Source organism: Rutilus rutilus (assembly GCF_951802725.1).
Source record: "Rutilus rutilus genome assembly, chromosome: 2".
NCBI lineage: Eukaryota > Metazoa > Chordata > Actinopteri > Cypriniformes > Leuciscidae > Rutilus > Rutilus rutilus.
The window spans coordinates 17,028,573-17,172,751 of NC_140210.1; the positions used below are offsets into that span (position 1 = coordinate 17,028,573).

General features: G+C 36.7%; 8 protein-coding genes and 1 long non-coding RNA gene across 17 annotated transcripts; 4 read left to right on the forward strand and 5 right to left on the reverse strand.

Moving 5' to 3' along the window:
• Positions 1 to 225: 225 nt before the first annotated feature.
• uba6 (ubiquitin like modifier activating enzyme 6) lies at positions 226 to 21,277 on the reverse strand. Its single transcript, XM_084403257.1, has 32 exons — positions 21,180 to 21,277; positions 20,043 to 20,125; positions 16,475 to 16,569; positions 15,752 to 15,780; positions 14,712 to 14,806; positions 14,355 to 14,466; positions 14,140 to 14,220; positions 13,943 to 14,065; positions 13,564 to 13,687; positions 13,374 to 13,477; positions 13,226 to 13,288; positions 13,049 to 13,125; positions 12,143 to 12,209; positions 11,914 to 12,057; positions 11,269 to 11,336; positions 10,413 to 10,572; positions 10,244 to 10,321; positions 9,974 to 10,155; positions 9,775 to 9,880; positions 9,594 to 9,683; positions 8,403 to 8,483; positions 8,194 to 8,322; positions 7,954 to 8,005; positions 7,802 to 7,865; positions 7,604 to 7,673; positions 7,384 to 7,455; positions 5,486 to 5,609; positions 5,190 to 5,383; positions 4,944 to 5,071; positions 4,761 to 4,848; positions 1,761 to 1,855; positions 226 to 1,591 (listed from the first exon to the last, which is right to left on the reverse strand). Exons 2-32 carry the CDS (start codon positions 20,078 to 20,080, stop codon positions 1,441 to 1,443), a joined length of 3,084 nt encoding a protein of 1,027 aa, XP_084259383.1. The 5' UTR covers positions 20,081 to 20,125; positions 21,180 to 21,277; the 3' UTR covers positions 226 to 1,440.
• Positions 21,278 to 22,385: 1,108 nt separating this feature from the next.
• Positions 22,386 to 26,368, forward strand: grhprb (glyoxylate reductase/hydroxypyruvate reductase b). 2 transcript variants are annotated; one of them, XM_084403008.1, is made up of 9 exons: positions 22,386 to 22,667; positions 23,875 to 24,005; positions 24,087 to 24,159; positions 24,235 to 24,351; positions 24,428 to 24,516; positions 24,616 to 24,720; positions 24,803 to 24,938; positions 25,663 to 25,793; positions 25,876 to 26,368. In XM_084403008.1, the coding sequence occupies exons 1-9, from the start codon at positions 22,516 to 22,518 to the stop codon at positions 25,995 to 25,997; spliced, it is 1,056 nt and encodes a 351-aa protein (XP_084259134.1). In that variant the 5' UTR covers positions 22,386 to 22,515; the 3' UTR covers positions 25,998 to 26,368. The 2 variants fall into 2 exon arrangements, with proteins under 2 accessions (XP_084259134.1, XP_084259133.1); XM_084403007.1 differs by having other exon boundaries at positions 22,415 to 22,667; positions 24,087 to 24,351.
• A 4,636-nt stretch (positions 26,369 to 31,004) lies between these two features.
• On the reverse strand, positions 31,005 to 38,358 carry zbtb5 (zinc finger and BTB domain containing 5). The gene is made up of 3 exons (XM_084403006.1): positions 38,150 to 38,358; positions 33,722 to 34,795; positions 31,005 to 32,263 (listed from the first exon to the last, which is right to left on the reverse strand). The coding sequence occupies exons 2-3, from the start codon at positions 34,790 to 34,792 to the stop codon at positions 31,232 to 31,234; spliced, it is 2,103 nt and encodes a 700-aa protein (XP_084259132.1). The 5' UTR covers positions 34,793 to 34,795; positions 38,150 to 38,358; the 3' UTR covers positions 31,005 to 31,231.
• A 5,885-nt stretch (positions 38,359 to 44,243) lies between these two features.
• Positions 44,244 to 72,769, reverse strand: fnip2 (folliculin interacting protein 2). 5 transcript variants are annotated; one of them, XM_084401911.1, is made up of 19 exons: positions 72,561 to 72,674; positions 65,596 to 65,747; positions 62,613 to 62,736; positions 59,739 to 59,831; positions 59,477 to 59,577; positions 59,310 to 59,384; positions 59,176 to 59,228; positions 58,619 to 58,681; positions 57,887 to 57,958; positions 56,705 to 56,840; positions 56,410 to 56,611; positions 54,613 to 54,701; positions 54,086 to 54,232; positions 53,654 to 53,823; positions 50,337 to 51,075; positions 48,450 to 48,606; positions 47,466 to 47,666; positions 46,939 to 47,054; positions 44,244 to 46,584 (listed from the first exon to the last, which is right to left on the reverse strand). In XM_084401911.1, exons 1-19 carry the CDS (start codon positions 72,561 to 72,563, stop codon positions 46,506 to 46,508), a joined length of 2,772 nt encoding a protein of 923 aa, XP_084258037.1. In that variant the 5' UTR covers positions 72,564 to 72,674; the 3' UTR covers positions 44,244 to 46,505. The 5 variants fall into 5 exon arrangements, with proteins under 5 accessions (XP_084258037.1, XP_084258039.1, XP_084258038.1 ...); XM_084401913.1 differs by lacking the exon at positions 65,596 to 65,747 and having other exon boundaries at positions 72,561 to 72,769; XM_084401912.1 differs by lacking the exon at positions 58,619 to 58,681.
• A 647-nt stretch (positions 72,770 to 73,416) lies between these two features.
• Positions 73,417 to 76,775, forward strand: tma16 (translation machinery associated 16 homolog). Its single transcript, XM_084401919.1, has 7 exons — positions 73,417 to 73,518; positions 73,601 to 73,710; positions 73,817 to 73,854; positions 74,326 to 74,410; positions 74,540 to 74,688; positions 75,904 to 75,946; positions 76,082 to 76,775. Exons 1-7 carry the CDS (start codon positions 73,516 to 73,518, stop codon positions 76,224 to 76,226), a joined length of 573 nt encoding a protein of 190 aa, XP_084258045.1. The 5' UTR covers positions 73,417 to 73,515; the 3' UTR covers positions 76,227 to 76,775.
• A 643-nt stretch (positions 76,776 to 77,418) lies between these two features.
• Positions 77,419 to 95,215, reverse strand: marchf1 (membrane-associated ring finger (C3HC4) 1). 3 transcript variants are annotated; one of them, XM_084401918.1, is made up of 8 exons: positions 95,157 to 95,215; positions 94,741 to 95,009; positions 85,509 to 85,559; positions 85,339 to 85,418; positions 83,845 to 84,516; positions 82,936 to 83,116; positions 80,794 to 80,929; positions 77,419 to 78,635 (listed from the first exon to the last, which is right to left on the reverse strand). In XM_084401918.1, exons 2-8 carry the CDS (start codon positions 94,828 to 94,830, stop codon positions 78,319 to 78,321), a joined length of 1,527 nt encoding a protein of 508 aa, XP_084258044.1. In that variant the 5' UTR covers positions 94,831 to 95,009; positions 95,157 to 95,215; the 3' UTR covers positions 77,419 to 78,318. The 3 variants fall into 3 exon arrangements, with proteins under 3 accessions (XP_084258044.1, XP_084258043.1, XP_084258042.1); XM_084401917.1 differs by having other exon boundaries at positions 77,970 to 78,635; positions 80,782 to 80,929; positions 94,741 to 94,957; positions 95,157 to 95,210; XM_084401916.1 differs by having other exon boundaries at positions 77,979 to 78,635; positions 80,782 to 80,929.
• An 11,956-nt stretch (positions 95,216 to 107,171) lies between these two features.
• Positions 107,172 to 109,481, forward strand: LOC311286084. Its single transcript, XR_014626476.1, has 3 exons — positions 107,172 to 107,491; positions 108,632 to 108,759; positions 108,846 to 109,481. It is a non-coding gene; the product is annotated as an uncharacterized lncRNA (long non-coding RNA).
• Positions 109,482 to 115,488: 6,007 nt separating this feature from the next.
• On the forward strand, positions 115,489 to 118,004 carry apela (apelin receptor early endogenous ligand; the record flags this gene model as incomplete). The annotated part of the gene is made up of 2 exons (XM_084400997.1): positions 115,489 to 115,591; positions 117,916 to 118,004. 2 exons carry the CDS (start codon positions 115,489 to 115,491, stop codon positions 118,002 to 118,004), a joined length of 192 nt encoding a protein of 63 aa, XP_084257123.1.
• Positions 118,005 to 120,657: 2,653 nt separating this feature from the next.
• Positions 120,658 to 130,877, reverse strand: tmem192 (transmembrane protein 192). 2 transcript variants are annotated; one of them, XM_084396435.1, is made up of 6 exons: positions 130,551 to 130,877; positions 129,801 to 129,953; positions 129,335 to 129,596; positions 127,970 to 128,107; positions 123,380 to 123,482; positions 120,658 to 121,963 (listed from the first exon to the last, which is right to left on the reverse strand). In XM_084396435.1, the coding sequence occupies exons 1-6, from the start codon at positions 130,578 to 130,580 to the stop codon at positions 121,852 to 121,854; spliced, it is 798 nt and encodes a 265-aa protein (XP_084252561.1). In that variant the 5' UTR covers positions 130,581 to 130,877; the 3' UTR covers positions 120,658 to 121,851. The 2 variants fall into 2 exon arrangements, with proteins under 2 accessions (XP_084252561.1, XP_084252562.1); XM_084396436.1 differs by having other exon boundaries at positions 121,019 to 121,963; positions 129,825 to 129,953; positions 130,551 to 130,706.
• Between the last annotated feature and the right edge of the window lie 13,302 nt (positions 130,878 to 144,179).

Genomic DNA, 144,179 nt, shown 5'->3' on the forward strand with positions numbered 1-144,179 from the left:
TTGCTGAATAAAAGTAATGTCTTCCTGACACTAAATATTTAAACAGTATATGAGTACCATATACACTCGGCACAGCGCAAACCTCCAGAAGGATCTATCAGATCTTGTCATAGATCAAATGAAGATCCATGCTACTTTTCGGATTTTTTCCACAGACTACTACAAGTTAAGTTGTTAGAAGAGTTGGGAAAATACACGTAAGCAGACAAAAAAAAAAAACATTTTGACATTTTTTGACTTGATTTATTGAACTTTCTGTTGAATACTGTAGTCACAATGACATAATATTTTCCAATCACTGGTTTAGCTCTTTTAGATATCACCAGATATCATTTCCAAATGCTGGACATCATGGCAGGGAATTCTGTGCAACTGAAGGTTTAATTTAAAGGGATCAAACTAGAAACATTGCCCGTGTTTTTCCTGTTCTTTGTGCATTCGAACATATCCACTGTAAGCTCAAAGTGGAATGTTGGGTCAGGTGTGTCTATGCAAGTGTGTGATTTCTGATCACTACTGTCAATCACATGTGTGCTAAGCAACAGCCAACTGCCTAAAGGACACTTTAGGATTCACTTTAGGAGTCAATGACATCAACAAGACTGTAAATGCAGCGAGGAACTTGTGAAAAGCATGTTTTAGATGTCAACATGCAGGTTGGACTTAGTGATATGAATATACCTTCACATACAGGATGATGTCTACATCAGAGTCGATTACGTAGTCTCATCCTTTAAGCCTTGTCGCTCAAGTAGAGGCGTTTTTTGTAGCAAAAGGATACTATAAACTATAGCGCCCTCTAGTGGCACTACAAAATGCATTTTGCATTGTAGGTGTAACATCGGAAGCAATTAGCTTTACCTCATCTGTTTTTGCAAAAAGCTAAGATCATGAAGAACCTGACAGCCACATTCAGGGGAAACCAGTCGTGAAGCATCGCTGAATGCCAATGATAAACGTTTTAAACCAGAGGTGAAATCTTTGGTGTTTATGTTGCTTACAGTGACTGACAACTTCTTAAACCCCAATATCCTCCTAAAACATGTGCAAATAAATTACAGCTGATTCATGATGAATGTTCTTCTTTTACAAGCCCTCTATTGATTTTTTTTTACAGAGTCCTCTCCTAGTTTAAGAGACTAACATAGAATAATAAGCCCTGGGGAAGTTGTGTAAACACTTTCTGTTTTGTTTTACTCTTCAGAGCATTCATATTATAGCCATTATTATTATTGTCACTTTGAAGCACAATATAATTATCTTAAGGCATCTGCACAGACAATGCGGTGCAATAAAATAATAAACCAGTAGAAAACAAAAATTCACTATGTACATTGAGTCAGATCAAGTGCTACTCCACTTGTGGTCCACAGAGCAAGAGGGAGGAGAGTTTGTGAGAGTGTGTGTATGTGTGTGTGTGTGTGTGTGTGTGTGTTCGTGTTAGGCCGTCTCGCCACTCTCAGTTTCTCGACTGAAGTAATAGCGCACTGGGGGACCGGGCAGATCTTCGTCACCATCCACCTCAGGGGCAAATGATACGGTGAGGTCAACGTACTTCCTGCCTGATGAAGGTTTGATCAGTTTATGCATTCTGCAAGGAGAAGACAAATAGAGTTATTGTTATGGAAATGCATAAGAAATCCACAATGCATCGTGCATCATTTTTCTAATTGCACATTAGCTGAAACATGTATGATTTTACAGGGTAAGATTATTTTTATAATCAAAGTAAAATAGGCTATTTTACAGTTGGGCCTTACGTCAGTTTGAGTCTTTTGTTATGGCCCGGCATAACCGGCACATACAGCATCTTCACTCCGTGAACAACCATAGTGGGCTCAATTCCGTACTTCTCCTGAAATGAAGCATAAAACCTGTTTGTTCCTATGTACTAAGCAACAATTCATTCATTCTTAACAAATTACTCACATATCTTAAATGTAATTTTAGGAGACTATTGTTTAAAAAATAAAATAAAATCACGTTTATGTATTTTTTAGATTCACCAAGGCTGCATTTATTTGATCAAAACAGTTCTGTAGCAATTTTCCAATAAAAAAAAACAGTTTTCTATTTTAACATTTTTTATTGATTCCTGTGATGGTAAAGTTGAATTTTCAGCATCATTACTCCAGTCTTAAGTGTCACATGATCCTTCAGAAATCATGCTGATTTGCTGCTCAAGAAACATTTCTTACTGTGTGCTGCTTAATATTTTTGTGGAAACCATGATTCATATTTTCATGGTTCATAATTTTTGATGAATAGAAAATTTTAAATAGATTTTTTTTGTAACAAAAAAAAACGGGGCAAAACATCCCCCCCCTGCACGGGGCAAAACATCCAGCCCTAACCGAGACCTGGCCCATGGTGTTCAAGCCCTAATCCGGCCCCAGCCCGAAACCGTCTGCAATTTTTCAGCCCGAACCCGACCCGAGACCAACATCAATATCACTTTAAGCTCTCTCTCACGCACGCTCTCTGATGCGCGCTGTCTCTGCTAGACGCACACACATGCACACACGCTACTAGGTAAAATTTTATTATAGGCCTCAAACATAACTACCACCACCGACAATTATGCCCACAAATATTAATACAGACTGTCTATATACTGTCTATATATACAAATATATTTGTATCTATAGAACCGCGACACAAGAGGTACAGGGCAATGAGTTTCCAGCACATTCCCAGGACCCAGCAACAAACACTGAAAACCCATGTTACAATGTCCACATACCACAGCAACTGTAGACCAAAGAAAAATTATTTATGGCTTGAAATTTGTTAAACTTCACTATAGAAATATATCATCCCAACAACTTTCCACATGAAATATGACGTCTGATGAATGTTGAGAAATATTAAGAGATGAATTTTGCAATGCAGTTGTACAAAGAGTTCCTGGAAAGGTTCATTAACCCTTTCTTGCATTAGTTATGACAACCTCAGTCATGAATTTTTTTTGCTGTGTTTTTATTGCTCTTATATAAGATATTTTGAAAACATTTTTCTAAAAGATTTTTAGATTGAGTGGATATGCGCTTTTGTTTTTGACTGAAGATATACTGTATTAAACATAATAAAATTGTAAAAAATAAAATAAAAATAATAATACAGACTGTCCATTACAGAGAAGCATAAGCATGCAGTAGAGAATATTATATAGCCAAATGTGATCCAGCAGTAAATAAAGATTTACGGCCTACCTTTTTTTTTTATGTCAAATAACTTTACTGAAGAACAACGTTTCAAAGAACTCTTCGCCAACTGGCTAACGTTAAATAAAAATATAATAAAGAAAAAAAAATCCTTTGAACTGAGTAGGCTCATTCACTGTTTATTTGCGAGTGTTGTGAAGAAAAAGAATAGCATCCACTGTTGAAGGCTTCAGGCTCATTGTTTGTTGTGGGAATCAAATCAAAACTCTTTCAAAATGCAGCTTTTCCTGAAGTATTGGGAACTTTTAGTAACTCCCCACGCTCCAACTTCTCCCTTATGCTCTCCATGGTCAACTGTCACCTAATGCATTGCACTCGTGTCGCGTTACTCACGTAATCGCATATTGCGTAGCACATTTATAATATTATCAATATAACAATATTTCATACAGTAGCCTGCGCTCTGCACGTAGCCTATATTATGGGCACGATGAAAGGAGAAAAGCTAAATGAGCCCGAGTCTGACCAAAGCCCAATCTGAAAAAAAAATGAAAAAAAAAGACTTCTCCCAATAAGTGACAAAATAACGCCAACATTTTCCTATTTACATATTGTGATTTGTATAGTCACAGCGTGTACAAATATCATGGTCACATGAGACACAGACATCTTCTAACCGTATACATACTGGGAACTATATTCTCAGAAGGCGAAGCACTGCTACTTGGGCGGAGTGATTTGCTCGCAGCCTCGTGGTGAGGAGTTGGAGTAAATCACTCCGCAGAAGTAGCAGTGCTTCGCCTTCTGAGAATACAGTTCCAGTATGTATACAGTTAGAAGATGTCTGTCTCATGTGACCTTGTTATTCGTACACGCTGTGACTATACAAATCACAACATGTAAACAGGAAAATGTTGGCGTTATTTTGTCACTTATTGGGAGCAGCATGCTAGCTGGAGCCGTTTACCTCCAGTCTTTGTGCTAAGCTAGGCTAGCGGTGGGTGCGTCAGACAGAGTTACGGCACGCACGGAGATGAAAAAGGTATGTATGGACTTATCCAACTCTGGGGGATACGGTGAATAAGCTAAAGTCCCAAAAAGTCGCCGTGTTCCTTTAAATATAAAAAAATCTTACCGACCCCAAAATTTGAACAGTCAATTTGATTTTAGGTGAATTTTAGAAAAGAGTTTAAAAATTGCAGTTACATTGCTGTTTCAATGAAGTTCAGGTTTAGAAAAAGTTTTTTATTTTTATTATCTGTAAAATATACTGTATTATTTCTATCACATTAAGAAATATTAAAAAGTGGTTAAAATGCTTCAAATACTGCTAAATTTGTCAGCAGAAAATTATATTGTGACACATTCTGGGAGATTCAAAATTTGTATATTTTATATTCACTCCCATACTACATTTCAGAGTGTGAGCAGTTTTTTTTATCCAGTTGGGGTATTATCTACTTTCAAAAAGTAATTTTTGGTACAGTTGGTCTCTGTGAAAAATTGTGTTTGTCAAAAATGTTTGTTTTCTGGTGAACTATCCCTTTAAAAGTGCCCTTGACATTATTGACATTCAGGCTCAAAAGCGGTACTCACCCTTACTGCGCTGATGAAATCAGACAAGGTAAAGTCCTCGTGACCGAAGATAGTCCAACGGTCCCAGATGGAAAAAGAGATATCATCTCTGGTGAAAACAAACAGATCAAATTATACGAAGATAAGAAACACATATCTATTCATTTTTACAAGTGCCAATCTGAGCATGAGTGTTGCTGCTACCTGATCTGGGTTCTCTTGACAGGAGCGGTTTCTGTGAGCACCATGACTGGAATTGCCAGGTTGAAGAAACAGTTTTTAAACAACTCAAATCCATAACCACCAGCAACTTTTACCAACTCAATTGAGACCTACAAAGAATGAATAATAACACAATCATAAATACACAAAGCAAAGGACTAAACACAACAGGAATCATAATAGAAAACGATTTCCCTTTAATAGGTGTTTTTTTTTTCTCCCTCTCACCAGTCCTGCGACGGCAGCTGTAGATGTGGCGATAGCAGGGATGATTTTGCCAGCAATTCGTTTGGTTTGTAGTCTGTCAGCGGCCTCGATGGCATACATGTGAGCTCGCAGAGCCGACGCTGACGCTACAAAATCCATGTGTCCGTTTGAGTCGTCATCCTTTTCAAAGAACAGCGGAGTCATACGTAGCCTCTCTAAAGACAAAAAAAGAAAGGAAAGGATACAAAATAAGAGGAAAAAGTGTATGGAAATGTTGGGTATCTTGGTTTAGAGTATGTGGATGAGAATCAACAAACCAGGTGTTATAAAGCTGGAGCTGATGGCCTCCTGTAGCTGTGAGATCGCTTCTCTCTCCTCTTCACTGCTCACTGTCATTTTCAAATGATCAGGCTTCTTAACAGACTCATCTGTCTCTATATGCTGATACAAATACAGACGCTTAGTAGTTATTTTCTTAAAGGGGAAGAGAGCAATTTCTGCACCACTGGTAGCAATTTTTTTTTAATTGTTTGTCTATTAATATATGCATCAAATTTTGCACCATAAGTGATACTTATTTTATGATGCCACTGCAAATATAAGGGGAAGAAATCAGCAAAGACCTAGCAATTTGATTTGAAATCAATATTTAGGTCACAATACAAAAATAACAATTCTATATGCAGAGAATCCCAAACTTTTTTTATTCAGGCAAACCTCTTTTAAAATATTTACTTGAAGTACCTCCTGAAATTCAACACATTTGCATAACAAGTACCTGTTATGGCAAAGCTTCACGTTACATGATCCTTAAAGGTCCCTTTGCATGAAAATTTCACTTTATGAGGTTTTTTAACCTTAATATGAGTTCCCCTAGTCTGCCTATGGTCCCCCAGTGGCTAGACGTTTTGAGACGTTTTGAGTATTTTTGAGAAAATGAAAGCTCAGACGGGCGAATCTAGAAATCTTCCCTTTATGTCGTCATAAGGGGAAGGTTACCTCCACTTTCTCTTCTTTGCCCGCCCATGAGAATATGAGAATACGCGAGCGCCATATTGGTTTTTCCTCGAGAGACATCATGGCTTGCAAACGAGTGAAGGGGGGCGCCCCCCTTATATAATGGTAGGGGAAACACTGAAAACTGTTTATGCATCAGTAAATCAAGCCAGTGACTAAATGATCAACTTCACGTCGTTTCTTAGTAGGATGAAAATAATCTTACTTAAACTGTGATTAATATACAGAAAGCGATCAAAGAACAATCCCTTTCCAATCGCCCAAGCTGTCAATCACACAGCGCGAGTTTATCTGGACACTTGCCAAAACTCGTTATGAAATCAATGACGCTGTTACACTGCACAACGAAGCTCTTACTGTACTTACCTCATGTTTGCATTGGTGAAATCATTAGTGAGAGTGCAGAAACTGCGTTGCAATGATAAGATCTTCATTCACGCGATCAACAGGCTGTCATTTGCTCAATGCTCATCACTGCAACCTTTTATGTGATGGGAATAGATCTAAATACTTAAACTTCTCACAATTTGTTAATCTCGATAGCTGTAATAGTAAAAACGTATAAAAGTTGTAATAGTAAAAGTTTTCGAGAGAGTTCCACATGTAATGCTAGATATTTCATATGCAAGCATGTCAGCCAATCACAGCAGTGGGCGTTTACACTGAAGTCTCACAGCAGACACGCCCCTTCAAACAGAGCGTTCAAATCAGAGGCTAAAATCAGGCTAGGAAATATGCCTTTTATTTCTAAATTATAACAACTTTTGATCTAAAAAACATACACCCCAGGAAACATTCTAAAAGAATAAAATAATCCATGCAATGGGACCTTTAAGAAATCATTCTAATGTGCTGATTTGGAGCTCAATAAACATTTCATATTACTATTAATGTTGAAAACAGTTGCACTGCTATGTGAAAACATTTTTCAACAACTTTCATGAATAGAAAGTTCAAAAGAACAGCACTTTTTTGAAATATAAATCTTTGGGAACATTTTAAATGCCTTTACTATCAATGTACTGACCGTTGTGTACAGTTAAACAAAAGGAAAAGTTTCTTGGTAAGAAAAAAAATCGCAATAGTTAACCTTTAAACAACTCAAAATTAGGTTGTGTTTAATTGATACATCACAGACAAACATTTTCAATAGTGATTGAATACTAAATACATAAATAACTGGTGAAAGAACACATACCTTTTCAGCTGGTTTGTATTCGGGAACCTCCACTTCAGCTAAAACACTTTGAACAGCCTCATAGGAAAGTTGCTATGAATTATTCAACAGCACATAAGAAAAATCAACAACAAAACGTTAAAGAAATGAATTCAAGAATTTTATTCAGATACCACACAAGTAAAAAAAACAAAAAAATAAAACAGACCCAGACTGAGATGTTGAAATGTAAAAAAATTACCTCTTCTGAATATGGAATTTTATAAATTCCAGCAAAAAGGCGAGCTGCGCTGACAACAAAACCAAAATGCCTGATGTAGGAGAAAGACATTTTTTCATGAACTTCCACACATTACATCTTTTAATTTTTTTTAAATCTCATTTCTCTCCATCACTGTGAGTAACAGTCTATAAACAGAATATTTACTCAGATACTCACAGTGGGTCACTGAGATCAAACTCTATAGGAGAAGGCGGCCGTTTGGGAGACTGCCAGAACAGACCTGGAAAAAAGAGGAAAAAACACTTTTCGTGACTCTATTGGCTTTTAATACAGCTCCTCTGCACAAGTGAGCAAATCATGAGACTTACTGCCGTCTTTTAGCCGTGTGTCCAGTGGAAATGAATGAAGTAGTTGTAATGCCTGAAATATTAAAGTAGAAATGAGATATGTCGTGTAAACATTGCACATACACGCTTTATTTCAATGAGAAATATACTACTGTAATATAAAGCATTTAAAAGCATTATAACTATTATATAAATACATTTACATGCCAAAAATAATAGCAGTCATTAGATAAACACAATTAACTTCTGCAGGACAGTTACCTTTCTTTTGAAGTACTTGTCGAATTTGAGTCGAGCAAGAGCTATACAGTGATTCCATTGAGTAGGTCTCCGACTCAACAACTTAATGACCTGAAATGATCCTTCCATACTCTCCCCAGCCATCATCCTCTGCACACACAAGCAATGAAATTAAACTACAACAAGGCTAAATTAGTCTGTTTAGGTAAGCATGTAGTATATATCCTCACCTGTAACACATCCTGAGGTGATGAATGACTCTGCCAGAACATGTTGTAAATGGAGGGTTTGTGGGAGTAAGAGCTCTCAAACTATACACAACAAAAACAAGACCACAAATCAGATCACTCGCAGCACTGTTAGGAGCTCTAAGGAGATCCAGTCGAACTGATTGTATCTAAGCTTTTTTTAGTCGTTTTTGACCAACTATTAGAAATGATGTTTAAAACTTGGTGACCTTCTTAAATGTACAATCTGAACAAACAAAAAATGGATTTCATTTAATGAGTTTAAGCTGTCATAAAAGTCACACCGTGGCTGTTTGTGGTGAAAATTGAAAAACCATTGGAAATGAAAGTAAAATAAGCTAAAACAGAGCAATTGTTTTTAATGTGTTGAATAAGATCACACAGAAATTAAGAAGTGAGCCATCAAGAGTGCAAAAGATTCACAAAGGAGGGTTAATGAGGGATTCTTTAATTAAGTATTCTTTAAAATGAAACTTCTTTTAACTATGTCTATATTAAAACATTTATCGCATGTCCTAGAATAAAAATCAAATACATTTTTCACTTTTTGGGAAAAAAAACGCTGGATAAGCCGTCAGCTAGCAGTCAATTAATGTTAAAACAGCTGCAAACCTACAAAGAAATGGATGATTTCTGGATTTAAAATTCTTAAATATTAACCGGTATAGTGAAAACACTTTTTAAAAGTTATTTGCAAATCATCAAAAATATTACAATAAAATTATATTTCTTGTCTTCAAAATGTCACACTGCTACCCTAGCTTGGTCACATATCACTTCTAATTTTTTATACTTATATATATATATATATATACTAAAAATAACAAACTAATATGATAATAATTACATTAGTAATAGGTTTGTTCAAAGATTCATTCTCTCTAAACCCCTCCTTTCCGAAAGCTACTCTGCTCTGATTGGTCAGACAGCCCAGTCTGTTGTGATTGGTCTACCACTTACAGCGCACCGGAAACAAAACCCCTATTACCATATTTGAATTTCAACTTTTAGGAGACAATAGCACTTTAATCTTTACAATTTTGCAGACATTTTACATTCACAAACAGCAATATTACACACTATATATATGCTATATACACAGCTATATCCACACATTGAAAAATCAGCCTAAATTTACGCCTGGTAATGTGTGTAAGAGTGTGTGTTACTGACCTTGTCTCTGGCCCACTGTATGGTGTGTTCAATGACAGCAGGAAAAGACTTTAGAGTGCAAAACGGAATCTCCTCCTCCGGTGGGTCTCTCTAAGAAACACAACCACGGTTGAGAAAAAAACATGGGACAATGGATACACAAACTGACACACAGCCTATATAAACACATATACACACTCACATGGCTGTTGTACGACTCAGTGAGGTTTGGGATGATGATCTCAGTGTGTCCTTTCGTACCCATAGTACCCGAGTCTAACAGAGCTTTCTGATTGGATACGCTCCGACTGCAAATTCACAAAAGAGCCATTAAAGAATGTGAAATGAAGCACACTATATACATTGAAAAAAAATGAATTCTGCTGTTAATCATGGATTACCTATCCACATATCTCCGAGCCTCCACGTTGTCCAGTGCGGTGACCACCAGGTTGAGGCGGGAGAAGAAAGCATCACTATAAATGTCCTCTGTAGCAGGATATACTTTATTCAGATGAGCATCTATTTGGAGCTCCGGGTTTATTTCTAATGTAGCGGCTGCTGCTGTAGTGCTCTTTGGCTTCTACAGAGAGGGAGGAAAATGGGCAAAAAAGAAATGAGAAGTAATCCATGAATGAAAGAGCGAAAAAACGATCAAATTAATAAGATACCTGTATGTGGTGTGGTCTGAAGAGAAACTGCCGGTTGAGGTTGGATTTCTCAATCAAATCTGGATCAGTAACGCAAATCTAGGAATTGAAAAAATGCAGAATTGTACCAACTTTCCATTACTCAAGTAAGTGAGAAGAGAAAAAAGTCCTGTCAGATGTATATCCCCACCTCTCCTGAGCATCTGTTCAAGCTGACACCCAAAAGTGCCAAATTCTTCAGCATCTCACAGCCAATAGCACCACATCCCACCATAAAGACTCGAAAACTGTGCAGTTTCAGGCACAGCGACTCGCCGATACACGCCCTCAATGCATCGTACCGATCACCCCTACAAGCACACGTCAAAAACAACATTTAAAGCAGTGATCCTTAAACTTTTTGACTCCAAGCTCTCATTGTCCACAACAATATTTGAAGGCTACATGATTTGTCCAGTTGTTCAAGATTTACTGGATAAAGGATACTTTTTTTTTTACTCACTAATTCCTACCTGAAAAAAATATTTTATAGCTTGGCATAAGAAAAAAAAAAGTATATTCTTTTTTTTTTTAAAGGCCCATGGAGGTAAAAGATTTTATTAATTCAAAATGACTTTTCCAGGTCTAGAAGTAAAATTAAATTAGGCTACCTCGTTTTTAAAAGTGAGAACCATGGTTCTTCAATGCCAAAAAAACAAAACAAAAAAGTTGTTGAGTTGAATAAAAAAACAAAACAATCATGATCCTTAGTTTTGGCTTATTTTAAAGCTTTTTGTCTTCTTTAAAATAATTTGAAGTCATTTTGCCTCTTGTAAGTTTGCTGTGGCCCCCTGGTTGAGAACCACAGATTTAAAAGAATTACGACAATGAGTAAATGATGACAGAATTTGCATTTTTGGGTGAACTAAATTCTTTTAAGACAATTTCTGAATTAAAATGTAAATGTTTGTAGGTCAGAAAGAACAAAAGTACATCAAGAGATGTTACCAGTCTCAAAATGCTGTAGAAACATATGAACTAACAAAACAAGATTGCTTCACACTCACCTTGGGGCAAATTCCTCAGCAGGAAGAGATTGGAGGGGCTGAACCACCTCAACTGCATCGAGATAAAACTGTATAAAAACACACATATAAGAAAGAATAAATACCATCTCTTCATATTAATGCCATAATAATGGCACTACCCTTTAAAAGTTGAGTCAGAAAGGTGTTTTTTTTTTTTTATAAAAAAATAAATACTTTTATTTAGCAAAGATATATTAAACTGATCAAAAGTGACAGCAAAGACATTTAAATTGTTACTTTCGATCTTTTGAACTTTCTATTCATCAAAGAATCTTGAACTTTCACTAAAATATTAAGCATTAACTGCCATCAGCATTGATAATAATAAGAAATGTAATGTCTCTCGAGCACCAAATCAGCATATTAGAATTACTTTGTGGTTTAATATTTTAAAATGTATTGAAATTAATTTTAAATTATTATAAAATATTATAAAAATAGAACAAAATTCAATTGCAATAATATTTAACAACATTATTGTTTTTTTCTGTATTTTTGTTCAAATAAATGCAGTCTTGATGAGTATAAGAGACTTCTTTCAAAAACAATCAAAATCTTTCAGACTCCAAACTATTAACTGGTAGTGTACTTGAAAGACAAAAGAACATCTGACCTTTGACTTACCCATTGCTGAAGAGGGGAAAACTTTCCAGTGAGAGCCTTTAAAACCTCCTGACTCGCGATACCACCCACCGCTGCCGCTAGAGGAGAGAGACATCCCCTCGCACAGCGCGACACACACCTCACCAGATCCTGGTTTATGCACACCTGACGACACACATTTTAAATTAAAAGATGGAAGTGTGAAGATGTGCAAAACAGGATGGGACTGAGTGTTTGTAAAAACACTGACTTTGTTTTTAAGCGTTTTGCTGATCTCCTCTGTGAACTTCAGGAGCAGCTCAGCATCCTGCAAACAACTACACACAGAAGAGGAAAATAACACATCACAATTTTAATTATCCATGTCAATCATAATCAGAGAGAGATAAAAAGAGAGGATTTAAAAATGCAACAAGCAATTTGTCTGTCCACAATGAATGAGAAATGACAGCCAATTAGATGTTTAATGTACAGTTAATGTGGAACCACAATTTTTACCAGTTTTGGGCGGGTCTATTCAGCACAATGTTGCATAAATAGAACCTAGCGATGCACCGAAACCAAAATTTAAGATTCCATTTAGCCAGAAAACTAAAACTGAAAAAAAGTTTTGGTAATTGAATTTGGGTAGTTGAACTCTGTATGCTGTTCAGGGTGCCGTCTTAACTCATAAATCCAGAAAAGTTCAAACAGACAACACAGAATTCCAGAAAAAAAATATCAAATTTATATTATTTTTATTGTTATTTAATTTTTAACTTATTTTTTATTTATTAAAAAGTTGTAAGAATTCAATTGATTATACATGCTTTTAACGGACTATTAAAACGGAATATGGGAAGAAAATAAAATAGAAAAAAAAAAAAAAAAGTTTGATTTCATTGGGTCCTGTATAAAATACACGTTGTATGCAAGAAATAGACGCTGAAACAGTCAAAACGCATCATCGGAAAAACGCTAACTGTTTCGGTCAATGATTTTGGCCCTTCCAAAACAATTTCGGTTGCTGAAATATAAACCATACCCTCTTGCCCTGGTTGCTTTATCATGCCATGTCTAATGTAGGACAAAATCTATTTAAAACATAGTGATCTGCTATTGGTAAAGCTCGCTAGGTTTCTTTGGCACAGGTTGAAAGAGGAAAAGAGTTATTTACCCGATGCTGGGGAGTCTAGCATGCTGTTCCAGGAAAGCATCCAAAGCTAACATGATAGTATGGAGCAGCAGAGGGACCTGAATGGATAGGGTACATTTTGTTTAAGACAAAAAGTGACTGATTCTCATGTCAATAAAAATAACTGGACTCCAACAATGAGAGAGCCCTGTGTTTGACCTCGGGTTTACTGAAGTCTGGAGTGAGGAGCCGAGGATCAGATAACTGCTGCTCCATTGTCTCCTAAACAGACCATAAATAAAGAAAAGAGTTACTCATTATACTTTACCACTATTAAACAGACCAACTGAAGTTGGTGTTAACATACAAAGCTGAAGGTTTTGGGAATCTTGACCAGGCGGAAGATTCCTCCATGAGCATATGGCTGGAATGATGATGTATCTCCAATTGCAAAACTGTAGGGAGACAGAACTAAATACACACACATAGACAAGAGTGTTAAGTACGTCAGCAGAGTACATCACTGCGCATGATGAAGGTAGAGTTTGTGTTCATACCTGTAACTTGGTGTGTGGAACTATTGAGTTCACTCATGCCATTGATCTCTTTAAAACACACACTCTGCCCAGTCTGGAGGCCGTGTGTTCGGCTGTCCATACACGTCACAACACCAGGGCTCCCCTGTGATTGGATGCCAAGCAGGAAGTTAAAAAGCCACCCATATCACAGAATTGAGCATTTCAGATTAAGTTCAGCATTCAGGCTAAGCATCTGTCCACACTTGACAGGTTTGCGCTCGTTGTATGTGCGTAGACTACATATGATGGTATCGTTTTAATCAAACCCAACATGCCAAGTGTGAACACACCCTAAATGTGACAAAAGAAAGGATAACATGCCAAAAGTAATGTGAAGGTGAGACAGTGCTTTCATTACCTGGCTGATGTTTTGGATGAAGACTTCTTTTGGTTCTTCTCCAGTAGGGTCAGACACCTCAAACGTCTCCCCAAAATCACAGAACACTCGCGAGCAGATCCCAAAAATATCACAGCCAATGAACTGCACCAAAAACACATTTTTAAAGCATCCAAACAGAGAGTTATAGCTATGTGCAAATATGTCTGGGAATGTACCTTAATCGGAGGCTGCAGAGAGTGGCAGAAATGGTTGATTCGTTTCTGTAAGCTCAGCTTTGTTTCTGTTAGTACTACACACTAAAGAAATAAATACAAGAATAGACACATTAAGTATGATATGAACATAAAGAATAATCTAATTGGAATAATGATAAATAATGTAAAATGATTGTTGCACTTTGAACTTTTTGGGAGTTTTCGTGGAGACTGACCTGGTATCTCTTCAGGAAGCTGAGGTCAGTGCTTTCATCCAGGACATCAGTGGACACACTGACCTGAACATATGGGTTTAACTCAGCCACTCGCGAATGGACAGCCTCCACCCTTAGAGAGAGAGAAAATCATTGCTTTATTGAAAAAGAAAAAAAAACTAACAACCTAGAGTCGGATAAGGCCACAGAGACACTTATTAAGAATAGGGTCTTTATTAAGGGTGTATATGACCAAAATCTTATAAATATATATAATAAATATATATAAAATCACAATTTAGTTATTTTCTTCTAGAAATTCAATCCAAAAAAGGGATTGAATTCAGTCTGCTTGTAACAAAAGTAACTTTAGTGTACCTTTTCTTCTGGCTTTGCACATCCTCCTCTCTGATGAAGAAGTTGGTGCCCAGATCCCAAACTTCACATCGCTTACTGTCATGAAGAGTGACTGCCTACAAACACACATGTGCAAATCTCATAACACGGTCATAACACTACTGAAAAGTAACTGCTCAGCAAATATTCCAAGTAGCCTATAACAGTAAAAAGAGAATACACAATATACTATAGATAATAGGTGTTCAAAATTAATATAAATCACTATATAAACTTACAACTTCACTATACAACTTTAAAAGTTTGGGGTAAGTTTTTTAGAAAGAAATTATTCTAATTCAGCAAAGATGCATTCAATTGTTCAAAAGTGACAGTTAAGACATTACTAACAATACAAAAGATTTTTATTTCAATAATGAATGTTCTTTTGAACTCACGATTCTGAAATAAATATGTTTTCACAGAAATATTAAGCAGATATTAAGCAACCATTTTCAACACTGATATATTAATAATAAATTGTTTCTGAGAACCAAATCAGCATATTAGACTGATTTCTGAAGGATAATATGACACTGAATACTGGAGTGATAATGACTGCTAACAATAAGGATGTTTGTTTATACTGTATTTATATATAAAAAATGCAGCCTTGTTAAGCATAAGAGACTTCTTTCAAAACGATAAATACAACTTTTGAACAGTAGTGCATTACAAAAAGAATAAAAAAATTTAGCCATGATATTTTTTTGTATGAAGTGTATACAGAAATTTTAGTTACACTTTATTTTAAATGTCAGTATTACAGTGTAATTATACATTTAAGTACTGAGTAATAATAATTTACTACATGTACTTACTATAGGGTTAGAATTAGGATGAGGATTTAGTTTAGGGCTAATTGCATGTAATTATGCATAATTTATCGTTATTACTATAGTAATTACATGTAACATATGTAACAATGACACTGTAAAATAAAGTGTTACCGAAATTTGTATATATATTTTTCTGTATATAGAAAAACCAAGAAGAAAATGAAATCTAGACATTTATCTTACCTTCACTCCTGCCAGAACAATGTTTTTTGCTGCACAAGATGAGAGATTTTTTATTAGAAATTTTGATTAGAAAGAAGTGGTGTGAATTGTTAAACTGTACATGGTATGAAGTTTATAACTCATAGGATAAGGAAGCGATGAGCTTATTGGAGGAAAAACTAAAGAAAATACATATACATGAATCCTTGACATCTCAGATCATGATATACTAGAAACTAGATCATTTTAACACCCTTGTACTAAGTATAGTCATTTACAATTTCTAGACATTTTAAAGTTGACAAGAAATGGAAGTTGTGATAGTCTTTTCTTCCATTTTGTGACGTATATCCGAGTGAAAGCTTCTCGATCAAGAAAAAAAAAATGTAGAGTGGGACTTGATTTTGTCCAAGGGGAATTTATTGGATTGTTGTGGTTTGCGAGTGACAGGTTGTCCTCGCGCCAGTCAACACGTCATCAGAGAAGAGAACTCATTGATAGTGGAAGTTATTTTGAGTAAAGATTACCAGAGCACATGCATTTAAAAAAAAAAAGATATATATATATATATATATTTGCATGGTTGGATAAATTATTTATAATAAATACTGCAATATTTGAAAATATATATAAATAATAATTGTCCATTTTGATTTTATGGTGACTTTAAAAGCATGTAAATAGGAAAACAATGAAATACAAATGTGAAAAAGTGGTGTATGGATGGACATTGGCACCACTCACCTATTTCCACTCCAAGAGCTCCCATTCCACTGACAAGCACAGAAGACTGGGCCATCTGCTGCATAGCACTGTCCCCCAGCACATACCGCTGCCGACTGCGCGCACACACACATACATACACACACACACAAACAATTAGGAGCAGCAAAGTTGGATTGAATCTGATTCTTAAAGTGCCCCTATTATGCTATTTTAAAGTCTCCTAATTTTGTTTTGGTGGTCTCCTACAACAGGTTTACATGCATCAAACGTCAAAAAACTGTTTAATTTCCTCATAATAAACATTGCACGTCACCACAATTTTCAATGATTCTCAAAAGACTCCATGGATGAATCAATCTCTCTAAATCCCTCCTTTCCACAAGCTACTCTGCTCTGATTGGCCAGACAGCTCAGTCTGTTGTGACTGGTCTACCGCGTTCAAAAACGCAAAACGCCCATTGCCATAATCAAACTTCAGCTCCATCCGGAGGCTTCCTACAGCCCAGAGATTGTACACCATAAACTAAAGACAGTAACAAACGTTAATGTCGATTTTACTATATCAATCAAGAGGGTTCGAATTACGTGGGAGCCAGTGGGAGCTGAGCTCCCATAGAGAGAGGATGAGCTCCCATTAAAGCAGTAAAATCATACACCTGTGGGGGTCTCTAAAAATCATCAGCACCATTATTTTCAATTACAAATAAAGCACTTTTTCCTTCGGACTACTGTAGCGTGACTTAAAAGATAGGACAAGATGCCAAACACATGGATCTCAGATTGTCATCACACTACATCCTTATGCTTAAATCAAGTGATCAAAGTGCTCGTTGCCGCTGCGATCAGTGGCGCGGATACTGTGTTTGTTTGTTTGTGGCTCGCGCACAGTCTTCACTCGCTTCAATCCGTTGTGGAGACTCCCTATTCGTTCCAGTGAAATTACAAAACAAAATGCACACAAACGTGTCTGTCTCTGCCTGATATACAACCACTGATAAACATAATCGGATTTGATAAAAAGAAAAAAATATATATATATGAGTACGGATTCGAACCCAGAACCTCTGACACGCTTGGCAAAAGGTCTACCACTGGACCACTTAAGTACACGCTTAAACTCGGATCGTCGGATCTATTAATTTACTCACGTGAAAATTCTACAACTCACAACATCTTAGACCTCATCAAACGACAAATTAAACCAAATGTACTATTTAAATTGAATTGTGTTGCCAACGCTTTTTTTTTTATTAAATTTGTATTATATTTACAAATTTTTATATTTTTATATTACATTATTAAGCTATAAGTCTGCTCATAGGCTACTTTTTTTTTTTTTTTTTTTTTTAAAGAGACCCCCACAAAGATGAAATCATAATTCGAACCCTGATCAAGACCATATCAAATTGGAAGATGCTCACCATCAGCATTAACAAGTGTACGTCCATCAACAAACCATTGTGTATTTTTCTAATTTATCGCGGTGAAAATGTGGAAACCGTATCAATAACAGGCTAGAGCATACATTAGCCGAGCTCTAACGTGAATGACTGATGTAACAAACATTGGTAAAACACATCTTGCTCCATCCTTTATCTTTACTCAAAGTAGTGAGAACGACAGATGATCTGCATTAATAGGCAGTTTTAGGTCATAGTGGCCCACATCTGATTAGCAGAAGTATTACAGTAAGACGGTAATAACCTAAGTTAGCCAGTAGGCAGGAGACCTACACGATATAAAACACAAAACTAAATATTTTACATACCGGTAGAAAATATATACATCAATAATTAGTCATACTTGCAGGATGTGATTATGAGGAGCAAGTTAGGCCAAATAAACTGGGTAGGCTACTGACCCATCTTTCAAGAGCAAGTGTTTTGCGAATACCGCGTTGAACTCCGAGATTTGAGAAGCAGTCGTCAGTAAAATGCAGGGAACACAGCAAAAGTTTACGATTAAACTGCTGTGGTATCGTGGTCAAGATGAATTTTAACCACTGATTCTTCACAGCCTCATCCTTTGGAAGTGAAAATAAACCCAATTTACTTTCACAGCGGAGAGCACAACGTCTTGATGACATGATATCCACACGAACGAGCAAGATGTCCTGTCCACGCATCATGCAAATGTAGTTGCGACGTGTGAACTTCACGAAAATAGATTCGAACTCTAAACGACTCGTTTGAGCCGACTCTTTTTTTTTTTATAAACTAACTTTATTTAAGATGCACTTTCAGCTTTACACCTAAACCTTTGTTTACATGTTCACGTACAGCTACATTACACACTGCATGACAGGTAATTTTCAAAAATCCATAATAGGGGCACTTTAACTAATCAGACTCTATACATGACAAAAAGCAAAGCCTGTCTCAGTTCTGTCTCAGTGGCCCTGTTTACACCTGGTATTAAGATGTGTTTTTCTGATAGGATCTCAAGTAGACCAGGGAAACACATTCCTGTTTACACCTGGTGTTTTAATCGGTCTCTTTTGTTCACTTTCTACCACTTCTGTCCTGCTTTCAAGGGGAGGGTTTATGGGCCGGTAAATGTATGAGCCTTTTCAGATGTTTTGATCTAATGGATGAAATAACCTTGCACAATTTACATATGAAAGAGCCTGGAGACAACGGAAAAACATACGGAGAGCATTGGCTTTCGTTTCTGCTCTGAAAGCTGCAAGCCCATGCAAAACACGGTGAGCGCGTGTTAGAAATCACGGAAGTGTTCAACCTCTGGAAGTCGCCGAAAGTGGACAAGCTCAAAATGTTTTAGACCCCAATTACACCCGTGTTTAACGTAATCCACTTATGATCCGATCGACCAAAACGCATCTTAAAGGAGTCATATGATGCGATTTCTTGTTTTCCTTTTTCCTTAGAGTGTTATGTAGCTGTATTAGATCTGCAGAGCTACAACACTCAAAGCGTCAAACCTAAAGAGATATTCTTTGTAAAAGTTAAGGCTCAGCCACGCCTCCCTAAAACGCTTTGTTCAAACACGACCCCAGAGATCTACGTCAGTCTGTGGGGGCAGAGTTTCATAACACCGCCCAGCTGTACACGCAAAGAGGCGTAACTTTTATTCTCAGTGTGTTATTATTGCCGCCATGTCGTGGAGACACTGTGTTTTTCATTGCGAAAGCCAAACTACTTTTGTTCTGGCAAAGTGGATCGATCAGTTTGGTCATTGCATTTTCCGGTTCAAATTCGGGCTCGAATTGAGAAGGTAGTGCCAACATTATCACCTGTCATTATTGCTTTGGGAGCTGATGTTCCACATATGGCAAGAGGCGTGACATTTCCGTCACACGCTTAAGGTTTTAGGGCCAATCAAAGCACATCGCGCTTTTCAGAACAATGAGCTTTGTAAAAATCGAGCCGTTTCAGAAAGGCAGGGCACAGAGAAGCAACAATAATGTACAGTGTGTGTAAAATAATGACTTTTTTTTTACCTAAAACCACATAAACACTAAATACACAAAATAATGTTTTTTAGAATGCTTTTTAGAACCATCGAACCCTTTAATACCAGGTGTAAACAAGGCCAGAGTGTTTCAGCTTCAGTATTTACAGTGTACCTGTACAGAGAATCATCTATATCCATGGAGTCGGCCATAGTGGGAAGGGGAGAGGGGGTGTCCAGGTGTTCCTCTGTAAGATTCTGTAGGAGAGATAAAGAGAATAAAGAGAGATAAAGAGAATCTATTCAATGCTGACAGTTGAAGTTTACAGCATGTCACGCATGTTACTTTTCAGACCCTTTTGACAGACTATTAGATTTACTTTTTGCTGCTGGAGAACAGTCAGTTGTAAATAATTGCGGTTTTAAAAAAAGTTAAGACTTTTGTGAGACTGTTGAATAGACAGATAGTCTGTTGACATGGTTTGTTTTCATTTTCTATTGAGTCTCTATTATTTGTTGGCCATTATCTACAGTAGCCCTACATCAACACGACCTGCTCACGAGCACCTCAGGAGGATTGGCAAAACAATCTGTAAACCGGTTCGACTGATTAATTCAAAAGAACCGACTCAAAAGAACGATTCATGGGCAAATCTCTATGGCTTAATTAAACATTTTAGAAAAAATATACTCAGAAACCATGACTTTTAAAACTGTACTCATTTCCATAACTTTCCCAGCCGTTAGATGACACCATTTTAAAATCCCCTGCCTGATATGTCCCGGTTTTCCTTGAGCATCTTAGCCCTGAATGACTTGACAATTAATTCTGCTTGCAGTGCCAGTTCGGTTTTATGCATCGTCATGCTTCGCATAACTTACATATACCTATGAAATAATCACCACATTATGACTTTCTAAAAAAGCAATATTTTTGAGCACTGGCACACGAAATTACAGATATAACGTGTATAATATCCTCTATATAAAGACAACAGGCTCTAAATGAAGATCTGAAAACAATATAAATCACATCATCACAAAAACATTTCATATTTAATTGTAGATCGTTAAACATGTAATAAAATCATCAGTTCATCATATTGCTTACTCATATCTATGTATCATTAGCACATCGGCTAACTGAGCTGTTCACAAAATTTGCTTATCTGATCTGTTTAACTATAAACAAATCAATCAAATCTGCAGGCACGACTCAGCCAAATGCGCCTTTACGACTGTGATTGCTTGATTTCAGTGAGTCCTGGTTTAAAGTAAGGTCTGTAGCATAGAAAGAGAGTGCATTAGCTACCTGTCAATGTGCGCTAGGAACGGGACGGGAGCAGCACACTTCTTCTACTGCGCGTGCGCGCTGGGGTTTCGTGATGGGAAACTATCTACCGCCACCTAGTAGAATGGGTTACTCAGAATCATTTATTGACAAGTATACACTATACATACACTCATAAAAAATCATTTGTCTTGGTGACAAAAGATGCTCTCAGTGCATAGAAACAACAACAATAATACACAGTAACTTAAGGACTACAAAAAAATAGATAAGAGAGAATAAAGGGAATAAAGATTTTTTGTATGCATGTTTATCAGTTTTTGATTCGCCATGACATGGTTGCCTTTTATAATGTGTTTATTGTTCAATATATATATTTATAATTTTATTGTATTTATTTTTTTAAAGTGCAAAAAGTAAAATGGTCATTTTTAACCAGCTCAGTAATCTGATAAAATATTCAAGCACCTTATACATTTAGCAATAAACTTCTTGAAATATCTAGTTGGTCAGAGGATTTTGTGAAACAGGACAATAGGCCTTTTCATGCTGTTTAATATAGTTGGCATGTTTGATGTGCATTCATTATACTCATCTGGTGTTTCAGCATGAGACACAAAAAGTTGTTTGTGCTGACCTATCAAACCTGAACCAGAAACATTCATACACACACACACACACACACACACACACACACACACACACACACACACACACACACACACATTTGAACTCACATTTCCATAAGTGGAGCAGCCTTAAACTGCTACCCCAGCAAATGATATTTAAAATCAGATCTTGCACGGATGGTTTTAACACATAGGCCTACAGAAACACACATAGGCCTACAACTTAAGACCACAGTCTTAAATTAGTTTGTTTTCTTTCTCTTTTGTCATTTTTGATTGATGTGCTTATAAGTTAATGTCTTTAGATAAATCACTTTTCCAAATTTCAATTAATTGTTTCTATTTCTTTTTCATATGATATATTTGGGTTTTTTCAACATTCATTGCTTTTCATGGGCCTACATTTGCCCATTATTTGCTTGAGACCCTGATTAATGATTGATTGAAACAAAACCAATAGCCTACAATTGATACCAGAAATTGAGACACACACATTCAATGTGCTATTGATTAGTTATGGTACTTTGGAATGTAAAACAAATAAACAAACAAAAAACATATCTTACTTATTTGCTCCCAGGCTCATGGTGTGTGGAGAGAGACTGGGGTAGGCTACATGACCCATTGGTTTCCTCCCCCTAAATTGTCCACACACACTGCACTTGCTGCCGCTTCCAGCTTCTGTCATCCTTTACCAAAGATCTCTGCATTGACTGCCATTGTTCGTAATGTGGTGCAGTAGAACAGCGCTCGGGAGACTGCAGAAGATCGCCCCGTGTGCCGTCACCGGATTTCATCGCGCGATGTCCACGTTACCCAAAGTTTATGTGACGCGCAAGGTGCCGCCGGACGGACTGGACATTCTCCGCAAATCCGGACAGTAGGTTGAAGCAGTCAGTCACCACACATATAAAATCTGTTTTTAACTCCAGTTATCGTTTGCGTAAAATCTGGCCCCAAAGTTGATAAATAATACAATATTTTAAATCGCCTATTGATTGAGCAAACCAACGTCAAAAATTTTTTTTTGACTAGTTAAAATGGGTAGCCTAACACAACACTACATTAGTGAAGCTAACAATTAACAATAGCCTTTATTAATAATTATTAACAATACAGCATTTATTAATCTTAATGTTAGATTCAACCTTTACTAATACATTTCAGTTTAGATCAATTTGAACCTATTTGAACTTTTAATTAACATTCACAAAGGTTAATATGGTATGAATTGCTCATTGCTGTTATGTTCCTTCATGCATTGACAAATATCAAATTAGACCTTATTGTAACGTGTTACCAATAGCTATCAAAAAATAAAGGTGCTGGTGCAGGTTACACTTTAACATTGTCTTTCGTGGTTCGAATTCTCTTCACAAGCACCGCTCTGTTTCAAGTTGGTCCAACAGAAATCGACTTGTTTTGATAATGACTTTTGTGTGAGCTTTGTATCGCTAACCTATTAACCATAGAAAATGGAACTTTTTGCCCACGAAATCTCAACTTCAGTGTTTTTGAGTGGCCTTTTTGAGAGGATCTTTGGCCCCAACATCAAGGTGCTTTTCACACCCATTCACGTATTCGGAGTTACTGAAAAACTAGTGATCATCTTGAATAAAAAGTTGTACCCTAATAATTTCATTCATAATATGTATAGAAGGCCTATACATGGACACAGCCAAGTTTAGCCTGCAGTAATAAGGTACGTATTTTCCAAACCAAAGGCTTGTTTAACATGTGCCAACTGGAACCTCTGCTCAGTTGAAGATAACCGAGGGAGAAAAAGTTAATGAAAAACTTTTTTGGACCGACTGGCTGAGCATTCTCATTCTGAACATTAGTCATCTGGGTCTCATTTCTATACAGATTTTAAACCGATAAATCAAGAAATCAAAAATCAAGAGTCAAGAAACCAAAAAAAGTCATTTCAGTCTGTTTAACTTTGATTTGAGAATTTGTGGGCAGCTACAATGATGTTTCCAGTTTTTATCACTTTATGGAGATTTAATCGAGCCAAATATGCAAATCATTGAACTGCTCTCTTCTTACTTTCTCACTGATCATAACCTTCTACCCACACAATGTAGAGTGCAGTTTGAGATGTGGGACTCTGATGACCCTGTGCCCCGAGTGGAGCTGCTGAAAAAGGTCAAAGGTTGCGACGGAATACTGTGTGTGCTCACAGAGAAGATTGACGCACAGCTATTGGACGCTGCAGGTTAGCTTGCAATGCATGATCATTAGGTTGAGACAAAAGCAGACAAATTCAGTGACGTGTGTGTGTGTCTCAATAATGCAGGCCCAAATCTAAAAGTCCTCAGCACCATGTCAGTGGGCTTTGATCATCTTTCTCTGGATGAACTCAAGAAAAGGTCAGTTGCGCAGGTCAAATTTAGAGATGAATTTCTTGAAGCGTGCATTGTTTACGTGGGCTTGTGTGTTTCCAGGGGAATCCGTGTGGGATACACTCCTGAGGTACTGACTGACGCTGTGGCTGAACTGACTGTTGCCCTGTTACTCGCTACATCCAGAAGACTCATTGAGGCCACACATGAGGCTAAAACGTACTAAAACCAACAGCACTCACACATTTGCTTGTCAATCATGCACTGAACCGTATTGATTTATACTTGTGTTTAGGGGCGGCTGGGGAACTTGGAGAACTTTATGGCTGTGCGGTCATGAACTAGCAAACAGCACAGTTGGCATATTGGGACTTGGGAGGATTGGTAAGGAATAGGGTGGCCTAATGACTATATGCAATTTTCATTTATTAGTTGAGGGTGTTGGTTAAATTGAGGTTGTGTGGTGTGTATATGTGTGTATAGGTGTGGCTATCGCCGAGCGTCTGAAGCCGTTTAAGGTTAAGAAGTTCATCTACACAGATGTGGAGCCGAGACCTGAGCTCGCAAATATGATAGAGGCAGAATATGGTGGGAAGATCTCAGAACCTTCATGAGAGTTTGGGTTACTAGGTATCAAACAAATGAACTGTATGTGTGTGTGTGTGATCAGTCTCTTTAGATGAGCTGGCCAAGGAGTCTGATTTCCTGGCCATATGCTGTGCTCTGACTCCAGAGACTCATGGGATTTGCAATTGGAATCTCTTCTCCAAGATGAAGAAAAACGCCATCTTCATCAACACAAGCAGGTAATCCTAATACATCCTTTCTAGTGATGGGTCATTCATGGACGATCCATTCATTAAGACTTGGAAGTTCACGAAAGACTCGGAAGGTAAAGTAATTATTTATGTTCCCTGTAAATAATTTTTAAATGCATTCTAATGATTTTGTTATTCAGAATATGATCAAGATTGCATAGGTGGATGTGTTCAGGTTATTTGGCAGTTAAAAGTATAACATTTAAAGCCACTTCAATTAACGAAATGACTCGAATTAAGATTCGTTCATTTTGATGAACAAGATCGAACAAGAGAGTCAGTAAAATGACCCGAACTTCCCATCACTAATCCTTTCCAGTGTTATTTTCATATATTATTATTAGTAAGTTTTATTATTGAATTAGATTTTATTTTTCTATTTTCAGAATACCACTAAAAAGTGAGCATTTGCATGGCTTACTATACAATAGAGAAGAAAACACTATCACAACTTCCGTTTCATGCCGACTTTAAATTGAGCAAATGTGCAGGACATACAGTATGTGCATCTTTAATGCACCCTGTATGAAGACATACATCACTGTCACTTTTGGAATACTAGCCTAAAAAAATATCAAAATAATATATATATATAAATAAAAATTCATGTTTATAGAAATTTCAAGCATTCATTTCAAAATAACACCCATGGTTCTCAGCAACATATTGTCAACAAGGCCCTTGACTGCATGACTCTGTTGTTATTGTAAAGAGGGGGAGTGGTCAATCAGGAGGATCTGTATGAAGCCCTGTCCACCGGTCTGATTGCTGGAGCCGGCCTGGATGTGACCACACCTGAACCGCTGCCCACTCTACATCCTCTTTTCACACTCAAAAACTGTGGTAAGCATGCATGTATGTATTTTATTGAAGTATTGGATGCAGGTCTTCTCTGAAAGTATCCTGTTTATGTTTGTATTTGCAGTCATTCTTCCCCACATTGCCAGTGCTTCCTATACGACACGAAACTCCATGTCTGCTCTTGCTGCCAATAACCTGCTGGCCGGACTCAGAGGAGAACCCATGCCTAAAGAACTTATACTGTAGAACGAGACGCCATAGAACTAGTTAAGGGAATAGTTATTTTCGCAATGAAAATTACGTCTTTATTTACTCACCTTCCTGTTGTTCCACACCTGTATGCTGCCGTTTTTCCATGGCACGGAAAAAGAGAATTTGTGCAAAATCTTCACACAGCTCTTTTCTACACAAGAGTTCACAGTGACCACAGCTCCAAAAAAAGACAAATTAATTACTTTCATATTAAAGCCAAGAACCGATAAATGGCCTATATTAATATTCTATATTATTTTGTCTAAGTGAATTAAAAATAAAATAAATGTAATTATTTTAAATGCTTGAGTGAATTACAGTACAAAAAAAAAAAGCATATTCATTTTGAGATTTGCTGAAGACTAGGTTTAACTGTATTGAATATTAGTGTTGATCTATTGCGTTAAATGTAAAAAATTAAATAAATAAAAAAACATAGAAAATGAGCATCAAAATTAAATATAAACATATTTACCTATATATATATATACATACGTGTATGTGTGTGTATACACACATGTACAGTATGTCTATGTGTACATACACAATCTAAATCTTCACAGCTCTTTTCTATACTAGAATATATACATATATACATATATATATATATATATATATATATATACACACATATATATACTGTACATACACACACGTCATTTTGGGTGAACTATTCCTTTAAAAGAACAACAATGCTGGAGCATTTGTTTCCTAACATCAAAAGCCCAGTGTTTGTGAGTACACAGACAAGGTTCACAGTCTGAGATCAATGATCTACAAAGAGCAAACTCAGAAGGTCCATGCAAGTCTTTAAGTCCTTGAATATGTTGCAAGTTTAGACCTCTAAGTCTTCCCTCTTCAAACTGGACAAAAACAAACACATTAATAAAAAGAGGTCTAGCATTCGTCATGATTTTATTTACTTAATTCTTTCTTTTTTAAACAGTAGAAAAAAAGGAGTGCTCTAACAACTTGTGATTAATAGCCATTACACAAACTCACATAAATTCCTTCACTTTTGGCATCTCTAGATCTGAAGAAGAAAAAAAAAGAAAGAAAAAAAACACAAGGTAGTTGTTTTACTTCCATTGTGATTCAGTTAATTTAAAGAAACAGTCCTCTATGACTTCTGTAACAGTTAACACATGATATGTGGATACATTTAAGGTCATCTGCTTTGTGACAATTAATGTGTAAATTGAGTTTACTTTAAACAGGCTTTGAATTTCTGATATTCCAAGTATATTTTGTTGATTATACTAGAAATGTTGTAACAGAACTGTTTCATAAACACACGTTATAACCTTCATGTAAAAAAAAAAAAAAACACAATTTCAATAATCCAAAAAAATAAAGTACAATAATTTATAGACTTAAACGTCTCCATTTTGTTTTAGATTAATGTGCAGTCTTCGATAAGGGGTTAGGTTATGATTTTCCATATTCAGAACTTTTGAGTTCATCCAATCAAACAAGATTTCATATAGGTGCAATATTTACCATGAAAGCAAAGGCATCACTATAGTCAAATAACAGATGGCATAAATAAAATGCAACAAATCTACAGTAAGATAGCTTATTTACAGGTTGGAATGTGTTTATAAAAGCAGCTTTTAAATCTTAACGGTTATACTTAGTTTGAGTATTTAAGGACTCCTCTCAGTACAGTATCAAACACATGACAGAAGACAACAATTCGCACAAAATACTAAGACATATAATATTAACTCTAACAGTACCCATAAACAACCACTAATACAATGACTGAACATCTATTTTCATTTACAGCAAATTACGGATCATTTTTGAAATTCTATATGATTACTTACTCCACAAACCATAAAACATTAAAGCCTTAAAAGACTGAAGGTGCAATTTTTACATAAAAGTTGTATTTTCTTTCACTAACATTCTCTCTTCTGCACTGGAAGGTCAAAAGAGGCACTTGAATGTATTAAAGGGGTGATGAACTGAGAAATCAAATTTTGCTTGAGCTTTTGACATACAAGAGGTCATCATACAATAAGAATATCCTGTAAGTTTCAGAACTGAAAACTTCCTTGTTAGTCCATTAAAAGCTTTTATTGACACCAGGCACAGCGAACGACAGACTATGACGTCAAAGGGCATCAAACACCGCCTCCGCAGAAGAAGATCAACGCCTATTTCGACACTGCCTGTTTAGCCCCGCCCACCGATTCACGCATTACATGAAACTCATTATAATACGCAAAACTGTTATCCAATCATAGCAGTGGGCGTTTACTTCCGAGTCTTCAATGCGTCGCGCCCATAAAAACCGAGTGTTTCAGGAGCTAGGCTCAAAACCAGGTGAGAAAATAGCCTATTACTTATTCGTTTTGATGTTTTTGAATGCAAAAACCAAGCGAACGTCATAAGTTGACCTCAGACAACAATATAAAACAATGTAAAAATGCCAGTTCATGACCCCTTTAATATCCTTTTCTAAAGTGACACCCTTGACTAATAGCTACCACTTGATTGTGCTCAAATTCTTCAATAAGAATTTAATCACCAAGCATGTGCTTGAGCGAATATGGAAAGTGTGTACCCATAAACATTGTAGTCTACTATTCTCTCAGTACTGATAGCAGTTTGAGCCACAGAGGCATCAATGTAAGCTTTACCAGAAGCAAAACAGGCTGAAAGTCCATCTATGCAATACACAGCCTTTTATCAATATAAGAACATCCAAATACAACAGAAAAAGGCACAAATACACAGTGCTAGAAGTCAAAACGTTTCTACGCATAATGACTGTGGTCCATAGAAAACACCAGATAGTGTTTAATCATTATGTGTTAGTATTAGTTAGGTTTTAATTAGTTTAGGGAGATCTGGGCAACAAGGATCTCAATCAATTTAGCTTTATTTCCACCTATGGTGATCCTTACTTAAAGAGCTTTACTTCTTACAGCCTACTTGTTGTTGCCTTATAATAGAAGGCATTTTATTTGACCCTTTAACAGTAAAAGTGTACCAGTAGTGTTTCTGGTAGGCTACACATCTCATAAACCATGTGCTACATATTAGCTGTGTTCCAAAATCTAGCAAACTTACAACCTAGACAGCATTGTAAGGCTTTAAAGGCAGTTTCTCAGTGTGAAGGCTGATGATTTTGGCCAAATTCTAAAGCCGAATCGCATGTATCCCACACAACGAAGGCAATACCAGAATGCATTGCACCAAGCTCACTGGGGGAGAAAATGCATCCAAAATGGTGCATGATTATAAATATACTTAAAGTACTTTTTACATTTAAACATCAAACCAAGATGATGCACTCTACTATGAATGGGAGAAAGTGCAATGCAAATTATGATGGAAGTCCCAGCCAATCAGCATTTGGTTAAGTCATCGCATCACTGCAACTGCTGTTAGAAGCAGTCAGACACGCTTAGGACAGCACATGTGCACTGGTTGGACCAACCTGACATTTTTTTTGAAACTTTTTTTTAGCACCATTCAAGCATAAGATAAAAAATTTGGACAGCTCATAAGAGATTTGAATTATGTTATTTAAATGTGAGAGGGTCAAGCAGTTTTGAGGTTCCAGGATTTCTTCATTCAAGTAGACAGAACTTGGTCTTGGATACCCAAAATAGCTGCCAAATACAGCCACCGAGTGAAATTACTTTCTTTAAAAGGGACTTAACGTCAAACCCCCATGGAATCAACTGTAAGCTATATAGAGCCCCTGATGGGGAAATTGAAATGGAAGGAGAAATTATATTTCAGTGCTTTTGCGTTAGCCCATACAAAAAGTCTTCAGTTCTAAAACTGCATTCTCTTGCAAAAAAAAGTTTCTGTTCGTCCGAGAAACTTTGCGTTAGTGGACACAAAAGCATTGAAATGTAAGTTTGCAAGCAAATGGAAAGTTTCGTTTGGGAAATGAATGGGAATGAAAAACTTTTGCAAGAAAATCCAAACGTTTTACAAGAAAATGAGTTTCATGAGCAGTGAAATATTTTTCCCTCCTATCTCAATTTTTTTCCCGTCACCATGTCCTTTACTGCATTACATTATACGAAGCCCCTAAGGTAGAGATGGGCAACTCCGGACCAGAGTTTAGCTCCTTCATCCCAATCAAACATACCTTAAAAAAAAAAATCTAACCAAAGTCTTCAGGATTACTAAAAAATGACTGCTCATCTCTACCTTAGGAGCTCCGTAATGTTAAGCATTATGTGTGGCGAACAAAGCAACTGCCTATGTTCCCGATGTGAGCTTCCATTTCAGTTAGGATACTGCCTTACTGCCAGGCAGCTCGCTAGGTTTTGGAACAGAGCTTAAGCAGCGGTTCTCATCTTTTTACCAATTTTCAACCTATTAATGCTGATATGTACTTCTAAAGTAATAAAATAAAGTCAAAAATATGATGAAGTTTAATGTTTATTTTAAGTATCTTTAACATTTAAGTCAAGATTATGTTAATGTAACTCAATTTAAAAAAATAAAGACTTTGGGTTCCCCGGAAGTTTGCGAATTCACCTAGTGGGCCCCGGCTCCCTGGTTGAGAACCACTGGCCTAAAGATACACTGAAGCAAAAATACCTCAACAAGACAGCTGACAATACAACACTAACTTCCATAGAGGGACTGAAACTCAAAAAGCTTTTGATCATCATGATCCAGGATTCAGCTACAAAGGTTCTGTCTGACATCTGCTTGCAGTGCTTGAAGCAGACCTCTCCATCACCATTCTTTTAAAAACAGATCACAGTGAAACCTAAAGGGATAGTACACACAAAAAAAATGAACTAAACCTGTATGACTTACTTTCTTCTGCCGAACACAAAAGTTGAGATTTTTGAAGAACGATTCAACTGTATTTGTGCATAAAATTAAAATTAATACACCATACTGACGTTTATTGTATGGAGCAAAAAGAAAAACTCATACAAACTACCGTTAAAAAATAAATAAAAAAATAATCTGTGTTCTGCAGAAGAAAGAAAGTCAGGTCAGAAACAAGATTTTGGGGTGAGCTATCCATTTAATTTGTACCATCAATGGCATGTTAATTGAAAGCATGTTAAGAACATACAACAGTGTTGAAAAACACTATTTTTTTTAAAAAGCTACTAAAGCTACTATAATGGTGGATGTGAGATTATGGTGTACAGGTCTGCCCATACAGTAGAGAAACTGACTGGTGGCCGGTCATCCTTGCATGGCGTCTTTGGAGTGCGTGTGAATGTGATGAATTAGAGCAGGGCATTAGACATTTCACTGCTCTGCCATCGTAAGCAGGTTGTTTTCGAGTGCTTGTACAAGTGACTGGACTGACTAAAGCGTTTGCCGCATTTCAGACAGGCATACGGGCGCTCTCCCGTATGAACTCTGATGTGTTTCTTGCAGTCCGTCAGAGTGAGGAACGTCTTACAGCAGATCTTGCAGGCATACTTCCTGGCGCCTTCCACCACCAGCACGTTGTGCTCGGAAAGCGCCTTTTTACACTTTGACAGAACATCTGCAGAGGCTCTTGTCAACTGGGGTAGCGGGTTCAAGTTGGAGCTGCCACCATTTTGACCTACATTGACAGATCCCTCAAAGTTTACTCCATTGAGAAGCATTGAGGAGGAAGAGGACGAGGAAGCAACGTCAAGTTGCTGAGGGCCATCCGTAAGCGTTAAAGCCCCTCCTGGCTGAACTTTGGGAGCGATGCGCCGGTATGAGTGGCACCCTGCAGCGCCACCCCTGGATGAACGAGGGAAGGTCTGTAATCCCAAAATGTTGCGCTGGAACTCGAGGGCAAGCTGGTCCACAGATCCACCACGGGACGCTGTTAATGAAGTGGATGATGCCATTCCATCATGCAGTGGCCGCAGAAAGAGGGACTCTGGCTGCAAGTCAGAGCAGACCTGAGCCTCGCCTGGAAGATGCAGAGAGGAGGATGCAGTGTTGATGGAATCAGTAGGGAGGAAGTAGCGAGCAGAATCGTGGTCTGCTTGAAACTCTCCGGTTGTAGTGTTGGGAACATTGTCAACACTATGGGTAAGGTTAGATGATGACAATCTGCCAGCAAAGGTCTTTGTGCTGAGGAAACTGGAGATATGCAATCCGGAGGAGGACTCCAGAGCTTCACTGCAGGTGAGCTCTTCTCTTCTTCCTCTGTCTTCTCCTGCTCCTAATCCCTTGTTTCCTTTAATCAGTAGCTCAGAGCTGGGCTGGGGATCGGAGAAGCTGCGCTCACTGCCCTCCGGACTCAGCTCCAGCTTTTCTCCAACTGGCTCCACCTGAGGAAACATCACATTCTTACCAAGTACTAACTACTTACTAATACTAAATATTTACAAAGTAAGTACTAGTACTTACAACATATTTACAAAGTCCATCTTGGTAACACCCCCTGGCAACTATTTTTGTATGTAGGCAATATGCATAGAAGCTCACATCTACTTAAATGCCTATAAACTGTCAATAGCAATAATTGTTTTTCAATAATATATTTTGAAGCAGGAATAAAATGGAACAAGTGATTCATTTTACTTCTTTTGTTCACGAAAAATCTTACAACAAATGTTTTGTAAATTTAATCAAATTTAATCAAAAATAGTCAAAAACAATAATATTGTAAAATGTTATTATTATTAACCGTTTTCTATTTTAATACATTTTAAAATGTAATTTATTTTTGTGATGGCATTGGCAAAGCTGAATTTTCAGGTCGAGTCTTTAATGTGACATGTTCCTTCATAAATCATTCTAATATGCAGATTTTCTGCTCAAGAAACATTTATTTTTATCAATGCTGAAAACAGTAGTGCTGGTTATTTTTTGTTGGAACTTTGTCTTTACTGTGACTTTTGATCAATTGAATGTGTGCTTACTAAATAAAGGTATTCAACTCTTTCAAAAAAAAAAAAAAAAACGCACTGACCTTAAACTTTTGAATGGAAGTATAAAAATTTTTTCAGGAACAATATATGAAAAACAAAACAAGTGACAGCATTTCCTTTTTGAAAATGGTTATAAATCTACAATGAATATTACTTTTCTCAAATGACAAGGCATGCAGTTAGCCTGACGTCATCATACTCAAATTCTGGTCAGAATATGAGTCTGATACTGCTCCATTGAGCTGTGATTAAGGGGCGTGTTTCAACCTAACCAGGAAAGAAAATGCCTCTGTACTCAATTGGACAAACCAACAACCAATCAGAGCAACGGAGTAAGTGAATGATGATGTTCTTCATTAAATTTTCCGATCGACAAATGCCTGGATCGCAATTCTCTGTTCCTCTTTTAAAATTAATGCGCTCTCGATATCTTCTATAACAGACGCGATGGCGGAATCTACACATCTCAATTGTACAGCGGAAGTCATCTTTGTTGTAAACGAATTCAACCCAAGCGTTCTTTGGTGACGTAGATGATTACGTTACTGTTGATCATCTGTCCATCATCGTATAAAGCCCGCCCTGACAATTTGATTGGTCCAAACAGCTCTGGTTCGAGCATAGTTGCTCCACGACGGATCAAGTCCAGACCGAACTTCCCGACCTCAAATGTTGTGGGCGGGGCTAAGATCGGCTGGCATACAGGTTGGCATGCAGTTTGATTCATGGGGAAATTCAGGAATCAAAATACTAACTTAGCTGGGACAATTTGGAAAAACTCACAAATCATGTGTGCCTAAAATCCAGTAACAAAATATGTTACATTCGCACTAGCTTAATATCAAAAGCAATTACCTGGTCACTCCCTTCAGCCTGAGAGGTAACATCGCTAGTCTCATCAACAGCCTCGGGAGAACTCATTGGCTCACTCTTCACTACGACTTGCATGTGCTGCTGCTCCTCTTCTTCCTCACCTCCATTCTTTATCTTTATCCCCTCGCTATGGTGATGGCTCGCATCAGGGTACTCCTCTTTACGCGGCAGCAGCAACGTTTTTTCCGGTCCTGCTCCCCTGCCTCCATCTGACTGGCTGGGAAGTTGCATGTCTTCATGGTTCAGTCCCCTTCTGTACTCATCTTGCTCTAGTAAACCTCCACCATCCCCAGGAATGATCCCAGCGACGACCTCATCCACCATCTTACTGTGGGAATCTGGAGACAGAAGCTCCTCTCCACCCTCCGATACCCCCACCTGTGAGGAGATGCGCGGCCTCCCCCGCTCAGGAGCGGTCAGGGTCATGGGCTGTTTGCGCTTCAGGAAACGGCGTGTCGGGTGAGAACCATGCTGATCCACCAACCCGCTACCGCACCCTGATCCCGTTCTCCTCCCGGTCCCTGTTCCCCCATCTTCAGCCCCACTCAGGGCAGAACTGACCAAGCTCAAGCCGAGCTGTTGCAGCAGAAATGAGCGCTGGAGATGCGAGTTTGCAGCCGCTGCTGCTTGTTGCTGCTCAGCGTGATGCTGCCCACCACGGTCTGCCGGAGGAGACATGGGCAGTGTGCGAGTCGTAAGGTAGTGTTTACAGGCTTTCACCACAGCGTTTAGATGCAGATGAGAAGCAGCCAACAGGACATCCATAACGTTACTCTCTCCTAGCATCAGCGTGGATGTGTACATCATGTCCATGAGAGCAGCAAATGCTTCAGCTGTCACCACCTCGGAGTCCAGGTGGATCATCCTCGTGCTGGCGTCTCCCTCGGCAGCAGTAAACAGGGCTCTGAAATGCGTACTGCAGGCGGAAAGCACGGCGCGGTGGGCCTTGAAATGACGGCTGCCTACCATGATCACACAGTCACACAGCTGTCCATGCAGCCGCTGGTAGTTCAACTGCTGGAAGATCTGCTCAAAGTGCCCTGGGAAATCCATGACCTGAAAACAAATAAGGAAGAGGAACGTTAAGATGAGGAACTATTTAATGCTCAAACAATACAGACTAGGGATGTGACGGTGAGGACATTTTCCCACAGGTTAACTGACGTGTGAAAACACTGGTTACACCGGTATCACCAGGAGGGAGGGGGGAAGTTGGAGATTTTCCCTCTTTTCCACCTCACTTTTAAATCGCTTATGAACGCCTGTGTGCCTGTGCACATTTTACTGCCGCCATTGTCTTGTCAGGAAGCTCGCCTCACTCTCGTCATGTGATTAAATGAAATCTGACTACTGTTGATCTGAATTGAGCAGATGTGTTCAGTTTTTAATGGTGTCTGATCTCTAACTGAGCTAAATTATTTTTATTACTATAGTATAAATATCAAAATGATGATTTGCCGCAGTGGGCAACTGATGTTATCAGTGTGCAGCTAAACACAGTTTAACACCGGCAACACCGATTATCGCAGCAAGCCTAATACAGACTACACTGTAAATACATTTTTACAGTAATACAGTACATTTTTGAAATTGTAAATAAAACAGGACTATAGTAGTGCTTCACAAGAAAGTGCTATTTTAGAATTTGTGTCAAAACTTCACGTTTAATTCAATGTGTTACTTGCCATTTCTTTTTCATTATTTGTGAAATATTACTAGCAATGATGAAAATTGTTTCTACACTTCAATTTTTCTGTGTAGATGTACTCCATCATACAGAATCAAACTTTAAAGGGTTTGTGGACTAAAGTGCTAACACAAATAGTGAGTAGAAAAAAGAAAAGAAAACCATTAACATGGAATCCTTTTGATTTGGTTTATTCATATTGGTTTATTATTGGTTTTCTACAGACATTTCTACAGATAATATAAAATGAAAATGATAATTGTTAATACGCAAGGAAACAGATACTTCAAAATAATATTAAATAAAGAATTAAATTATAATCAATATAGCCTAGTAAAAACCGACATTAGACAATAAATAAAATAATCGTATATTTTATACATGCAACAAACAAACACCAACTCATTTCCTGTCCTGTGGTAGCAAACACACTAAATCTGATCAAACCACATCATACAGTGAATAGCAAATGACTCAAAACAACCAATGGTTTACTGCAACATTTAGTTTAACTAACCACACTCCTTTATTCTCCTAAAATAAATTACAGAAACGTCTGTCTGTCTGTGTGTCTGTCTGTGTGTCTGTCTGTCTGTGTGTCTGTCTGTCTGTCTGTCTGTCTGTGTGTCTGTGTGTCTGTCTGTGTGTCTGTCTGTCTGTCTGTTAACCGCATATCTCTCGAACCGTTAGTCCGATGGATTTCAAATTTGACAGGTGTCTTGCCACGGGCATGAGTAAGTGCAGTGCCAAGTTTGATGTTGTTTGGATGAGAAATGCAAAAGATATCGTTAAATATATCATTTTTATAAGGTTGTGGTTTAAAAATAAACATTCTGACATTAGAGGGTTGTATCGGTCAAAGAAGCCCCAAGAAGGTTGTGGTTTAAAAATAAACATTCTGACATTAGAGGGTTGTATCGGTCAAAGAAGCCCCAAGAAGGTTGTGGTTTAAAAATAAACATTCTGACATAAACACTCAGTCAGCTACACTGTTTACTTATGAATATTATAGTTTGGTTCCAGAACGTGATAACTCCATTTTGATTAATTTGAGTAAAAATGTGTTTTCTTTACCAAGAAAGTAGCAAGATGAAAACCACTATTTTCTGTTTCAAACTTTCACATGGCATCTTTAACAAATTCAAATCTTTTTTTCCCCAAAAATGCAATAATTTCCCCCAAAAAATGCAATAAATTCATGACACTTTTTTTTTCTTCCAAAATGCAATTAATCCATTGAATCAATATAAAAGTTATTTTTTATCATATTGAAACTGTTGGAATCAGCCATCGCTAAGAAATATCTTCTGAACTTTTTTGACGGCAATCAGCTCACAAAAACTGATTTTGCACGGGCACTTTGCACTGCTCCCTGAATCGACGCGCTTATTCATTTGTGGATGTTAAGTGAATCTGTAAGTCAGCTATGCTGTTTACTTCTGAATATTATATTTCATTCAGGTGCGCTTAACGTTATCGCTACTGTGTAATAGTAGCCTATGCTGTTCACCAACTAAACATATCCTATTCAATGCGTTCACAGTCTCTTTCACGGGCATCATTTGTAGTAGCCTATTCACAAACTGTTTGCTCAAGCATAGCGTTTTCTCAGAGTTCACTTTGTGCTTTCTACCATGCACAAATAAAATTGTCACTGAACTTTTGCTGTGTAATTGTAACAATGAGCACTCAAACACACCAAACCAACAATTACTAAAAACACACACAAAAACTGATTTTTCACGGGTATTTTGCACTAGTTCTCCTAAAAAGGAGAAGAGAAAAAACACAACCATTACAGTCTGGATTAGTGTCCTACAGTAAATGATAACGAGTTCTAAATTGACTGAAATGAAAATTGAAAGGTATGTGGATGGTGTATAACAGACATGTTTGATTATGTAAAAGTGTCTGATGCAGATAAAGCAATCAATTGATTTAACAATTTGTTACAACTACTAATTAAGTGAGACTGTCTAACCCAGGGTTTCTCAAACTCGGTCCAACTGCTAAACTGTGCAGGACAGTGGCCCTCCAGGACCGAGTTTGAGAAACCCTGGTCTAACCTGACTGCATGTGCTTTTTGGTTATTAATTGTAAACAAACAATGAACAATGTCAATCTACATTAAACCCATCACACATTATAATGGGACCACCTTATTAATCACATTAACAATCAACGTAAGACTCTTTCAGAATCTGTCTGCTATCTTGTACGTTATAATTTCGACGTTTTAAAACTGGTAGTTGCCAACACCGTTATGGTACTAGTAACAATAACTGTACAGCGGAAGCTATGATTGGTAACCATGGTAAATCCTGTAAGTTATCTGCTCATCGTTGACCATCATCAGTAGTTTCCGTTAAACTAAATCAGAGAAGAGCCAAATCATTTGCGTCAGAACTCTAGTCTGATGCAAAAATGTAATTTACATCCTTTTTAAACATAAAGTCAGGTTAACACAAGAAATCCGCATGTAACGTTACTGCAAAATAAGACAAAGAACGACTTTTATGTCAAGATTGACTGGGTGTCCTATAAACCGGAAAAAAACAGGGGGAAAAAGGACACCGATTCAGATGCGATCAAATTGATAGCAGCTGATTGTTTAAAATGGTGCAATTAATAAATGAAGCTAACGTTAGTTATGTTGGAGGATAGATGCTACTCTGTTAGCTGCTAGCTCAGTTACCTCACATAGTACTGAAAAACACACTTACTTTTCACGTCTATCTCATGCGTTTTCAGAAAGTCCTGGTTTGTCCTCTGTTACCATCCAAAAACACATGCAAAAACTGCCCATGATAGTAAGGGGAGGCATTTGCCTATGGGGTTAGACATCATAAAGACAGGTCAGGGGAGACCGCATCAGCTGCCCAGGCGCGTCTTCATATATGGGAATGAGAACACGAAATCTCATTGCGCCACCATCTGTACTGGAGAGTGTCTGGAGTTTATCTGTATCTGTACCATCTGTACTGGAGAGTGTCTGGAGTTTATCTGTATCTGTACCATCTGTACTGGAGAGTGTCTGGAGTTTATCTGTATCTGTACCATCTGTACTGGAGAGTGTATGAGTAGCGCGCGCGTGAATTTTGAAAGAGATAGTTTACCAAATATGAAAATTCTGTCACCATTTACTCACCCTCATGCAGTTTCATACCTGTATGACTTTCTGCCTTCTGCAAGAAGATATTTTGAAGAATGTTGGTAACCAGTTTTGGTTACCACTGACTGACTTATATGTGGTAATGGGAGATATCCCCCATTTGGCATGTTTAGTGGTTAAATTTTAATTAGTCACGTGTTAAAAAATTAACGTTATATACTTTTTAAATATTTGTTATCCCTATTATTATTTATGGGCCTAACAGTAAATTCATTATAATCAACATCTGCAAGTGTACACTTTGAAGAGTAAAAATGACATAGATGGTTACCTAATTCAACTTTATTAAAACTGCATATGGTAATCAAATTGCACTTCCAAAAATCATACATTTGTGAGAAAACAAAACAGGGAGTGGATTAACGTTAACTAGCATGAGCAGACATGAGAAAATTTAGCAAAGGAAAGGAAAGGAACAAATAAACAGTTGTGCGAGCAAAAAAAGGAAAAAGCATTAACGTGCAACAAGTAACGTTAGGCTACGCGCTGAAATCAATTACTCATCATTAAAGTCATTTTGGCTTCATACTTTTGGCATAAAGTTATTCAATATTTGTCATACCTGACCAGAAGTTGTAGGTTGTGTTTTAATAATTACGTATCTTATTTAGCTGAGGTAAATTAAACTCAATTCTCACGTATGAATTTGGGCCCTACCCAGCAAACACAGAACGTTGGCGCAACGTACCCAACCTTCTAACAACGTTTTAACAACATGGCCAAAAGGTTGCTATAACTACGTTGTGTGGTGAAGGTTGTTACAGCGTTGTCACAATGTTGACATTGAACTACCGTTCAGGGCCATTGCTTAAGGTGCTAGGGTGTCTGGACAACCCACTGGACTACATAATGTACTCGTCACTGCCCTGAAGCGGGAAAATCAGCACTTTAAATTCCAACCACCTGTTGGGCTCACTGTGTTGTCTCGTTCTTCATCGAGCAAGGATACGTGAGTATTGCGTTTAATTTAGCCTACCTCAAACACAACTTACAACTTTAATTTCTGATGTGATTAATGTAGCCTCGCTTGTACTGTTTAGTTTTTCATTTGATTTTTTCCGCTATCTCATTCGTTTCTTTGCTCCTCTATCGTCCGGCTTTCGGCTACTGTCTACCATACAGACCCGGTTTTGTTCATTTAATGTTCTGATCTGCTTTTAGCTTTTTATGTTTTATTTATTATACTTAAAATAAATTTGTATATTCGTTTTTTTTCACAAATGTGTTACTTTTGGAATTGGAAGTGCAATTTGATTACCATATGCAGTTTTAATAAAGTTGAATTAACGAAACCTTCTGTAATTTTTACTCTTCAAAGTGTTGATATCCCCATTAAATAATAATATAGATAAACAATAAACGATAAAAAGTATATAATTCTCTAACAAAATGCTAAATGGGGGTATATCCCATATAAAAATATTGTCAGAACGTCGTCTCTCAGTTGCTGAATTTTTTACAGTCTATGGCTGAATGTCGCGCAACAACGTTGCTACAGCCCTGTCGCGTCTTACAATTCTACGTTGTTACAATGTTGCGAGCACGTAGACAGGGACGTTGCCATAGCAGAAATGCAACGTGCCGGAGACGTTGCCAAAACGTAAATGTGTTTCAGGGTTCTCAAGTTTTATCAAAAGCTTGGAGTGAGATCACATGCGCTTAGGGGAGGAGCCCCCCAATTTTACCCATTGTTCATAATTAACCAGCACAAATTGAAATTATAACAATTGGTAAATCTGATAAATGACAGACCAATTCATCACATCAAATATACTCTTTAATGATTTATTTCAAAATTACAAATATGCAAAAATTAAAAAAATATAACAAATTGCTCCAACCAGTTTGGAAAAACAAATCTTTTTGCATTTTGAATGTGTCTAGTCGAAATGGTATAATGATTTGTAGGGGTGTAAGAAAAATCGATACACATGAGTATCGCGATATTTTATTTTGCAATACTGTATCGATTTTCAAAAACGCAATATCGATTTTTTTTTTTTTTTTTTTTAACGTCCAAAAGTATTCATGGTAAGACGGTGGTTCACGTTTATGTTGTTTAAAAGGCTCGCCGAACGGTGCGTGTCCACTGGCACGGAGCGAGCGGAGCAAGCGTTTTCAATTCATTCCATGGAAGTCGAGCTTCACGCTCAGCAGTGCATTTTGGGATTGACAGCGGACCGGAGAAAGCGTTGAGAGCGACTGAGAGCGTCAAAAGGTTGGGCAAACGCGGTCGGCAGTTGATGGATTTAGTGCGTAAATAATTTTGTTTACAAATTAGACGCTTTGCAGTTGTTTATATATGTTAAAGATTTTATTTTGGATGTGTTTATTGTTATATTGGCTGGGTTTATAAAATTGAAAGGATATTTGCTTGGTGCATTTGGAAACAAAGCTTGTCTATTTCTAAATGTAATCGCGTGCATGATGATTATACTGTCCGTGTGTTGAAAAAAACAAACACACTCGTAACAGACACACCCCAAAGCGGAGACGTTACAGCGTTGCCAGCGGCACCGAGCGGAGTTTTGCCGCTGTAGTGGACGCGCACCGTGAAGCTGCATTCACACCAAACGCTAATAGAGTGTCTGGCGCGAGTGATTTCAATGTTAAGTCCATGCAAAGACGCGTTTACGCGCGTCTGGAGGTCCTGTGGCGCGAATGAGGCGTTTAGCGCGGCAGACGTTAATTTGCCTCATTCGCGCGTCCAGTTCTTTTAAAATCTTTTATCACATAAAAACTTGATTTCAATAGGCCTATATGACACATTCATTTTGTTCACTTTCATTCATTTTCGTCCAGTTCACGTTGTTGTTTTGTATTGTATTGTAACAGGGGCTATGTATTTTCTTTTATTATGGCCTACTTGAGAAATATAAAAATTTGCTCACTAAGAACCTGTGAACCACAATACCAAACTGGCAGTCTGATTTTCTGTGAACTGAATTGTTAACCTAAAGTAAACTTCTTTGACTTTTATGCACATCATGTCTTTTTTTAAGTATTATTTTTTCTAAAATTATAGTCCTACTTTAAAAAAATCCCAATATATCGCCTTATGCACAGTATCGAAATATATTGCAATATATTGAATCGTGACCCATGTATCGTGATACGTATCGTATCGCCAGATTCTTGCCAATACACAGCCCTAATGATTTGTGTGGTGGGACAACATTGTGAACAAATGACATATTAGAGTATTAAGGGGTGTGTGTGTGTACAGCCAAACTGAGCCAAAGCTTCTGGCCTGGTTGCAAAGTAGTTGTAGAGTTTTTGACTGCATCAATAATAATGTGTACGATGGGCTATATATTAAATGTTCTAGCCTAAAAATGTTAGACGAGCTTTCTTCCAACTTACCTTCTCCATCACGACTTGTGTTCGCGCGATGTTGTTGGTTACCTAGTAACGAACGTATGGTGGCCGAGTCCGTCAACTTCCGTGTGTTCGCGCATCTATGTTGCCTAGTAACGAAAGCAATCTGGCCGAGATACGTGCTGGCGGCAGGAAACTTCACTTTGTGTGCCTGCGCCTTGTATACAACGTTATATATAAAGCTTGCAGGACAACTTGGTTGGCATTGCCTTTTCAGCGTGAGAAATACACGGTGTGGCGTGTGAGCGTGTGAACTGGTTGAAATTGCGTGTGTCTCACGGCCAATGCGTGAGACTTGAGAACCCTGAGTGTTTGCTGGGTAAACGGTGGTTTAATGTCAACATTGTGACAACGCTGTAACAACCTTCACCCCACAACGTATAGCAACCTTTTGGCTATGTTGTTAAAACGTTGTTAGAAGGTTGGGTACTTGTGCCAACATTCTGTGTTTGCTGGGATCCCAAAGGATCCTCTATTCTTGGATTGAGATCTGGTGTGGAAGCTGTTTGGTATAGCCTGTAGTGAAGTCATTGTCATGTTCAAGAAACCAGTTTGAGATGATTTGAGCTTTGTGAAATGGTGCGTTATTCTGCTGGATGTAGCCATCAGAATATGGGTATTCTCTGGTCATAAAGGGATGGACATGGTCAGCAACAATACTCAGGTAGGCTATGGCGTTTAACGATGCTCAAATGCTAGGGGCCCAAAGTGTGCCAAGAAAATACCCCTCACACCATTAACACCAGCCAGCCAGCCTAAACTACAAGGCAGGATGGATCCATGCTTTCATGTTGTTTAAACCAAATGCTGACCCTAGATGCAGCAGAAATCGAGACTCATCAGACCAGGCAACTTTTTTCCAGTCTTCTATTGTCCAATTTTGGTGAGCCCATGTGAATTGTAGCCTCATTTTCCTGTTCTTAGCTGTATATGCAGTGTTTATATGCTAGTCATGTGAAAAAGAAAGGACACCCTATTAAATTCTATGGGTTTATCAGGACATAAAAAAAAAAAAAAAATTTGGTCCTTGGCAGGTCTTAAATGATGTAAATACGACCTCAGATGAACAACAACACATGACATATTACACTGTCTCACTATTTAACAAAACCGAGGCCAAAATGGAAAAGCCATGGGTGACAAACTAAGTAAACCCTTACTGCTCCCATAGGAATTAAGAGGGTAGTAGCAGTCAAGCGCTGCTAATCAAATATATTTATATAAAATAAATATTAATCATCATCAAGTGTGATCACCAAGTGTGATCAGAAGTTGTGGCTGGTCTGGAGCATTCAGGTGTTTTAACACAATGCCAAGCAGGAAAGACATCAACGATCTTAGAGAAGCAATCGTTGCTACCATCATTCCGAGAAGGGTTACACAGCCATTTCCAAACAATTTGTAGTACATTATTCTACAGTAAGATTACAGAACTACAGTATTCTGGAGTCAAATGTGAGCTAACAGCTAAAGCTTGGCTGAAATTGGGTCAAGCAACAAGACAGTGATCCCAAGCACACCAGCAAATCCACAAAAGAATGGCAGAAAATGAAAAGAATCAAGGTGTTGCACTGACCAAGTCAAAGACCAGAGACCTCAACCCAATTCTGTGGCGGGACCTTACGAGAGCTGTGCATAAATAAATGGCGCAAACCTCAATGAACTGAAGCAACGTTGTAAAGAACAGCGGGCCAAAATTCCTCTAACAATGCGAGAGATACTGTACGGTCATACAGAAAACGAATCCTTCAGCTTATTGCTGTTAAAAGTGGCTTTACAAGCAATTGAGTCATAGGTTGTTCTTAGTTTGTTACCCATGGCTTTTCCATTTTGGCTTTATTGTTCTTAAATAAATAATGACACGGGTGTAATATGTCATTTGTTGTTGTTGTTCATCTGACCAGATTCAATCATTCAATCATGTTCAATCATCAACACCAGATGATTTTTATGTTCTGAAACGTAAAACCATAAAACTCTAAAGGGTGTCCTTTCTTTTTCACATGACTGTATATGCAAATATATATAGATACAGATACATAATGTTTTAAAAATTAACCAAATTGTCTGTGATGGTATGATTAGTAATATGATTAGAGCACAAGTGAAGTTAAGGAGAACAATTCGTTCCCTTAAAAGATATAAAAACACCGATCAAAACAATATCAAGAAAACTTAAACATCTCTATATAAGTTCATAGGCTGCTATCATACACAATTTTAAACCGGACCATGCAAAAGAAGATATATAACTACAAAATGCAGAATTTCTGGCAATTTGTTTATTCACTAATTCAGTTCTTAGCAACATCATATTGTCACAGACAAAATACTCAACCACATTCAACCTGGAGTATAAACACCATGCAGGGAACAGACCAAAAGTAAAACAAGAGACTACTGAAAGTATAGCAAAACCTTAGTGTTCAAAGTTCCAACCTCAACAAAACTATTGTAAACAAAGCAAGACAAATGTACATTTACTTTCAGTACACAAATTCACTAAAGACGTTTGCACATGTAATGTTTTAATCCAAAATGCAGCTTTTAAGTGTATACTCACTGAAGATATAAGTACACTGCATTCTTGATGTGTGAAACTGACTGATCAAACTCATTCATTCAGATCAGGACACTTTCAAATCTTTTATCTGAGGTAGAGTATTTTGTGAAAATATAAAAAATAATCATCTTTCTCTAGCTCTTTAAAATGGAACAATAAACAACAATAAAAAAAAAAGAAGTATTTTTTTAATTTCTTGTCACAAACTACTATTGGGGTTCTATTGCTATGACATTTATGTCTTTCAGTGCAAAACACCACTGAAAGAAATATAAAGCATTCTCAAGGACAGAGCGTAAACATGTGCTTTAGTAAGCCTTTGACTCAATAGTAGCACCAGATTAATACTGTAATCCACAATCTGTGGACTGTCCAGTAATTAACATGAACATAATTTAATATCACACCCACTTTTTCCATTATGTAAACATTCTCTCATCTTTCAAAGATTGAGGCACACACACACAGTTTTCTGGAGAATATGGACTATGATAAATACTTCAATTGCAGATTAAACGAAACGTAAGATCACACTGAGTAGAAAACTATGAAAACTGATTGATTTGGTCAAATTCCAAAACAAGAAACTAAACACTGCTATGACTTACATTGTCAATAATTATTCAGGAACAAACTGATGCTTTTCTTGAATGAAATTTCAGAGATTCATTTTAAATGTCCTTTTTATGCTTTCGGAGTTGTGTGCTTGGTTGGAATTTAAGGGTTTAAAAGGACAGCTCATCCAAAACTGAAAATCCTGCAATTTTATATTCACCCTCATGTTGTTCCAAACCTATATGGCTGACTGACTTTTTTTTCTGTAAAACAAAAAAGGTGACATTTTAGGATAATCCTGGCTATTCTTTTCCATGTGATGACAGTCTTTTAGGACTGTCAAGCTCTAAAAAGTCAAAAAGTTCAGAAAATGAGAGCATAGAATATAATATAATTGTATGGACCACATTATATTTGAATGTTTTTTTTTTTTTTTTTTGTCATTTTGCTGCAGTCCCCATCTTACTTCACTTTTATTATATGGAAAAGAATCATCCTTCAAAAATAAAAAAAGTCTGTCCTGCAAATTTGGAATGACATGACGGTAAGTAAATTGACAGAAGTTTTATTTTTGGGTGAACTATTTCTTTCAAGATTAGCCGTGTCTCAGGAATGCTACAAAATGTGGCTCCTGATGTAAACTAATGTGCTTCACAGAGAGACTATACATTTTATAGTTATGCTTTCATCCTTAGAGGGATATTCTATCAAAAAACTTAAAATTCTGTCATCATTTACTCACTTTCATGTTTTCCAAACCTGTATGACATCTTGTCTTCTGCTGAACACAAAAGAAGATATTTTGAAGAACATTGATGGATAACCAAACAGTTTTGGTTCCCGCTGACTTCAATTATACTTTAAAATATCTTGCATACAGGTTTGGAATGATATGAAAGTGAGAAAATGAGAAAATAATGAAAATTTTTATTTTTGGGAGGACTATCCCTAAATACACTATTGTGCATTCAGAAATACTGTAGCGCTAGCAATCATAGTACGGAAGGATCAAATGTATTGATGCTTGCCCATATTCTTGCTCTTAGAGATGTTTTCCATAAATAATTTTTGCGGTATTCAGTCTTTCCTTTCATATAAGACTTAAAAAGACACCAGATAAAAAAAAGAAAAGAAAGGAGAGCATTAACAAGGGTCCCTGTGTGGTGCCCGTTTCAGTCTATAGATAGTTAGTTAGATGCACACTCGTACGTACATACACACAGTGTCAGATGGACAAACAAGGCATTCTGATTGGTATTTTAAGGCTGGGTGTAGGCTCCGAATGGTTGTCGAGCACAGTGCATCTTGATTGGTGTGGTTATCTGATAATGATCAGATCCTTACTGGTCCATGCAGAACAGGAACACATTCTGATTGGTCCTTTATGTGAAATAAATCTTGCTTGGTCTATTTAAAGGAGGATCTGAGCCACGTAGGGCGAGTGTGTGCTGGCCACTGCTGTAAGCAATGGAATGTCACTGGACTCAATTCTGGGGGGAAAATAATAATAAATTCATATGACATTATGCAGTTTTATTTTCACAATGTCTGCATTTAGTGACAATTGCTGTGTTCACGCCATATCGTAATTGCCGTAGTCTTCAGATGACAACACGCGACATTCTATTCGGAGCTGCACTATCAACGCCTAAATGGATCTGCAGCAGTCATGTGGTACAGGGGTCACATGGAACATGTAGGAGCTCTCTGAAAATTCCCATCTTCCAAGCTGTAATTCCAAGCTCTACAAGGAGGTGAACACTTTTTACAAGTTAAAATGTCGTTATTACGGTAATTACAACATGGCATGAACACACCTAATAAGTAGGTAAGTGTGATCTTACCCCAGTGCCAGTCCCAGTTCTTTTACATGGACCCTGGTTTGTCCTCTCAGATATTCTGCTAAGGATCGACTCTTAAAATACACCTCCTGTAACCGGTCCTCCAGATGCATCACACACTGAGATGATGTTTGCATAAACACACAAAAAAAATCAGAGTCTACACTACTGATCAAAAGTTTGGGGTGTGTAAGATTTTTATTTTTATCTTATGCTGATTTGGTGCTCAAGAAACATTTCTCATTATCTATGTTGAAAAAAGTTATGCTGCTTAATATTTTTGTGGAAACTGGTATATTTTTTTCAGGATTCTTGGATGATTAGAAAGTTCAAAAGAACAGCATTTATTTAAATGTTTTTAATTAGTGTAAAAAGTCTCAAGATCAATTTAAATGCATCTTTGCAGGAATAAAAGTATTTAAAAAATCCTACTAACCCCAAACATTTGAATAAATAAACAGATAAACATACTGAACACTGCAGGTAATAAACTGTAAATATGTTTGTATGTGTGTGTTGAGGAGACTTACAAAATCGGTTGCGATGTTGAGCGCATATAGCTGCAGAACTGATGTGATGAGAGTGTGTATGAGGTTAGACGCCATCACGTCCCTGCCCATCCGCCCGCCCTCACACACGCGCCTTTGACTCGTCACCACCTGCACACTCAGTCGGTCTGTATCTGCCACAATGCACAAAGCCTCGGCCACGGGTTCATCCAGCGCCGGATGCTGCACATACACAAAAGGTACACACTTTTTCCTAATGTACGGTATAGACCTTAGTCAGGTTAGACGCCATATTAAATTTAACGTGGATGAAAACGAGGCTGCGAGGGATAGACTAAAAAGCAGTTCACACCAAGGACGATAACTATAACAATAATGATTTATATATAGTTCTAAAAGTCATTCTAAATACAAAAGAATAGCAGATCCACACCACAACCATGATGATAACAGCAAGGAGAAACGATATCGTTGGAATCACTTTCGGAATGTTTTTTTTTTCCAGAAGATGAATGATAAAAACAGCCAAGTTGACATCTAATCAGGATCCATCCTGCTTTAAAGAGCTTGAGCGAAAACTACAGCGCGTGCTTATAATTAAAAGAATTATCGCCCACTGGTGTGGACGCTAATATAGATATTGTTATAGTTATCTGTACAGTTATCGTTCTTGGTGTGAACAGGCATTTACAAACAACTTTCAAACCTGTTTTATGGAGTTTTTGTCAACTGAATTTGTTTATTTATTTATTTTGAAAGACTTTTAGTCAGCTGAACAATCGGTCATTTTCCTCATTTTCATTTCTGTCAAAAATTCTAAATGGCATTACCCTGGTCAAGCTAAAATTCAAACAAGAAACCAAATTAAACATTACACATGCTAAACATTAAAACTAACAGACATAAAACACTGGAGCAAAAATTGTCAAATGAATGATTGTGATTGTGAACATACATGAATCATTTACTGTATGCAGTAATAACTTTAAATGTAGCTGTACTTACAAGAACAGTGTGTTCCAGGTCAGCCATAAGGCACTGTTTGAGCCTGAGATCAGAACTGATGCCATGCAAGGCAAAGTCAGGCATGTACTGAGGACAGTAACCACCCAGCAAAGAATGCCCAAAATGATTAACACTGGCTCGACTCTCTACCTGATAACTATACAGAAACAAACACAAATGGTTATTGCAGCCTTCCTTGCAGATGTGCTAAAACATTTTATTACGAAGAGCTAAAAATCAAACGTGATTGATAGCTGTGGGCCAAAAATAAATGTTGCATTAAATACAACTATATTAGATTAAATTTTACTTAAAAAATAAATAAAAAATAACATTAACTTTTCTACATTTCAATGAAAAAAAAAAAAAAAAAAAAGTTATGATTTTTTTCATAACTTCTTGCCCTCTTATGATATAGCCAAATCAAAAGACATCTGGTTTCAGGAAGAGTAAAGGCAACGTTTTAGAACAATAATTTCGTGATAATATTTTTGATTTGCAATGTCCCTACTTTTAAAGAGGTCATGTCATTAATTTAATTTAATTTCCACAAACATTTTTGTTTCTGTCAAAAACAGTAAAAATACACTTTAGGTTTTTAACACTATTTTCCTTCAATTTTTTTTGCTGCCTTTAAGACTTCTATCTATGCATGTAAAATGATACAGCACTGCGCTGCACTTGCAAGCTGTGGGCTTCATGTCAGGTCCAGTAACAAAATGATCAGAAAAGTTTCACACAAACTATTAAGATCATATTGAACTAATGACTTTGTTAATAATAAACTTAAAGGGATAAAATTACCTCATGATTTACTCACCCTCAAGCCATCCTAGGTGTATATGACTTTCTTCTTTCAGACGAATCCAATCAGAGATATATTATACATATAAAACTGTCCTTGCTCTTCCAAGCTTTATAATAACAATGAATGGAGGATGAGATTTTGAAGCCCAAAAAAGTGCGTCCATCCATCATAAAAGATATCCACATGGCTCTGGGGGTTAATAAAGGCCTTCTGAAGCTAAGTGATGCGTTTGTGTAAGAAAAATATCCACATTTAAAATGTTATAAACTAGAACAACTAGCGTCCGACAAATGGCCGTACGCATCATTGTACAGCGAAAGAGTAACCCCTGACCTGACGCATGATGTATTGCCGAACGCGGAAGTGCAGAGGATAGAGCAAAACAAAAGCTTGAGTTTGTTGTCCAGCTCTATTTTTTTTAACCGCTTGCGTTGGTAAATGTAGCAGACGTAGTGCGTAGTTGTTAAAGTTTTAAATATGGATATTTTTCTTACACAAACGCATCACTTCGCTTCAGAAGGAATTTATTAACCCCCTGGAGCCATGTGGAGTACGTTTATGATGGATGGATGCACTTTATTTGGCTTCAAAATTTCGTCCACCATTCACTGCCATTATAAAGCTTGGAAGAGCTAGGACATTTTTTAATATAACTCCGATTGTATTCGTCTGAAAGAAGAAAGTCATTTACACCTAGGATGGCTTGAGGGTGAGTAAATAAAGGGGTATTTTTCATTATTGGGTGAACTATCTCTTTTAAATGCTGATATTCTTGTTGGTATTCTTCAGATGTATATGCAGAGCTGCAGGTGCTACATTATCACTAGTTTTTCTGGTGTTAATAATAGTTTTTTATCCTATTTCCTCATCATGGGTGAATAGGCAACACTGACATGTAGATGTGAACCGTCATGTGTTCAAATGCATTTATCCGTCTGACATCAAAAAATTGCAGAAGTTTGCAAAAAACCTATTACGGTGTGTTTTCATAGTACAACAACTGTCAAAAGGTCAAATACAATTTTATGCATCATGACAAGACTGATTAAATTAAGAGAGTGAGATTAGTTTGCACTTACTGTGGCAGTGGTAACTCGCACTCCTTTTGTTCTCTAGCCACGTACAGTTCTTGCGTTGGTGTTTCCTCATCATCACTGTCACCTAGAGCACTATCTGAGCTCTCGTTCCTTTGTATGTCACTCAAAATCCTTTGATGCAACTTCCTGTCCAATCCCCGCCCATACCCCGCCCCAGTAAGACCGCTGGCTTGTCCGTCATTATCTGCCTCCCTGGGGCTGCCAATGTGAAACTGCACCCTATGCAGAAGAGGACTCTGATTGGCCAAAATGTGCTCTAATCCACCCCCAACAGAGTCACTGTCTTCTCCAAAACATTCTTGTCCCAATTCTGTACATTCAGGCCTGACAGTGGTCGATTCCATACTGGGGGATGGATTAGTTGATTTTGTATCAGTCAAAAGGGTTTCATCATTTTGTTCTACAAAGGTGCCTGGAATGGCATCGCCCAAGCCAGAGTTCAGTGCTTTTTCACTGGTTCCAATAACACTAAAAGAGGGCTTTAAGGGGTCTGTTTTTTCATTGATCCTTTCGCTTCCAGAGGTGGGATCAGTGGTTTGAGAGGTGCAGGGATTGGCCAGATCGTTCCTCTGTCCTTGAGGTTGTACATGCTCCTGCAGGTCTGAGCAGCGAATGAAGTAGGACAGAACATACAAGACTCGCTGTACCAGCTCCCTCCTGCGTCCCACGACCACCGTTCGACACACTCTCACTGGAGAGCCCAATGCACCATACAGATCACCTAAACAACATAATACAGTAACAAAACTGGTTTATAGTTGCAAATGAAAACGTCGACGTCCGGGTTAGCGGTAGCATAAGCCATCAGGCAAGTGTTATTTAAATAAATTCCTGATGTACTTACAAACTTTCCAATGCCTCGAGTACAGAACCTATTTGTACTACTGTAGAAGTTTGGTACCATTCCAGGCATTATTAGTGGGGTAATTTACGAGATACAACCTTGGATCCATTAGCGCCTGCACTAATTTAATGTGAACAATACTATATTTTCATTCACATCCATCATGGTTATTTACGGAGCCCGGGAAGTCACCTGTGGAAAAAAACAAAACAATCCGTGGCGACGGTTTTGCAATCCGTCCGCTCAGTTTATAAACTGTACCCACGAATTCTCAAACTGTTCCCTCGGTTTAACAAATCGTGCCCACGGATTAATAAACCGTACCCACGAGTTTCTAATCCGCGCTCTCAGATTTGTAAACCGTGCCTTCAGTTTTTGCAATCTGTACCCACAAATTCATAAACCGTGCCCACGCTTTCGCAATCCGTTCCCACGGGTTTGTAAACTGTACTCACGGATTTGTGGCTCACTCTCATTTTAGAAGAACACGTTGTTAACGAATCTTATTGTATATTGTTTTATTGAATATTAAATGGAAAACATCAAATTGTCTTAACTGCGTCTGCATGCTTAATGTGATTCTCAATTGTAGCGGGTATGGGTGGAATATATGATTTAATATTCATGACGTGCATCAAAATCTTTTGTTTATTTGTGATAATCTTAGCACTTTATTATTATTTTCTAACCTGTATTATGACTGATATTTGACGAATTGCTTTGTTCATTTTTTTGTAAGTTTTGGACAAAAGCGTCTTCTAAATATGTAGCCTAAAATGTAATAATAATAATAATAATAATAATAATAATTATTATTATTATTATTATTATTATTATTATTTGTGTTAATAACTATAAATGTGTTCACTTAAGACAGTAATATGTTTATCATAAAATAATTTATGAATGCTTTATTTTTAAGCAAAAATTATGCAAAAATGTAGGCCTATTTTATCCAAAACTGTAAAAGGTTAGGTTATAGCCTATAATAATAAAGCATTGATAAATTATTTGATGACAAACATATTACTGTATTACTAAGTGAACTCGTTTATAGTTCATTTATAACTCAAATAATAATAATAATAATAATAATAATAATTATTATTATTATTATTACATTTTAGGCTACATATTTAGAAGATGCTTTTGTCCAAAACTTACAAAAAGATTAACAAAGCAATTCGTCAAATATCAGTCATAATACAGGTTAGAAAATAATAATAAAGTGCTAAGATTATCACAAATAAACAAAAGATTTTGATGCACGTCATTCATATTAAATCGTATATTCCACCCATACCCGCTACAATTGAGAATCACTTTAAGCATGCAGACGCATGTCAATTTGATGTACTTAATATTCAATAAAACAATATACAATAAGATTCGTTAACAACGTGTTCTTCTAAAATGAGAGTGAGCCACAAATCCGTGAGTACAGTTTACAAACCCGTGGGAACGGATTGCAAAAGCGTGGGCACGGTTTATGAATTTGTGGGTACAGATTGCAAAAACTGAAGGCACGGTTTACAAATCTGAGAGCGCGGATTAGAAACTCGTGGGTACGGTTTATTAATCCGTGGGCACGATTTGTTAAACCGAGGGAACAGTTTGAGAATTCGTGGGTACAGTTTATAAACTGTGCGGACGGATTGCAAAACCGTCGCCACGGATTGTTTTTTTTTCTCCCACAGGTGACTTCCCGGGCTCCGTAGTTATTTAAAGAGGCCATATTATGCTTTTTTTTTTTTTTAAGTCTACTAGAATAGTTTTTCATGCTTGGATGTTAAAAAACACATTATTTTTTCACATATTTTATGTTGTTGCTGCACCTCTCTTCCCAGTGTGTCAGTAACGCTCTGTTAGTTTCAGTCTCTATGAAGGCCCTCTTTTTAGAAAAGCTAAATGTTCTCTTGATTGGTCTGCTTTGAGAGCGTTTCGGAAATGTCACGCTCCTTACCATAACTGCGAGTTTCAAAACACTATCCAACTCAACCAGGCATCGCCCCTTTATTTTGCGTATGCCTTGGGCAGGAATTATTTAAATGAGGAATCTTCAAAAGAAGAAAACTCAAGACTACAATCGAGTGGTTTCAGAGAGTTCAGAAACAGTGCTTACTGATGTAGAGAATAACTCTTTTTGGAGTGACTTTGTAACTTTCTCATAATCAAACAGCAATATTACACACTAAAGAAAGTTGAAAATGTAATTTTACCTTTAATTTATAAAACAATTTATTTGCTGAAACTCTAGTTAAAATAACTATGTTGTGATATATATGTTACTGAGATATATAATTAATTGCTCATGGCATGATTTTTGAAGATTTTCAAAACTACTAACGTGATGTCCAGAGTGCAGTAGACTCAACATTCCTGCTTGAATATTGTATGAATGTTTGTAGGAGTATATATTTATACATTTAGTCTTGTGTGCTTTTTTTTTTTTTACCTAATTGAGCCCACAGTGGGTTGTATGGGTGAGATTTTGCCAACAGATCCACTGTCTGTGAGGCAGGTTTCTGGCAGGCAGGTGTGATTGGCGGCAAGCTGCTGGGCATCACCGTGGGAACCCAGGCTAAGTGATGCGTAAGAACAGCAGTAAGGAGAGCTGAGAGAAACCTAGACAAAAATGAAAGGAAAAGTTCACAAAGTTCCCACCAGAACTCAATACAATAAGGCAATCAAGAGGAAATAACTCATGACTGACTGCCACACAGACACACCTTGCCAATTGTGTTTCCTGACATGCTTAGGATCAGTGATGGTGATGGAAACAAATAATTCATTTTCCAAATATCCCTTTGATTACACAGTACTAGTAAAAGAACAGGGTTAAAGATTTGAAGTAATATGTTTAGTAGAAAGGTTAAGGACCACTGACTGGCTCTTGGCTCCGTGTTCCATCAGAAAACTCATCTCCTTCAGAAAGCGATGACACAGTAGGTTTCGCTCGGTACTTTGGGATATCATGGAAAGCCAGACTGGCTCGCTGATGCGGGGAGCCATGTACAGGTTCCACACCGTCATCCTACAAACCAATAGAGAACCAGATGAGACTAACGCAAATCAATGTTCAAATTGACTTGATCTCAAACTTGAGGGCTTCTGCAACAATATCCTCAGCACCAAGCTGGTCATGAAACAAAGGATGTTTAATACTGTAGGGGGGCATGAAGATTCATATTTGTTCTGTAATTTTAGATGCAGAACAAGAATGCTGAAAATACATTAAAACATTAAAATAAATACTGTAAATATTTAATTCCAGTGCTATGATCACTGCCTTGCTGAATTAATTGTGCCATTTTAGTCACTGCAACAAAAATAGTACATTGTACATGAACTGTACATGAAGAATATAATGCTAAAAATATACTGATATCAGCACCACATCCCTCTCACTTTCACCTGAATTCTCCCAGTGCTTCCATCACTCGACACAGATAGACCTGCACTCGCTGACTGGACTCAGCTATCCTTCTACACAGAATCATAGCCTGAAAAACAATCACACACAGTTTGAACTTTGAGGTAAAGTTGAAATGTTATGCAAATAGAAATACTACATACAGTACAAGATTTTTTTTTTTAAAGAAATTAATACTTTTATCAGCAAGGATGCTTTAAATGATCATTATTTAAAGTGGCAGTAAAAACATTTACATTGTTAAAGGGGTCCTATTATGCCCTTTTATGAAGTCTTGATTTTGTTTTTGGGGTGTACTAGAATATGCTTTTATGCTTGATTGTAAAAAAAAAAACACATTATTTTACATTATTACAGCACCTCTCTTCCCAGTCTGGTTCGAACACTCCGATTTCGATGTAGCCCCTCCTTCCAAAATACTGCTGGCCCAGTGTTTTGTGATTGGCAGCGTTTAGCGTGTGTTCAGGAAATGTCACGCCCCTTTTACCATAACCGTGAGCTCTACTCAGATGTAAATATTAAGGATGGCATCAATTTCAAACCAATTCAAGCCTGATTCAGAGAATGTTAACAAACAAGAGGATCGTCCAGAACAGATTTTATGCATGGACTTTGCAAGCACGGATTTCATAGGACGATTCAGAGTGGTATGCTTTTTGCCCTTTGTTTACATTGTTGCAACAACATAAAACGTAATAATTGGAACTGTTAATAGAAAACGCAACTGCAAATTATAAGACATACTTACAAGTTGTGATCCATAAACAACAGATTGTCCCAACAAAATGGGAACTGCTCCGTTTCAGGAGAGCTTCTGTGCATTGTACTCTGAGTTTCTGGAAGCTGTTTTCCATAAAATGTGCAGCACACAGAAAAACGTTGGGGTTATAATGTTCAGGAACTCTAAGTTTGTCAGCCTTAGGAAGTCAAACAAATGAGTTCTGGAAAAGGGGTGGAAAAAACAGCGTCCCTTTGACATAGCAGCTGCTCAACCAGGCCTCACACTTTTTTGCATATTCCATGGGTGGAGGCATTATGACTTCACAAAATCTGGAAAAAATGTGTTGTAGTCCAAATAAGTCTTGGAAAGTGGATTTTGTTAAATATCTCCCTTTGGAGTGGACTTTTAGCTTTGTAACCTTGCAGATAATTTTTATAAGTTTTATAGGTGAAAAAGCATAGTAGGACCCCTTTAAAGAAAATTCTATTTCAAATAAATCTTATTCATTTATCATTTTTTTCTACACTGTAAGACTGAAGTAATGCCTGCTGAAAAGCCTACAGCTTTACCACAGGAATTGCATTTTGATATTTTAATTACAGTTATTTTAAATAGTAAAAAGATTTCACAATATTAGTTTTACTGTATTTTTGATCAAATAAATACTGTAAGCAATATATAAAATATAAAACTAGGCACCTTGTGGTTCAATTTTGATTCAAAATCCTATTCAGAATCAAAATTGAAGGTCATACTAAAATCAGTTTGCTCTGACCCACCCATCAAAACTGTATAAGCTGGCATAATAAACCAGTATCAGCCTTGTTGGTGGTTTTCTTTGGTCTGTAAAATACGATTGTTTGGCCTTTTGCCCCGTTTGCTGTGTCTGTAACGTTTTTCTAAAAAACAGAATTTAAACAGACATTTTAAATTCTGATGATAACTGTTTATGAAACAAAATTATTATTATTATTTTTTTTTTTAGATGAATACTAGAACATTTGGCTAAAATAGGTTACTATGAGAACAAATAACTCGCCTGCACTATCACACTTACCCTCTCGATGGCAGTCTTGAGTTTGTTCATGTGAGACTCAAATAGAGGAAAGTGGGAGAAGAAAAACTCCTGAAAATTGTGGTTTTCCTCCTCTCTCTCTGGCAGGCTTATAATGATGCTGATGGCAATCTTCTTCCTCCGGATCATCGCAGGGTTGGAGCTGCAGCTCTCGTCAGACAGGTTGAACATTTCTTCAGTGCTCCTGATGCACAGACATACACAAATACATCCAACTTATCTGCCCACTGTAACTTCTGATATCTTACTTGTGGAACATAAATTGATTCCCACTTACCAGCGGGGCATGGGGCCATGTTGAAGACTGGTGGCCTGGCTACGGAGCCATCGCCGCTGGTAACTGCTGGCACAGCCACTGCTGAAGGAGGAGCCAGGTGAGGGTAGGGGAGTGGCCAATAAACTGCTCAGAGATGCTGCAGAATGGGAAAGTGGAGTTCACAGGCACATTTACGTTATTACGTTTGTCTGTAAATCAGCAAGTAAGAAAAATAAGGCTGGTCAAATTATGTTTTTTTTTTTTTTTTTTTTTACAGACAGTTTAGATATATACATATATATATATATATATATAAAACATTATCGAATATTGCAGTTTTTCTTAATAAATGATTTATCTGTGCACATCATTATTATTATTTTTATTAATTTACCCTCATAACCTATAATTAAAATAACTTCCCCTCCCTTTAGCAGCGACATCTCTTCTCTTCTCTGATGATGTGTTTACTGGCGTGAGGGCGGGACGACCTGTCACTCACATGAGATCACAGCGATAGCAAACCACAACTATCCAATAAATTCCCGATGGACAAAATTAAGTCCATACATTTTTTCTTGTTCAAGAAGCCATTACTCAGATATATGTTACAATACGGAAAGAAAATGCATAATAAAAAAAAAGAAAGAAAAAAAAAATATTGAAAGAAAAGACAGTCACAACTTCTGTTTCATGCCGACTTTACTGATAGCAAATAAAATGTACACTAAATTACTTAATAAATTACTTTAAGCCAAGAAATTACTTTCATGTCATGGCGGATAACTAATAAATGACAAATGTTAACATTCTATGATATTTTTGTCTAAATAAATTACAAATAAAAAACTAAAAGCAATCATTTTAAATGCTACACACGAATGTAGACATCACAACATTATAATGTAAAGTATATTCAATTTGAAACTGGGTAAGGATTACATTTAACTAGAAGTTAATTCTTAGTTTATTACATAATTTACAAGATTTATTATATTAATATTATTAATAAATCTTAAAATATAATCAATGTAAAAGTAGAGAAAATGAGCATGCAGCATTAAATATCCACTATCAACTGACAGCAATAAATTAAAATATATATGTCTAACATAGGCCGATAACTGGTAGGATACAGTGATAATGCTTTGGTCAATTCAAGAATGCATTAAGGATGCTCTGACTTTATAAATGTGTGCATACCTGAGCGAGCAATGCCACTGTCTCCATCCTCACTGTGTCCTCTGCTAGGCATGTCCACTGGATTACTGTGGGCTGGAAAAAGAGAGTCATTACACATTCCCTCACATTCAGCTGCATTCTGAAGAATGTAAAGTGTGTCCGCATTGCTTCACATTGTGGGTGATTTGGTGGAGGTTTTGGGTTCCCAAGCACTTTTCAAGAGAGCATGCAGGTTAGTATCCCCTGCACACACACACACACACACACACACACTCACACAACACCTGCAAAAGTGTGGACCCATCTGAAAGCGTGAAGATAAAGCCCGTAACCTAGAAACCTTGCAGTCTCATTTGTAACAATGCTGCTGACCCACAATAACTCTGTTCACACTTGGTATTTACATCCATTTCAGTGATCCAATCGCAAGTGTACAGCTGTAAATACAGATGCAAACAGGGTGAAAAATATTTGTGATCCGATCACAAACCACATTGGGGTAATATGAGATGCATATTAGTATCAGGTGTAAATAGCATTCTGTCTCCGCTGTTGTGATCTTATCACCCAAGTATGTTAATACCAGGTGTAACACAGGGCCAAAGGCAGAGGAAGTGCATTATGTGATGGGCATAAAATCAATCAAAGGCTAAATAGTCAGAGAAGACACACAGCAGAAAATGAAACATAGCTAAAGTGTTTGTGAATGTGAGATCAACACATGCTCACGCTGATTCAGCATTCCACACAAACCTGCAAAGAAAGATGCGCTCCGAGCCAGGCAGAGCATAGGAGCGCTAGGTACACGGCAAACTCCTAAAAAGAGTGGTATATGGCCATGTTGAGAAACGGTATGTTTAAGTGAAAATCAGAGGAAGATTTAAGAAAATAAACAGATGAAAGTGCTGTTCCGAAACCATGAGCTGCCATGCTGCATATATATATTAGAAACCCAACTGCTCAAAACTCTAAGCATAAAAAAACACAACACAGATAAATATTGGGTAAAAATAATTATTTTTCAGAGTTGAAAAAAAAATAAAATAATGATCAGCATTTCTCTCTCATCTGTCATCCTGGTTGTTGGTGTTTTTTCATTGAGCTTGCTGCAGTGTATTCTGGGACTGTTCTTTTGAAAGGTACATGGAATGCTGCCTTAAAACTTGGGAAACAGCATAAATAAGAACAGCTTTTGTGATAGGTGCGAACATATAAATTGCTGCCTATGTAGGCACTCGGTAGCTCACTAGGTTTTGGAACAGAGTGTGACAAAATAACAAATAAAGTAGAAGTGATGGTACTTATCTTACCTATGCTGCTGGTGTGAAAAGTTTGGCTCATTGACTCAAAACTGTCTTGCAGCCTTTAAAAAAAATAGAGACAATGAGTGATCGAGAGCAGAGTCATGTAGCAGCGGATTACAGGTGAGAGGAAAGAGACGTACGTATTTGTACTTCCAGAGGTGCTGCTGCCAAACCGGGTAGAAAAAACCTTACTGACCATCAGCTGCGGTGGAGACCTGTCACATACACAATATTACAATGTTATCGCATACACACCGCTAAGGCCCTGATTCCTGTGAAATATATTACATTTACATTAAATACTCACCGAATGTGGTGAATTTTAAGAGTTGAACCCTTATAGCTCATGGAAACTGAGCCAAACATCATCTCTCCGAGCATATTCACGTCTGAAGCCGGTCTGTCATACTGAACATACATACATAAGTCAAATGTGACAAAGTATTCTATGTAGCCATAAACACAGTTTATGTTGGAATTTTATGATTAGAATTTATAAAAGAATTTTGACTAATGGATTTCCACGATACTGACTAAATGCCTGAGCATAAATGTTTTTCTGCACAAACCTGATATGTAGGAGGCTTGTCTTTCTCATTTGCTTGGCCTCCGATATGGCAAGCACCACTCCGGTTGGGGGGAGTTTTGTTTTCATCAGCAGTCTGTAAGATGTACGAAACAATCGGCCACATCACACTGTGCCTCTCAATCTTTAAGGTCATCACAGAATCAAGGGGATATTTGCTACAAAATATGGGTATCCATATTAAGGACTAATGAGCACTACCGTTCAAAAGTTTAGGGTCACTACGTTTTTTTTCTTTTTAGAGATTAATACTTTTGTTCAGCAAGGATGCATTAAATTGATTAAAAGTGACAGTAAAAGTAATCAGTAAAACGTTGTTGCTAAACATTCCATTTATAAATCTTATCACCAGGAAAAAAAACTTTCTATTCCTCAAAGAATAGAGTATTGAAAAATTGCACCTTATTGGGGATGTAGGCTATACTATATAGACTTCACAGGCAAGCAGATAGACTCAGAATATTAGACTCACGCTAAGCGTTTCCCAGTGAAATACTGGCATAAAAGTTGGCTTGACATTGGACGTTAGAGATTCGCAAATTTAGGGACCGTCTCTAAAGTTGCAAACGACATTGGTATACACGTTTCTAACTTCAACAGTATTTTTAAGAGAATGACTTGCAGTCATAAAACCAACTGTAAAGTATTCATGTAGGTGTCAGGTATTTTTTGAAATGTAATAAAATAAACTGTCAAATCGTGTAAAAATTGCCATTTTCCCACTACCTAATTTTGTTTTGGAGGTCTCCTACAACAGGTTTACATGCATCAAAGGTCAAAAAACGCTTCCATTTTCTCATAATATACATTGCACGTTGTAGACGTTGTTCGCGGGCAGCCAATGAAGACAGGCGGGTATTATGCAAATGTGTTACCCAGTGACATGTAGCCATAACGAAGTGAGATTTGAATTACTGACGACTCGTCTCAGAGACGATAATTTATTTTTGGCTTTCACAACTTTGCAGCTTGTTTACATTACATTGTTTACACAGACACAGACACTACACTACACATTGCATGAAAGGTAATATTTAGAAAAAGCAAAATAGGGGCTCTTTAACTTCAAGCAAGTCACACGTTAGTAACAGTCGCATGCCGTCTATTCTTTGCTACATGTGTCAACCTAAAACTTCTTGAAGTAACCTATTAAAATCATTCAGATATCGCAAGCCATTGCTATCGTGCAGCCCTATTCACCAGTAATGAAACAAGTGAAGTCTTTTATGAGTGAGTCACTGAATCATTCATTCAAACCGATTAAAAAAAAATTATTCAAATTAATGATTTTTTTTTTTATAGACTGCAGCAATTAACCTTTTGTCAGAACCTCTTGTAAATTACATGTTATATTGTTTAGTTGTCTACTTAAAATCTTTGGAGAAACGTGATCTCTCTTCGAAAAGAAAATCGTGATTCTCCATTTATCCAGAATTGTGCAGCTCTACTAGAAAATGTAGCCTATTTCTCACAGAAATTATGTTGTGCAATAATGTGGAGATAAATAATAATAATAATAATAATAATAATAATAAACAAGGAAATCAATGATATGGAAATCTGCCAGCGCAATATTCCACCATGAGACACAATTCTATAGCAATACACTCGCACACACACTGTTATTCTGTCTCTCTCTCCTTGTGACAAAAGCTGAAGAGCTGAATAAACAGACCAATCATGTGACAACTTACTGACAATAAATCACACTCTGTTCAGAGAGAGTCAGAGACATTCAATAACAACTGTCCAGATGCATGAGTATAGATGTGTTGACATGAAAAATACAGCTTTGATTTAAGACTATGTATAAGCAATAGGAAATTTCAACTCAATATTACAACAGTGAAAATAAAGTATGCATACTGTGATGAAAAATCAGTTTAAACTTTTGCAGTAAATAATTAAGGTCTACTTAAGGGTTTTTCCTTTTTGCTAAAAAGTCTTAACTTTTATCTTTTCTGACAAATGTTCTTTGCATGTGAATTAAGAATCTTTTCCTTCCTTAATATCCTCTTTGCAAATTACATTGTAACACTATTCTAAATCAATCTGTGCAGAAAAGTGCTGCACAAACTGTTAAGGTCAGAGTAAGACTGATGTGTTTAGGGACAGTGTTTTACTTTCATGTATTGAGTATAATAAAAAATAAAACAATTTCAGCATTACTTACCTTTTGCTTTCTTTCTTTATTTATTTTTTTTTCTCTTACCCTGAGTGTATCATAAAATTATAAATAAATCATTAAGAAAAACTTCAGCCGTACTTTCCTAAAGATGGGATCCTTCAGAAGGACATGCAGAGCAGCAGGTGTTACACAGTCAAGAATAATCCCAAGTTTCCCACATTTTATTCTTATGGTATGGTTCTTTTTTTTTTCTTTTTTTTTACGGACAGCATCTACTAATGTCCTTCTTTTATCTCATCATGACTGGATGGCCAAGTTTACAAACACTGAATAGACACTGACATTTTTATTTATTGAAGAGTAACAATAACAGTTACAGTATGGTTGCATAGTACATAGCACTATTTTTTTTTTTTTTTTTTTTTAAAGATAATGAAAAGCCTGAATTCTCATGACCCTTAAAACATCCTTGATGTGAAAAGTGTATAATTTACACCCCCAAAAAATTTAACCAAAACTTTTTTCATTTAAAATCAAAAGTCAGTAAACAGCCATACTAATCCAAGATCCAACCCATACGCTCACTCTCATAAGCAATACTTTGACCCAGTTAGCCAAGCAGTCACACCTGTCATGAGATCCAAGCAAGCTGGATTACAGAGCATGTGACTCCTCCCAAAACAGTACTCATAGACACCCCCCCACACACACACCACATTAGCAACTTACCGGCTCGGATGCGTCCAGTTTATGTATTGCTTTGGAGTCAAAGAGAACCTGCCGCCCTCTTCTCTCACAGTCTTGATACACTATTAACCTGATCTGAGCTAGATCAAACTCTGCAGATGCCCAACTAAAAAAAAGAGAGAAACAAGTAATTGTGGTCAAAACATTCAAAAACAGAAAATACAGTAAAATCATAATCATAATGTAAATGTAATTTATTGCTGTGATGCAATGCTGAATTTTCAGCATCATTACTCCAGTCTTCAGTGTCACATGATCCTTCAGAAATCATTCTAATATTCTGATTTAATAAACATTTCTTCTTATTATCAATGCTGAAAACTGTTTTTCTGCCTAATATGTTTGTGGAAACAGTGATAATAGTTTTGGATTCTTTGATTAATAGAAAGTTCAATAGCATTTATTTGAAATAGTTTTTTGTAACAATATTAACGTTTTTTTTTTACCATTTTTACCGTCACTTTTAATCAATTTAATGCATCCTTGATAAAGCAAAGTATTAATTTATATTTTTGAAAAACATTGCACTGACCCAAAACTTTTGAATGGTAGTGTACATTTAGTTTTTGTCCTCACACAAAGTTATCGTATGGCTTCACAACACTTGGAATATACCAAATCAGTCATTTGGTCTACTTGTATAGTGCTATATAGATCCCCGTTCACTGAATCATTCCCTGAATTCACATAGGAAAAGAGAAGCGTGAACATTCTTCAAAATTTCTCCTTTTGTGTTGTTTTGTTTTTTTGGGTGAAATATTTCTTTCATTTAAACCATAAAACTGCAAGAACTTTCAAGAAAGCATTTAATTGCACCATACCTAAACAAGCAAAAATACATTTCCTTTACAAAAATACAAACATCCTACCTGCTTTCCATCCTGGTGTATGATAAGTGATCAGACACTCATTTCCAGCCTCTAAGCACTACATATACATCCAAAATAGATATGAATAACAACCACAAGAAGCCCGAAACTGGCCAAGAGAGCAGCTGAAGGCACGGAAAGTGGACCATTCACACAGTTGCATGTTTCTTCTATTAAACATCAAAAGATCACCACAGTCTAACAACGGAAAACACAGGCACACCGTCTCCATCTCCGCTTGTCCGGGCTCTGAGTGCGCAAGTCACACGAAACCACACACACACACACACACACACACGCACACGCATGGTGTCGGCAGCGCCCCTTCTCTCTGGTTGCGTAGATGATGCAGTGATGATGTTTGTTATATCAGTGTCCATGTGTGAGTTGGCAATCACTATGTGTCTGTTTGCGTTGAGCATACGGACTTTGTATATGGACTGCTTAGTGTTAATGTGAGTGTGTATGTGCATGTTAGAAGATACGTTGCTCAGTCCTTTCTAACCCAGCTGCTGAACAATACACTGCTATGCACAGGCCCCCTTTATCCCTCACACACACTTACACACACGGAGGGCACAGGCTCTCTTTATCCTCTCCTACTAAGACTTTGCCTGAGTGTGTGTGCCAGTATATAAGAGAGAGACAGAAGGAAGGAGGGAGAGAAAAACACTTGCTTGGGGTGGTACTGCCACTACACATTCACACAAACACACACACAGACCCTAGAAGTTATATTAGTAACACTCCTCATAGATACAATGGTTTTCATACTAAGATAATACAGAAACCTGTTTACATTATTAGATTTAAAGCAAAAATTATTTATGAAATATTAAAATGTCGTGTTTCGACAAGTTTCACTTTGCTTGTGAGGACAATTTCAACCATTTGGCCTTCACAAGTGTACCTAAACCCATACACACACGAACATCTAACTCTACTGACAGTGATTCAGTTTTAAAAAGCAAAAAAAGAATAATAAATTAGCCTTGACATATCCTTTTTGGGATTTTCCTGATACTTCAGATCACATGCTGTATCACATGATCACTGCAAGTACACACAAACACACACTGAGATCTCACTGATTGACAACTAGAGAACCAGATTGGCTGACTGAAATCTGCTGCGTGTAGAAAGCTGAACTGGAACATTCATTCACAAATTCTATAAATCCGCGATCCCTCAGCCTCATGCACTCAAAGCAAAGGTCACACATCAAGCAGCTTCAACAGCAGTGAAGAAAGCAGTAAGAGATACCAGTCCACTAATACACAGATTTACACTAAAATGTACATAGTTTATATAATTATACAATATATACAATAAACATTTCGGCCATGTTTCACACGACAACATTACTGCTTCAAGATCAAGCATAAAAGAAGGATTATTACAGCACATAAGCGGCATGTATCTCAAGTGGCATATACCACAAAAAGATCCATTTACACAGACAGTTTAATGCTGCACAGAGGCAATGCAAGATATTACAGTTCAAAAAGATGTTCATCAAATTAATGAATTTATTAATGAAATATGAATTTAGATATAACTACAAATTACAATATATAAACATGAAAATGGATATGAAAAATAAGGAAAATCTATGTTTAAATAAAAATATGTATACATTAGAATGCAAATAATTTAAATATATGCTAATATGTACTGAGTTTAAGGCTGCTCTGATGCTGCATTTCATTTAGACAGAAGCAAAGCAGCATCATAACAGACTCTGATATTAGGGGTTGAGGTGGGTCAAAGATGCATATTTTACATGTTGTGTGTTGGTTTATTTTTAACATAGAAGTTGAGAAGCTGTCTGCCACAGAGTCTGCTTAAAACAGCCTTAACTCGGCTGTGTAACAATGCCTTAAGAATACATGTTTCACACATGCAGATGCAAGCACATACTGGCCAGGTATCGACCAAAGTTAAAATCAAAAAGATTTGGATCAGATTCCTCTCATTCGCAAACAAAGATGTTACGATATTTGTATAGTGGCCGAAAAAACACACACACACACACACACACACACACACACACACACACACACACACACACACACACACACACACACTTGGTGTACCTGTTCCGTGAAGCATCCTCTGGAATGAACAACCCCCTTGCGGTGGTTTTCTTGAGACTCTTAATCTTCATCTTCAAAGGTATTCCACTCGATTCACTACAGAGAGAGTGTGTGTGTGTGCATACAGGCATGCGTACACTCATCCGGTTCTCCTAAAAAAAATTTGTTCTTACTTTGTCTAGAAGCAAGTTCTCCAAATCAAACGGCATTTATGAAATTAAAAGAAGATGAATTCGAATAAGGGGAAGATTCAGATGGAGAGACAAAGAAAGGAGAGAGATATTTTTGGGTGGCATGTGTTCAGAGACTAAGTGGTTTCTACCCATGTCTATCTGATGACAAACTGAATACAGCTCTAACGTCACATGACTGTCATACACACACTCACACACCCTCTCACAAAGCATGTGATCCAAACAGTCATAGGACACTCTCACTGGCCAAAGTTGCAAACCTCAGCAAACAAACTAACATGCACCCTTTTCTTACACTAAGAATACATGTTGCAACACATATTCGGTCAGTCATATGCTTCACCCCCACACAAAGAGTGAACATTTAAAAAAAGTAAGGGTTCACTATGGAATTTTTCCACCAAAAAAGAAGAAGATCATAAGTAGCCTATTAAATGCAGTTTTTTTGTTTGTTTTTTTTTACATGGAGGCAGACATTTTGAAATCACATGACCAGCCAAATAATACTTTATCCAATATTAGAGCGTTATGGAGATATTTTCACTCGCAGAATAAACTGACTGACTGCAAACAGTGCATTTCTACAATGGCACCCGTTATTAAAAACTTTTGCACTATGCTGCATCAACGCCACTAGGTGAACTGTTGTATTTATTAACGATTAAAAACAAAATGATTGAAACGAAGCTGAAATAAAAAAAGTATAAATCTTAGATGAAAAACATATAGCAACTAACTGAAATAAGCTGAAGTACTAAAATTTACAAAAACTAAAAATAATTTATAGCTAAATTTAAATATAAAAAAAACCTAACTTATAAGAATGTCAAAAGACAATATGAACAAAAACATTAAACAAAAAAATTAAAGGTAGTCTATACTGTGTAATATTTTTGTTCAGAATTTAAATAATGAGTAAATACATCATCATTCCTTCATCATTTCTTTTTTCTTTTTTTTTTGCCCTGATTCATATGGTAAAGCCTATTATAAGTGTTGGGGTGGAATTATGTTTATATTTCTAATGAAAAAAAATGAAAAAAAATCTAATTTAAGAACACATTTCAAAATGTGTTGACAAAATGTTACTCTGCGAAAACTATTTATTTCCCTGTCAAATGATATATATCCGTATTTTGGTTAATCCAGTGATTCTTACCTAAATCAATTCCGCAAACAGACAAATCTTGAGCAGTGGCTGTGGAAGTAAATGGAAGGTGATTACATTAGTGGGAGATTCCTTCACAGATCTTTTCTGTTGTTTTAGACCTTTAAATTAACACTGGGATCAATGTTTTATATATTATCAGTGGGTACCTATGGAATGCTACTAAAATAATACATTAATAAATAGAAAGAAATGTAAAAATAAATGTATTTATACTTTTTTTTTCATTTATTTATTGATACATGTATTTATGTCTACATTTATTTATTTACACTTTTTGTATGCTAATGGGGGGGGGGTACTTCAGCCATAGCAATCGAGCTCAGAGTGGCAAGAGCAAAGCTTTGAGGCCACAGTGACACCTTGTGGTGTGACCAAATTAAATGCAAGAGGTGTGTGGAGTGGTTGGACACCTCTTTGCATGCCCCTTCCATCTGATTTGTCAACCCTTCCTCCTGTCCTCTGTACTGCAACATGGCACGAGGCAACCGCGTATTTACAATTCATTTTCAAGAATTCGCTTACAGCCCAAGATAAAAAAAATCTATCTTTTTGCTTGTCAATAACAAATCTGTGATTACTTTATTCATAGCCAATAAAACTGCAGTTGGCATGTGATCTAAAAACTATTTTGTAGGTTATTAATTGTATCCTCATGTGGCTTAATGTACTAAGACAGTGATATTGGAGGACCAAATTCAGTATATGCCTTACAGACAAGCAGAAGAACCTCGCATATGAAAGCAATGAGTCTAACTGCACGTTAAGCATTTTCCCCTTATAGAGAACCGTTAAGTAGAAAACACTTAAATTGGCTTAATGCATTAGACAGTGATATTAAAACATAAAATTCAGTACACCTTACTAATAAAGAATGTACAGACAAGCAGATGAGTCCAGAATATGAACATATGAATATGAAACGTGAAGAAAACGTTTAAAGTGGCTTAATGCATTAAGACAGTAGCCTATTAAAAGACCAAATTATTTTAAGGTGGATAGCTACACCTTTTTGATGATGCAAACTACAGGCAAGCAGATGAGACAAAAATGTGAAGCTTTACGCTTTGCGCTCATATTCTGGGGTCATCTACTTTCCTGTACATAGTAGGCCTATATCTTATTAACAAACTGTATACTGAATGTGGTACTTCATAGGGCTGCACGATTTGGGGTGGAAATCTAATTGCGCTTTTTCTGGTTAAAATTTAAATTTAAATGTGATTTTTTTTTTTTTTTTGTAAAAAAATTAAATAAAAGTAAATGATAAAGAACACCAAACCTGCCTGCTTGTAGGGCTGCACAATTTGGCCCAAATTTTTGTGCTTATATATCAAATGACTAATAATATTTATGATTATTATTACTCCTACTAAATAAATATATTAAACAAAATGAGAATTATTACTATTGTAATGTCCTCATTACTGTATGGACAAAGAAATGTATAAATAAATGTGGAAATAAATAAATGTAGGCATAAATACATATACAAATAAATAAATGTGGAAATAAAATAAAAGTGGAAATAAATAAATGTATAAATACAATTATACATAAGGAAATAAAAGTATAAATTTCTTTTTGTTTTTACATTTCTTTGTATATTTATTTATTTATTTATTATTTCAGCAGCTTTGGCATTCCATATTACACAGGGTCACTTTCTGCTAAAAAAAAACTGCAGAATTGTCATGCGATAATGCCATGATAGTCCATAATATTGCATTACTGCTAAAAAAACGTATGTTAGACAATTGACAGTATTTAAAATAATGCCTTTTTTTTGGCAAAAGCTTAACATTATTAAAGAATTATAATTGTAGTTTAAAGTGAGGAATTAGCTCTACTTAAAGCATGACAGCTTTTCATTCACATCGAAGTACTACTATATTTTGATCTCACTGACCCAGTGGACCTAATTTCTTATTAGATCCAAGGGTTTGCAATGAAGAACGGTACTATACGGTTATCCGGACCACACCTGACCACACGTGACCACAACCGCTCTTGGTTGGTCGTAACCCCAGTGACGGGTAGGTTTAGGGGCGGGGTTGGGGTAGGTCATCACATGTGGTCCGGATAACCGTATAGTACCAGAAGAACTTAAAGTCGCCATTAAATGGAAATTGCAATAGTCTTTTCTTTCATATTGTGATGTCTATCTGATTGAAACGGCTTCTGGAACAAACAAAAAAAGTTAGGCGGGACTTGATTTTGTCCATCGGGAATTGATTGGATCGTTGAATGGTTGTGGTTTGCTATTGCTGATCTCATGTGAGTGACAGGTTGTCCCGCCCTCACGCCAGTAAACATCATCAAAGAAGAGATTAGAATGATGTCACTGTTCTTAAAGGGATAGTTCACCCAAAAATGAAAATTCGCCCATGATTTACTCACCCTCAAGCCACCCTAGGTTTTTATGATACAATCGGAGTTATATAAAAAAAATTTCCTGGCTCTTCAAAGCTTTATAATGGCAGTTAATTGCTATTTCTGTTTTGAAGTCCATAAAAGTGCATCTATCCATCATAAAAGTACTCCACACGGCTCTGGAGGGTTAATAAAGGCCTTCTGAAGCAAAGCGATGCGTTTGTGTGAGAAAAATATCCATATTTAAAACTTTATAAAGTAAAATAACTAGCTCTAAAATAACTAGCTTCCGGCCAAACGAACATACGGATTCCATTTAAGTATAAAGCGCAACTTATGCGAGTAATGCAACGTACTGCTGATATTTATGCTATGCCATGACACACTACGCTACTTCTGACATCACAAGTTGCTTAAGGGCACATTAGGTGCATATAGCGGCGTATATCTTTTATATATATATATATATATATATATACAGTGAGGAAAATAAGAACCCCCCCCCCCCCCCCCCCCCCCCCCCCCAAAGCATGATGCTACCACCCCCATGCTTCACAGTAGGGATGGTGTTCTTGGGATGGTACTCATCATTCTTCTTCCTCCAAACACATTTAGTGGAATTATGACCAAAAAGTTCTATTTTGGTCTCATCTGACCACATGACTTTCTCCCATGACTCCTCTGGATCATCCAAATGGTCATTGGCAAACTTAAGACGGGCCTTGACATGTGCTGGTTTAAGCAGGGGAACCTTCCGTGCCATGCATGATTTCAAACCATGACGTCTTAGTGTATTACCAACAGTAACCTTGGAAACGGTGGTCCCAGCTCTTTTCAGGTCATTGTCCAGCTCCTCCCGTGTAGTTCTGGGCTGATTTCTCACCTTTCTTAGGATCATTGAGACCCCACGAGGTGAGATCTTGCATGGAGCCCCAGTCCGAGGGAGATTGACAGTCATGTTTAGCTTCTTCCATTTTCTAATGATTGCTCCAACAGTGGTCCTTTTTTCACCAAGCTGCTTGGCAATTTCCCCGTAGCCCTTTCCAGCCTTGTGGAGGTGTACAATTTTGTCTCTAGTGTCTTTGGACAGCTCTTTGGTCTTGGCCATGTTAGTAGTTGGATTCTTACCGATTGTATGGGGTGGACAGGTGTCTTTATGCAGCTAACGACCTCAAACAGGTGCATCTAATTTAGGATAATAAATGGAGTGGAGGTGGACATTTTAAAGGCAGACTAACAGGTCTTTGAGGGTCAGAATTCTAGCTGATAGACAGGTGTTCAAATACTTATTTGCAGCTGTATCATACAAATAAATAGTTAAAAAATCATATATTGTGATTTCTGGATTTTTTTTTTTTAGATTATGTCTCTCACAGTGGACATGCACCTACGATGACAATTTCAGACCCCTCCATGATTTCCAAGTGGGAGAACTTGCAAAATAGCAGGGTGTTCAAATACTTATTTTCCTCACTGTATATATATATTATAGACTGCGTATGGTGTGTTTACTTTGTAACGTATTAAATATGAATATTTTTCTCACACTAACGCATCGCTTTGCTTCAGAAGCCCTTTATTAACCCCCCAGAGCCGTGTGGAGCACTTAGATGCACTTTTATGATGTATAGATGCACTTTTTTGGACTTTAAAAGAGAAACAATTCACTGCCATTATAAAGCTTGGAAGAGCCAGAACATTCTTTAATATAAGTCCGATTGTATTTGTCTGAAAGAAGAAAGTCATATACACCTAGAATGACTTGAGGGTGAGTGAATCATTGGCTAATTTTCATTTTTGGGTGAACTATACTGTTAATTTGATTAAAGATTACAAGGTGTGATTTGTGTCAGTAGAAACCCAGTAGTATTTTCGAATGACCGTGCTTCCCTCCCTCATGTCCCCCTGAGACGAGAGATTTCTGTATTGTGTGTCTGCGTCATCGGAGGCTTTTTTGGCCAGAGGCTCAAGACTACAGCCAGTAGTAGGAGCTAGTTCCGTATGTTTTCAACCCACCCATGTTATGGGTGGGATCTCACGATAAAACAGCGTATTTTCAGGGTGGGATCTCACGATAAAACAGCGTATTTTCAGTTTCGAGTCAAATAGTAGCCTAGTTGTATTATTTCTTCTGATACTGCCCTCTGTAACCGGTAGGCGTGGCTTGGGAGTGGCCTTGTAGGGCAGCGAAGCAAGTGCATTCTGGGAGTTGTTGTCTTTCATCCATATAAGCCAAAAATAAATTTTCTGGCTTTTCTCAGTCTAGAAGGCACCAATTTCTAAAATAATTTCATATTTCTACTACATAAATGACCCAATTTAAATACACATTAATCTTTCCAGCGGTGAAATATCCCTTTAAGTCATTTATAATAAATACTACAATATTCCATAAAAAAATATTTAGATTTCATGGTGATTTTAACCTTTTTCTAAAATGCGTAAATTTAACATTTTTAAGATTTTTCATCATCCCCAGGTGTCACTGGACTACTTATTTTTCCTAGAACTTATATTTCCATAGCCCTTTGATATAGACGTCTTTTCCCTCTAATTTCAGTTTAGCAGACACCCAGAAATATGACAGATTTACCAGCATGCTTTTTTACTTTCTATCCAATAAAACCTATTTTATTGACAACAGGTATATTGAATTATGTAATATATAATGAAAAGTGCAAAAGGAATATAAAATAGTCATTTGAATCAAAAGCAAAAGACGACCATGTACATTTGTAAAATTATACAAATAAACATTTCAACTTTATACCCACAAAAACCGCTGTCCACCCACTCTGGCTAAAATAAAGGAACCAACAGAAAAGACAAAGCAGAAGCCATAAATGTACGTGTCAAAACTAGCAAGAATTGTGCAAGCAAATGCTCCGGACGAGTTACATAACGTGGACTCGGGATCAGCTGACAAGGACGCGCGCTACGCAGAACTCGTGTGTGGTGACACCGTTAACACACAGATCAACACTACGGCCTGGAAGGGGTGGCACAATTATGGTGACCATAAACTCGTACATATTTGCACAAACCTCTACTCTTTATTGCAGAAGAAACAGCTGTCTGCCGCAGAGAGGTCAGCTGACAGTGAGCGTCATATAAAGCGCTCAGACTGGCACGCGCTGCATGCACAGAGCGCTTGCAGGTGCGAGGAGCTCGTGACTGTATATCATAGAGATAGCCGTGTGTGTAGTATATTTGCGTGCTAATGGTCTTACCATTGTTCCGCTCCCCTCGAGCAGTCCCGGGCGCTGCCGTTACCGACGGCTCTCTTGCTGAAGAGCTTCTGCAGCAGCGTCGGCATGCTCGCGCTCTATTTTTCACAAACACAACACACTCTGGGATTCCCGTTTCCACATCATGGAGTCATGTGACATATGCAGCAGCTCAGCTGAGACACCAAGAACAGAAGACTGGCAAAAACCCACGCGCGCTCTCTGCTGAGTGGACACGGATTCACAGGCGGCACGTGCAGAACGTGCTTAACGTGCCTAAAGTGTTTTCCTCTTTCTTACTTTCTTGTTGGTCATTTGCACATAAGTTTCTTATTTCCATTAAAATATAGCATCCAGTTTAAATTAAATGGATGATATAAATCGAGAATATGGTAGCAATAGGCAACATCTTCAATACATAATATTGTTCTCTAAAAAAAAAAAAAAGGTATGGAATTATAACCTCTTTAACGAGAAAAAAAAACGAATGAAATGAATTTAAAATAATAAAGAAAAATGACGAAATAAGAGAGAGGTGAAATAGATAAAAATGAGCAAATTATAAAGCTAAAGTGTTTTTTATTTTTTTATTTTTTTATTGACAACGGGCATATACAATTAATATAAAATAGTCATTTGAAAAAAAAGCAAAAGACGGCCATGCAGTTGGAAAATTATACAAACAACATTTTGTTTTGTTTTTCAACAGAGTTCCACCAAATTAATTTCACAAGTGTGTAAGAAATAAGTAGCAAAAAAAAAAAAAAACCTTAATACAACATTGACCATTTTCATTATGTGAATAAAGAATCTTGATATATTAAATAATGTTAGCGGAACTCGTGGCAAATGTATGTAATACACGGAACAAAAATACTGTCGAACCGTTTCAGTGGTCCGTCCCTTAAACCTCCCCCCATACGTCACACGTGTGATAAACATTCATACATCAGTTAATATGGTAAGTTTTTAGTTAAACCCTTTGTTTAAATAAGAACTACTTTTTAGAGTTGTGTGTTTAACAATTAGTATTCTCATTTCAGCCGAAGGCAGTGAAAGGTAAGGGACAGGTGGAGAAGAAGGCTATTCACCCATATAGCAGAAAAGCTGCATATCTGGCAAGAGCTGCCATCAAACAAGAGAGGAAAGAAAAGTACGTGTATTTCATTTTAAGGGGAATTGAAAAATTCAATAGTAGTTTGTATTGCCACGGTACATTGTTACACTTGTAAATGTAATATTTGTTTAACTACTTCTAGGTCAAAGGGTGAGAAGGCACAGCGTCTAAATTTGATTGGTAAGTTTTTTTTTTTTTTTTTTTTTTTTGCGCTGCCTTTGTGTAAGCAAGGGATTTGAAAGCTTGATTTGCGAAAGGACATTGACAAATTGTCAGTATACCGCAATGTTACCCCGTTCTAAGAACGTTTTCCTAACGTTCCCATTAAGCTATGATAACATTATTTCTGAAATTTCTGATTAGTTCTAAGTCTAGGAGCTTTCAAAACGCCCAGTTAGTTTTTTTATTGGTCATGTGAACGTCAGAGAAAACGTAATTTTGCAACCATTGTATAACCGGTACTTTTAAATTTTCCATGAATGATGTATAAATAACGTTTTGTGCTAACGTTCAGAGAACGTCATTAAAGACCAGATAATTTTGAACGGACGTTCTATTAACGTTATTGGAGAAGAACTTTTGTTCATAACTTCGAGAGAACCTTGTCAGAACGTAAGCCAAAGTTTTGATGTCTTCACTCATTTTCTACAGGTGAAAAACTTGTGTGGTTCCAAAGCCAACTGGACCCTGACAAGTTAGAATACACCAAACGTGATGCTTGCGAAATAATTGAGAGGTACAACTACTCCCAAGCAAACAAACTGTTATAACTTGTAACGTTCATAATCAGCACTGTCCTCGGTTTAGAAATGTTAGCTGTACAGTGAGAATAATCTTGGTTTAAATAAGATATCCTCCTCCTCAGGTACCTTCACCGGTTTGATGGAGAGCTGGAGCAGATTGAGCTAGCGAACAGTATTAAAGGACGACAGGGTCGTCAGCATGGATCTAGAGAAGCTATCATCAATCAAACAGTAGAGCGAGAGAGAGCTCAGTATGAAGGCATTGGCTTTGGTGAGTTTTCTACATTCTCCTGAACTTTTGTTAAGGTCTCTTTTATCATTGTTTCTTGCCTTACAGTACTTTTATGCGAGCAATCTTAAAACAGCTTGAATAAAATGGTTTCTTGCATTAGTTGGACACTATTTCTCAAAAACAAGTTTAAAATATTTAGTATAAAATTGACAAAAAAATCATGCTAATAATGCTTGTCTAAGGTCAGTACTTCAGAGCAAAAATGTGCATTCTCAAGCCATGCATAAAAAATACTTTTATTTGTTGATTCAAAGTCAACCCTTCGTTTTTAAAGGGGTGGTTTAGCTTTTCACTAAATGTAAAATAAGTCTTTGATGTCCCCAGAGTGTGTATGTGAAGTTTTAGCTCAAAATACCCCACAGATATTTTTATTTAGCATGTTAAAGTTGTCACTTTTTTTAGGGTGAGCAAAAACGCACCGTTTTTGTGTTTGTTCCTTTAAATGCAAATGAGCTGCTGCTCCCAGCACAGAGGGCGGAGCTTCAACAGCTTGTGTCCTCACACAGACACACACTGAAAATTTCAAAAACTTTTAGCCTTTATGTTCAAACAAAGTCAGAAAGATGGAGAGACTCAAGAAGAAGTGACATGTAGGCAACATTTCTGAATGGTTACTTGATGAATTTATGTAGCTTATGTGTAGTTATCGTCTAGTCATTGATTAGCATATTCTGTCTTGATAATCTATAAATTGCGTTCCCGGGGGCGGGGTTTATGTAAATTTTAGGGTTAGTGATGTCACTAACCCGGGAGGAATGTTGTGTAGTCCCTACCAGCTATTTGTTGTAGTCCTTAAAAAGCAATTTCTTTAAAAGAAAATACTCCCTTTGCTTTGAACTTTGAGTGTTGTAACTTTGCAGATGTTGTTTATGCTCAAACAGCAACATTACACACTAACTAAAGTTAGAAAGTGAAATCATATTAACACAAGCCAGTAAACGCATCATCTTAGAAGAGATGAGAAGAAATGTACTGAAAGAGTGAGACAGATACAGATATTTTGATTAAAGATTACGAGGGAACATAAAAAATAAAAATAAAGATCTGCATTGATAAATTATAATAACTTTTATTGCCATCCTGTATTGCATCTTGTGCTTGTAACGTAAAAAAAAAAGTTCTTTATTAACCTTTGGCAACAACATGCTCTAGTCTAGTGGTTTAAAAATCATCTGTCTTTTTTCCCTTTTACAGAAATCCCTGACATTATCAATTCTAAGCATCTGAAAATATTCAGGTAATTATTACTTAAAACATTCTTTTTGTTAAACGCTTTTATAGCAATTTCTGGCACAAAGCTATCTATGTAAAGTCCCATCCACACCGTAACCATGTCAAATTCGTCTAACATTAAGCCGCATTTGTTTAACAGAGAGTGGAGCGGTGACCTCAAGAAACTTCCCAACATTAAGCTGAGAAAGGTTTCAGCCAAACGCTCTGACGGCACATCGTCTGCAGTTTCACAAGAGAAACACATGGAGGAAGAGAATGAAGAAGACGCATACTCTGTACTGTGAAATCCTGCAGCTCTACTACAGTACAGATTACTGTAATGGACAACTTGCTGTGTGCAAAGGACAGAAAGAGCAAGACCTTGTGTTTTGTGCTGCTAGTGCTTTTTACTAGTAGCCATAGTGTGTTGGGTCTCTTGCAAAAATGTCTTGTTGTGAGGAAGGGAGTTACTCAAGTAACACAATACTATTAATACATAAATAAACAGACTTTGAAACAGTTTGATACATTCACTGGTTTATTGCACTGACTGATTTTTGCATGTTTCTTTTATAATGTGCATTTGAGTTGTGAACACTGATGTTGATCACCAAATCTCACTTGATCCTGACATGCCCCTGGAGGTGTTTAATTATATATATTTTTATTTTATTTTAATATATCAAGATCATCACTGCAGAAAATCACAAAATACAAAAAATGTAAAATTTGTTATTCTTTCTCTGCAAAACATGATTGCCTCCAAACCTGCATTTTAACAAATCTTTCTTGCAAATAAATTACTGCTATTCTCCTCCATACGCTTCAAAACACATCCCCCCCAAAAGCTGCATAAGTTTTTAAAAAGAACAAAGTTAACAAAAAAAATCTATATAGATCCAGTGGCTCAGTAAATGATGCATTGAGGAAAACAAATCCTAGTTTCCATAAGTAACCATTCATTTCTAACTATTTTTAGACTTTTTTTGGCAAGTCAGATAAAGCAAGAATGAGTAACACTTTATTTTCAGTGTCTGTTACATGTACTTACTATAGTAATAATAACAGTCAATTTATTAATAATTACATGCAACTAACCCTGAACCAAATCATACTCTTAAGCCTAAGCCTATAATCAAAAATGTATCTTAATTTCACCCACAGAATAGAATTGAAAGGAAACTGTTAGGTAAATGAATGGACGGTCCCTCCCTTGCCAACTGTAAACAAACTAAACAAAATAAATATATCTAGAAAAAATAATACACATTTATGTCACAGAATCGGTCAACAATTTACAACCGGTCTTTACACAGATCACTGAAAATAAGTAAATGTGATAACGTGATAAAAGAATACAAGCTATTTATCAATGCATGTCTGTTCCCTAGTTTGTAACACATCTTTGGTTCATTTAGGTTCTTGAATTGAACTCTATTCCTTTGTAAGGTGACTCCCTGATCCAAGAACTCAGCTGGAGGAAAGACAACTGAGGTAAGAGCCAAAGTTAAAGAGGATTGGTTTAATTAAGACAGGTTCCTTGACTTGAATAATCACTGCTGTGTAACTGCCATGTTCACCTCTGGTTCTCGGTCACAGAGGAGAGAACACTTCAGAACAAAGTACGAATATAAGAATTTCTTCGTTATTTTGATTGAATCTAACCAGTAATCGTATATGTAGGTTATAGGACAGGGCTTTATATTCAACTTAGGACACATTTCTCAATACTCGTCACTTTTTCAAAAGTCTTCACACAGTACAGCACAACAGCATCTATGTGGGCTAAACGTTGGATCGTTTATCATTGCTTGCAGAAAGCCTTTTAAACGGTAGATACCTGTCATTCTTGTATTTTATAATTTTACAAATGTATTGATTGAGACGTGTATAAAGTGCTTTGGTACTTTTAGTGCAGTTTGAACGTGGAATGAACTGCTGTGCCAAAGCTGAAAGTTGGTTAGGAGAACTGAGAAGAGTTTTGAAAAAAGAGACCAAAGTATTGAGAAATGTGTCCTAGCAATTGTAAAAAAAATAATAATTTTTTTAATGCAATGACATGCCTGCGGACTCGCAAAAAACATGAGGGTTGTTCAAGCTTGAATGGCTCAGATGGTAGGGAAATCCCTTATTATACTATTTAATTATGGATATGGGGTATGATTATATGTGATAATGTTTTTACACCTTGTCATAACAAATGACATCATTCCACATAATTAATGTTTTAATTTCATATACATCTATGAAATCTTATATAAGGTTATCCTCCTACAGGGAAAATAAAAAGTGCTTTTGTTATTTTATGTAAATCACATCACTTACTTTGGTCAAATACAACCTAGAGGAGCCCTTTACTAGACTTTTCTGAGGTTTCAGGGCACCAAGCATCCATGATCAAACAGGAGTCACCTCCACACCTCCTGTGTTAGTTTGTGTTTGAGGTACGGGAACCTCCACTGCCCCGTGCGTGCCGTTGCTGTGGGTGACCGGGGGCGGCCTGTTCTCTCCGTTGCGGACGGTTTCGGGGCAGTTCTGTACAAAGATGATCCTGTTGAAAGCCTTTAGCTTCCTCCAGAGCTGCAGATAGACTTTGCACTGAATGTACATGAAGATGAGTCCTCCAACAAAGCCAACCGCCACCACGATGAGCTTAGTCCAGAACGGCCACTCCAGCACCCCTACGGCATTGAGAGGGGACAAACGCACCAACGCTGTGTGTGCAATGAGAGTATGAGCATGGCATTACAGCACTATATCACTATATTACTATCCAGCTACTCTAAAGTAGAATCACATCCCACACTGTTACACTGGGATTGCCACTGACACATTCAAGCATTACAGCACTATATCATTGCATTAACAGGGACACTAAGTCATTTAGAGCTTGATGATTCCTTAGCTCTTAGGCTACGTTCAGACCGTCGGTCCAAATCCGATTTTTGTGCATATCTGATCAGATTTAGCAAGTGTGAACTGCAAAAAAAAAAAATTCTGGAAACCCGTTTCAGTCTGAATGGTGTATGTGACTTTCTTACACCACGTAAATGTCAGATGTTGTTAAAGAAAACATGCTGAAAGTTGCTGCTGGAACAAGGTTGTGTTGTTGCAAAGTGCCGGACGAGCAGAAAATGACAATATAAACGGAGACATGTTCAGAGACTGGCGGAGACGATAGCATAGAATAAAGCCATGCAAACCAGCCTCCTACGGCTGTGCCGCTGCCTCAGAAGACGTAGCAGTCGGCTACACATTGTCATGTTGTAAATAAGACAACTTCTGTATTGAAAACCCCTCCATGTTGCGGTTGTTGTTGTTGTTTTTGGCGTATGCCTACCAACGCAACGTCATTGTCATTGAAACCGATGCAGATATTTCGGAAAACGAAAGAGCGGCATGGGCACACAAATCAGATCTGTGATACACAATGAGGAAGTCAATTATTTTAGATCAGATTCCAATCGGATACACAAATAATCGGATTTGGACTGACAGTGTAAACGTAGCCTTAGTCGCCCCCAGTTGTTTTGACCTTTAAACAAAAACTTTGGCCCAGATTAATACATTTTTTGTTTATATATCACTGCTGCTTCACATTCAATAGCTGTTCAGGTTTTTATGTTATGCATTTTAAAGTTTTTTTTTTTAAATGCATAATTTAATAATAAAGTCCAAATGACATTTCAGCCATTCTGGTGCTCTAGAAAAGCAATATGCAAATTACATAATATTATAGTAGTAATATTCCATGGTTATTTTAGTATTATTTAAATACTATTATAGTATTTATTCATATTTTTAATTAGCTTTTATTTTTTATTCTAAGTTTTCATTTTAGTTTTAGTTTAAGTTAGAGATGCACAATATATCGGCCACCATATCGGTAATGGCTGATACATGTTCATTTTTTAATGTTGTTATTATCGGCCCAATAAGAAAATTTTGCCAATATATTAAAGCCGATAAATAATGGATTATTTCCTTCAGCTGAGACACTTCAGATGTGCACTGTTCGCCATGATGGTTTTGAATTGCTTAAGATATGATGAAAAAAGGAAAATACAGTGCAACATGTGCAGCGCAAGTCTGTCATATAGGCTACAATAAATTATGAGAACATTATAATAGTGTGCTTGGTACATGGCTTTTAATGGTGAGACTTTTGTTATTGTAAAAATTATATAAATCTTGGAATTACATTTATCGGTTAATATATCGGTTATTGGATTTCAAATATAAAGAATTATCGGTATAGGCTAAAATGTTCATATCAGTGCATCCCTAGTTTAAGTAAATATTTATATAGCTTTAGTTTTAGTAAGTTTTGTACTTCAACTTCTTTCAGTTAGTTGCCAGGGCAAAGTTTTTTTGTGTTTTAAGTTTATTTTATTTTACTAAAAATGTTCAATTTCAATTACCGGAAACACGTTTAACAATATTTTTTCCCCCTTTTCATGTGAGTTTACATAATTTTAAGCCTATTTTGACACAAGTACTGATCATTCCTTATGAGTAAAATAAAAAATGACTTAAAATAAGTTTAATTAAAGCTACTTTACAACACTGCATTTCACCACTATATAATCACTAATAACTAGATGCTGATTGTTCAATACAACATTCCAGCTGTACTAAGCTAATTTACATATTAACCTGAATAACACTGCATTGCACCTCATGTCCTCAGGCAAACATTTATACCTCTGCATAAAAATATTAACTATTGTGTATTTTTATATTTTTATCAAATAAAAAAAAATCTGTCACCAAGACAAATTCCTCGTATGTGTAAACATACATGGCGATAAAGCTCATTCTGATTCTTATTGTGTAAGTTGTGCGTGTGACAGTGTCTACCATTGTTCTTGCCTTGTCGGATCTCTTCAGCCGTGCGGTCAATCAGAACGTAGAGTGACCAGATGACACACACCACAGCCGCCAGGTGAAAGACCACAGAGCAGAAGATCTTCCGTCGCTCGCTCTTAGTCATCTGTAGCTTCTCCCACTAAAGAAGAGACAGAGAACAAAGGAGCTTCACTTCCATTAATGTTATTCTTCTTTCCTTCCCGTAATAATTTTTTTTAGCCACAATGTGGCAGCACTAGGATATGTGTGTGTTCTGACAAATCTGCACAATAACCCTCGAGTTTATTTTATTAGCAGTGTTTGCTAAGGCAAGCATCACTATTATTACTGCTCATGCTAAGGGATTTTTTTTTAAACAAACCCCCTAACCTTTAAACGTTGGTGTGTAACTCGCTCATCATTTGTGCAATAGGCATAAATGAGCTACTTTTCTTTTTTAAATTATTGCTTTTTGTTCCATAAATATGCTTAAAAATGATGAAAGTCACTGAAAGAGATTGTACTGCCATACACACCCAAATGACACACTATATATACTATGTACATATGCACTATACAGTCAACCGTGTAGTGTATGAATTTTGTACGATTTTGTCAATAAACATCGGAGTCTGATAGCACATGTTGCTATGGAAACACAGCACACAGTATGGTGTGATGATCAAGCTTGGGAAGCAGGCACGAAAGTGTAAATTATATGTGCTTTTCGATTAGATTTGTTCAAAATACAATGATATTTTGTAGTTCTGAAATGTCCACTGGAAGAGGTTTTTAAAAAATGTCAAGCCAAAGACAATTTGGTCTATTGCATATTGCGTTAAGTTTGCATTTTAAGCCTGGCCTATAAAAACATGCTTATATTACCATATAAATTTATTTATATATTATGATGCTTACATGATACACCATTAAAATGATCATTAACGATGTACAGAATCAATCCGCTTGTTAAGTCGTGATGTAAAGAATACTGTTTACGGGTTCAAGCTTCTACTCGTTTCACTTGAGAATACTATTGCAACCGTTGTTTATGAGCACTATTTAATCATATTACACATTTAAGCTAAGCATCTAAACATTTACGATGTACACTACAGTGTCCGTGCTCACAGCATCCTGGACACAAATATTTTAATTTATAAAAGATGAATCACAGTCTGGCCATCTGGGATTTCGGTATAGAAATAAATGTTAGGATCATGATTTTTCTGTAGCATTAAATCACAACTTGAATGTATATTAGCACCGTTCTTTGTGTTCTTTTGGCATCTGAATGAGAGTTTGGACCTAGAAACGATGACACACGACATCAGACTTAATGAGCGGATTTCTTTGCGTAGTATACACTAACATTATATACTATACTGTATAGTATGTTCACCAAGGCTGCATTTATTTGATCAAAAATACAGTAAAACAGTAATATTATGAAACTGTTTTCTATTGGAAAATATTTTAAAATCTATTTTCAGCATTACTCAGTCTTCAGTGTCAAGATCCTTCGGAAATCATTCTGATATGCTGATTTGATGCTCAAGAAACATTTCTTAATATCAATGTTGAATATTATGGATTTTTTTTTGGATTATTTGATGGACAAAAAGTTAAAAGAAAATTTTTAAGCATTTATTTTAAAATTGAAATCTTTTGTAACATTATAAATGTCTGAACTGTCAAGTGATTCATTTAATGTGTCTTTTCTGAAGAAAAAAAAATCATTTTTATTTTATTTTTTAAATCTTACTGACCCCAAACTTTTAACTGGTAGTGTATTTTAACATGGGAGGTAATTTTGATGAATTTTGCTTGACTTTAGCTCCGGTTACGGTTAACATAACACTGTTTTTTTTGTTTAATGAAACAAGCCAGGCTTCTCTATTTTGATGATTGGATGATCTCTCAAAGGGGAGGGACTTTACAACCAAGCCAATAATTGAAATTCAAAGGCAGTCACACAGCTAATTGAAATAAGCTAATCTTGTTTCTTGTATATTGTAATTTGTAAAAGATATGAAAAAGTAAATTTCTGAACAATTAATTTCACTGTTTAGTAGTATATATATTCTCCACTCTTTAAAAACACCACATGTGTTCAATAAAACAGAGTCTGAGCTGTTCATAGACTTGCATATGTGTGTGTGTTACCTTGCGCAAAGGTTTGAGGTGTGTCTCCATGATGAAGTCATATTTGCACAGCTCACAGCAGCGTGTATCGGAGCTCTTGATCCACTGGTGCAGGCAGGTCTGGTGCACAAAACGCAAACTTCCTGTACAGTGGCAGGGGGTGATGAGTGGACACTCTTCATCACCTTCACAGTGACAGATCCTGCACAAGCAAAAACAGATCAACCTCTCGCTCCTCCAACCTCTCTTTGACATCCATCTCAATTTCATTTCAATCTTTCAATTTTATGAATATTTGAGTTTACATATTGCCAAAGCATTATACACAGAACAAGTAATGGCAAGAAAAAGAAATATATACAACAATAATAAATAACAAACAAAAAAATAAAAATAGGAATGGTATTAAAATAAAGTTAAGTAATGAATGGAAATAAGATAAAACTCCCAGATATGATCGTCCTCATGTGAGGCACCCTAACATTTAAAATAGATCAATTTTTTTCTAAACACTAAGAAAAAAATCATATAATGAATCTAAAATTAGTTTCTATTAAGTTACATTATTATATATATTTTTCTTTTCAATATAGTAATTTACTGTTACATTATTTGTTTATTTATTTAATTTCAATTTATTTTTATTTATTTATATTAATCAATATGTTTTCATTTTAATTTAATTTAATCTATTTAATAGCTTAATAACTAACTACTTTTTATTTTAATCACATTTTTTTATTAATTTAATCAAATTAATTAATTTACTTGTTTCTTTTTTTTTACAGTTTTTCCTCTGGACTTTTCCACGGACCCCCTGTCACTCCCTTGAAACCCCTGCTGTCATATATGTACATGGATGGCATTTGATTGTATTGATCAAGGCAGTAGTTTTCTGAGAGTGTGCAGCTTTCTCTTCCTCTTTCTCACCTGCACACCTCTTGTTCATCATCAGTGGATGCTTGTGGCGTGGCGCCATTTTGATTGGTGGGATTAGTGCATTTACAGGGGGATGGGACAGACATATTTGGATCTCCTGAATCTCGCTCCTCATATGTCTTTGTAATAAGCTCCTTCTCCTCACTTCCACTCCTACTAGTACCATGCTCACTCCCTTTCCTGTGATTGGCTGCCTGGCTTTGGCCCCCACGCTCCTCCCTTTTTGACAACAGCTTTTTGTGGGCGTTGGTGTCGGGATCCTTGCACAGAGGCGGCTGGTTCTCTTTCTGCCCCTCGTCAGAGTTGACAGACATGAGCTCGATGTCGCCCCGTTCCTCACGAGGATGCGTTTGCGCGTGTCGGCTGCCACTGCGTCTCCGTCTCGCTTTCTCGCGGCTCCAAGAACGAGCTTCTCTACAGCGTTGCTCGTCTTCTGAGGATGAGTTAGAGTGTGTGTGCACTTGCTTATGCGATCGGGAATGTCTCGTCTGGCCCACGCACTCCTTGGCACACCCAACAGACCCGGTGGTATCCCGTCGCCGTCGAACACGACGCTTGGCTTGCCGCTTCGTGGTGGGGGCAGGATCGGAGGCCGGGTTAATCGGCATGACGGGTGTAGTCTGATCTGAACCATCTACATCAAGTTTAGTGTAACCACTAGAGCTGCACAACACACACATATAAAAACAAAAGGGATGAAGAAGACACAACACAGCATGAATTGACGAGTGAAAAACATAATGGACAAATAAAAGTGAATTTCTTTTGAACTGTGGATTTTTTTTTCCTCTCATTGGCTTAATTTCTCCTTGCAATCCACTGTTCAATAATTGTTGTTAATACAAAACCCCAGAAAAAAATGTGGCATTCAAAATACAATGTAATTTCTTTAACATACCTTCACAGGTATGCATTCATACATACAAAGTCTGAGACTACAAGACTACAATATTTTTAAATTTTGTGTAATGTGATTTAATCCAAAATGTTTTATAAACTATATTATTCTATGTTGTATTCTTAATTTAATTAATTAAAAACTGTTTTATAAATTATAATATTCTATTTTGCATTCGTAATTTAATTTAATACAAAATGTTTTATAAATATAAAATTTTTTGTTCAATTTAATTAATTTATAAGTAATGAAATTATAATCTTTTATTACAAATTACATTGTCGACAGAAAACATTTACTTACAAATTTGATTAGTGACCAAGAAATAGTGCAGAATGCTAAATATTTCTATTGATTGTTCAAAATCCTCTATCTGTCTGCTTATTTTACAGTTTATATATATATATATAAAAAAAAATCAATTGCAAACTTGTGGTCTCAGACCTTTTGGACTACACTGCATTTACATCCAAAGACACTGACATTCATTATGACTTGTTCCATAAAATCACATGATGTGCAAACATGTAGAAGAGCAAAGCACCAATCGTAAACATCCCACGGCAACGGTCTATGACCACACACACCTGCATATGTCTTGGGAGGAGGCTGTAACTGATGTCTGAGAGACGCTGTTCAGAGCGGCTCCTTGGGTGGAACTGCTGGCCTGAAATAGTGCAATAATAATATACACTTATACAATATACACTGTCATTGGGGTTGCTTTGAATAATGATGCTGTGGGTGTGTGTGATACCTTAGATATACTGCTGGATCGACTTCCTGATCGCCCAGGTGCCTTCTCACCCTGATGGAAACAAAGAGGATTAATCATATGCGCGCTCTCTCTCATCCACATTGAGGCCAAACCTTTATAGTCGTACTACAAAATACTTTCTCCTATCTCAACTTAAAGTGTACAATCAACTATGACCCCTGTGGAACTTTCACATTTATCTTATTTGCAGATGCTTTTACACAAAGCAACTTACAAATGAGTTATGAAAACTTTGCTCTGTTTGTCTGAGCATTCTGCCACAACAACACAGGCTCAACCAATGCCATGAGTTTGTCTGTTGGCCTGTATTAACAAATGGCAGACAGGAGGAGTATATGCAAAACCTGTTTAGTACTTTTGCAATTCAGTTTGGTGAAGCTAGTAGAGCAGATATTACAAGCACGCAAATAAAGAAAATATGGCTTTTAAAGCAGGGTTTCTGTCACATGTTTGAACAGATCTTTAATGTGACTGCAGCTTTAAGACAAACCAATCCTATTACTAAAAATAACAGTGGCATCGTAAGACCATTTGCGTGCACACATATGTGTGCTCATGGAAACTAACGACCACAACTAATATTTTTGGGATTGTTACAGTTTTTCCACAAACATTTCTTGAAACCTTCACCCATTTTCTCAACTTTAAACACAAAAGCAAATCTTCAAACTACATTCACAAAACCACTGACTCTTCTCTTCTTGTCTCGGAAACCATTTCACCTGTTCTCAAAATCAAACAAAGCTTTCAGATCATACACACATCAGTCAATACGTAAACACTACAGAGCTTTCATTAGACACTACATCAAAAAATGGAGAACACAGAGCATCCAGAGCATGTAGTTACAGAAAAAAAGTTTAATGTATACAGAAAACAAATTTTGCAATTGCATAAAAAAGTATTGTGATCGCAACTTAGTAAGGGAAATACATTGTATTCTCTATGTACTGCAAGTATAGTATTCTTGTATTGAATATTGTATAGTATTTCATTTCTGTATATTCAGCACTTGCATACTGCAAAAATGCAGTACTCCAAAAGCCCAAAAGGTCAAAGAAAACTCTAAATGAAAATCAATGAGAGATTCATTCTGCCTCAGCATCACGTCTTCGTCTTCCTGAGAACCTTTTCCAAATCACAGGCAATGTTGTCTCTTGCCAGGCAAAAGAAGTTTGACAACACTCTCCAAACCTTGCTCTTTCTCGTCCTCATCCTCTTCCTCCTCGTCCACCACCTCTTACACATAGGCTGTGTCCGAAATCGCATACTCTCTTGAGTAGGTGCTTATTTTGAATAAGTAATTACTTCACGACCGCTAAAACAGTATGTTCTATATAGTATAAATGTAATCTGGATGTACTACATTCGCGATGCTGTTATTATCATGTGACCTTCCAGCGTCAGTTACGTCGCTTCACTGCCATTCACAAATCCTCTCCCGTGGCCTCATGGGATAGTAAAGTGTCCATTCTTGCCGGAAGAAGTAGGTCATCTGGGTAATTTTTGCCTACTCTTGTATGAGAAACTGTGAATTCAGACATACTACTTTTACACATACTGTTTTTCGCCTACTATATAGTAGGGAAGTGTACGGTTTCAGATGCAGCTAAACTCTTCCTCCTCTCACAATTGGTTTGATCACATCATTAGAAACAAGTGTGAACAATTTTGAGTCGTTTTGTGTAAACGATGACAACAGTGTTGTAGCTCTGCTCAACTTTTTCCACTTGTGTTTACCGTTTTGCCACACAAGTGCATCACAGTGCAAAATGTGTTTTAGTGAGTGAGAATGTGTTTTGCAAAAAGAGTGCGTGAGATTTGCAAAATGGTGTTTGACTGCCCAAACTTGTTCAAGGTTTTGCAGAAAGAGTGAATTATTCGACCTTTGAGAATTTGGTTCAGAGAATGGGGTTTAGTGTCGTAACAATTGAGAAAAATAGTAATAAAAAAGAAGAGCGAATTATTCAGGTCTTCATTCATTCAATTGTATAGAGCTCTGTTTAAAGTCAACATGGAAACTTATTTAAGTCTTTCTTAAGGCACATTTGATTGTGGACGATTAATCAGAGTATCTTATTCCCAAAAAATGTCTTTGTAATCTTCAATCAAAATGAAATAACTTGCTCATCCTCTGAACTGGCCGTACAAGCTATTATATTACAGCGTATTTGATCAAAAATACACTACAAATAAATGTAAACTTAATGTCTTGAAAATAGAAATATTGTAAGATTTATTTTCAGTGTTGAAAACAGTTTGTAACATTATAAATGTCTTTACTGTCACTTTTGATCAATTTAATGCATCCTGAAAATTGGTAATTTAAAAACTAAAACTAATTTCTAAAAAAATCTTACTGACCCCAAACTGGTATGGCAGTGTAATGGTAGTGTATAAACTAAGACCTTCTTAATCTGCACAGCTCTGGTTTGGCTACAACAAGTTTAGAAATCAATATAAAACAAAGGGAATTGTTGACCTCTGATTTTTTTTTTTTTTTTAAATGCTGAATGCTTTGTTTTGCCAGGCGGTTTTGAAAACCAAGCTTTATTAGCATTTACTGCCTCCATGTGCCTCAGGCAGAGCTGATTCCTCTTGGGCTTTTGGTGGGTCCACCTTTGTCTCTAGTCCACACCTGGCCCATGATTAACTTAACCATTTTTCTTTCAAGCTAACATACAAGAGCATACACACAAACTTCAATGTCAGTCTGAGAACATTTAAGGTGTTGCAAGCAACATATCAGGCTTATGCAGAAAAACAAGTCAGACTATCATGATTGTAACTTCAACCAACAAAAGGTTTTTTTTTTGTTGTTGTTTTTTTTACAATAGACCTAGCTGATGAATATAACAACTTTGAATTTGTTATCAAGCAAAAAGTTCCAGTACTTTGCTCTGTTTTTGTATTTAAAAAAACGTCTATGTTGTTTAGCTGATGTTAGTAAGGCTAGTATTGAGCTCTGTTCTCTCTCGACACTATATCGCTCTGAATTATTTATGTGAAAGTCAACAGACACCAACATCTGATCAGCTCATAAATATTTAATTCACCCGCAGGGTTGTTTTTTAGCGAGCATGCATGTGCAAATGCATCCTTTGAAGGAAAATTATATGTTCTCTGATTGTTTGACATCAGTCAAACATGATGATCATGTTTGCGTTCACACCTGAACTCCAACCACGGCATTCCCAAAGGCCCCTGGAGTTCACCCAGAATGCACCACTCAACCAAACATGGTTTTTGCCAAGAAACAGAAGTCAGTGATCGAAAGTCAGTTCAACAAAAACACAAATATTTCTCATCAAAGTGCACATTCATTTTATTGCTCCATGTTGCTACTCCTCAACAGTTGTCTCTTATATGTGTCTGTTTTTATTTTTCCTAAGGTATTTTATGCAGAACCATCTAAACTAAAGCTGACATTTATATAAAACATCACTAAAAATTCCATTACACCCCCTGAGTTTTGAAAGAGCAACATCTGAGCAAATAAAATTACTACTCTGGATGCTTTCCACTGGCTTTAGAATTAGATTCAAGTGGTGTGTAATGCACATAATGGATTTACTTTCTACATAAAAGCCTTAGCTTCTGTTCTGAATGATGACACTGCTTCCTCGCTGGAAAAATAGTGCTCATTCATCCAGTCTAGAGTTTCTATACTCTGGCCACACGTGTAATATGACCTTTTTATTGATAGATTCTCCTTATCTATGCAGTCTTCTAATATATAATACACTCTAAAAATGCTGGGTTGTTTCAACCCAAGTTTGGGTCAAATATGGACAAACCCAACCGTTGGGTTTAAAAAAAAAAAGAAAAAAAAAGAAAAAAAAGTAACGGTTGGGTTTGTCCATATTTGAACCCAACAAACAACCCAGCATTTTAGGATCACAGTTCTTAGTATGGTTAGTATAGTATGGTTGCTTATTACAGAGCGCTATTAAAACAAATGTACCTTAATATAAATCTCATTGAGGGCTCTGACAAAGTTTCATGACCTTAGTGAATGTCCCCTTACAATTTTTCAAATCTCTGTTACTACTTCTACATCTGAGGACAAACATGAGAAATAAAACGCTCCTGTCTTGCTCCTGCCCTGAGAATCCAGGTCACAGTAAATGCTGACCAGAATGAATCTACTAGAACATTCTAAAAATGCCCTGTAAAGGTCTAGAGTATGAAACATAGAAAGCCCTAATATTTTTAGCCTTGACCCTTAAATACTTAGGCTCAAAGATCAAGTCAATGTTCTAAGATCAAGGTTCATAGGTCATAACTACTGTTTGTCTCTCCAGTCAGTATAAGGCATGTTATATCATTGCTTAAACAAAACAACAACATTAAATAAACAAAAAGTAATTTTGATCATGTGGAAGACACAAGAAATGCTGCAACACTTTCCATGGATAGGGTACAAATTGGTATTTGGTGTCCCATACGATTAGAGGCCCAAATTCGTCTCTCTCTTTTTTTTTTCTTTTTTTATTGTAAGAAATAGATATTTAAAACGATATACACTACAGGTTGGGATCAGTCAGACTTTCTTTTTTTTTTTTTTAAGAAATGAATGTTTATTCAGCAAGAAATGTATCAAAAGTGACAGTAAAGACTTTTACATTGTTACAAACATCTCTATTTCAAATAAATGCTCTTTTGAACTTTTGCTCTTCAAACTTAGAAACATTCATTTGTCAAAAAAAAAAGTTTTTCAGCATCACATAATCCTTCAGAAATCATTCTGATATGCTATTTTGGTGCTCAAGAAACATTTCTTATTATTATCAATCAGTTGTGCTGACTAATATTTTTGTGTAAAATCTGGATTTTTCGATGAATAGAACGTTTTTAATGACCAGCATTTCATTTCATTGAAATATAAATGTCTTTACTGTCGCTTTTGATTAATGTGCCCTCACACTTTTAAATGGTAGATAGCCTGTATACAGATAAAGTTACCAACTTTATCTGTATATATATATCGCTTTGAGTACATGTATGCAGATAAAGTTGGATATACATTTAGTAGTTGTCAAATGTAGTAAGTCACTTAAATGCATTAAAATGCATAACGGGATTTACAATTTCAGTAATACCACACAACCTAAGCAGTTTACCTGAAAAGTTAATTGAAAGCTATGCCGTAACATCTTTATCATTAGAGCCCTAGTGTGCAAGCCAAAGGCAAGTATAATAAGGTATATCATTTCTTAAAACTCATCTCCATTACAAGTACAATTATGAAACAATAATCGAGAATCACACAACCAGAAACATCCAAACTGACATTCACTTACCCATAAATTCACCCCTGTATGTTCTATAAGCTACCAAACTGCCGATCAACTCTGCTTGCTCGGAGTTGCTCCAAATGCCGATGCATGTAAGAGCTCACACATGCATGTTTATGTGCTAGATAGGGCTGGATTAGCTCGAGCTGCTTCTCTGAGGTATAATCTGTAAGTGGTTTGTCTCTGGTCGTGCATTCATTTAAATACACACGGAAATAGGCTAACACACGGTTTCAGTGTTAAATCCACTTTTTTAGGAAGTTTTCTAGCCATGTCATCTGAAGTTCTGCCTTTCTGCTTCAGAACAACTGTTATTTTAGATAAACCTGTCAGTGTTGGATCCGTACAAACTTATGAATGCAGGTGCATATACAATTGTGACCATCCCTAGTGATTTGTGTTTGTTTAAGAGGCTCTGGCTCTGGCTGGCATTCAAAAGCTAACTATAGACACAGGTGCATTATGGGATAATGGGCTGATGGGATACACCTGGTCACAAACTACTACTCGCACAGAATCACAAGCAAGATAGTAGCACAAAGATGCAATATTTTGCTGGTCCAGATACAAGGAGGCCTCTTTAAATGAAAGTTAATGGAGCAGATGCCTCAGTGTGTTGAGTTAACTCTTTCCTGTAGTCATCATATAATAAACAATATGATGATCAATACTACCAACAAAACTGTTTTACCAATAATCTTTATAATCTTGAATTTTTTTAATCACCTGCAAAATGCAGAGGTGCCATATGACAAACTAATGCAGAATTGATGTATTAATATCTTTGCATCAATCACAGTACAAACCAACAGCTGCCAATAAGCATGTCGGGAGCAATGTTGACACAATATAAACAGAGCCACAACACTGAACCTATTAAGACACTCCAGTAGCATACATATTCAGAGCAGGTTAACAGCCACTTTACATAATCTGCTCATTTGCTATACATATACATATACACTGGCCACTGTACGCATCGGCAACAGCACCAGATACACACCTGATCAAAGTTATAAAATACACCTCAAACACAAAAAAAAAATCAAGCAACAATGACAGTGACTGACAGAGAGACAGATGACACACTGTATAGGACCTACAATAAAAACACAATGAATTATTTTTACACTGTGTAAACATTCGACTACAAGATTTAATAACACTTAATAAAGGTATCTTCCACCATACCTTTGTACAAAAGTGCAGTTCAGAAATATTTTTCGGGCACTCTAGTGTACATTACCAGTCAAACGTTTTGAAACACTACGATTGTTTAATGTTTTTGTCTCTTATGCTCACAAAGGCTACATTTATTTGATCCAAAATACAGAAAAAACAGTAATGCTGTGAAATAGAATATAACTGTTTTCTATTTTAATATATTTTACTGCTGTCATGGCAAAGCTGAATTTTCAGCAGCCATTACTTCAGCCTTCAAAAGTCAGGCTTAATATTTGTGGAAACCGTTATACATTTTGTCAGTATTCTTTGATGAACAGAATGTTAAAAGGAACAGTATTTATTTGAAACGGACATATTTTATATATATGTATATATGTCTTTACTGTTACTTTTGATCAATTTATTGCATCCTTGCTGAATAAAAGTGACTGAATACTGAAGTAATGGCTGTAAAAAATGAAATCTGCTTTGTCTTCACAGGAATTATTTACATTAAAATACAGTAAATTAAAATAAAGTTTCACAATATTACTGTTTAAACCAGTAATCTAATTTATCATAACTAGTAGATGGAATTGTATTGATGTTTCGAACTATGTGGAATCAAGTTTTAAAGAGAAAAGGTCAGGACAGGCCACCAGGTACCCATCACGGTGCCAAGAGAATGTGCTTACGTATGTGTGTTAGTGAGTGATCACAGGTGACATCTCCAGCAGAGAGCACAGTGGATTAGACGCCCGCTAGAGAGAGAAAGAGCAGCTAATTCACAGAAATGGAACACGTGAAATGCACATCACACGCAACAGTACACCTCCAACATATGGGAGGTCTGAGAGAAAACCATATTATAAAGAAAGTAATAACTAACGTGTTTGCTCAGTGCTCAGTTCTTGGTAGGTGATAATGCTTTCAAGAATTCAGATCGCTGCATCTTCATTACAGTGCCTGTGAGGCATAATTAGGCATCACTGTTACTTAAGCTCATGTTTAGCGTTAAGGATTTGCATAAACCCCTAACCTTTATCAGTAAAGTTCGGCACATTCCTTATCCTACACCATGTGTGCTACTGACATGAATGATAGAAGAGTGCTGTGGAGAGGTGTACTTTTTCAGGATTTCTCAGTCTTATGACTCAGGCCTGTACTTAAATATATCTAGGGGCCAGAATATCATAGAGACTTGCTCTTTTGACTTAGGACCAGTAAGCAACCAACTAGCAACCTCCCTTAACTTCAATGCGATGAAAATTCTTAAATTCTGAATTTCGTCCAATTTTAGGCATGGTATTCCATTCAAGACATGTCAATCTTTTATGTATTATATTTCAAGTTATATGAAATATAAAAATGGCTAAATTCACTTTAAAACTGCGTTCTTTCATTGGCATGAATACTAATTTGTTCAAATGTTTCCATTCCATTCATGACTAAATTGGTAATTGGTTCAGGGTACAGCAAAGCAATGTCCAACACACACACACACACACACCACAAACACACAAGGTTTCAAGTCAATAGGACCAGAGCATGTTATTAAGTACATTTTAGATGGCGAAAGACCGCTGGGTGACCACATGTTTACACAAGATTACAACAAATTTGCAAAGGCATGTTTAACTAGTGCACTCTCTAGGCCATTCAACAATATATTCTGATGTTTGCAACAAATCTGTCCCAAAAGTGTTCTTTCAATGGCTAAATTATTTCTGGATAACGCAGCCAAGACATACTGAAGATAGCTTTAGCCAGACATTTACACACAACCAATGAGTTTGCTTTACTTTTCCATGTTGTTGAAGTTTATCTAAAATAGATCATTGAACAGCAGTGTCAGTCCCCAATTAGGTGTGCAGAAAACAAAAAAAATTCTAATAATATTTATATTTTCTGTCCATACAAAATTTCACAAATATAACATACAATTCTGCTTGTGGACTAAGTGTACAACTAAGTGTCTAAAACAACATTCTGGATATATTACAGATTTGATGCCACAATCCTGGAAATATTTGGCAAATCTAGTGTCTCAAAAGGATTGGAGCTGGTGATTTTAGGCAGCACTTCCCATTTTTGTGTGTGATTTGCATAAGGCGATCAGCGAATGGACTGTGGATGTGCATCATACATCTTAAAAATGTCCTGGATATTACAAAAACACACACAGCTAAAACAAATACATGCTGAAGCAATGTGACAAAAGAGCATGTGTGATATACAATATACTTGAAAGAAATGTCAATGACTCTGAATAGGCTGAAATATATGTAACAGTTTACATATATGCTTTGTTTTACATCTTACAGTTCTATTTATAGCAGCAATTTCTTTTCCAATACAACAGCGTCCAGCTCTAGGCTATATTTCTGTTTACATAAGATTGAGTCTTTTTTTTTATCCTCACATCCGAAAATTAAAGCAGAAGGATTTGCTTGCTTTTGGCATTTAAATCTCACAGATTAATGCAAACTAAGTATCACATATCTTATTACAGAACAATACTCTTAACTTACAACTTGACCCCAATCTAAACAGTAACCCTGATAAAAATGTACCATTGCCTCACAGAATCCATTAAAATACCAACTAGTATTTTCAGACTATAGTAACCACATGGAAAACCATGGATGGCTATACCCCTACCTTCAACATAACTAATTGCTATGAAACAAACTATGGTATTTGTTATGAAAACTCCACATACATTACATATTCACATAACGGGTACTTGCCTCATTCTCTTTACTCTTGTCTCTTTTCCGGCTGGAGCTGTTGCCATTCTCCTTAGTGATGGGCACAACTGATATCTGATGCACAGGCATGCTAGCAGTGCTCAGGACTGCGGGATACCTCGCTACCTTCAGCCCACCAAAGACAACCGACTCACATCATCCTGTGGGTCGGCATGGAAACAAAATATGACCCGCTCCAGAGCTCGTATCCACGCTCCTACAGACACACGCATGAAATCAGGTATCCTGGTTGAGATCTCAGACTTCAGCTGCAACAGAGGGAAACATCCAGAGAGCTGGTCGTCACATCCCCCCCAAAAAAAGCTTAAGCCAACCTCTCTCGTTCTACCTGTGTGATCTGTGACAGGGAGAGAGAGAGAGACAGACAGAAAGAGCTCATTTAAATGTTACTCTACCTGAGAGCTGCAGTGATGCCTCAGTTTGTGGATGTGTGTGTGTGCGCGTCTGTTAACCTGACCTGTAAACATGCTGCTGAGAGGACTTAGGGGTTATTTTAGCTCCAAATCTCCTCCCTCCAGGAGCAGCGTGGGATGGAGCTGCGAGCTAATCAGCTTACAACCCCAGGGGCTTCACAAAACCTCGGCTACTGTAACACACAAACACACACGCTCACACGAACATGGGAAGACACACTGGACCGAGCAAACTAGCTGGTAACATTTGAACTGTCAAATGTTTAATTAAATTAAAACAGTTGAGGAGAGCTTATATAGACTCAGTTTGCAGCGAAACTAAATTATACTGGAAGGACTAGTATATGAAACAGACAACCAATAGTAATTGTAATATTCTCCTCAGCCTCGTTAAATATTCATGAGCTGCAGAAACTCATTTTGGACGCCTTCTTTTACTTAAAATGTTCTACAATTTAGAATTTAGATGTCATTATTCCTAAGTAGCTATGGGAATTGTGTAGAGGTCAAAACAATTTTAACAGACCAAAAAGACTTGAGGCATTTTACTTACGTAAATGAGAATTTTAACCTTTGCTTTACAAATGTTCAATGTGAAATCTCAGAAGCGGACTATGGCTGTTCAGTACTAACCCAAAGCACAAACAGTGAAACGTAAACAAATAACCCATGATCATGCTAACCCAGGGTAAAAAAAAACTGACCAGCTTTTCAAGCTCAAAAGCCCATGTGAATAATTGAACCTGGTTATAAAATTATTAGTACACTACACTACTCACATTCAGAAGACGAGATGCTGTGAGATACTTTATTAAATAACGCCACTCGTTTGAATGTCACAGAAACCTAATATTTGCAGTTTTTAAAGAATGTGAAATTGACCACTTCACCTGAATAAAGTACTTTCAATCACCAAGAAAACAACATTATGACTCAAAGGTCTAGTATGATAACAAAAAAATATTGTTCAAGATTGTTAGGGAGGTGCAGGGACAACAGGAACCCAAGAGCAAATCAATTGATAATAGGATTTATTGTCCAAAAGGTTGAAGGAAAATACAAAACACAAAATAATTGGTAGCCAAGCCACCAAGTAAGAAGGCGAGACAGAGGCGAAATCCAATGGACAGGCTGGGGTCAAAACCAGTAGCGGACCAACAGTTTCAAGGAAGAAGCCAAGGCAATAGTCCAGGACGAAAGCAGGGAGGTCAAAAACCAGGTGAGCAAGCGGAGTCGAGATAGGGAACAGAAACTAGGCAAATAAACAACAAAACAGGATTAAATAATCAGACAAGGCTTTAAAGGTTTAGAAGCAACCAAAACAAGACTTTCGGGCAAGGGAACAGTGGTGAAGCCGACAGAAACCAAGACACACTGACAGAGAACCAAAGAAAGAGAGAAGCGTAAGTAGTGGAGAAAATAAGTGCAGAAAATGAGAAACAGGTGTGTGAGTAATGAGAGTGAGAGCACTAATTAGGATGGGATTCAGCTGTGATGGTAGAATGAGGAGAACTGACAATCAAGACACAAGACAAAAACAGCAGAAAGGCTGAAGATCAAACCAGAATCCTGACAAAGCGGGAATGCACCTTTTAAGTTGGTTTGCCAACCGCCATTAAATCCTAGAAGAAGAAGAAGAAGAAGAAGAAGAAGAATCCTGACAAAGATATGGGACTATTTTCATGCATTTCACATTGGAGGGAGCCATTTTTCTTTTGCTCATGTAAGGAAACCCTTTCTCTCCTATTGGAGTGAAGTATTGTTGTCATTTACTATCTTTCTCTTCAGGCCCTCAAGGTTGTTCGCTTATGTCTGATTTTGATTGGTTTGTTACATTGAATGACTTCAAGAGGCCCTTAAAAACAAGTTTCATCCATATTGGTTCCCCTTTAAATCAGTAGGTTATCCAATTTTATATCAGTAGGCTATTTTCCCTCATAACCGGTAGTATAACAAGCTTATAAGCAAGCCTTATTGTTATGTGCTTGACATACCATAGCTGTCAAACTTTCATTGTGTTTGGTTTTCATTTTCAAGGACTTTTAGTTTACATCCTGTTTCCTTTGTCCTTTGTTTCCAGCCACCATTACTTTCCATGTTTATTCATTAATTAGATCACCTGTTTGTATTCAGATTGTTATCATGTGTGCATTTATACCCTTCAGTTCCTTTTGTTCATTTGTCTGGTGTTGACCGAGTTTTAGTTATCACTGTTATTTCGCTTTATCGTGCCGGGATATCTGCTTTCGTTTATTTTGATTAAAGTATTACCTTTTTTGTACTTTCATCGTCTCCTTATCTTCCTCTTTGGACTCTATACATGTTACAATAGCCTACACAAAACTTTTGTTTTGTCAAAACACTCCCTCGCCTTGCTCGTCTTTTGAGTGGACATTTCTCTGAGCCCTACGTGAGGTAAAAAATAAAATGATTTTGTTTTCTGCAGATACAAAATGTATTATACTGTAACATTAACATGACAGTAATCTTCGCCTTTGTAAAAATATAAAGAAAAACATAAACATGCTAAAAAGAGTTAATGTAAACGACCAATTGCAATGTTGACTAGTCTCGCATATCCCTATTTGATGTCGAATACACATTGCATTGACTGTTTGGTGAGATTAAAAAAAAAAAAAAAAAAAAAAAAAAAAGGAAAAATTAAAGACAAAAAAAAAAAACATTAAATAATCCATAAAAGACTATGTTTTATTCAAAAGGAGTCAATGGAATGGGAATTCTATGGAAGCTTGTTTCCGCCACAAAATAAAACATTTTAGGAGATAATTGCGACTTTTTATCTCACAATTGCGAGTTTACATCTCGCAATTCTGACTTTATTTCTCAGAATTTTGAGATAGAAAGTCAGAATTGCGTGAAATAAAGTCGCAATTGCGTGTTATAATGTCAGAATTGCGAGATATAAAGTCAGAATTGCGTGAAATAAAGTCGCAATTGCGTGAAATAAAGTCAGAATTCTGACTTTTTTTCTCGCAATTGCGACTTTACATCACGCAATTCTGATTTTATAATACGCAATTGGGAGATATAAAGTCAGAATTGTGAGAAACTACGTGGCGGTGGTGTGGCGCAATGGATAAGACACATGCCTTTGGTGTGAGAGACCCGGGTTCGAATCCACTGTGAAACACCAATGTGTCCCTGAGCAAGACACTTAACCCCTAGTTGCTCCAGAGGCGTGCGACCTCTGACATATATAGCAATTGTAAGTCGCTTTGGATAAAAGCGTCAGCTAAATGAATAAATGTAAATGTAAATGTAAACTATTCTGAGGTAAAAAAAAGAGAAAAAGTCTGTCTTTTTTTTTTCTTAGAATTGGACTTTATATCTCACAATTCTGAGAAAAGATTTCAGAATTCTGATATAAAGTCGCAATTGCGAGGGAAAAAAAGTCAGAATTCTGACTTTATAACACGCAATTGCGACTTTATATCTCGCAATTCTGACTTTATAACACGCAATTCTGACTTTATTTCACGCAATTCTGACTTTATTTCACGCAATTCTGACTTTATTTCACGCAATTCTGACTTTATATCTCGCAATTCTTACTTTATAACACGCAATTGCGACTTTATATCTCGCAATTCTGACTTTATAACACGCAATTCTGACTTTATTTCACGCAATTCTGACTTTATTTCACGCAATTCTGACTTTATTTCACGCAATTCTGACTTTATATCTCGCAATTCTGACTTTATAACACGCAATTCTGACTTTATTTCACGCAATTCTGACTTTATTTCACGCAATTCTGACTTTATATCTCGCAATTCTTACTTTATAACACGCAATTGCGACTTTATTTCACGCAATTCTGACTTTATATCTCAAAATTCTGAGAAATAAAGTCAGAATTGCGAGATGTAAACTCGCAATTGTGAGATAAAAAGTCGCAATTATCATTTAATTTTTTTTATTTTGTGGCGGAAACAAGCTTCCATAGAATTCTGTGAAAGAGATAATCATTTTATTATTTATTTAAAAAATTGGTCATCCAAAATTTTATCAAAATAATCTTTTAAAAATAAATCTCTAATTGTTTAGTTTTTTTTTTTTTTGCACAACATACTTATACTTATTATTAATATAGTCCTACAATAATGTCCTGAAAAAAAGAGAAGCCAGACTATTTTCAACTTCTAAATAAGGGGTGTTCACTCTTTCTCCTGGGAACTCATTAGAGTCAAGGTCTTCAGGTTCAACTGAACGTTACAGGCAGGTGTGAGAGCAAGGACTGTGCACCCCTGTAGATAATAGCGTGTGGGCTATAACTCTATAAACATCTAGTAGAACAAAGACTCTTAATCACTTATCAGGCATCTGAAGGTATTTACCACCACGGAAGCTCATTTGTAAAACAAGAGAAGACGTTCAAGATTTGGAACATGGATATATCGCAATCATTTATGGAAAGTGGGGATTAGTTGGCACATGAAGACTAGCCAGCATTGACCAACAAGATATTTTGTATTCTCACCAAGGAAATATTTGTTTGGTCAAAAAGTATATTTATGGGAGACAAGTGGACTTGACTACGTTGTTTGTACAGCCGAACAATAAGAAGGTGATTAAATATTCGGTTTTGTTAAATTATACACGCTCCATTAAATAAAGTGATTGCTAAATTACTAGTCTAAAAAGAACAAAAGCCCATAAAGACAAGGTTGCAATATACATTCATTCATTCATTCATCCACCCATCTATCATTCATTCATTCATTCATCCATCCAAAATATGCACTGACATACAAACACACATAGGCACAGCAGGACAGTCAGGCTGGGATTTCATGGCAGTTTAACCTCTACTATCACTTTTATCTGGCATCTAGGGTTGAACCGTAGTTAGTCTCACCATGCAATATGAGCCACTCATTGTGGTTAACCCCTCGTCATATTACAGTATCTACTGTATACAAACAGGTGCACACGCACAACCTAATAAAAAACAATGTACAGAGACTTCAAAGTGGATGCCTTTATGTGCAGCAGTCCATGTAAGTAAGGAGTTTTATAACTACATATGTGTGTTTTGCATCCCTTGTCATGCGTTGTCGTAATCCAAACATTTGTACGAGTGCTGGAGCGTTTTGATTGTAGTGTTGCAGTTTGAGCTCAGATGAACAAGATTATTTCAGTGGAGTTATTTTGATAATGTACCAGTATTGCTATAGTATTTCTGCCACAGTGGTGCTGAGGTATCATCAGTGATGCCCTGATTTTGCATTGAGTTTGTGTTTGCTCGTTCAGCCGGAGCAGATGGCCTCTCCCTTCACTGAGATGGAGTTTTACACAATTCTCTTCTCTCTGGTAGTGTTCAGTCTCTTTACCCTGCATGGCGTGATACAAGAGAGATGTGTGCACACTACAGGTATGACCAACACACATAAACAATGCTATTACATATGGTTCATTAATCCTAATGTGGTGTTAAAAAAAAACTGGGTACAACTTTTGTGTTGTGGGTCAAACAGACCTGCATTGGTTTCCATGCAATTTGCCAAAAATAGACTAACACCAGTGTTAGAAAAGCACTAAAGACAGAAAGCCTCTATTGTAGCTTGTCAGAAACTAAAAATATAAAATATGCAAGGAATTTAATCATTCCTATCTATTTGTTTATATTGTGTTATTTACATTGTGTTAGGGGTGTTATATTTTTGTCACAACTTCTTGTAGTGACAATCTGCACACTGTATAGATAGCACTAAGTATAAATATGTTTATACACTAAGTATAAATAGTATCAAACATTATTTGTTCATAGTGTAGTATTTATTCTGTACTTAAAATAGCCTCTGCCTTATTGTTATACCATAACCCTTCTGAGAGTAAAATTACTAGCAACAGTCTAGTAATTGAGATCTAAAAAACTAGCAACCAAAAGCATCCTTTGACAGATTTTATGACTGCGAAACTCAACTAGATAAGGAAACAGTACAATTTCCTTGAATGATTCAGAAGATGAATCTTTAATTTCGAGTAAACTTTGAGTCTTACATTTCCTAAGTTCTCATGTAGTTCATATTCAAGATGACCCCGACGCACAAAGTTATAGCAAAAGTTTTCCAAACAAATCTATGTGTCCAAACTTTGCATGAACATTCATGACCCTAAATGAGGAAGTTACACATTTTTTAGTTTAACCAGTTTTTAAACCATTTACAAGATAAAAAGTGGCTCAAGCTGTGTGTTTCATTCTGTATTGAGAACTTGGGATGGGGTTCAAGCATTGTCCATATGACTTGAGTACTAGCCAAGTCACACAATAGCTTTTTGTCAGAAATAGAGCAACAATTTTAGGAATTTAAAGGAACAAACACTGATGATGAGTCAAATGGATAATTTTTATGATGGTACATTTAAAAGTTTAAAAGCTTAAAATGTATGTATATAGATATGGTGCAACAGGCTGAGTAAAAGATGACAGATTATACCTAAATATTCAATAGTCCTGTAGGTTTTTCTGTGTAGGCCTATGCCTACACCTTTCTCTGTAGTGTAATGCAGCTCACTCAGTCACTGATTGATGATGTAAAACTCTGGACGAGATTTCCTTATGTACGTCCGTTTTTAATGCGTCTTCTTGACTATCATACAGTATGACATTACCGACGTTCTGAGATCCTACAGTGTGACATGGCTTACAGCGAGGTTTGTTAAGTCTGACAAGCAACAATCGCACTATTCGTATATAATTCGTATGATAATCATATAGTACTATCGAACTATACGTAAAAGTACTATTATAAATCGTACAGTGTGCACCCGGCTTAAGACTCTGAGTGATTAGGTCGGCCGCTAATGCAATCTCGTTCCCTCCTCTCAGGGAACCAGGGTTACACGAGTAGCCAATAACCGAAGTCGAAGACATTCCCTTTTGAGTTCGGTTCACTCGACTAGGGCTGTCAAAATGGCTGAAAAACGAAATTCGAATTATATATTTAAACAATAGGGCTAATATTCAAATTATATTCTACTTTAAATGGCATAATTTCAGTTAAGGGAAAAAAAGATTTTGGCTTGTCTCCTGAAGCCACAAGAGGGCGCAATGAGTAAAATAATAATAATCAAAGCAATGAAATGAAATAACATGAAAAAAGTAAAAAGTGATTTATAACGTATATAAATCAAATATAATTTTGTAAATTGCATAAAACAATTATAAACCATCATGTGTCTATGCATGGTTTAATGCAAAGAGCGGAAGCACCAATCACACAGAGTACTTTTTTGCGTTTAAAAGCTTTGACTTAACCAAGATCTTCTCCGCATTGAGCTTGTCTATTCCTGCAAACAACGCAGCAGCGCTGCATCTAGAGGGTTAAACTGGATAGGCTAACAAAAACATTAAAACTCTTACATCATCGTCGCGCATCTCATGCTGATACGACTATCTGACGCACACTTCAAATTTGAATGCACATTTTTGCATTTGATTCGAATGTGGATTTTTATTTTAAATTTGAGGAATATTCGAAATTTAATTGTTAATTTGACAGCCCTACACTCAACGTTATGTCAATTGCTGACACTATGGGGATCGTATAAAATCAAAAAGCAAGGAGTCAACAGATAACTGCCTGAAACTATGAGTGCGACACAATAACCCCAAGCTAATGCACAACAGCAGGAACAGCGAGAGTGACAAGACAGTCGTCTGTTAACAACATAGCTGAGTTCTTCCAACCCTGCAGGGGAAGGACCATGCTGATGCCAAGTGCAACGTCATGGGTGCTCTGCTCACCAAACCTAGTGAAGAACAACAAGTCAAGCTAAGCACTTAATACTCTCAAGAATATATGAATTAAAATACACACCACAGCATCAGCCAAAAGCCAGAGCGAGTGGTGCCTGAACTGCTTTTAGCGCTCATTAGTTGCGTTTCCACTGTCGGGCCAGTGAGCCATATACTTTGAGCATTTAAGGCGTGCACCCGTTCTCTAAGCGCTCCTGTAGAAAAGACAGGAGAACCGGCAAAGGGGCAAGATCTAGGTTCCTCACGCTGCACCAGGTTGTGTAGACCTTCTATTTACTTGCATAGAGACATCATGATGGGACTTTACTGATGGGAAGGCATACTTGTGGGTTTCTGGCTAGCGATGGGCAAGCACATCCACCCCTAGGGCCTGTGTCAGCGCACAGAACAGCTGATAATGCACATTCTCTGCTGAGTTAAAGAGGTCCTCGTCTGGTCCATCTCCATTCTCCGTGGACTACTCTGCCCTCGAAAGCAAGTCCTGGTTTAATTGGCCGGGTACATGTACTGCCCGGATTGACAAGAGGCCGGAACCATAACAGGAGGCTCTACGCCAACCTGTACAGTTGGACTGGAGATCACCATGGTGGTTTATGAAACCACTGAGGTATTGTCTAACCGAATCAGCACGCTTCTCTGCATATTCACTGTCAGCCAGGGACAACGCGTGTGATCTAGCAGCTCACGTTTGTGCTCCTGTAACACAGTCTCTGACTGCGCCATGGCAAGCCAGTCATCTAAATAATTCAGGACACGCATTCCCTTTGCTTTTAGCAAGGACAGAGCAGCATCAACACATTTTGTGAATGTTTTTGGGGCCAGAGATAGTCCGAAGGGGAGGACAGTGAACTGGTACGCCACGCCTTTGAATGAAAATGCTGTGGTGCTATCTGAATATGAAAATAAGCATCTTTCAGGTCCAACGAAATCAATCTCCTGGATGAACCTGCTCGAGAATCAGTTTCATTTTAGATCATTTTGAACAGGAACTTTACCAATAGGGTGCAAGCCACCATCCCTCTTTGGCGCTGAAAAGTAACAGCTGTAGAATGGCTATAACGGCTCTCGCGCTCTGCCAGCAGGACCAGTCCTATTAGGGGCTTTACTAGCAGACTAGATCTCTGACAACAACTGAGCGCTCTCATAAATATGATTACTTGTGTTGCCTGTAGAATTTTAAACCCACTCAATTTCTATAAATATATACTGTGTGTGTGTATATGTATATATATATATATATATATATATAGCAAAATGTGCATTTGATTTAGAATTCAGAATTGATTCGAATGATTCAGAATTCTCTCCTGCTGTTTGACGCGCATGCGCCCCCTATGCGCTCGTTCATTGAAGTCTGCGAAGTTTGTTGTTAAAATACGCAAACCTGAAATACTCACGGAACTTTCTAAGATTTACAAATAAAGATATAAGCATAAAATGTAAGTTATTTGCTGAGGAAAACACGTGCCAGAGGCATTAAACAGCACACGCATCTGTCAAAGGCCGACAGGGCATGACAGTAAACGCTATGATTTTGTTTGAACTCTAATAAATAGGCCTAAAGCACTGTCATGTTTCGGAGAACTTGGATCATGTATCTAAATCTAACCTTTCCCGCAGCAGCCCAATCTGTGTCCTCCGCAATTTTCCATGCATTTTGTCCATAATGGGTAATTCACTTTAAAGCGACGCGACTGGCTAATGGTTTCTGAGCACTGCCTGCAGATGCGACTCGATTCGTATTGGATTATTTTCAACAACAATATGCGATGATAATCGATAATCGAATAAAAGATGTTTCTTTTTCAAAATCATTGATGATATTATTAATAATCCAGCGGTTTTATTTTTCACGTCATATTTTTTCAATGTAGATCAAGTTTTTTTTTAGCTTCACCACATGCAGCAAATATTCCTTCGAAAACATTGCATTATTGATAATCTAGCAGTGTTATTTTTCTAGTCATATTTTGTTGGACACATTTTCATGTCATATTTTTATTTGTCAAGACTAATTTTCATAACAGTGTTTTAATTAAAATGGGTCATTTTCATTATCGCCAAGACGGACACCATTTCATTTTTAGAGATCCCAAGTAGCCTATTGCAGTAGGCCCAGGGGCGCAACCATAGACAGTATATAAACTGGACACAACGACCCCCACTGGATTCAACGGAGAAAAGTTAAGTAAATTAGAAGCACTTACTTCCTGATGGCTGAGCGTACTGCGCAGACTCAAACTGAGCTTGACGACGTAGATGTGACGTGAGCAACTTCTCTGTCTTCTAGTAGCTGTGCCAAGAGAAATCTGAATCATTCCCTTCTGAAACTTGCAGAGACGGAGAGTGTGAGTAGGAGCTGTCCATGAGCTGGAGCAGGAGAAACTTTTGCTAAGTATTCTGAATAATTATTTTGTCATTTTGCCTCCATGTCCCCCCGATTGCCCGCGAGCTTCTCCTCCTGTCCATACGGTAATTTCAGAGCTGTCAAAGTGACGCCAAAATGAATGGGAGTCAATGGAATGCTAGCAGCAGGTGGGGGTCTGCTAATCAATGGCGGTGCCTGGGGAAGCTTCATTTTTTTCCGAAACATTGGCCCCCTGGGCGCAACTACCCAGTGTCAGAGGGATATGCAGCAACAATTTTCTTCTCAAAATCTATATTTTTGTTGTTATGTTTGGTGTCACTAGTGGAAACAGAAAAGACAAACACCCCTTTAAATAAAAATAAATTACATAGTTTTGTATAAAAAAGAATGATAAAAACAGAAGACTAGTGAAAAATATGACCAATAACCAGGGGCGATTCTAGGATAAAAAAAAAAAAAGGTAACACTTTGGTTTAGGGTCTAATGCTCACTATTAACTAGTGTCATTAACATACATATTGCAGGGTTTTATAATCAATGAGGTCCCGAATGTGAGGTAGGCTAGGGGATTCTGAGAAAATTTTGATTTCTCTGATCTACATATGTGCATTTTAAGATGTTTTGAAAGCCAAAAAAATTGGATAATAGCTTTAAAATCATGTCAGTGGGCAGCTGATTATTTTTCTCTCCTCATCAGATCAGCATCACACTCTTTTTCTCTGTTTTTCTCTTGCCCTGTCTCTTCCTCTCCTAAAGCTGAGCTTTGACTGATATAGGCTTTTCACATTTGTCTGTCAGTGAAGAAAGTCAACATAGTAAACATTAATTTACTGAAAGCTACTAGGAAATCTAGGTAACTAAGTTTATTAAATTCATTCACAATATGTACACATTCATTACTGATCTTATGCCTAATTCAGGGCCGTAGACAGGGCTTTAAAATCAAAGAGGTCCTAAATTTGAGGTTGTTAGGGAGTTCAATTTTTTATTTCTCTGATATGTGCATTTCAAGATGTTTGAAGGGCAAAAAAAAAAGTGTAAGAAATAGCTTTAAAACCATGTTACCGAGCAGTAGATTATTTTTCAATGCCTGCATTGTATTTAACGTTACCTGTATTACCTGTATTCTTAGTCTCCTCATCTTGCCCTGTCTCTTCCCCTCCTAAAGCTGAGCTTTTTTTTTTTTTTTTTTTTGCTGAAGGCTACAAATTGTGTTATATTAATTCTCAATATGTACACATTCATTATTAATCTTGTGCCTATGATGAAAACGGCTTTGTTAATTTTTCTTATACTCATATTACATTACATGCGTGACTTTACATAGGCCTATTTTCAGTTCAAAATGACGAAATTAGACAAAAGTTTATTAGTTTGCCTGATTATTTTTGTCATTCGTTTAACATTTATGACCTAAAAAAAACTGTCAAATATGAAATGTTTAGTTTAGCTACTTACATCTTATCTCGCACTTGACCATAAACTGAAGCGTCGAGTCGCTCTGCTAAAATTCGCGCTCAGCAGCTTCTCCGAACATAAAGCCCGCCTACTTTGATTTGATTGGTCATCTCAAATATTCTGACATTGATGAGCAGTGACAGACCAATGAGGCTCAGATGAACACACTCACACACTGAGGGCGCCTGTTAGTCCTCTAAAATGTTATATAACATTGAGGAAATGCAGAAATGATTTAGAAACGGACAACAGCAGCTACATATAGAAAATACCCAAAAAATTATTTGTTATATATATATATTTTTTTTTTTTTACCATCGCTTTGGCGCCCCCATGGTGCTGCGCCCCTATACGCCGCATATAGCGCATACCCACTTTTTGCGTCAATGAACTGTAGGCCTATTTGCTTTTAGGATAAAAATTGCACTTGTTTAACAAAAACAGGTTCAACTAGTTTCAATTGTGACGTGGCATTCTTTGTTTGTTCTCTTCTTATAACTAAGGCAGTGATATCAAAGAAAGACTTGAGGAGCCACTCATCGTCTAAACCTACAGGCCTCTCAAGACTGATGTCATGCAACGTGGTCAATCCAGGTCAGGATCAAATATGATGAGTTGTGCTGTGCACATAACTTGACCAGTATGCTGCTATCTTTACTGCGCTTGAAGCCTCATCACCTGGACTGGATCCGGCTGCTTACTCAGGTAAACAATAAAGACAGCAAGTGTATGGCTGTTGTAGGTATACCTTAAGTATGAGTGGGTTTAACGTTGACACGGTTTATAGCCAGCAGTAAGGAAGCAGGAAGAAGTGGACTTTGATTGCTCTGTGTGAGAAGCTTGTAAAAGTATCTAACGCACACAAGCATGTTTCATACTGTGTGTGGTATAAATGGAATGAGGTTTGATGGGTTGAATGCTGTTGAAAGCAAGCGAAACAAGGTATTTAAATCCATTTCTCTCTCTCTACACACAACGTTAAGGCCCTATAAAAGAAAATGCTGACTTCAAAATAATTCATTTTGCATGATATGCAATAACTAATTAAAAGTCTATGAAATAGACATTTTTTTGATGATGACACCATTTTTATTAGTGATATATTGAGATACTGTTACAGATAGTATATTTAATTAGTTTTTAGCTTTATATTTTCAGTTTTATTTTTATTTAGTTTGAGTAATTTTGTTGTGCTTTTCAAATTTGTATTAGTTTTTGTTTTTTAATGTCCATATAGTTATTTTTAAATTAATTTATTTCAGTTTTAGTCATTTTAATACATCAAGTTAACTAAATGAAAATGATGCCTAGGCAACTAGATGAAATACAAATATTTTATATTATAGTAAGGTGTAAGTACTTTTATTTTTTTATTTTTTTTATGGTTTTAGTTTTAGGTAATAACCCTGGATAACACTGTAATTTAAGTTTGTGGATTTTTCATATCAAAAAGTTATGATCTTCATGTAATAGGCTATTTTTTTTACCAAATTTGGAAATTGTACTAATCATGACCCTGCAATACAACCATTATCTCTTTGCATTAATTTGTAGTTTTTTTGTGTGTTTTTTTTGCTCTATCTTCTAAGGCTCGCTTTATTCGTCAACACAACTGCACATCTTAATGTAGCTTATTGATTCTGAGTACATGCAGCTTGTTAATGGATTTTCCCTGTTCAATCAATCTTGCATTTAAGTTTTAAAGGCCCTGCATATTTTTTCACACTTTTTTTTTTTTTCTACATTCACTTTTAAAACCTTTTTGAGAGAAATAATGAACTGCTTAATGCTCTGTAATCATATTTTATATAATGCCTTCGTCTCTCTCTTTCTCTGTGTGTTTAGGGGTGGAAGTGTGTGTGTTATGGATCTTCTTTTTTCAGAGTTTGAGTTGGTCTTCATCATCATTGCTTTTACTATCATGTGCTTATTTGGCCTGGCTGCAGTCTACACATATAATACAGACCATCAAGGTAAACACTTTATTTATCCAAACACACACACAAAAAAAAATGACTAAATCAAAATGTCACCTAAAGTCTATACGTGTGTCCCATAGATGACTACACTCAGACAGAACAGAAGATAACACAACAAAAGAACAATTCAAAGAAAAAAAAAGTTGTCACCAAAGCCAATCAAGAGATACCATGAACACGTTTCATAGACATACAGAATCTCTCTGTTGGTGCTCATTGGATAAAAGGCCTGGCTCACCATATGCAGTTAATCAGCAGACAAACTGTGTCTGAAGATCTCTGAGACTGAAAATAGACTTCAGTTCACCCTCAAGACACATGCGATTTCTCTCAGCTGTTTCTGATTGGCTTGAATGTATGACCCCAGTAAGTAATTAACCAGTAAAGAAAGGTAAAGAGGATTTATTGAAATCCAAACCCATCTAAATCTGCTTAACATTTGTAATGATTTAAAAACTTTCTGGTGGAGTCTTAATTTAATTAAAATTTTTTTACACATTATGCTTTTTGGGCAAACTTTATCTAAAGTGGGTGGAGGTAACTCATGGCAGTTAAAATAGAAAAATATATTGCTGAATGTATTTTGTGAAAAAATATATATTATATTATATATAGTATTTTTATTGAATGCCTTTTTTAGTTGTCACTTATTTATTTATTTTTCCACAAAAAATGTATATATTTCAAAATAAAAATGAGAATATTGTCTCATACACATGTTGGGTTTCCATGTTTTATGAGGACTTTCCAAAGACATAATGATTTTTATACTGTACAAACTATATATTATATAATTTAACCCTAAACACAACCTCACAGAAAACTTTCTGCATTTTTATATTAAACTTTTTTTTTTTTTTTAACAGTTTTATTGCTCCCTGTAGAACATTTTATGTGTTTTAAAATATATTTGAACCATACCATAGTCTAAATATAAGTAGCACATTTTATATAGTCAACCATGCTGTTTGCAACTTATATTTACTCCCTGTTTCAAATATATTTTGGCCCGTAATAAAATATAATTTTCAGTATGAAAGAGTTGCACTGAAAATTTCTTCAAAATTATTGGTTCAGGTAATATGAGCCATTACTGTGCCCTTAAGCTAGGCAGTTAACACCACTGTGCTGCAGGACAACTACCCCTGTAATTAGTCTTGTGTAAGTCACTATAGATATAAAGATCTGCTAACTAACTGCTAACTCTGGATTATGGCCATTGAAGGATCTTGAAAATGACATTCCTATACGCACTTAATCTTAAAATGTTTACATGACATTAAAATCCACTCATCTAGATTACATTGTCTCAAATTATAGGCCTATATGGAAAGTGAGGTTACATAGTGTCCAGTTTCATGACCATGTGCTCTTCTTGTTAGTACAAGATGCTGCAGGTCAATTTCAAGTGTAACACTTGAGAACGGTTAGAAAGGAAATAAAATTCACAATATATAATTTCTGATATGTGTTGAGTCCCATACAGTTAATTAACATTTACTGATAAAACTGACATACTGCATAAAAGTAATTTCGGTAGTGAAATGAAAACAGAATACGGGGCGCCCTCTACTGGGAAAAAAAATAAATTGGTTAGCAATTTTTTTTAATTCTCTGTACATTGTCTATTTACTTGGAAAAAGCCAACCATGCAGGCTCTGATTCTAAAGCCTTTCTTACAAATTCTTTGTATTCTTACTTTTCTTACAGTGGTATTCTTTCATGCAACAAAATACAGACATTCAGTGACCAATTTAAGACAAAATGTGAAAAGGGCCTACAACCTTACCAAACGAGGCATTTTCTCTTCTTTGGTCTACAGCTTTTTAAAGTGTTTGTATTTTTAAAAAGGGAATTGTATATATTCTAAATTATTTCATAATATAGCTGTGTTTATATATATATATATATATATATAATATGAGAGGAGCCTACATGGGTATGTTGGAGGAAGGGAGTATGTTGGGGGAGTAGTTTGGGTATGCGCTTCCTGGCAGTAACTACTTGGAGTTGTAAACTTCAGAAGGGGGTATTGTCTCTCAGTGTGTGTGTGTGTGTGTGTGTGTGTGTGTGTGTGTGTGTGTGTGTGCGTGTGTGTTGTAAAGGGAGGGTAGTAATCTAGTTTTGGAGGAAGAAAGGTTATGGGGAATGCCACTCTTATCTGCCATTGCAACAGTCAACAAAGCCCCACACTGATAACACTTCCTGTTACACTGAACCAATATTATACAAACGCACTTGGCACAAACAATCACACTCTCACTTTGAACTCAGCGCTGGGCCAAAAGAAAAAAAAAACATTTCTGTTCAGTTAAAGAATCTTAACTATTTTTCAAATATCCTGATTATAATCTAATAATCTAATACATTTATAAATAGAATTAGACACATTGACACCATAACTTTCTCTGGAAAAAATAGATTTTTAGATCAAGTAAATGATGTACCACAAGTACCACATTTTATTAGTTCAAATAGGCCTGCTTTCATTCAATTGCATTCATTCATCATTTTTTGTACCCGAACAGTGTTGTTCAGGGGCACATCAGTATTTTCTTCAGAATTTTAAAAGACACAAAAATCTCTCACTGCCCTTCCAGACTTTTTTATGTGTGTCTATCTGCTGATTGACACATCATGTGCTCTTGCTCCTGAAAGATGGACTCGACCTCTGCCTGCTGGGACAGGGGTGTTTTTAAGGTCAGTGTGTGTGTGTGTGTGTGTGTGTGTGTGTAAAGATAAAGCAGCACGTTCCATATGAAAATTCTTCCTCTGTTCTGCAGAGATTCAACAGTCAACATTTACAATTTTACATGTAACATGTCTCTACCTTTTTATATGCTACTTGTTGCTTTGTCTGTGATATAAATTATAAATATATATATAAATTTTTTTAACACACTTTAAGGCATCTAAATTTCTTCCTCAGGATTGTGTGTGTGTGTGTGTGTGTCGGTACAGCGGGTGGAGTCAGTAACACACGTCTCTAAGCAGAGGGATTATTTGAGGAGGCAGGTTAATCCAAGTAATGACATCTAATCCCCAATAAAGCAAACATTACGACACACACACACACACACAGTCACAGACATACACCCACCCAGACCATGCTGCGTCTGTGATTTCATTACGAGTCAACGAGCAAACTGACCCCAACATCTTCGCCAAGCCTGTGTTTTCATGCATGCGCTCTAGTCTATAGGTATCAGTCTCCATGGATGCCAGGTGGCTCCGAATAAGAATGCTACTTCATTAGCATATTTAAAACTGAGGGAATAATTGGCAGGGGGCAATGTGAATCACCAGGGAGAATTAAAAGACATACACACAGAATGCATGGCACTGGTGAGGAACATTTTTGCAAACGCTATAAAGCAATAAATAAGGGTATCTGCACACACATCAACAGACATGCACACACACTCGCGTGGGGTCAAATAAAGCTGGTCTTTGGACTGAAATACCGGGCTGTCCACCTCGTCCATTAGTTACATGCTGGGTTCTAATCCTAATTGACATGAAAAAAAGCTCAGAGGATGTGTAGTCACACACACACACACACATGGTTGGCACAAATGGATTTTTAATAAGGATGGGCAGCATCCATGACAGCTGCACTATATCAGACCAACCTAAAACGCACACTAAAACTCCATGACAGGCCCAGTATATCAAAGACGAATTGAGATAAATGGTCACACTCATGAGAAAGGTCAAAGAGTGGACACACATATGGCTCACACACTCGGTTTGCACACATATGCACTTCATTATGGACACAAACACACACTTACACTCCAAGAGGTCAACTAAGGCACACTTATTATCTCTAAATCTCTCTCTACACACTTTATTAGGTGACTATTTAGTATTATTTATTCACTATTAGTTTTTATTCATATTTTGAAATAGCTTTATTTTAAATTGTATTCAATTATTATTTTTTTATTTTTTTTTGTGTGTGTGTTTTTTTTTTTTTCACATACAAATACACTGTTTTGATTTGAATAGTAAAATGCTTAAGAGTCTTGGTGGATCATTATTGCAGCAATTATTATGTTTCTAGCAATGTTGTATGTTAGGCAACAGTTCTAACAGTAAACTGATGTGTGTAGCTTTTCATGCCTTAAACAGTCATGTAGGAAGACACATCATGGCCATATTCCAGGATGACAATGTCAAGATTCATCAGGTTCAAATTGTGAAAGAATGGTTGTGAGGGAGCATGAACAATCATTTTCACACATGAATTGGCACCTCCGAGTCCAGACCTTAAATTCATTGAAAGTCTTTGGGATGTGCTGAAGGAGACTTTACAGAGTGCTTGACTCTTGCATTGTCAATACAATATCTTGACCAAAAATTGATGCACCTCTTCAAGAGGTGCATACATTTTTGGTCCAGATCTTATATTGACAATGCAAAAGTCAAGCACTATGTAAAATCTACTCCAGCACATTGCATTTTCCAGTTACTTGCAAAGGCAACATTTCTAATTTTCATTTACTTTAAGGTTTTCATCTTCTATTTATATTTTATTTCAGTTTATTTCAATTAGCAAAACCCTGCTTAAATCACATAAATACTCCCACAAACGATCTGATATTTACTGTCATTTGTTTGCTTGATGGAGCTGCTATGTTATTTGCATATCGTGCTAGTTTTACGCATTGTCTTGCACAGCCAAGCCATTCGCGACTCCGGCTCATTATAACGCACATGCGCACGGAGACACATGGGGTATCTGTAAATCTAATAACATTACCATACTGGACCCATAACACACTAAGGTATCTGTCCAGTTTAGTTTCATGACTGAACAATAGCATGCACACAAAGAAAAGCCATTCTGAGCTAAAACTCACTCTTAATTGTCCATTAGAAAGTGACTCTTCCATTATTCAGTCGGTTTTAGGGTAAACAGTCTTTGCAACTTTGTCTCCAACAAAAAAATTCCACTTTTGTACTTGAGCACAAGGGAGCATAATATACATCATTCAATGCGATGTTTACATGCAAATGACACAGGGGTGTTCCTGAATTAACACTGGCTCCATTTAAAGCCTAGCTTAACCCCTAATGTAAACTATATTTATCTTTTGAGTGATGAATTCTAGTTCTAATGCTCTGCCATTGTGAATTGTCTTTTTGCTCCATTTTTTGGTTTTATGGCATTTTATGCCTGCAAAAGTCAAGCCAATGAGTATTAGACCATGTAAATCTATACTTTTGATGAAGAAGGTGAACATTAGCTTTAACAGTCTTTGGCCAGTGTGTAAGTGTGTGTCAGGCTGGCTCTCCTGTTGTGAGGTTTTGTTCTAGGTAGTGAAGTACAATAGTAGCTCATTAGTAAAGAGAGAGCTCATAGATCCAACAGCTACACTATAATCAGGACTTCACAGCTCGTTCACACACACACACACACACACACACACACACACACACACAAACTTAACTGACCAGGCCAGCCAATAATTCACACACCTCTTTGACCAGTGCTAATCTCTAACCAAAAACAGACACACTCAACTGCACATATATTATCACCATATGTAAATATATATTTTTTAATCCACATACCTTTCCAAAAGCCTCACAATGAAATCTGTCTGCAGTTAAAGCTGAAAATAGTCTAGATATACTGCTGTGCACTTATTTGTACTTTTGTATGTTTTTGTTGGCATAATATTTGTACATTTGATGTAAAAAAAAAAAAGCATTGTTTTCTATACTTGTCTGAATTCTAATATTTGTTTAAATGTTTAAACAATGCTTAAATAATTATTATAAAATTCTATCTATATATCTATCTACCTAAATTACTGTTACATTTTTTAAAGTACAATCAACATGGCTATTTAAGTTATTTCAAATTAAATTACATTAAAATGAATTTAAAAATGAGTCTTGTATAACTTACAAAAATAATTGCTTTACTTATTTTGATGAGTTAAAGTAATGCATGTTGTTATAACTTATTGGTCATATCATTTCTACAGTCTATTTATCTATCTATCTATCTATCTATCTATCTATCTATCTATCTATCTGTCTATCTATCTGTCTATACCTATCTATTCTTAATATTATTTGGGCAAAATTCATGTAAAAAAAGAAGCAGACTAGAGACTTTTGGACTCATGTACACCACAAATAAATTTTAAGTATAATTTCCAAACACTTATTTCAAGCTATGTGTGTTTTTGGGGGGTCCTTTCAGCTGCCAGCTTTCTTACCTAATTCATGTGAAGTCAATATGTGCAATGCAAAGTGTGTGTGTGCAAAGTGTGTGTGTGATGTCCCATGTCCCCACCCAGTTTTAGGTCTTCCATACCCCTCCTTCTGTTGTACCCTCTCCTCCCCCTTTCTCTTGTCTGTATAAGAGGGGGTGAAGCTATATTGTCTCGACTGGACATTCCCACTCATCAGGTCATCTATCTAGCTAGCCTATCCATCCCTCTGAGGAGAGAGAAGAAAGTGAATATCGCTATCTGAAACTTTGGAAAAGTTGGAGAGCGTGAAAACTGACTGCAGCTGCGCATCCACTTTAAAACTGAATCTTATATATGAGCTCCGAGAAGAAGAAAAAAAATACTGAGACCGAAAGACACATAACAGGATTTCTACAGTCCGTTATCAGCATATTCACAGAATTTGCCCTCGAAGGTATACCGGACACATCTGAGGACACTCGGGTCTGCGCGAACCTCACACAGCATCACCATGAGATTCTTCCATCCTCTCTATCTCCTTCTGCTGCTGCTGCTGACAGTTCTGTTCATCACCAGCGCCGAGAAACAAGGTATCCCAAGACCTGGTTTTTGGGGTAAAGAATATATTAATTCAGCTAATTGAAATATTTGAATATCGACAAAAATGATGTTGTGTGTTGTGTGGTGTAGCACTGGATCAAAACACTTGCAAATTAAGAAAACATTTTTTTTTTTTGCTGGCTGATGTAGCCTACCTGCAATTTTAAGTTTCTAACTTAATTTATACGATTTTAGCTCAAAATATCATGTCAATTTTATTTAATTAGATGCCTATTAATTACAGGAAATCATATTTAGTATTGAATCACACGTGATTCTGTTGAATCTGTTTGATGGACTACTAAATTGGAATGAGGTTTTCCGCGCTCTAAACCAATCGCTAATAACTTCGCACTGAATGAATTTGAATCACCGCTCCCAACTGAAGCCACAGCGAAATTATACCCTATAAACAATTTACCCGAGCTGTGAGTTTGTGGTCTAAATTAGGCAGTTTTATAGTGAAATAGTAAAAAAAAAAAAAAAAAAAAAAACCTTGCGGACATCACGCAAAAAATAATATTTGTGATTCACAGATTCAAAAGCAAATGACTCTTATGAACAGGTTATTTTAATGGTTCGAATCAGTCTGACGAATCGCTCCCCCTCAGAGCGGTTACTGAATCAACATCTGATTTACTTCGGCCTATTAAACTGAGTTATCGTCTCAAAATGAAGTTTTGTGTACTGAGGGTTTGTAAAACAAATAGGCCAATCGTTAGTGACTTGTTGTTCACGGGGAGTAGTTAAAGACAAATTACTTTTTAAAATACATTTTAATCTAAATACATTATAGGCTGTAACATTTTGAATAGCCTATAGGCCTATTCGGGTATACCTGAAAGTTTGTAGAAGGGTAAACCTCACAAACTGTTTACCCATTCACCCAATACCGCGAGTCACTATGGATAAACGTCACCTCATTAGTAAACCAAGATCTTGTTGGCATATTTAGGTCTGTCCTGGTTAGTGGTCTGTGCGCAGTCATGGCTGATTTAGGGTCACTGCTTTGAGTGGATTTTAAGTGGCGCTTGACGCTTCTGAAAAGTTCAGTCTTAACTCCAGAAATGAGCTTGGGTTTCACTAAGCCCACACTTGACCCTTGACTTGAAAATAAATGTGTGTTTTTTACAATTCTATAGGCTACTAAATAGGACTACCTATATGAATTTTACACTTGAATATAGCAAAGTTGTAAATAAACCGCAATTACGCACGAGACCGATTTATTTGTCCACTGTTTTTGGTAGTTTTGCTTTTATCTAAACGCTGAGACATAGCCTATTCCTATAACTAAATGTAATTTAGGCTACGTGTATAGTGGCTACACTCTAATCTCCCGCTGCTGTGGCGGCTATGCGCAATTAATCTGGTGCCCGTGGGCGATCAAGCACCAGCGTTCATTGTTAGTCATGATGTTTAGCACAATAGGTATAATGCATTAGCATAGGGTGACTGCGGTGAAAGAGAGAAAGAGAGGGAGGTACATGGAGTTCGCATATCTTTAGTCAAAGGCAGATATAAAAGCGCCCGGTTCTCCTCCCGTGCGCACCGTGCCATTGTCCTTGCGCCTCTGGGAGAGAATCTAATAGCTGCTTATGGAGGGAAGTGACATGAGCGTTATCACAAGACCTCTGATTGTTATATTGCCTTCCAGATTGTTTGTTACCAACTGGGGAGACCATTCATTTTGATTTTATTTCAGGTAACACCCAAATCTGGGGAGAGTGGGGGGTGGGGAGTAGCCTACATCTCCCCAACCCCCCAAAATATCAAATTGTCAATATTGAAGAAAAAAAAAACGGTTGATCTCTCTTGAACTGATCATAGACGATTCACACAGAACTATAAATTCAACAAATAAAATCTACAATGAACTAACCCAGCCGACAAAATATGTTCTAAGAATGTTTCCGTTAAGTTATGAGAACTTTATTTCTGAATGTTCAAAACGTAATTTTTTTAATATTTAATTATTATTATTTTTTATTATGTGAACATTAAGAGAACATTCCATTTAGCAAACATTATTTTTAAATGTTTTCTCAACATTCTGAAACAATTAGGTAGGCCTAGGAACATTACAAAATGTTAGACGAACATCCAACTAATATGTTTTTAAAAAATGGTTCATGAATGATAGATGGTTTTGTGCTAACGTTTTGAGAACATTATTAAAAGCCAGATAACTTTGAACGAATAAGGCTGCTTTGAAACAATCTGTATTGTTATATAGCTCTATATAAATAAATGTGACTTGACTTGACATGAGATATACAGTAACTCAAGGTTAATAGTTCATAGCCCTGACAAGTGTTTTATTTTCCTCCCTTTCCAGATTTTCTCAACCTGAGGCGGAAATATCGCAGACACCACTGCCCAAAGAAGCGTTGTCTACCTCTTCACTCCAGAGTACCATTCCCTTGAGGTGAGACTTTAGTTCACATGCTGGCTATTTATTCCCTTTTATTACTCTGAGGAATGGGCAAATATTGAAAAAGAGTTATCAAAGGGGAGCATCATTAGCAAATCCAAATTCGGACATTCCTAGCATGTATTTGCTGACAAATAATCGTGAAATACCTTGAATTTACTTTTGTGACTCCTTGACAACACAAACTGATTCTTGACTAACAAGTGCGTGCACTTCATTTGAGAATGGTGTTTACCACTCCATTGTGATCTGTGGGTTTGCGTTCTGGAGAAAAGACGGCCAGATTAATTAACAAACCGCCTGTCGGATCTCTAGCGGCCTTAAGCCACAACAGAAACAGACGGAGGTACTTTGGGTTAAATACCCTGTACTAAATGAGCTGGGACATTATTGGATCTTTATAGCTGTGTGACTTTCTCTCGGACCGGGAGTAAACACAAACACTCCACACCCACCCACACATACACACACACACAAAAGAGTGGAAACCTACATAGCCACACAGAGACACACAGACAGACGAGAAAAGCCCTACCCCCATAAATTCAACCCATTTTAACTATCTGCCACACACACTGTAAAACTTGGGTGGGACGCCTAGTAATGCCAGTCCTCAGAAACACCTGGTGGCCTTTTCAGTGAAGGGAGAAGAGTTATGTCATGGTTTAGCAAGAGACAGAATTGATGGAAAAAATTAATATAGCTATAAAAAACAGGCTTAAACTGTTTTTGTGATCATCAATTGTTTGATCATTAATTAATAAAAAAAAAATCAATGTTTCAAATTTTAGGTTGTTGGTTGTTGTATTTCTTAGGTTTTTAGTGAAAGCCTAAGCAAGGACAAAAGCTAATTAGTGCAAATTAGACATCAGCTAGAAGCATATACAGAACATCTGAGGCTCAATACTGTGAAATAGGCTAATGTTATTCTGTATTGTCCCTGTTAAATAAAACGTCAGATAAAATAAAATATATAAAATAAAAGTTGTCAGACTAAAGAGAAAATACTAAACGAGGATTATAAAATATTAAATACCATACCAAGGGGGGTCATAAGGTGGTACAGGGGTTAATGAAGTTTGTGTGTGAGGTTATGGGGAGAAAATGTCTCCTCAAAGACAGCAATTTCCAAAATCCTTGTCCTTGTAGGGACATTTTTTGATCTTCATGAGGAAAACAGCTGATAAATCATACTAAGTGATGTTAAAAAAAAAAGAAAAAAGATGTTTTCATTGATGGGTAGACTTAGGGGACACACAATTCATACAGTATAAAAATCATTATGTCTATGAAAAGTCCTGATAAACCATGGAAAGCCAACATGTGTGTGTGTGTGTGCTGCTAAAGGCCTTTTTGTTACTTAAAGAGCAACTTGGAGTCGGTTCTTTCATAAAAATTCACCTGACCCCTCAAAATGATTTATAATTTTAAATAAACCAATTATTTATAACTCTTACTAAAACTTGTAACAAAATATCTTGATGTTACATTGAACATTTTACCTTTCACCATCAAAAAATATTTAAAAACTTCAAATAATACACTTTTTAAAATTACTTTTTACACCACACAGGTCATTAAATGTAAACTTTTGTTGAACATGGCATATTCCTTTCCCAAAACCATTTGTAACCAACATAAATAGAGTACATAGGAACTTGAAGTGTGTTTTAAAGTACATTTTTATCTAGTAAATTATATTGTATCAATGTATTGTATTATAATATGAATTATTTTGTATATATATTACAGTGCATTAGTTTTCTTTATCTTGACACGATCATTGAACCATGAGCACATGTTGTAAATGGTGATATGTGTGACACTGTATCTGCGGGGACACACATTCACTGTGACAGCCTACCGGAGCCGCCTACTGTTTTCAGACACTCTGGAGAGGTTGTCACCTTTAACCTTTACTCCGTGACCCCCACACAATGAGCCAGAGCTAGTCTGGAGTTAACAAAACACACAAACAGACACACACACACATATATATATAGAATCAATGTCTAAAAGAAAAGCTGCACAAAGATCACATAAATATCCATTCCATAGCCGTGCATTGTGGATTTAAACTGTGTTTTGTTCTCCATCAGGTTTTACAACTCTAGAGGAACCTCTACGCAACTATCCTTATGATGCTTCTTCAAGCATTAGGAAAACCAAAGACCAGCAATGGATGGAAAAAAGTTTCATATCAGACTCCCTGAGGGCTGTTCATTCACCCATATATTGTAACCAAGCCATGTTAGTCACTTCTGTACAGAGGGAGTGTATTGTTTTATGAATGTTAGTGAACAAGTTATGGGGAGATCCACTGCAACAGAACACGCTAAAACTCATCGCTCAATCAGTTTGAGTTTGCCAGAATCATTGTAAATAGGACTGAATGAAATGTTTATATGTAAGTTATGCACTTCAAATGTTTTATTATTATCCTGATTAAATAAAAAGTGTATTGTCTTTTCACCTGGGCTCAACGCGTCTTATAATCCATACGGCTTGTCAAAGTCTTTCAAATTCACAAGCTGCTACTGTATGAAAAGAGGAAAGAGAGTGTGTTATACTGGGATCACTAGACTGTATTGTTCCATTTTTGATTGACAGCTTCCAAAATGAAAAGCCCCCAATCAGAAAAGTTAACATTCCCAATCCAAGATGGAGATTTATTTTAGCCTCTTTTAACATGGATCCATAGATGATTTCCAAAAAAACTGATTTTCATGTTCAACTCTTTTATCCCAAGTTTCATGTCACCAAAATTGACCCCTGCAGACCCTCATGACCTGTGTGTAAAGGTCATTAAGTCTTTTAAATTATAAGATAAGTTTATGGCATGTGGTACAATCCATTATAATGATTTATAATTAGAGTAAGGATTTATAATTTTGTACTAATACTTGTTAACAAAATATCTGGATATCACATTGAAAAGTTTACCTTTAACCATCATAAAATGTCTAAAAACTTTTCAAAATAATAATTAAGATCCTAAGATACCTATGCTCACAGTGTAAAGACATTTTATTTTTTTATTAGGTTACACCACACGTCATTAAATGTAAACTTTCATTAAACATGGCACAAAAAAACTCCAAATCCATTTGCAACCAACAAAAATACTAAACTAAACTAAACTACATTTTCTATCTAGTGTTGTCGTATCACTTTCTTTATCTAGACGTGCACATCACCTACCGGACTCAATAAAATGAGTTAATTTTTATTCCCAAAAAGTTTCAATCAATTTTATCCACATTATTTTACATAAAAATACAGTAGTTCAAACCATCTGTGAGATTAAGCAACAGGACTAAAAAGGTCAGTATTTAACAAAGTTTTCTGAATGGCTCCTACACACCACCAGAAATATCCTTCCAACACAATTATTGCACACAAAAGCAGCACAGACCCACAAAGCAAAAATACAAATTATGAACAATTCACACAGAGATATATCTGTGTTTTAATGCGCACAGAGAAACGGAAGTCGCACGATAAAGCTTTTGGTTTGATAAGATCACGCTATCCCACAAACTCATAATGAGCGTCTTTATTGAACATTTCTGCAGCAGAAGGGTTTTTGACTTCCCAATTGCGGCCATTGTCTACTCAGACTTGTCGTCATGGAAACACGAGAGCGTCGTTAGAGAGGTTACCAAGGATCGTTTCCCACAAAAAGTCTTCTGATCAGTGAGCCATGGCTGCTGATGCCAGTCAAGATAGACGCACTCTCACACACACACACACACACACTCGCACGCAACGCTTCAGACCTCATCATAAGCACAAGCAGTCCTGAGTCACTCTCTCTGTTTGCACGTGTCAGGCTCTGATCTACTGGCCGGTCAGCGTGAGGATCCTCCTGCTCAGAACGCTGTTGTGCCGTTTCAGATAATCAATCAGGTCCGCCTGCTTTTCCACCACATCCTCCAGACTGGAGCCGTCCCTGTCAAATAAACCACAGAACACATGTGCACCTGTTTGACCTGTCCACAGCACATGGGCTTGAAATGTGTGTGTGTGTGTGTGTGTGTGTGTGTGCGTCTATGAAAACACTAGTCACACACAAAAGAAACAGTACATTTAGGGATGCCCCAATATGGTCTGTTTTGGCCGATACAGATAACTATATACTGTTCAGTATGAGAGATCAATCTGCATTTTGTGAGACGCCAAACGTCTACTGTGGAAAACTGCTCTCATTATAAAATGTGTGCAAGTGCAGTGAACAATCTTTCTTTTACTACAACCGTGTAACTAATTTAGGCCTACTACGACGCACTGGAATAAAGAAATTATACATGCCTACAGCCCAACTTTTTATTTTTATTTTAAGTAAACTTGAAAACAATCTGGGTTTCTGCAGGTTTTATACTCAAACGCTAAAACAACAACAAATATCTGCCAATGGGCTTAAAAAATGCTTTCTCAGTGTCACATAAACCTTAAGAAATCATTAGAATATGCTGATTTGGTGCTGAAGGAATAAACAGCAAACGATTCAAGATTTCAAGATTCAAGGTCAGATTGTTACAATGTGAAAGTCTTTACTGTCAGTTTTGATCTATTTAATGTGCCCTTGCCGAATATTAAAGATACATATCTTACTGACCCCAAACTTTTGAATGGGACTATATATATTCCAATATGTTAAGAACTTTCTGCTATTGTATTGGTTTTAAAATGAAGAGCAGTTTCCACTGTACAATAAGTAAATAGGATAGTAATTATTTCTGTTATTAACTTTATAATAAACAAATTAAAGGAATAGCGATCAGTGTTACTAAAGTTTTAGTTACTAGACCGATATAATTAAAAAGTGAAATTTATAAAACGATAATCTTAAAAAAAAAAAAAATCTTTGATTATTTACCAAGTACAATTTGTATGGGTTTTTCTATGCCCAATATGGAGATGCAAATGCTAAAATTAAATACTTATTTACTCTACTGAAAAAAAAAAAAAACACAGAATGGACAAAAATTCACATTATCAACTTAAAAAGGCTGTTGGTTTACTAATACTTCTGCTAAACGGCTTCTCAAGATGGTCCAATATAAGCTGATTAATATGTCTATTCTATATATATATATATATGAAGAGTTCAGATGCAAAAGCCTCTAAGTGCCATCTGAAATGTCCTTCTAGAATTATCATTTTTATCAAGCTTGTATGTTTATGTTCACTTATTTCACTTTAATGGCAATGAAAATTACCTATTAATTGTCATTAAAGTGAAATTACTGACCTTAAATATACGAGCTTGAAAAAAATGCTCATTTTAGAAGAAAATTTCAGATGGCACTTAGAGGCTTCTGCATCTGAACTCTTCATATATAGTTCTATCACCAATGTGTGTTACCTGAAGCCTGTCTCGGTATGCGCTTCACTGGAGAAGCCATGAGATCGCTCCTGTTCAGTCACATCAGGATGGGGCTTCTTGCTATTAAACTTCCTCACATGTACTGAAACACACAAAATACAAAGAGATGATTGTACACAAAAAAAAAATAACACGGGTAAGGTTTTCTCCACCCCCCTCTCATTCTTCTTTCCTTCCAATAACACTAAATATACAGCGGGGTCCAAACGTCTAAGATCACAATGGCTACTCCTTTAACATGATAAACAGGGAGAGTATTTACCATTGACAAAATGAGACGAGTTCAAATTGAGCCAGACAGAAATGTTGATAGCCGTAGTGTGCGTCTGACGGCGCAATGTGAGCCAGGTGTGTGAAGACACACGTTCAGTGTGTGTGAGCAGGAGTCACGTTCAGCGCGGATACTCTTCACCACAAGGTGTGCTAGTAGACGCGTGGTTAGTGTGTGTTTTGGGAGCGTGAGAACGCAGGGCAACTGTGGGATTTCACACGTCACTTCCCTCCTCTCTCACACCTTTAATGTATCTCTCAATCAGCAAACTTTCACTTCCTACACTGGAAAGAACAGCGAGTTCAAGCATATTCGACCAGAATCTGAACCAAAGAGTCCACAATATGTGCATGATATCAAAAGAGTGGGAAAGAGAAAAAATAATAATAATTGTATAGCGCGTAAATCGAAAATATATTGACAATTATTTGAATAGCTGGTGTTGTGGTTTCTCTCTTTCAACATTCCATGCCTTTCTTCAAGCTTCCAAAAGTCAAACCAAAGTCACACACAGAGGAAATAATAGTGTACAAATATATAGCTAAATTTCTTATTTTCTTCAACATTGGAAACTATCTAACTGTTAAGACGTTTGGGTTCAGCAATATGTTTTTTTTTTAAAGAAATTAATTATAGGCATTCATTGTAATAAATTGATCAAAAGACAAGACTAATGAAATAGACATTTTTGTCTGACCCTTTTACATGCAAAAATGTCTATTTCAAATAAGTAAACTTTCTATACATTAAAGAATTCTGGGGGGAAAAAATAGCATGCTTTACCCAGCAATATTATGCAGAAGAAGAAAGTGTAGAAGAAATGTTTTTGAGCACCAAATCAGCATATTAGAATGATTTCTGACAGTGAAGACTGGAGTAATGGCAAAATTTATATTTTCCATCACATTAATTAATAAATTACAACAGTTCAATTGTATTACAATTTTTACTGTATTAAATACGGCCTTTGTGAGCTGGAATAGACTTCTTTCAGCATTTTTAAAAATCTCACTGACCCAATCTTTTGAACGGTAGTTTAACTGTATTGTCATCTGTATTATCCCCAGACGACTATTTTCTCCTGAGGCACAGAAAAAGAAAACTTTTAAGCCACATACCAATGCCAGTTCGCCATTGGTCAGTCAAAACGGGTACTATAATAATACCACTTGCGGTTTACAGAACATAGACAAAATGCACAGAAGACAGCAGCAGATCCCTTATATCTAGAGCGACAGTGATGTCAGACAGAGCAATGCTTGAGATGTTAATGATACTTGTCTCTGCATTTTAATATTGAAATAATATCCTCTAATGCTAATGCCTCTTAAAGGTGGTGCTATAGGATCAAACATATCTGTCTAAATATAATCTACAAATCAAAGTGGAAAATATCTCAGGGTCTCTGAATACACTCTAATTACACCATAATCACCTGAAACATTAACACACACATACACAAACCTCCGCGTTGTTCCTGACCCACACCTGGCCAACCCATCACAAACACACCAATCAGATAAAACTGCTCTTTCTTCAATCACCTGCAGGAAATGGGGGCCAACAGGCCATTGAGTTGGGCAGGAAGGAGATCAGGGATTCCCTCTTTAGAGATAACGCACACCTTTTCTCTCGCTCTGAAGTGTCATATAAGTGTAATATATAATAGTAAATGGAGCTTAAGCATTTATTTGAGACAAATACAGTGTATATGCGAGTTTAGATACGTAACGTAGTAAGGTTATTAGGGTAATTCGTCAGATCTGTCACCATACATCGAGAATAGGCTTTAAAGAATGTTTTTAAAGAGAAAGAGTGACAGTCTTTCTGATATACGTGTCACATTCCTTATATCTTTGCTAAACAGTAGTGCTTCCCTCCTCAAAAGACACCGTACAAATAAACACCATTACAATAAACCAAACCCAGCGGTCAATAATTCATGACATTTGCATTCTAACACAATGTTGCATAGAAGTCCAATCCATAGAACAATGTTAGCACTTTTGTGCGACATACACTCGCTCTTAGAACTGAGATGCATTTCATTCTGGCGCTCGGGATGAAAAGCACGATCAACTTTAAATCAACGTGTTCCCTCAAGCATCATATTTCACCACGTCATTCCAATGGCATCCTTGAGCACATCTGAACATGACGGGGGCCGAGCGCATGTTCTCCGTGCATCGCGGTAAAACAATGCCGGTCCCAATCACCTCCCTCGCCCCCTTTGAAGGGCCCTAAACTTCCTTTGAAGTGCAGAGGCGGCATACGGCCCATACAGAACGCTGCATTCATGTTCAAATGAAGAGAGAGAGGCAGAGATACAACATCACAGAGGACACTTCAAAGACCCTGGAGCATGACTCTGACCTAACTGCACCTTCCTTTAGGAAAGGGACAGAGAGATGGATATATGGATAGGAGGAGATAAACGGATAGAGATCACTCGTTAGCACAATAAATGTGAAGAAAATAGTTGGTTTTTGATCGAGACTTTTTTGGAATCATCTCAAGTGCGAGACGAGTGACCAAAAAGAAGTTTCCTAAATTTGTCAATCTAGCTACAGCCACTTTTTACATTTTTTTAAACTGAATATATGTCGTTTAAAAAAAATACAAATATTATCAGCATACCAATTTGAGTGAAAAGTTTAAATAAAAAATGAATATGAATTTCAAATTTTCAGCAGCACTCAAGCTTAATAAAATCCAGTTTGTGCGAACCCTTATAATCATGTTATTTTATCCACAAGGTTTTAAAATGCTCCAAAGAGCATCCTGTGCTTCAATGGAAGCAAAAATAGAAATAGAAAAGGCACAGGATCCTAAATATTTCATATCAATTTTACATCAGAATTTGAAAAATAAATAAATACATAAAACATTGTGAAAACGTTATTTCCAGATTTTTAATGTGGACTTTTGAACCTCACTGGACCTATACATTAAAAAATTGGGGTTTAGTAATGTTATTGAAACACTTATACTCACCAAGACTACATTTATTTGATATTATTATGAATATGATTACAATTTATAAAAAATGTAAAATAACTTAAAATTTATTTTATTCCTGTGATTGAATTCCTCAATTTTAGCATAATTACTGCAGTCTTCAGTGTCACATGATCCAACAGAAATCATTCTTATATGTTGATAAACAATTTCTTATTGTACTATCAATGTTGAAAATAGTTGTGCAGCTTAATATTTTTGTGGAAACCATGAAAAAACTTTTTCTTTGATGGATAGAAAGTTCAAAAGCACAGCATTAATTTAAAACAGAAATCCTTTGTATCATTAAAAATATCTTTACTGTCACTATTGACCTATGTAATGCATTCTTGCAAAATAAAAGTATACATTTTTTTTTTTTTTTTTTTTTTTACTGACTGCAAACTATTGAAAGGTAGTGTATAAGCATACAAACACAAAATAAAACACATCTAAAAGATTTTCCTGTGAAAGACTGATATATGAGACACAAGGTGATATCTACTGATAGACCTCATTGAGAATGAAGTGAGCGAGTGAGGGTGTGTCCCTATAGATAACATGTGGTCAAGCTTCACTTCACTAATCATCTCTGGAATCCAGGCACTGATACGAGAATGTGTGTAAGTGTGTGTGTGTGTGTGTGTGTCAACAGTAAAGACAATGCCATGGTGTATTAGGGTGGGGTGGATTCAGGTTGCCTTTGGCAAAGATGAGCTGTGTGTCCATAACAAGCCTCTTCCCCCCGCATATGGTCTTTCTCTTTGACATTCTCTCAAATATCCCCCATCTTCTCCATCCCTTTCCACAGGTGAGCAAAGAGTTATTTGTTATTTTATCATAAGGAGCACAGAATGCGAGAAAAAGAGGCTGAGAGGGACAACAGCTGCCTAGTGTGTTTCTAAAGGGGATAAGGACAGAAGCTTGGGTATTGTAATGCATGCTGGGGGAGGTGTGCATGTACAGTCCTTGTGGCAACTACTACTCGCAATTAGCCACCAAAACATGTGTATTTTTTGTGAGCGGTAGCATTGCAGAGAATAGCTAATATATGATGATGTGAGCTTCACAATGACCAATGTTTTCTACAGAGAAACTAAAACTACATAATTCTACTGTCAGAAGGACAACATATAGTGCAAAGAATACAGCTTAATAGCCAGTGAGATATATAGATTCTATTGGCAGGCAGGTGTAGCAAAAATATGTGTGAGAAAAATATAGGAGGTTTGGGGTGTGATTCCGTATTAGAATAAACCATGAAGAAATGTTGTGCGAATGTAACCAGTGTGTGGGAGTACCTGTATATCTAATCAAGCATATAAGTGACAGCAGGAGTTCCAGACAGATGATGGACAACATAAGATATACAGACAGATTCTTCACACTTGCATCCAGCAGAGAGGATGGAGCAATTACAGTCAGGATCAATGCATTACCTACATAAGAGAGAAGAGAGAGCAGTTCTGCATTATATCAGACACGAATATCTGTATTAGCCATTTAAAAAAAAAAAAACCTGTTGATCACTGGTTAGGAGTGTAAATATATCATTGATTATGGCTTATTAACCAGATAACACACTGCATAAAATCTGTGATTTAGTCGTGGTTCAGTTCGAATCAATTTGGTATTATTCACAATTATTTGCCCAAAACATACACTACTGTTAAAAGGTTTGGGATCTGTGAGAATTTTTTATATATTTTTGAAAAGACGTCTATTATGCTCACGAAGGCTGCATTTCTTTGATAAAAAATATAGCAATATTGTGACATTTTATTACAATTCGAAATAACTGGTTTCTCTTTTGATATATTTTAAAATGTAATTCATTCCTGTGATGGCAAAGCTGAATTTTCAGCATCATTACGCTAGTTCTTCAGTGTCACATGATCCTTCAGAAATCATTCTAATATGCTGATTTTCTGCTCAAGAAATATTTATTATTAATAATGTTGAAAACAGATGTGCTGCTTAATATATTTGTCATATTTTTTAGATTTTGTGGAAAATGTAAAAAAATAAATAAATTCTGAATCCTCTGATCAATAGAAAGTTTATAATAACATAATTTATTTAAAATATTTTTTTCCCTAACATTTTAAAAGTCTTTACTGTCACATTTGATCATTTTAATGATTTCTTGCTAAATAATTTGTATTTATTTTTTGGAATGGTAGTATAAATGTTATCATATTAGAATATTGACAAAAACAGTACACCAGGATTTAGATTGTATTAAGTATAATAAATGAAACTAACTACATCAAATTAATTTCATAATCTAAAACAGGTCTCAACTCTGACCCTTGAGGTCCACTTTCTGCATAGTTTTACTCCAAATCGAACACACCCAAACAAGCTAATCAAGGTCTTCAGGATTACATGAAAGATATAGGTGAGCTTTATCAGGTTTGGAGCTAAAATCTGCAGGAAAAAAGTTCAGAACCCCGATCTAAACATTTCATAAGCTATCATTAGGAGTATTAATAAACATTGATTATGTGCTGCCATCTAGTGGTCATTTGTGAACTATAACACTGGTATTTGGACAGAATACTTAAATTAGCATTAGCAAGTTCTTTATGGAGATTCCCTGTATGAAGTGGCAAAGAAACAGAGGGGGAAATGTGACATTAACATGGTGTGAAATATCTTTTCACCTGCAGAGTGAATGAGCAGGGGAAGGTTTTTTATTCCTCGGGTCAACCTGTAGAAGTCCAGGTAACCTCTCCGTCTCACAGCGCTATGTTGACGCTGGACAAATCTGTCAAATATAAAGACCATCACCCAGAGTGCAACTTTCCCCAGTAACACCACAGTCTTGGAGTCGATCCCCTGCAATGCTGCAGTGCACTCAGGAGTGTGCTCATCAGATATCCAGCAAAATAATGTGATTGCAATACACAACGCCACATAAACCACCTGCAAAACACAGAGAAATGACTCAAAAAGTACATAGTGAGTGTGTCCGCAACAGGTTTATTATTATAACTTAAAGTAGAATTTCCAATCAAGTCTGGAACAACATGAAGGTGAGTAAATAACAGATTTGCCATACTTTAAGTAGCCTAACTTTTCTGAGTTGGGCAACAGTGTATGTTTTTGCAATGGTCTGTTTCTACTCACATGAAAAAACGAGAGGACACTCACTGCCCAATGAGTGGGTAATCCCTGAAACTCTCTCTTGATTACTGACTCAAGTGCATCTTGGGATACAAGTGGTCCATCAATGAGAGGGTCGTCGTCAGTGCTTTGTGTAAAATCTACATTTGCGTTATTCTAGTCACCAAAACAAGAGAGACACATACAGATTAGGTCGTGCGTTGTAATAGTCATAGCATCCATACACTACAGCAATTTGCTGAAAGCTGCTTTGCTAGCATTAATTGTTACTTTGAAGTCATGCATTTCAAAGTGTTAATGCATGAACTGTATTAGGGCCCAATAATGACTCTCTATTTCACACAACAACAAAAAACAAAAAAATATAAAAGGCTCCTGTCACCAGCTAAACGACCTAGAGAATAGCGCCATTATCAAAACATTGGTGACACGAATAGCGGCGTCATTATAAATAGAGACCAAAGAGACACTGAAAGTAGGCTTAACTCCTATAAAAAGTATAGTGTAGCCTATATTATTATTATTATTCAACTACTACATAGAAACAAACAGACAACCAAAAGCAACAGCACAGAGAAACACGTGTTGTTACTTAAATATACACATAAACCAATTACATTAAAGCAATCTGTCATTATCAAGGATATTTATAAAGGAACAGCTGCATTTCAACTGCTCTCGTGACCCTGATTTCGTACACGTTTTTACTACAAGTAGTAAGAACAACAAGAGAAACAAAATAATTATACACACGCCATAAGCCGATGTGCGCTCGGACTCCATGACCGATCATCACAGGCAAAGTCAAAACTCTAGATTTAAGCAAAAACCTCCGACATAAACATTTCTAATATTGATTTCCGGGTGGCTGGCGATATAACCAATCCTACTATTACAAAGGCATGGCATATGAATATTAATTTCGTTACGCGGCGCTCGTCCTTTACTCTTAGGTGATTGGCTTAGAGTAGCACGTCAGTAAGCGGAACCAGAGGATGACACCGGATGTGTGCAGCTGACACCGAAAGAGTCCGCCATATTGGTCCGGTCAAGACTGCTGCTTCTCTGGACAAAAAGCACAATAACCTTTACATTTCTCAACCGATTTCAACGGTTTATAAACAACGTGGAGTACGAAAAAGGTTCTGTCTCCAATTAATTAGAATCTCACTAGTTAGAACTTGAAAATGATTTATTGTCATAAGGAATTTTACAAAATAAATCTTGCTTGCCAAGCGTAGATTTGTTTTTGTTTTCTTGGTTAATAATTGTGGAGACGTCCCTAATGTAATATAATTTAATGTACATGAAATACGCATAACGGTTTTCATTGTGGAAATGTTTTATTTTTCTGTCTTCATCACTGGCATTTTAGCTTTTTCACTTGAATCACGTCAAAGGATGTCACAGGACAATTTCAAATAATTGTGAAGATATTCATGCTCTGTCATGCTTTTAGTGCTCTGTCCTGAAGATTTTCATGCTCTGATCCGCTGAAAGAGTTTAAAACCCTAAGACTTTCAATCCTATGACATTTTAAAAAAAACAACAACAAAAAACATTTAAAACATTAAGTATTAAATGTTAAAAAATATATTATGATCTAAATCAAGAGTGCAATAAGCATAAAATCAATAATACAATGTGTCACAATTATTTATGACTGGTTTGACCCAAATGAAGATTTGACAAAAGTTGCTGTAGCTTACTTTTTATTAGACTGATGTATAAAGAACTTGAAAACAAAGAAAAGGTACATTTGTGAATATTTGGAGATCACAAAAAAATGTATCTGATTAATTTTCAAGGACACTAGTAGGCCTACTTCCTCATAGTTAAAGGGATAGTTCACCCAACAATCATTTACTCACCCTTGAGTTGTTCCAAACAACCGGTATGAATGTATTTCTTCTGCTGAACACAAAATAATACGTTTTGAAGAATATGAGTAACCAGTAACCAAACAGTTGATGGGCCCCATTGACTTCCATATAAAAAAATAAAAATAAAAAAAAACACTATATGGAAGTGAATGGGGTCCATCAACTGTTTGGTTACTTACATTCTACAAAAAATATCTTGTTTTTGTGTTCAGCAGAAGAAAGACACTAATACAGGTTTGGAACAACTTGAGGGTGAGTAAATTATGACAGAATTTTCTTTTTTGGAGACTATCACTTTAAAGTCAAAGTCATTCAGTTTTGATCCTGCAGGATGTTTCTCCCCGTGACGCTGCGATCTCCAGCGTCCACGACCCTAAAGTTGTTAAAGGCCAACTGAAGTGCCTTGAAATGCACAGCAATGTTGCAGAATGTTGGCACAACGTACCCAACCTTCTAACAACATGGCCAAAAGGTTGGTATAACTACGTTGTGGGGTGAAGGTTGTTACAGCGTTGTCACAATGTTGACATTAAACCACCGTTCAGGGCCATTGCTCAAGGTTGTGCCGACTCCGAGGGTGTCTGCCTGGACACACTGGACTACATATGAACTCGTCACTGCCCTGAAGCGCGAAAATCAGCCTTTTAAATTTCAACCGCCCGTTGGGCTCATTGTGTTGTCTCGTTCTTCATCGAGCAAGGATACGTGAGTACCCAGCAAACACGGTACAACCATAGACAGTAAAATAAAGGGTACAACGTACCCATCCTTCTAACAATGTTTTATCAACATGGCCAAAAGGTTGCTATAAATAAATACCTTGTGTGGTGAAGGTTGTTACAGCGTTGTCACAAGGTTGACAATAAACCACCATTCAGGGCCCCAATTGTGTCTTGGCAACCAAATATTATGCAGTTTTAATCAAGTTGAATTAACGTAACCTTCTGTAATTTTTACTCTTCAAAGTGTACACTTGCAGCTGTTGATTAAAATTAGGCTAATTTACTGATAGCCCCATTAAAGAATAATAAGGATAAACAATATTTTTAAAAAAAACTATATAATTATCTAACATCTGACTAATTAAAAATTAACCTAAAAAAAACATAAAATGCTAAATGGGGGATATCTATAGACCTTATGTAGCTCCGCCCCTTTTCAGCGCTGCGCTCATTGTCTTTTGACTTCCGGTCTGTATTTTCACAGCGTTTTGCGTGTTTATTAATGAACGGCTCTTTTTAAAATCTTCCCGGTCGATTTACATTTGTTAAGTCATCTGCTTTAAACATTACAGTCCTCATGATAACTTTCGTTAACTTTACATTAAGTAAATCCACTTAAAAAGCTAATTACTCCTGGACAGAAATGCCATATAAATATACAGAGCGACCGCAAAACGGAAGTTAAAAGACAATTTTCCAAAGATGGCGGCGCCCTTGTTTCTCTGGTGCATAAGGTCTATAGGCCTATCTAGCATAAAAACAAAAATTGTCAGAACGTCATCTCTCAGTTGCTGAATGTTGCGTAGCAACGTTGCTACAGTCCTGTCACATCCATAGACAGGGGTCACATCTTACGAAATGGCGACCGTTGACGTTTCGAACTTGAGTGTGTGGGCCAGTACTTCCGGTAAAAACTTCCGGTGATCACGTGTCTTTACGGGATTTTTACGTGTTGTGTGTGAACGCACTCTCTGATTCCGGAAAATCACTGGCAGTGTGAATGAACCAAAATCAAACGAACCCGGGTCAAATCCCGTATCACTTTATCCGTGTATTTTCCGGAATCTCTGTGTGAAAGGGCTTAAGCCATACGTGACATGTGACAGTGACATGTAATGTCTCAGCAGTGTCTTAAGTTTGCTTATGAGCTGCGATTTTCTCTCATGAGAAACCACACTTTTTTTTGCTCTGATTCGATCATAAACTTGCACATTTACGTACCGTTTCACAGCTGGCGAACGATCCCGGCTTCCGCGTCATTACTACGACACGGCATTATTACGGCTTTTGTTCACACAGCGCGCGTTCCGGGACTGAACACGGTAATGTTACTAGGTCCTCAACCCGGCATCATTCCCGGGTCGTGTTTGCGTTCACACAGAAGGCGTTCTGGCAATTTGCCGGGTTCAAAGCGCTGTGTGAAATGTGCTATATAAATAAACTTGCCTTGCCTTGCTATTCTACAAACTTTGTATTCTTGTATAATTAACTATTATTGTTCAATAAATAATATTTTATATAAACCATATTGGCATACCTGATTTTGAGAAATGGTATGTGTGTTAGACCGCTTAACATTGTTATTGCTATCAGGATATTAGGAGACTTTCAACCAGCATAATAAAAAATTTTTGTAGACAGTCACCTATTACACCTCAGCATTTACCAAGCACTTATCTTTATATGTTAAAAATTCTGTATTATTCTGGAGGGGCAGGTCCTCTATCCACCTTATTTTTATTTACTTTTTAATGCCAAGGTATCAAAAATACAAGTAGCCTACATAGCAAAAATGTAGAAGTTACATACAATTAAATGATAATAAAATCTGTAATTTATACATGGGCCTATACACTGTAAAAAAAAATCCCGTAAAAAAACGGTAAATCTCTGGCAGCAAAGTTTCCAGACGGGTTCTGTTAAATTACAGCAAATAACCATTTCACAAAATTACAGGCAAAAACCGTAAAAATACAGAATTGACTTTACGGTCAAAATTAATTAAATTACAGTACATTACTGTTAATAATGGCTTATTAAACCGTGGAAAAACGGATAAATTATGTCAAATTACATAAAAAGAACATTTAACTTTAAGGTTAAACTGTAAATTTAGGGTTTTATAAAGTTATTTTATAATAATGCTCTGTTTATCTACAGTAATTATCTTTTAATATATAGTTTTTCTGTGTAAAATAACTATGAAGTTATGCATAAAAATGTAATAAGTACATAAATTCAAATACAAAGTTTGTATATTTACAGTTTTATTTTTTGCAGATCCAGTTTCACAACTTTGACCAATCTCTGATTAAGTACTTAATAATAGCAAATGTACAGTCAATTTCTGTTAAATTAACTAAACGTACAAGTACGGAATACTTGCACATTTACAGTATTACTCATTAAACAAACACTGAACATCAAGATACGTGAATGATAGGAAATACAAGCTGAGTATATAATTTAGAACATGTAAAAAAAAACACATTAAAAGACAATTGCTGTATACCTTTATACTCTAATATAACTTATTTTAAACATTTACAATTACTTTTTATCCAAAGTGACTTAAAATTAAGAGAACAATAGAAGCAACAAGTGCAGTGACAAGTCCCAGTTAGTTTAGCACAGTGCACAAATTTTTTTTTTTTTTTTTTTTTAACAAAAATGTAGTATTATTGGGTCAAGTGTTTATGAAAAGATGGATCTTTAGCAGTTACTTGAAAATGTGTTGAGTTGGGCAGGTCATTCCACCAGCAGGGAACAGTCCAGGGAAAGGTCAGTGAAAGTGATTTTGTGTATCTTTGGGATGATGGCACCACAAGGCGCCGTTCACTTGCAGAACACAAGCTTCTGGAGACACATAGATCTGAAGCAGTGAGTTTAGGTCTTGCTGCAGCATCTGGATCAGTTGCAGAGGTTTGACTGATGCTGGAAGAGCTAACAGGAGAGCATTACAATAGTCCAGTCTGGATAGAACAAGAGCTTAGACAAGGAGTTGTGTGGCTCCGATAGGAAAGGCCGGATCTTTCTGAAGTTGTATAAGGCAAATCAGCAGGATCACACAACAAGGATGGTTTGGCTGAAACCATAAGCAGTTCTGTCTTGGCAAGGTTGAGTTGAAGGTGAAGGTCATTCATCCAGCAAGAATTTTCCATCAGGTAGGCTGAGATGCGAGCAGCAACCGTCAGATCCTTTAGCTGGAATGAAAGGTAGAGATATGTGTCATTAAGTGATAGGAAAAGTCATGTTTCTAAATGACAGAGCCTAGTTACGCTAAAAAAAAAAAAAAAAAAAAAATAGATGGGTGGAATCTATTCAATCGCGGTCTTACTGTAGTAAAACCAAACCTTGTGCAGCTACAGTGGCCTCACAAGGATCAAATGAATATTCACATGGGAAAATACAGTATAAAACAAATACAATTTTCTGCCACTTTTAGTGTAATCATATGGAATCAGAAGACTCGGCCATTATGATATTTTAAATTACTTCTTCCCATACCTGGTTTGCCATGATCATTCTGCTTTCCACTTGACCTGAAATCACAAAAAAGTATTTTTTAACAACTCAGTATTACATTTACACATGTCAGAATATGTTCCACTGAGACAATGCAAAACCTCAACTGACTATGATCTGGAAGCTGAGCAGGAAAGGCTAACAGTGAAGTTTTGAGCTGAGACACCTAACGTTAGGGGTGTAACTGTCTGTTCATCTGGATCAATGCAATTTTCATAACCAATGATCAAAAGTATCCTATGAAAAAGGCTACTATGGTGACCCCAGGTCATCCAAAATGTAGATAAGTTAATTTCTTCATCAGAACACAAACATTCTATCAACTTTTATTTTATAAGCCTAATATATGCACAGATATATGCATTCTATAGGCTAGCTATGTGAACAAGCAGATGCAGCCAGAATATGCAATTTATCATGCTGTGTTTATATTCTAGTCTCGTTTTCTTAACAGTCTTGATAGCCACGTTAACCCTTATGAAAATTAACTATGGTTTAACCACAAAAAAAAAAACATGGTAGGCCTATTTCAAAATATCCCGCCATTTAAGAGATCGATTTAACGTTACTGACAGATAGCCTACTATCGCGTATTAAGGAAGATTTTATACACAATTAAACAGAATTTGATATGTATAACAAGTCTACGAAAGCTTGTTTTAGGTCTTTTGAGATGTGGGTTCAGCTGATCTTTCTTAAAACAGATGGAAAATGTAAAGACGCATGATGCTACATTTTCAGTGTTTTGGCCTCCAGCTCTCGCCAGTTAACTGAACATCATTTAAGAATGCTAACGTTAGCTTGAAAACTGTAAACGTAACACAAATGTAATATAAAATATCGTTCACATGTTACTTAGTATAATGAGACTCTTACCTCAGCCGGTGATCGGTTGGCATGATGTCCGCTGTGACGAACAAGGCTCACTGAAAAGGGCGTTATTTCCGAAGAATTCAAACGGACTGACTGACAACAGCTCCTGCCCACAACTGCTCTTGACGAATATGATTGCTTTGAACCACTGTTGATCTCACAATCCACTTCACGAGAGTAGACTGAATTCAAATCTCCCGCTTGCCCAAACTCGACTGATCAGCTAACGTTAACCGTTGTGGGCGGGAGTAAACAGCGGAAACGTAATGGCGGCGAATTTGAATCTGCGTCATCGCGCGCGCGCACACACACACACACACACACACACACACACACACACACACACACAAAGCCCTGAATGTGCAGCAACGGAGATTTGGAAAAATATTAATAAAATATACATGAAATTATGGGAGAATAAGACAATGAAATAAAGATCAAAATGAGTATAAATAAAATGTGAAATAAAAAATAATTCAATACAGGCCTACTGTAGCCTATGTAGGGTACTGTATGTACAAATACTATTATTTAACCTTTAAAAAGCTCACTTTAACCCCCACATGCTTAATAATCTGTAAGGAAAACATATTGAATAGATGGAGATTTCCGCAGTTATACCTTCTTTTCTTTGTTTTCTAATTTCACAGAAAAAATCTGTAAAATATTACTTATAATTTCTGTAAAATTACACATAACTCTGTAAAAATACAGACAAGTTCCTTTAAAAAAAGTAAAATTGATGTAAAACCAAAATACAAGCAATTACCTGTAAATTTAACAGTGGACCTTTAAATTACAGCAAATGCCTTTTATTTTACAGATATTTGCTGTATAATGACAAAACGGTAAAATTCTGTAAAAAAATACGGACAATTACCTGTAAAATTACACTTTTTTTTACAGTGTATATACATAGAAAAATAGAACAGAAAACTTTAATGAAATAAATTAAAAAGTTGAAACAAGGTTATTGTCTTAAGAGCTTTAAGATTCTTGGATGAGATATTTTGGATGTACTGTTGGACCTCTCCTAAAAACAATGAGTAAAGGATTTTGAGAGAATTTACAGCAGTGAATGTGAAATTTTGCAAGGAGCAATAACAGATTAATAATAAAGTATTCATTAATTGTAGCTTTTTGTATATGCAAAACATTACATCCTTAAAAAACAAAGAGAAACCAGGAAGCACATTGCAGTTGATAAAATGAGAAAATTCGTCCCAAAATAGTTGTGTGTGAGGACAATCCCAGAAGATATGGGGAGCAGTTTCAGCAGGGGCACCACAGAAAGAACAACTTGTGTCTACATCTGACTTGAACCTTTTCAAAAAAGCTTTAAGATTTGTGTAATAATTTGAATGAAATTTCTCTAACCTTGTTAATTATTATTTATTTCAAAGGCAGAGTCCATACTTTTTTCCAATCAATATGGTCAACCAAATTCATCCAATATGACGCCACATATGGAATTGTTACAAGGTCCTTTTGAAAGAGAGATCTAATTCTATAATAATAAGTGATGAAGGATGTGACAAAAAGCACAGTTTTCCTACTGGGAGTTCAAATGGTGTGTTAAAAAGTGTTAGATGATCTAGCAGACTCTCTTAGAAGCATAACAACTCCTTTAGGAACAGCGTCCATTATAATGGAAAAGTCCTTGGGAGTTACTGGGAAATTGAATTTACGTAAAAATTCTTCATAATTTAAAGTAACACCTTTTGAATTTAATAACTGAGAAACAGTAAAAAATTTGTTTCTCAAACCAATTACTAAACAAAGACTTATTCTTATATACAATTTCCCGGTTGTTCCAAATAAAGTACCGGTGAGGGGAAAAGTTGTAATTAAAAATTAAAGACCATGCAAGTAAATGCTTGCTTATGGAACTTGGATAAGTTGTAAGGGATTCTAGCAATATTATAATTACAGATCAATAGGACAGGGAGACCAGCTAATTTGGAAAATAAGTAATTAGGGATAAAATCCCAAATTGGATTTGGATTCCACAAAAACTGTCTAATCCAATTCATTTTGAAAGTGTTGTTCAGAGATGAGAAATCAAGAAAATAGATTTTAAAATAATGTACTTCTTAACATAATGTATTTTGGTTTTCCAAATAAAATTGAAGAGGGTTTTATCGACTGTCCTACATACTTTGTTGTCCACATCCAGAGAGAGTGCAGCATATGTTAACCTGGAGATTCCCTCAGCCTTAGCAAGCAGTGCTCTGCCTCTCAAGGTCAAGTCTCTCTGCAACCATGCATTACATCTTCTTTGGGCTTTTATTATAACAGGGTCAAAGTTTAAGGTACTATCCGAGCCCGTTTACGGAGAGCCTGCCCACTCCCTATTAAGTCCTATTGTACCGAATTTTGGTTGTAGTTCCACCAGAGTTCCACTGGGGGCGATCGCCCATGAGTGCAAAATGAATGGGAGTCTATGGGGCTAGACGGCTAAATTTGTCTCTTTCACCCGATTGCCGTTGAGAAAACTCAGATTCGATAGTAGGTTTTGCAAGTTCAACATGGGTTATAGGTCGAAAGTTGAATGAACGAGTACTTATGCCCTTTCGATTTCTTACAGGTTGAGTTGTTGTTGCCCATAACACGCTAGCATTCTGCTAATGAACGCTGATTGGTCAGTGAAGGATTGATTACGACCAGAGATACCGCTCGATGGCATCCGAAGCGGGACCAGGAACAAACAAAACAAAAACTCGTCTAGCATGTGTATTTACCTGTGTCCGCTGTGTTGTCGATGCCTCCAGAGAAAAGAAAGTGCAGAGCGCGAAAGCACCAGAGTGACTGAAGGATTGCCGTAAAGCAGTATCTCTGGTCGTACAGATGTGTATGACGTCATTGACACTTTAAAAGACTTTTTAAAGCAAATAAGTGACTCTAAAAAATCGAACACCCAGCAATGTGTAATTTCTTTACATCTCCTTTCGAATACAATATTCAAATTACTAGACAAAAAATTATATCCTGAGAAAAGTGGATTTTGATGGGTATACTGCCATAGACCTCCATTCATTCTCCACTCGTCCTGTGAGCGCCCTCATATGGAATCAAAGTGGAACTGCAACCAGTTCAGAAGCCGGAAGTTTACTGAGAGTGAAACTTCTCGCCTTATTAGACATTCTCTGGTACTATTATCTTGATTTTTAGTGATCACGATGCCTAAATATGTAACTTTAGATCTAACTGGAATATTATAAAAAGAGGGTGCGTGCAATCTTTAATAGATATTAACGAAGTCCTGAAGTTTTATAGAACAGTTTTATATAATCAATTACTATAGGGATTTAGGAAGCATCTCTTAAAAATAAGGTAGTGTCATCTGCTAATTGGCTAATAATAACTTCTCGATCTGCAATATACGGATACCCTGAATACCGCTTTCACAGATAAACGTTGAGAGTAGCTGCACACAAAGTAGAAATAAATAGGGAGAAATGGGACACCCTTGTCTGACTCCTCTAGATAAACTAAACCTTAGGGAAGTGCCATTCTTTAAGTTAATCCAACAGCTTCCATTATTGTAAAGGGTTTTAATTACTTTGCAAAACATATCTCTAAAACCAAATAAATAAATAGGTGATCCAAAGAATCAAACACCTTATAGAAATAAAAAAAGAAAAAGAATGACGCTGTACACCTGTATCAATTCTGAATAATCTAAAGAACCACTCGTATATTATTAACAATGTCTTTTATTCATAAAACAAGATTGTCTCATCTATTACAGAACTCTATTGCCGATTTTAGTCTTTTAGCAAATATAAGAGCTATGCAACAGGTGTCAACAGAATTTGGCAATTAATTATTAAATTAATTGCTGTTGGTGCAAATAGATTTAGCAGATTTAAAGTTCGTAAAGGAGGTAGCGGGTTGAGGTAAGAAACAACAGACAGACAGGAGTTAGATTTGAAATGTATCTTGGAATGTAATTTGTTATGAAGTGAAAATAATAAACAAAATAAAAGAAAGTTAATTACAATATCATACAAACAATACACAATGATTAACCATGAACATTTTTCTTTGAGTGCACTGTTCTCTCACCCCCAAAAAATACACAGACCAGTCATTTCAATGTCAAAATGAAATGAAAATAAAAAACAAAAATAAATAAATAAACGAAGTGTCTTTTCTCTCAAAATATCACAGCTGTTTAAATGAACAAGGACCTCAATATCAATCAAATTTGGCTATGGGTAACCATACACTATCAAGAGTTCAATGTTCTGCAAAGTACTGATCAGTTTCTTCTCAGTCCTCGTATTTGTCAAGTCAATGCTGACAGGGAACTTAATAGTTCTCTAGATAGTGAATGTCTTATTTAAAGCAAGACTGGTGAATGAAAGAAAGGATATTATCCTCTTCTTTATGATTTGTTGTCCTCCTTTCTCTGTAGCAGATTTGGGTGGCTCGCCATCAAACATCAAGTTTCACAGGATGTCACAGAAGATCACAGGAGTATCACAATCCGTAAAACCAAGAAAAAAAAAGAAATAGAAACAAAGAAAAAAAAAAACCAAGTGCATAGAGCTGCTTGTTTTATTTGTTGTTTGTTGATTTTCAAATATAGAACTTGTTGAAATGTTTTCAGTGTGAGCATCAGTTATTTTTGAACACTTTCATCTCGTTTTAACAAAACCGTGATAATATTGATAATCACGATAATTTTGGTCACTATTATCGTGATATGAAATTTTCATACCGTCCCATCCCTATAGGCTATACATTTACATTACATGCATCTGAGATATGCACATTAGTAGGGAGATTAATAAAAATAACAATTAACTTTTTAGCTTCATTGTTCATTTTAAATGCATTTTAAGGAGGCTCTCAGCCTCCCTTGCCTCTTCTGATGGATCGCCACTGGGCATACACTAGGTGTTTCTCAATGTCAAGGATACTTCCTTGGCAGGACTGGTCCTTCCAAGTCACTTCCTTCAGAGGCTAGGCGAGGCTCCTCTTTAGCATTCGGAGAACATGTAAATGGAACAGGCTAGCAAGTGCACGTCAGTGCGTCATTACATCAGTGAAAATGAAAAACAGAGCGTTGCTATGGACGCAGGTCTGTTCACTCAGGCAATATAATCGTTTTTAAATCAAACTCCTTTTTAATCATATTGATTATTTGACTGTTAAGTGTGTTTAAACAGTGCGGGTCAATTTGACCCATAACATAATGGATGTAATTATTTTTTAAAACAAATGTTTGGTAACGTAAATATATTTACATTTGAAAGCATATTGATCCGTTAACGCTCCGACTCCGTTAACGTCCAACATTTAGAATTTTTTGAACAAGATAGCAAAGCTGCGCGCATAGGATTGTGGGTGATTTGAGAGCGCGAAGAGCGCGAAGGCTACACATATGCATCCTTTCCTGTATATGGGATATTTTTCGAACGAAGGACTCAGTCCTTGGTGGAAATTCCGAGGATCCTCGACATTGGAACAGTCCTTCGACGGATGTCGATGACGTAGCATCCTCGAAATTCTGACTTCCGAGGATCCTTCCTTGACATTGAGAAACGCCTTCTGTATACATTTTTTATTTTTATGTTTCTTTATTTTTAGAAAATTAAAGGCCCGGGTATACTTGATTTTCCGCGTTCTGCTCCATCTCGAGCACACTCGTGTCCGCACAGCTATTTGTTGGTGGACCAGTTTGACACCGCACAATTTCTTATTTATACTCTATGTCAAAGAGCAGTACAGAGTCGTGTCAACACTCTTCTGTCTTAACAATCACCTAGCGTTTGCGTTGTTGTGCACGCACCGTTAGTGAACAAAAATTGAGACACATACAGAGGTCTGTGGAACTTCAGATGACAAAAATTGCAGAATGCGGATGACATAAGTTTAAGTTGGGCTTAAGACAACAAGCTTTCAGGTTCTTGTACTTTATGTAAATTGCAAAAAGTATTGTTCACTTCTAGTTAATTTTCTACATCATATCCAACATCAATATGAGTATGTCAACCATGCCCACCATTTTTGAGAGTGCAAAGGAGTCCTCATCTCCTGAAATATCAGATGAGCGCATTACGGCCCTTGCTGCGGGGCGGTGGTGGGCGATAATGGAAGCTTCAGACCTCATATCTGAGCATCCTGAGCATCAACATTTGATTAAACATCTGAAAAAGGCCACTTTAGAAACACCCATGCCCACCCAGTCTCTACAGAGGGCACCAGTGGCTGCCTCACCTCATATGCTCTTCACATGGAGCACCAATGCCAGACAAGATCGGAGCTAGGCCAAAACTAAAGACCCCTGAGCCACTAAGGCAGGAGCTGCTGCAGCAGAAGCCTCAAGCTTTTCCACAGAGACTTGCAGCACCTGTGCCCATAGGGTCCCAAAAAAGAGGAAAACTCAGGATCCCTGAACATTTGATAAAACATCTGAAAAAGGCCGCTTCAGAAACACCCATGCCCACCCAGTCTCTACAGAGGGCACCAGTGGCTGCCTCACCTCATATGCTCTTCACATGGAGCACCAATGCCAGACAAGATCGGAGCTAGGCCAAAACTAAAGACCCCTGAGCCACTAAGGAAGGAGCTGCTGCAGCAGAAGCCTCAAGCTTTTCCGCAGAGACTTGCAGCACCTGTGCCCATAGGGTCCCAAAAAAGAGGAAAACTCAGGATCCCTGAACATTTGATAAAACATCTGAAAAAGGCCGCTTTAGAAACACCCATGCCCACCCAGTCTCTACAGAGGGCACCAGTGGCTGCCTCAAAGGTGCTCATATGCTCTTCACATGGAGCACCAATGCCAGACAAGATCGGAGCTAGGCCAAAACTAAAGACCCCTGAGCCACTAAGGCAGGAGCTGCTGCAGCAGAAGCCTCAAGCTTTTCTGCAGGGACCACCCATGCCTGACAACATCTCAAAGAGGCAAAAACAAAAGATCCCTGAGCCTGAGGGTTGCGCACAGGGAGCACCTGTTATTGACAAGATCTCAGCGAGGAGCACAGAAGCTTCTGTAAGTCCCTTATATCTCTTGTTTTTACTTATTTTAAAATGTATTCAAACAAGTAAACATTGCCTTTAACCTATGCTACTATGTTTTCTAGGTCCTCAATTTAAAATCCTTTTATATTTCAAAATGATTCAAAAAAAGATACGCCTTTAGATTTAGTCTAAGAAGCAGCCATTAAACCTGCCCAGCATTGCACGATTATATCTGTTTCTCTCAACAGGACAACGCAGGTCTGTGTCAGGCACCTACACAAAAACTGTGTGTGGAACCGAGGCACAACAACTATCCAGCCCCTCAAGATAACCACTTCACAACCGAACCCAGGAACTCCGAACAGACTTCAGTCCAGGTCCCAGCCGACCCGGAAAAGAGCATTGGG

Coding starts and splice junctions, on each gene's coding strand:
- grhprb (XM_084403007.1), top strand. CDS start 22,516: ATGTGGTGCAGTAGAACAGCGCTCGGGAGACTGCAGAAGATCGCCCCG. Junction 24,352..24,427: donor GCCACACATGAGGCTAAAAC/GTACTAAAACCA, acceptor ACTTGTGTTTAG/GGGCGGCTGGGGAACTTGGA. Junction 24,721..24,802: donor TATGATAGAGGCAGAATATG/GTGGGAAGATCT, acceptor GTGTGTGATCAG/TCTCTTTAGATGAGCTGGCC.
- fnip2 (XM_084401911.1), bottom strand. Junction 59,578..59,738: donor ACAAGCCTCCTACATATCAG/GTTTGTGCAGAA, acceptor ATGTATGTTCAG/TATGACAGACCGGCTTCAGA. Junction 51,076..53,653: donor CCCACTGTGGGCTCAATTAG/GTAAAAAAAAAA, acceptor TATGTTGTTTAG/GTGATCTGTATGGTGCATTG.
- zbtb5 (XM_084403006.1), bottom strand. CDS start 34,792: ATGGATTTCCCAGGGCACTTTGAGCAGATCTTCCAGCAGTTGAACTAC. Junction 32,264..33,721: donor AGGCTGAAGGGAGTGACCAG/GTAATTGCTTTT, acceptor ATGTTTCCTCAG/GTGGAGCCAGTTGGAGAAAA.
- tma16 (XM_084401919.1), top strand. Junction 73,855..74,325: donor ACAGCGTCTAAATTTGATTG/GTAAGTTTTTTT, acceptor CATTTTCTACAG/GTGAAAAACTTGTGTGGTTC. Junction 75,947..76,081: donor AAGCATCTGAAAATATTCAG/GTAATTATTACT, acceptor TTTGTTTAACAG/AGAGTGGAGCGGTGACCTCA.
- uba6 (XM_084403257.1), bottom strand. CDS start 20,080: ATGGCCGACTCCATGGATATAGATGATTCTCTGTACAG. Junction 12,210..13,048: donor GCTAGACTCCCCAGCATCGG/GTAAATAACTCT, acceptor TTCTGTGTGTAG/TTGTTTGCAGGATGCTGAGC. Junction 12,058..12,142: donor GCAAAACGCTTAAAAACAAA/GTCAGTGTTTTT, acceptor GTGTGTCGTCAG/GTGTGCATAAACCAGGATCT.
- marchf1 (XM_084401917.1), bottom strand. CDS start 94,830: ATGCCTGTGCATCAGATATCAGTTGTGCCCATCACTAAGGAGAATGGC. Junction 85,419..85,508: donor GATCCAGCAGTATATCTAAG/GTATCACACACA, acceptor GCACTATTTCAG/GCCAGCAGTTCCACCCAAGG. Junction 80,930..82,935: donor ACCTCAAACCTTTGCGCAAG/GTAACACACACA, acceptor TCTCTTCTTTAG/TGGGAGAAGCTACAGATGAC.
- tmem192 (XM_084396435.1), bottom strand. CDS start 130,580: ATGGAGTCCGAGCGCACATCGGCTTATGGC. Junction 128,108..129,334: donor CCTGCTCATTCACTCTGCAG/GTGAAAAGATAT, acceptor TCTCTTATGTAG/GTAATGCATTGATCCTGACT. Junction 123,483..127,969: donor ATGCTTGATTAGATATACAG/GTACTCCCACAC, acceptor TGTGTGTTTCAG/TACATGTGAGGAAGTTTAAT.